Consider the following 144,179-nt stretch of genomic DNA (forward strand, 5'->3'; position numbering starts at 1 on the left):
AGCGATCCTCCTGTCTCAGCCTCCCGAGTAGCTGGGACTACAGGCATGAGCCACCATGCCCGGCTAATTTTTTCTATATATATTTTTAGCTGTCCATATAATTTCTTTCTATTTTTAGTAGAGATGGGGTCTCGCTCTTGCTCAGGCTGGTCTCGAACTCCTGAGCTCAAACGATCCGCCCACCTCGGCCTCCCAGAGTGCTAGGATTACAGGCATGAGCCACCACGCCTGGCCCTACAAAAATCTTTATGCACACAAACTGGAGAATGCGGAGGAAATGGACAAATTTTTAGAAACACATGGTCTTCCCAGCCTCAACCAGGAAGAAATAGAGTACCTGAACAGACCAATATCAAGAACCAAAATTGAAACAGCAATAAAAAACCTTCCCAAAAAGAAAAGCCCTGGTCCAGATGGGTTCACACCTGAATTTTACCATACATACAAAGAAGAACTGGTGCCCATCCTACATAAACTATTCTCCAATATTGAGAAGGATGGAATTCTCCCCAACACATTCTACCAAGCCAATATAACATTGATACCAAAACCAGGAAAGGACACAACAAAAATAGAGAACTACAGACCAATTTCTCTCATGAATATAGATGCAAAAATTTTCAATAAAATACTAGCAAATCGAATCCAAGTACTTATCAAAAAAATAATCCACCACGACCAAGTGGGCTTCATCCCAGAGATGCAGGGGTGGTTCAACATATGTAAATCTATAAATGTAATTCACCACATAAATAGAAGCAAAACCAAAAACCATATGATACTCTCATTAGATGCAGAAAAAGCATTTGACAAAATTCAACACTCTTTTATGATAAAAACGCTTAACAAAATAGGCGTAGATGGAACCTACCTAAAAATGATACGAGCCATATATGACAGACCCACAGCCAACATCATTCTGAATGGGGAAAAATTGATATTTTCTTTATAATATCTTCCTCTGCTGTCATATTTAGTAAGTACTTCTCCATTCTCTCAAACAGCTAAAAAGCCACCTCAATTTCCTGTTAATTTTTTAGATTTAATTTGTTATTCCAAAATGCAGTAAAAAGATTACAATCAAGGTGTTTTTTTCCTCTAAGGTATATACATTTCTCTATACTATTTGGTGAATGATCTATCCCTTCCCCAGTTTATCTCTGATATGTCCTTGGACATATTCTAAATTTAATTACTTGTATGTTATCATCAAGAATATCAATTCTTCTTGCCCTGTTTGTTGATTTTTATGACAGTATGACATTATGTAAATTATTAATACTTTTACGATGATGTAATATCTTGAAGGCAAGTCTTTCATTATCCATTTTATTACTATTCATTTTATTTATTCAAATTAAAGATATTTAGGTGCTTGTCATTATACTTTCAATACATTAAAAATAGAAAATGAAAATCAAATCATTACTTTAATATTGAGAAAATGTTAATATTTTGTATATAGTTTTCATTTATTGTATATAAGAGGCATAATGGAAAGTGCATACATCCTACTCTCTGTGTATCATAACTGCATAGAATTTCCTGTGATGATACACTGACATTTTGGAAATGGTTTGATATTGATGGACATTTCATTTGTATCTTATTTTGTCTATTACAAAACAGCCCTCGTATGGATCACCTTATACATGTGTCTTTGCTCTTGTCAGATTATTTAATTGATACACATACCATAAGTAGAATGTCAATGTATGCTCATTTCTTAATTGTATTATATTTTCAAATGTCTACTTATGAATTTATGCCCCAAACACTATTCATAGTTTATTAAAAGTTTTGATTTCCTCTTCTTTTATTATCATGATCATTATATCATTATTATTATTGGAACAAGAAAAACATTTGCTTCTGATAGGAAAAACTTTTATCTTTGTTATAATTTGCATCTATTTGATAGCTAATAATGATTATTGATGATATATATTTACTTTTAAAATTAATGTGTTCATATATATTTTTCTATTTTCTGTTAGACAGTAATGATTTGTGGAAGCAGCTCACAGTTGTATGCTAAATGTTGGGCACTTACTTTAGTTTGTCATTTGTTAAAGATGCTGTCATGTTTTCACCACATTATTTATTTTTAAAATTGATTTTGTGGGTTTTTTCTTTATGGCTTTATGTTAGAATTAGAGGGGCTTTGAGAATCTTAAGACTAGTTTTAATTCCATTTTCATTTTCTTCTAGAACTTTTAATAATGTCATTTTTATGTTTTATTTGGGAATAAATATGAAATCTATTCAGGTGTAAGGAGTAGAGATTTAAGGATTTTACAACAGTGGCTAGTCATTATTACTAGCCATATTTTGTTCTAAAGCCATATTTCCCCTGCTGATTTGAAATATTATATTTATCATGTATTATTTTAAAATTTGGTCTGTTTCTGGACTCAATTCTGTCCTAGTAATCCATATGTCTATTTTTGTTCTAGTTTGAAGTTTTTAAATAATATTAGGTTTTAAAAATATTATATTATTACCAATTGGCATGTTATGTCCCCATTACTATTTTTTACAATTTATTTCAATAGATTTAGGGGGTACAAATGTTTATTTTTTGTTACATGGATAAATAGTATAGTGGTGAAGTCAGGGCTTTTAGTGAACCCGTCACTCAAATAGCATACATTATGCCCAGTAGGTAATTTTTCTTCATTCACTCCCTTCTCACCAACACCTTCTGAGTCCCTAGTATCCATCATATCATGCTATATGACTATGCATACCAATTGCTTAGCTCTCATTTATAAGTGAGAACATGCAGTATTTATTTTTCCATTCTTGAGATATTTCAGTTAGAGTAATGGCCTCCAGTTCCATTCAAGTTGCTGCAAAAGATATTATTTCATTCCTTTTTTGTGTCTGAGGAGCATTCCATGGTGTGTGTGTGTATGTGTGAGTGTATATACATTTTCTTTACTCATACCTCAGTTGATGGGCACTTAGGCTGATTTCGTATCTTTGCAATTGTGAGTTGTGCTATGATAAACATATGAGCACAGGTCTCTTTTTAAAACAATGACTTCTTTTCCTTCGGGTACTCAGTAGTGGGATTGCTGGATTGAATAGTAGATGACCTTTAGTTCTTTGAGGAATCTCCACACTACTTTCCATAGAGGTTGTACTAATTTACGTTCCCACTAATAGTGTGTAAGAGTTCCCTTTTCACTGCATCTGTGCCAACATATCTTATTTTTTGACTTGCTCATAATAGTCATGACAGAGTTAAGGTGATATTTCATTGTGGTTTGAATTTGCATTTTCCTGATGGTTAGTGATGTTGAGCAGTTTTCATGTTTGTTGGTCATTTGTATATCCTCTTTTGAAAACTATCTGTTTCTATCTTTTACCAACTTTTTTAATGAGGTTATTTGTTTGTTTGTTTTTTCTTGCTGATTTAAGTTCCATACAGATTCTAGGTATTATTTCTTTGTTGGATGTAAAGTTTGTGAATATTTTCCTTCATTCTGTAGGTTATTTACTGGATTATTTATTTTGATGTGCAGAGATTTTTAATTTAAATCCCCTTTATTTATTTATTTTTTGTTTTATTTACTTTAGAGGTCTTAGTCATAAATTCTTTGCCAATGTCGTTCTTCACAGAATTAGAAAAAAACAATCCTACTTTCATATGGAATCAAAAAAGAGCCGGAATTGTAAAGGCAATCCTAAGTAAAAAGATAAAATCTGGAGACATCACGTTACTCTACTTCAAATTATACTACAAGGCTATAGTAACCAAAACAACATGGTACTAATATAAAGGTAGACACATAGATCAATGGAACAGAGTAAGTAGAGAACTGAGAAATAAACCATATAGCTACACCACTGATCTTCAACAAAATAGACAAAAACATATACTGGGGAAAGGAAGCCCTATTCAATAACTGTTCCTGGGGAAATTGGATAGTCACATGCAGAAGAATGAAACCGGATCCCTATCTCTCTTCATATACAAAAATTAACTCAGGATGGATTGAAGACTTAAATGCAAGACCTGAAACCATAAAAATTCTAGAAGAAAACTTAGGAAATTCTTCTGGACATTGGCATACCATTTACTAACTTTTTAATTTGGAGATTTGAGGGCTAAGTCCCCTGTGCCAGTAGGCCTGGGTAGTTTGCTTTCTTTTTCTTTTTCTTATATTTACATGTGGAAATTTTTGGCCTCCTTTGGGTCTCCTGGATCTTGTGCTTTTTCACAGAGTTGGGAACCTTCATATTCCTTTAGATCAACCAAACATTCTCGCTCAGCTTCCCCAAATCTTCTGTGGGAGTTATAGAGTATTAGTCCAACTGATAATATCTTCTCCCATTAATTCACTTGTTAATATTTACCAAATGCATATCTATACCTGGAACCTCAGAAGAGAGAGATAACTGAGCCACATTAGAATTCAAGTTTTCCTGCTGGCTCCCCAAGTCAATATCAGACGTTCCCAGACCACATCAACACCCATAATTTATTGACATGTTTCGCAGGAGTGTAACAAAATGCCATATCAAACCTTACTCTTATTTACATAGTTATCTATATCATAATCAGCCATTTTACCAAATGTTTCAAGTAGGAATATTTGCTTAATTTTATAAAATGTTTTTCAAATATCTACCTCAATAATCACATATTTTCTTTTAACATTAGTATGTAAGCAATTATATTTGCAGATTTTCTAATGCTGAACCAACCATCCTGCATTATGCCTGCATTATAGAATAAGTTGTAATTGGTTTATGATCAAGTATCTCTATAATTCTTTGCTGTATTTAATTTATGGTCATATAAAGTACATATAATTATTATAGTCACAATGAAATAATTTCTTATTTTTTAAGTTACACCTATTTAAATTTTTTACATATCTATTCATAAGTGAGAAATAACAACAATTACAAATATCTATCCAGGGCCTACTATGTGGTAGGCAGCGTTCAAAGCATTGAGATTTCAGCTGTCCCTCATGGAGCTAACTCTCTGTTGGTCAGAGATGCACAATAAGCATGTTTAAGAAAAGATAAAATCAGCTCATATTGTGATGCAACAAGTATAATAAAATTGATTGAATTGGTTAGAGTGTGCCTGAGGCAGCACAGTTTTAGAGCATTTAATCCAGGACTCTGAGGATTTGCCATTTGAGTTGAAAACTGAGTGATGAAAATTCAACTTTTTAACATCTTAAGAATGTTCCAGGTAGAAGGCATAAAACAAAAGTTTAAATACAGTGGTTTTTAAATTTTTTATATAATTTTTTAGGTTTGATAATTCTAAAATTATAAAGTTATTGGGGGAAAGTTTTGAATTTTATGTTCACTGGGATATATTTTAGTAGAATAAAGATGCTTTTACTTGCTGAAGGTGTGATACCATTTACCAGAAAAATCATAAAGACCTGGCTGCATTTTGTTTGATGTTTCTTTGACAGCTTTTCTACTTCATAGTTGTTGGTCATTGGTTAATTCCCAGTTTTTCTACCTCTTTAGCAAACCATTTAAATACTTGTTTAAAACAGACACGTGTTTTCATTATTTTCATTCAGATTTTCAAATTTATTTCCATGGTATGTGGAGTATTTTCTCATGATTTATATAGACCCTTTGTGATTACTAATTCTTTGTAATTGCTCTTGTTAATTTTTGCTTCTTAATTTCTAAACTTATTTCTATAAATATTAGCCTTTTGTATTTAAAAAAAAAAACAAAAACGTGATCTTCTCCACCAAAAAATCTCTTTGACAGCATCCTGTAAGTTTTGATATGTAATATTGTAGTAACCAAAATTTTGTCTTCCCTTTGAACCAATATTATTTAATATAGTCAAGTATTTTTAAGTTTAGATGGTTCTTTTTGAATAACACACTGAAGCCACTATTTAACATTTTTGTGGTTTCTAGTCTGATTGGCCTTATAGTTTGTAGAAATTTCTTCTAGGTGCTTACAATAAGTGGATATTGTTAGGTAAGTTTTCAAAGTTTATATAAATTTATATACTTTTTTATACCCATAACTAGTGGAAATTGAATAGGAATTTCTTTATGAGCTATTAGCCTGATATTTTCATTTATTCATTTATTCATTCATTCATTCAAGAAGTATTTACTGAGCCCCTAACTTGCACTAGTTATTGTCCCAAATAATGAAGATAGAGCTACAAATAAAAGAGAAAGAAGAACATGGCTTTATTAAGCACTATAAATGTAATTTATAATGTAGAAAAATTGAAAAGAATTACACATAACTAGAAAGATACAAAATCATCCACAATACTATTTCACAAAGATGACCACTTAACAAGTTGGTGTATTTATTTTTCTGTTGTTTTTTTTTAAATAAAGTCTAAAGATAAAGATTTGAAAATGAGATTACACTCCACTTTTAAACTTTACAAGCCAAATTCTAAAGACAATTAGGTTTTAACAGTCTTCAGATGGGTCAAATAAGAAATCTAAACTACTTAAATGAGCGTTCTCAACCTTTTTGAAAACTGGAAATAAGCCAGGCTTTCTTTGTTGCATGCTTTCCATTAGCTGTTGCTTAACAGAGAACATTTCGGATGCTTCTCTTTGCATTGCTGTCTTGATTTTCTTTTTTTTTCAATTTCAGCAGAGTGGCTCATAAATAAACATGTTCACGGCTCAGGTTGGGAGTGACAGTTTATTCCTACTATTTTGATGGATTGTACAAGATATCTACAGTTCTCTTCTCTAACTAAACATCCATGCATGGACTGTAAAATTAATCATAACATGGCAGGATGCCTAAGGATTTGGAACTGCTTCTCTCTTGGTGACTCTCAGTGTCAAAGTGAAAGTTTCATTTTAGTAATGATAATTAACAAAACCTACTTTAGGAGATATATTCTACAAATTCTATGTGTACTCCTGTGAACCTCAGCTTATCTCATACACAATGTCACATGTGTTTAGCTATCTATAGGTCCTATTTGATTAGAAAGTGAGTGTCTTCGTTTGTCCATTGACTCATTGTTGATGCTTTTCATAGAACCTTGTTGTGATATTTTTCACATATCTGCTGATGACCTTGATGTCTGTGTACATAGGCAGTGCTGCATCATTAAAGATTGGCACCCAAGTGTGGTAATACCATTCTGTGAACTCCACCTGCTCTGTACCTTGAGAACAAGCTTCACACTAATTGCAGGGGAAATGGGAGGCAAAGGGAAGGCTGTTTGTATATCACTTACCCCTGATACAAGGGGATGTCACACTTGTTCAAATGTTTACTCTCTCTTTTTATTCTTCCAGCTGAGTCCTTTCAACTCACTGGGAAGAGGCTGGTGCTTGAGATCTGTAGGTCATGAATTCTATTGCACTGGCAGGCTTCATGGATGTGGTTAGCAGATGACTGTGATGCCTGTATTCTTTGTATATAGGGTTACAGATCATTAAACATCACTTCCATTAACATCTGCTTCTGTCTTTCAACTATAATGTATGTGAGCCAATGGATGTCTTAACAGGGGAAAGGTAACAAATTTATCAGTCCTGCTCTACATGCATATTCGTGCATATTTGCACACAGACACATGGAAGGAATTATTGGTTGTACATTATGTAATCACCACAAGAAATATTTTCTCTTTGTCTGCTAACTAAAAATATGACTAAATGAGGAATTAAAAATACTATAATCCTCTTTCTTGAGAGCCCGCCTGACTAATGCTGCTTTCATAATATCCTTTCCCTTCTCTCATGTCCTATTGCATACCCTTCACTGACAGCCCTGAACTATTGCATGACCTTTTAACTAAATTCCACATCTCTAATGTGCTCTAATGTGTCTGTGTTATATTGGTGTGTTTTTAACACTCTTTAGTTCTCATCAACTTCCTGCTCAAAATCCATCAATGGCCTCCTTATTGACAGAAAGCATTCAAATTCCTTAGTCTGATCCAATGTCTTTGTTAATATGAGCTAAGCCTGCCTTTTAATTATTATTTCTTACTGCTATGCTACATATCCTCTCTTGGTCAGCCAAGTAAGTCACATCGTGTGAGAGAGTGTTGCATAGTCAGTACGTAGGGTATAAATTTTAATAGGCCTGTAGTTTTAATTGGCCTGTAGTTTTTTTTTTTTGTTTTTTTTTTTTTTTTTTTTTTGAGACAGAGTCTCACTCTGTTGCCCAGGCTAGAGTGAGTGCCGTGGCGTCAGTCTAGCTCACAGCAACCTCAAACTCCTGGGCTTAAGCGATCCTACTGTCTCAGCCTCCCGAGTAGCTGGGACTACAGGCATGCGCCACCATGCCCAGCTAATTTTTTGTATATATATATTTTAGTTGTCCATATAATTTCTTTCTATTTTTTTTAGTAGAGACGGTCTCGCTCTTGCTCAGGCTGGTCTCGAACTCCTGACCTCGAGCGATCCACCCGCCTCAGCCTCCCAGAGTGCTAGGATTACAGGCATGAGCCACCGCGCCCGGCCTGGCCTGTAGTTTTAATACATTTTAATAGGCCTCTTACAATGTACTTTTTAAAAATTATTAAATTTTGAGTCTCTTGTTCATTGAGTACAACCACCAACTTTGCTGTATGATGAACTAATTAAGATAAAGTTTCATCATGGAGCTTGAGAAAATGGGAAATTCTCCATAAACAAAGTTAGTAGTAATAGTAATTGTGGCAGGAAATTCTGCTGGCTAGTAATTTCCAATATTTCTTTACTAAGCTCCAATTCTTCAATTAAGTTCTATCAATATTCTTTCTTGCCTTATAAATTTTGTCATGATTATTACTAATATAGTGAGATTTTTGTTCTCCCAAATTCTACAGTCTAATTATCTGCCTCATTAATTTGTGTTTTAAACTCTCTTGTTGTTCTACTCCCTATCAAGATTGGAAGATGCTAGAAGGGAATTCCCCTATGTTACATCTGCTTCAGTTTTCTACTACAATGGCAACTTCACAATTTCACAGAAAATTTAGTGCAGATTTGTTGATTAATTTATCTACTGATATATTGCTGAGTCGATGCCATACATCTAGGGAATATCGATTTGTAGCTTTATCAAATTGAACTTAATATTTTTATGTAAACTTTTACTAATATCCTGAGGTCAACTTTAACTTTAACAGAAGTAAATGAAGTTTATTAGTTGATGACAGCAATTTCAAAATAGTCCAAATTTTGCTTCTTTCTATTTCAGCTAAATTTCTTCCATACTACCAATTATTGTTGAACTGATTAACACCATTAGATTATTTTATCCAATCAATTTTGTGTCAGAAACATGCTAATCCCTTCATACATCTGAACATGTTATATTATTACCCCCATTTTGCAGATGTTGTTAACACTGAAACTCAAAGACAAATATGGAGCGTACTCAGATGTGGAGAGTTACTGTGATAGATTGGAGTATTATTTAGCAAAATTCACTCACCTCCCTGCTCCTCTCTTGGGATACAGTACATTCTATGACTCATTTGGATTTGGCAACAGAAACTGAGTGCATGCTACATGAGGAAGGACTTTATATATGTTATATAGTTTAGCTTACTTTTGTCTTTCTACCATTTACTATGACAAAATATATCTTTGGTGGCTAGTTATCCATGGAGATATCCATTAAGTAGACTTAAATCTTACTTGCATTGAGGATTCAAGCCACCCTGACCACTGCTTGAATCAGAGCTGCCTAGACACGCATAGCCTGTAGAGCCAAATTGTCTTGACCTGTAGACCCATGAACTAAAAAATTAAATGCTTGTTGTTATTGAGTTTGGGATGGTTTATTAGGCAGCATTAGTGTGGCAACAGCTGAATAATCTACTAATAATTAGATGAGCTAAGATTTGAACTCAAATCTGTAAACATCTGTGTACTTTCCACCACACCGCACTTCATTAGCCAAAACACACAAAGAAGGACCGAATTTGGATACTCAAAAACTGCAGCTCATATGATTCCATATTGATCAAAATAACATTCTGCTTTCCTTACATTGCTATGAGAACATACTCCTATAAAAAGCACTCTGATTGTCAAAATGAACATCATTAGAAATACATTCTTAATGTCTGCAAATCTATTTTCAGCATACTATTTGTATAGTTATAACATCCAAACCACAAAACTGTTGCTTGAAATGCTTGCTCTCATATATACACTACTCTAAACAAATCTTGCTTTAGGTGAATTCATTACCACAAAACAGTTCTAAATCAAATCTAAAGTTTAGGAACTGATTATGTATTCACAAATGGTAAACAATAATTTTTCTGAGGTAGAAATTCACATTAAAGTGGAGAGAGGATGATTAACAAAATGTTAATTGCCAAATATGGTAGGTACTTGAAAATGTGATAACTGACACATAATTTTGGCTATTAGCACATCATTCACTACTTATAATATTTGTATGTCCTTCTTATGGAAATATTGAGTGCCTAGAATAGATTGCCAACACAATAGAACTGGCTGAATCAGAAGTATTTGAATAATCGATGGTAACTAGTAATTTCTAGTTGGCATTTAACTTAACCAATATCTCAACTTGTTCATTTTCTCTTTAAAAATTTATTTTTGTATCTCAGCATCTTAAATACTAGGAACCTTATAAAAAGGTTGGGTTTTCATTTGATGTCTGAAATGTCACACATTAAAAATTCTGGTTAATCGTCATGTGTCTACCCCTTAAGTGCTAACACTGATGATGATTGTAGAAGCTGGCCGTACAGCTAGCTGCCAATTATTTAGCACATACATGTATGTTCTGCGTCTCATCAATGAGGTGGAATCTATTCCCCCTCTCTTCGAATCTTTGTGGACCTTGTGACTTGCTTAGATCAACAGAATGTGGCAGAAGTGACATTGTGCTAATTCCAGGTCTAGGTCTTAACGAAAACTGGTTGCTTTAGTTTTTGCTTTTGTGGCATCCAGCTTCCCTGTAGATGCTTGGTAAGACTTCTGAGTGATGGAAGATCACACGCACAGAGAGTCTCAGTGTTTCTGAAGCTCTTCCAGCCACTCTATCTGAAGTGCCAGACATGTGAGTGAAGCCATCTCGAATACATAAGCCCTGGTTAAGCCACCCCAGACAATAGCATGTAAAGCAGAGATAAGCTATTCCTAAAAAGCCCTGCCCAAATTGCAAAAATATAAGAAATAATAGATGGTGGTTGTTTAAGTCACTAATTTGGGGGGTATTTTGTCATGCAACAAAAAGATTATTAACACTGACATAAGATATAATACAAAAGAGAAACTTCATGATATATTTTAACCTTTTCTATGTATGACCTGTTCTAATGAAAGCATTTCATCAATATCTTTTTCCAGTTTAATTAAACTCATTAAAAAGTCATGCTTTATTGCATTATTTTCTCATTTTTATGATTTGCATATTTGGATAGCTCACCTATATTTCAATCATAATTTTTTGTAAATAGATCATCCACATTTAGCAGAAAAATTGAGGACCATATAGTATAAAATATAAATAATAAATAATAAAATTTACTTCAATGGATTTTAATTTGGTCTTACAATAATAGATATCAAAAATGAATCATTTAATAAAGTTTTCAGTGGTAGAGGCTAATTACCCAAACTTTGGAAAATATTTACTTTAACAGAATATTTTGATGTTCTTTGAATACATTATTTTATACCCATATCTGCCATAATGTGGAATATTAACTATTCTTTCATAATGACTATGTTTAAAAGTGAATTATAATTAAACACAATCAGCAAGTAGCAACAGAAAGAGTGATGTTTTAAACTTGGCCTTAAACTTACAATAATTTTTTTTTCTTCATAGTGTGAGCACATACATAACTGAGAAAGTATTTATAAAAAACTCTGTACAGATAATTAGGACAGTAGTAATCTTAGTATATTAACTTTAAATTCATGTCCTCCAAACGACTGTGTCCAATGAAAGAGATAAAACTATCCAGAATAAATAGACTATGAGTATGTTGCTATATTCACAGATTGAACTGACCATCATTTTACTTATATTTTCAGGATTAAATAAGTCCATATTAAGTACAAATGTCAATGACAAAAAGGCAGAATATCAATATTAAAGCTAATTTAGTCAATGTTTGGATATTACTTTGGATCAAAAGTCAGCATCACTCATGTAAAGGCAGTAGAGGTAGATTGGAGACTTAAACCATGGTATAACTCTCCTGATTTGACATGTATATTGAATACAAATTATGGTGTTGGAATTCCTGCCTGAGATTGCCTAGATGAACTTGAATATTTGGAACCTCAAGAGGCCTAAGAGCACTAAAGGAAATGATCAACCTTAGGTTCAGAATCTGAAATATTTGACTTTGACTCTAACGAAAACAAGCCCAAAGATTAAATGGCTTTAAGTGTTTCAGTACCTCAAAGGATTCTCCTTTTTTTAATAGTCATGAGCAAAGGAAAGGGCCTGGGAAATACATCCTCACACTGAATGATAAGAAGAGGTTGAACCAAAATATATTTATCATCATTATTTCAGGCACTAAAATATTAAGAATAGTGTAAGAATACTGAACTGCTTTCAAGCAATTGGAAGCTTGGTCACATTTGTATAGAGTGGGGTTTGAGAATTTAATTACCTAACTGGCTGGCTCCAGAATTCTAACTTAAGGAAGAGAACTGTCTTTGGAGAGATTACCTTTTTAAGCCTCTTGAATGTGGAAGATGAGACCCTAAAGGCCCAGTTCTGCAGGAGTCATACTGGTAAAAATATTTAATATTGCCCTGTACTGGATATAAACAAGTATATTAGGGGTATGTGAGAGAGTACAGACAAGAGGGGACTACTGGGCAGCCTGGTAGGAGGATAAAACCTGAACCAAACAAATGGCTGTAAGACTTTAAGAGCAGGGTATTTCCAACATGGACTTTTAAGTTGTGGGTGTTGCAGTGTGTGCCTATCTTCCTAACCCTTAATAAACCCTTGTACACAACATATACTGAATACCTCATCAGTGTCTGCATTTAAAAACAGCATATGACAATCAAGACACTTAGCCTATTCCTAAATTTAAATGAGAACAGTTAAAAGTCAAAAAAACCTTTAGAAATCCATAGAAATTTTGAAGAAAACATTTGATTCTCTGTAATCTACAGAATGGAGGTTTGAAATAATTTTATTGAGATCCAAAGGAAAAAGTTTTAGCTGACATCTAAATTAAAGTCACAAAATATTATGTACTTATTGATAAACAGAAACAATAGCCTTCAGTCTTGTGCTAGGAGGAGCCATTGTAAAATAATGTAAATTGCAGTCTCTTTGTAAGCTCAGTCAAAAGACACTCAGATCACCATTTCCTCAGAGTCTAACAGAGCTCTACACACATGAACTGGTCAATCAAATCGTAAGTGGGTAAGCCTTGAAGTGATACCTTTGTTTTTTATAAAGAGCTGACAATTTTGACATATGGTTTTCTTTTCTTTTCTTTCTTTTTTTTTCCTTTTTTTTTTTTTTTTTTTTTTTTGCGGGAGGACTTTCAAGTAAATAGCACGGGACTTCAGAGCACTAGTCTCTCTGGGAACATTCCTAAAAATAAAACATCAACAACAGAAACTTAAAAGAATCTCTTTTTTATTAAAAGAATAAATTTTTATGAAACAAATATACTCATCCAAACCACAGATAACTAAAATAAATAAGAGAATGAGCCTCTTTTTGAGGGGACAAGGAAATTTTTGATCCAATAGCCTTGGAAGTGTGGATTGAGTACAAAAATATTAGCAGAGAGAGAGAGTAGTAAATCATTTTGTGTTAAAGCTGCACAAGTGATATGAAAAGAGAAGAAAAATAGACACGGCACAGACAGCAGTTAAGAGAGAAGAAACAAAGACCCTATCAAGTCTGAATAGATCATTGCATTAAGTCTGTCCTATATAGAAAATAAAAGGGTTAAAAATACAGGTGAAGGGAGAAAAACAGAGAAACATTAAAAAAAAAAACGCACACTCATATGCAGTAAGGAGAGCAAATAATTAGAATAATAGCAATAACTGAACTAATGTACAGTAGACATAATTTAAAACAACACGAGACACTATACATTATAGGGTAGTGGTTCTACAATCAGTACATGTGTGTTCAAATGCTGATGTCATTACTACTGGCTGTGTCAACTTGGGAACGTTTTTAACCATCCTGTGCCTCAGTTTCTTCATTTGCCAGATGGGAATTGAAGTAGCATTCTGTCCCTGTTAATTTATAAGGGCTGAATGAGTTAATCAACATAAAACACTGAGAATAGCACAAAGCCTATAGTAAGCCCTTAGTAAATATTAGTTACTAATATCTAATAGTGATAATAATGGAAAATCATAACTACTTGTATGTGAACTCACTGCATGATAAAAAAAAAATTCTTGAAAAGAGACAAGACAACGTAATGGCTAATTGAACAAGGAAGTTCACTAGGACAATTTGTGACATATAAGAAATTAGCACAAAAGCAAAGGACAAAAAAGAAAGCTGATACCTGGAGCTGAGTTTCCTGCTCCAGTCCCTAGCAGGGAACCACACCCAGGCAGCCTCAATACAACTCATTCATATATTTCTTATAGAGATGTCAGAATTTGTTATATATAATTAATAAAATGGCTTAGTAAATTGACTTATATCTTTTTAGCCATTATGTACTCCCTGGACAAGTCTCAATCCTGCTTTTGTTTGCATATCATTTCAACTTAAAAATCCTAAGTAGGAGATTCCAAAGAAATGATGTTTGAATCAGGCTGAATTCCTTTAATTTAGCACAGGAGTAGACCTTCCAGGGTAAAAGCCATATTGATCAAGTCTATATCCATGTAGATGTTAATGAGCATCCAGATACTTCAATAGCACCCAAAACGAATTGACAGCTCCTTCCTTGATCTACCTACCATTTGCACTGGAAGTGTGTTATCCACCTTAACTATTTACTGATGGACTTCTCTGTGAATGAAGTTTTTATTATTATAATCAGTCTGTGATATTACACGTGAGATATGACTAATTATAAGTTTTCTTAGAATAATGGGAATTTTTAGGTGAGAAAAAATCATAAACAATATGTAGTTGTCTCACTTAATAGACTAGTAATGTAGATGGGTACAAAGAGATTAGTTGGATTTCCTAAGATCCTACAGCCTAGAGATAAAACCAAGACAAGAAACTAAATAGCTTTATTACCATTCCTGTACACATTTGACAAACCTCTGTTGCTCACAGGATGCTTTATCTATTCACAGAATGATGATGGTTTTCAGAAGCCAGGATAAAAATGACAATACAAAGTCATCAAAAGGAGAAGGGATAAGACAATAGCTACTTAAGTTATAGAAATCCTATCATACTTATTATGGAAATGCACAATCATGGAAATTATCATGGAAATGCATTCATAACCAGTATTCACCTGAATTGCATAGATTGCTGCCCTGGCTCTGTGTGTGTGTGTGTGTGTGTGTGTGTGTGTGTTCATTTTATTATTTTACTTAAGTTCAGGTAAAGTAAACTTCAATTGAAGTATCTTTTGATCCCCATTTAATTAATAACCATTATGTTTTACATTTAATGTGCAGTAACATTTCATTTATATTATATGAGCGGTAACATTTCATGAGTGCCAACAACCAAAAAAGAAGTATTTCAAGAATGGAAAAACAAATACCACACATACTCACTATTAAATTGGAACTACCTGATTAGCACTCATGTGCACAGATGAAAGTAAAACACAATAGAAACCATGCAAATGGGAGGCAGAAGGGAGGATGGGTGAAATCATACCTGATGGATACAATGTACACTATCTGGGTAATGGACACACTTATAACTTTGACTCAAGCAGTACAAAATTAATCCATGTAACCAAAACATTTTTACCCCTGTAATATTCTGAAATTTTTAAAAAGGCATCCTTTTCTATTCCAGTCTTATTTTTTATTTGTATGTGGAGTAAGTGTGTATATGCATACATATATATTAATATAATGTCTATATCTGTATCTCTGTCTGCATCTTATCTATAGGTCTTTTTGTATTGCTCAATCTTGCTTTCTATCTGTGTGTATTGGAGTTTCATGCATCTGTACAACCAAATATGTTTTAGGGAAAATATTTTAATGGGTCTATAGCCCTATGGAGTAGGACTAGACAAAATGACAGCTTTATATGCAGAGCACACTAACAGAGATGTAGGATTTTGGGGAGAGAATGCTTGAGAAAAGTGAGAAAGATGTCAAGGGCAAGAGGGATGTCTGCAATCTGGGAGTGAAGCTGAATTCTGAGGTTAACAGACAACCAGTGTGGAGATTCCATGGCTGAAATGCTGAAAACTATTTAAGAAAAAATAATTTCACACAGTTTATTTAAATTTTTTTTTCTGAACTGTGATGCTCTGAAAACTACCTCTTTCATTGTCCAAAATTCACACATAAGATTTGCCACAAATACATCTGTGGCCTCTGAGTGGAGGTTTTCCCAACTTCTTGGTGTTCAGTCGGAAAAGAACTTCAGGACACACCATGTAACCCAAGCAATTGAAAGCTCTTTATTGAAAGTGAAAGTACACTCTCAGGGAAGAGAGTGGGCAGTCTTGAACGAGAGAAGCTGCAGTGAGAGGAAGTGGTTTTAGGTCTTTTGTAGTCTTACTGTTAATACTTAAGAGAAGGAATATTCAAGGCCAAGGGGTAGGCTTTTACTAAGAATTTGCATGACATTGCAGAATTGGGTCTCCCCCTATGTTCATGCTTTATATAGTTTTCTCAGAACTGTCATGTTGATTTCAAGGGCGGAGAAATTTTAAAGCCACAATGTGAATAATATGGTAATTAGCCAAAGTTCATGTAAGATGACAGATAGTTGACAAGCCAGTCGAAGCCAGTTCTTGCCTGTGGTTATTAGCCCCTTTTAAGGGTTGTTTACTTTAACACCTGCACTGGATCTTCAAAGCCCTGCATCTGGTCTCAGCCCTTCTCCTAGTTTCCTACTCTAATACATCTGTAAACTGGTGGTGCTTTTGAGAATATAATGATCAAGTTTGTACTTGGAAATACAGATAATGTAGAAAATGAACACTGTGCCGGATGGGGGTGGGGGGGGCGTGTTAGTAGAAAAGCAACTAGCAGGTGTGTGGCTGAGAAATGGAGACAAGATTCCCCACTGTGCCCAAGTATATTAGAGAAAAAGAACCCTGGAAGGGGGATGACAGACTGACACTTGGGGTGTAACACATGACTACTAAGAGCCCCTACAGAGCCAAGTGCTAAAAGTAAAATTATGTATATTCTCTGTTATTCCACTTTATTTTGCCATTGTAGATACAGGCTGCAAAAAATATAATCAGTCTCTCACTACTTTTCTGCTAGCTGTAACTTCATGAGAGCTCCATTGTGAGAGAAGCTTAGTTTATGTTTCATGATATTTCATATAATAATAATGTAGTTCCTGCATAACTATACCACTAAAAATAGTACCTTATCTCTGTAATTGCTAGCACAGTTGATAGTCTTTGTGCATTAAGCAGGAATGTATCTCATTCCACAAATGATTTATAACTGCTGCAGTGATCCAATAGCTTATCATCTTAAGCAAATAAAAATGAACATCTGTCTATTCCCTAAACAACTCCATGCAGATACTGACCCTCAGATCTTCTCCAATTTGAAATTTTGTTAAAACCAGGAAAATAAAAGTTTATTTTGGTAACTTTTAGTATTCTTCTAGTGTTCCTTTAGATCTTTATCTCCAAAGTGTTAGAGAACTTTAGTGGATAATGTGACTGCCCTAAAGTATGTTGCAGAAAGGCTTCATCTTTTATTCTATCACATGAATTAACACATCATCCTTGACATAACTGGATTCAAAAATCTATAAGATTTACTTTAGGATCATGTTCCTGAGTAAAAATAATCACTCTAATATTTGACTAGTGTGATTATATTAAGTTTATCTTGGCCTCAGTGAAAGGATGGAGTTACTAAAGAGAGAAAAAGGAAGGAAGAAGATACTAAAGAGAGAGAAAGACAAATTAGAGTGTGAAAAGCATGGCTTTCCTCTTTCTATTACTGTGTAGCCAAGGAGACAGGAAGTGGTAAAAGAGTTTTTATTTTCATCATGCCAAGATGCCAATTTACCTTAAAATATTGCTTCAAAAATAATTTATTTCTACTAGAAGCTATTCAGTTATGCTGATATAACTGTTCAAAACCATACACAGTTACAGAAATATGTGTGATGCAAAAATACTCACTTAGAATAATTTTTTCTCCTCTGAATCAACTAAAGGGATGTAGTGCACCCTGTTACCATTTAACCAGCCCTTTTCTTGTGTCTCTCTCCCATGAGTTGAAGAAACCTGTATAAACTGGGACACGTTGAACATCTCTAATCTAACAATCAAAATTTGAAATGCTCAAAAATCTGAAATTTTTTGAAAGCCAACATGAAATAGTGACACCTCTGCTTTCTGATGATTCAATGTACACAACTTTGTTTCATACACAAAATCATTAAAAATATGGTATAAAATTACTTTCTCGGTTCTATCACCAGTATCTCATTATATATATGCAAATGTTTCAAAATCCAGAAAAATATGAAATCTGAAATACTTCTCATCCCAAGCATTTCAGATAAGCGCTACTCAACTGAAGTAGAATTATATATAATATCAACATTTTGCCTAATGTGTTATAAGTATTGAATAAATATTTGTAATAACAGATGTAGTTTTTGCTGGGCCAGTTTTGCAACTTTTAGCAGCTAGTTTTTCTTTAGGATTAATTCCTCTTTCATACTTCGTACTTGTTAGTTGAGTGAGACTGATCTTACCCCTGAACACATAGGATAGACATATTACCCAGACCTGCCCCTTGGCATAATTCTTCACATGCCTTGTCCCTAGTCAAAATAAGTATTTAAGCCACAATCATAAACACTCAATTCTAGGATGTTGGTTGAAATTTTGGGAATAAAATAACTTGCTTTCTTATTTTTTTTTAATAAATGAAGTAGCACAAGAATGAAAAAACAAACACCACATGTACTCACTGTTAAATTGGTACTAATTGATCAACATTAATGTGCACCTATGGAAAGTAAGATTCACAGGGTGTTGGGTAGGTGGGAGAGGGGAGGAGGGGATGTGTAAATCCACACCTAAAGGATGCGATGGATGTGTGCTGTCTGGGGATGGGCATGTTTGTCAGTTTATGTAACCAAAGTGTTTGTACCCCGATAATACTCTGAAATAAAAAACAAGTCCAACAAATAAAAGCCAAGCATTTAACAGCAAAAACAAAACAAACAAACATCAACCATAAAAAACTCACTTTCTTTCTTTTATTTATTTATTTTTTAATTTCAGAATATTACAGGGGTACAAACACTTTGGTTACATACATTGCCTTTGCACCGCCCGAGTCAGAGCTACAAGCATGCCCATCCCCCAGAGAGTGCACAGGACACCCATTAGATGTGACTCCATCCCCCTCCCAAAATCTCACCTTCTAATATAAATACTGACTGTAAAAATGATATGAGTCTACAAATGTTAGGATTCTCCACATCAACAATGTGTGTTTGAGAAAAAAATTCAAAACAGAAAAAAATATAGTGAAAGAGAGAGAAAGTGAGTAAGGATAAACTGGTTGAATTCCTATATTCTGCTATGCCTAAAGGCAAACACACCCCTATTTTTCAGGCATTCAGTCAGATTTTTTAAAACTTTTATTTATATGAATACCATTATAGTTACTTGTAAATGAAAGTATTCTGATTAATACATTTTAAATATTTTGATATTTTCCACAAAGTGAATCATGTGGCCCATTCATAAAACAAAAATGTGCCAAATAGAGTATGTAATATTTCTGAGATTGTATTGGAGAGCTGAAGAATAATGTGTTTGGACTGATCAAGTACAACTATATTAGAGAAGTCAGAAGAGGGCTAAAACAGAAGAAATTACTTAAATTTTTCTAACTCTTATTTTCTCATAAATGGGAGGGTATAATAAGCAGCCTCTAAGATGGCCCTCAGTGATATCATCTCCTGGTATTCAAGTCTTTGTGGAATTCCTTTCTTTGAGTGTGAGCTGTATTTAGTGACTCACTTCTAACCAGCAGAACACTGCACAAGTGATATCATATCACTTCTTTTATTTAATTATTTTTTATTTTTAAATTTTTAATTGTTAGATGTACACACTAGTCGTTTATCTTTATAGGATACATGTGATGTTTTGATATAGGCATACAATGTGAATTAATCACATCAGAATAATTGGGGTATCCATCACCTCAGGCATTTGTCATTTCTTTATATTTGGAATATTCCAGTTCCACTCTTAGTTATTTTAATGTATACATAAACTTATTGTTGATTATAGTCACTTTGTTGTGCTATCAAATATTGTTCATTCTATCTAACTATTTGACTATATTTTTGTACTCATTAACTATCCCTACTTTACCCCACCTCCCCACTATCCTTTCCAGCCACTGGTAAACATTCTAGTCTCTGTTTCTATGAGATCAATTGTTTTTAATATTTAGATCCCACATATGAATGAGAACATATGAGATTTGTGTTTCTGTGCTTGGATTATTTCACTTAATATAACGTTCTCCAGTTCCATCCATGTTGTTGCAAATGACAGGACTTCATTCTTGTCATTCAATCTGTTGTGTATAATGTACCACAATTTCTTCACTCATTCATCTTTAATGGACACAGGTTGATTCCAAATCCTGACTATTGTGAATAGTGCTGCAATTAAGATGGGAGTGCAGATATCAGTTCAATATACTGAATTCCCCTTCTTTGGATGTATATGCAAAAGTGGGATTGCTGGGTCTTCTGGTAGTTCTATTTTTAGTTTTTTGAGGAACTTCCATACTGTTTTCCATAGTGGTTGCACTAATTTACATTCCCACCAACAGTGTATGAGGATTCCTTTTTATCCACATCATTGACATTCATTATTGCCTGTCTTTTTGATAAAAGCCATTTTAACTGGGGTGAGATGATATCTCATTGTGGTTTTGATTTGCATTTCTTTGATGACTAATGATGTGAGCATTTTTTCATATACCTATTGGCCATTTGTTCATCTTCTTTTGAGAAATGTTGCTTTAGATACTTTGTCCATTTTTTAAATCAGATTATTTTATTTTTTCCTATTGAGTTATTTACACTCCTTATATATTCTAGTTATTAATCTCTTGCTGTATGTATAATTTGCAAACACTTTCTCCCATTCCGCCAGTTGTCTCTTCACTTTGTTGACTGTTTCCTTTGCTGTGCAGAAGCTTTTTAGCCTGATGTGATCCCATTTGTCCCATTTTGCTTTGGTTGCCTGTGTTTGGGGGGTATTACTGAAGAAGTCCTCCCAAAGATCAGTGTCTTGATATATTTCCCCAATGTTTTCCTTTAGTAATTTCATAGTTTCAAGTCTTAGATTTAATTCTTTAATCCATTTTGATTTTATTTTGTATATAGTGAGAGATTAGGGTCTAGTTTATTCTTCTGCATATGGATATCCAGTTTTCCCAGCATCATTTATTGAATAGACTGTTCTTTTCCCACTGTATGTTGTTGGCACCTTTGTTGAAGATAAGTTCACTACAGATGAATAGATTTATTTATGGGTTCTCTATTTTGTTCCATTGGTCTGTGTGTCTGTTTTTATTCCAGTGTCATGCTGTTTTGTTTACTACAGCTCTGTAGTATAGTTTGAAGTCAGGTAATGTGATTCCTCAAGTTTGTTCTTTTTGCTCTGGATGTCTTTTGCAATTCTGGGTCTTTAATGGTTCCATATATATTTTAGGATTATTTTTTCTATTTCTTTGAAGAATGTCATTGTATTTTGATGGGAATTACATTGAACCTGTAGATTGCTTTGGGTACTATGGACATTTTAACAATATTGATTCTTCCAGTCCACAGCGTGGAATATCTTTCTATTTTTTTGTGTCCTCTTCAGTTTCTTTCATCAATGTTTTACACTTTTCATTGTAGAGATCTTTCATTTCTTTGGTTAAGTTTATGCCTAGGTATTTTATCTTATTTATAGCTATTATAAATACAATTACTTTTTTGGTTTCTTTTTCAGATTGTTTACTGTTGACATATAGAAATGCTACTTATTTTTGTGTGTTAATTTTGTATCCTGCAACTTTACAGAATTTGTTGATCAGTTCTAATATTTTTATGGAGTCTTTATGTTTCTCTAGATATAAGATCATATCATCTGCAAACAAGGATAATTTAACTTTTTCCTTTCCAATTTGGATGCCCTATGTTTCTTTCTCTTGTCTGACTGCTCTAGCTAGAACTTCCAGCACTATGTTGAATAACAGTGGTGAAAGTGGGCATCCTTGTCATGGTCCAGATCTTAGAGAAAAGGCTTTCAGTTTTTCTCTATTCAGTAGGATATTAGCTGTGTGCCTGTCATATATGGCTTTTATTGTGTTGGGGTAAGTTCCTTCTATATCCAGTTTTTGAGAGTTTCTACCATGAAGGTATGCTGAATTTTGTCAAATGCTTTTTCAGCATCAATTTAAATGATCATTTTTTTTGTCCTTTTTCTGTTGATACGGTGTATCACATTGATTGATTTGCTTATCTTTAACCATTCTTACATCCCTGGGATGAATCTCTCTTGATCATGATGAATAATCTTTTCATTGTGTTGTTGAGTTAGGTTTGCAAGTATTTTTGCATCTATTTTCAACAGAGATATACACTTGTAGTTTTCTTTATTTGTTCTGTCTTTGTCTGGTTTTGGTATCAGGGTCATATAGGCCTTGTATGTAATAGAATGCATTTGGGATTATTTCCTCATCCTCAGTTTTTTAGAATAGTTTATGTAGGATTGGTATTAGATATTCTTTGAATACTTGGTAGAATTTAGCAGTGAAGCCACTGGGTACTGGGCTTTTCTTTGATGGGAGACTTTTTATTACTACTTCTATCTTTTTATTTGCTTTTGGTTTATTTAACTTTTGGATTTCTTCCTGCTTCAATCTTATAGGTTATATGTGTCTGGAAATTTATCCAATTCTTCTAGATTTCCCAATTTATTGACACATAGTTGCCCACAGTAGCCTGTAATGATGGTTTGCATTTCTGCAGTATCAGCTTTAATGTCTCCTTTTTCATCTCTGATTCTATTTATTGGGACCTTCTCTCCTTTTTTCTTAGTCTGACTAAAGATGCATCAATTTTTTTTTCTCAAAAGCCAACATTATGTTTCATTGATTTTTGTTTTTTTTTTCAATTTTATTTATTTTTATTCTGATCTTTATTATTTCTTTTCTTCTAGTAATTTTTGGTTTGGTTTGCTCTTACTTTTCTAGTTCTTTAAGAGACATCTTTAGGTTGTTTATCTGAAGCTTTTTGTTGTTTTTTATGTAGGCAATTATTGCTATAAACTTTCCTCTTAATAATGCTTTTTCTGTATCTCATAGGTATTGATATGTTGTGTTTCATTTTCATTTGTTTCAAGAAATTTTTAACTTCCTTCTTAATCTTGTCATTGGCCCACTGGTCATTCAGGAGCATATTGTTTAGTTTCCATGTGTTCCGTATCTTCCAATGTTCCTCTTGTTATTGATTTCTAGTTTTATTCCATGTGGTCAGAGAAAATATTTGGTATGATTTCAATTTTTTTGAATTTTTTTAAGACTTGTTTTGTGGCCTAACATATGGTCTATCCTTTAGAAGAATGTGCATTCTGCAATTGTTGGATGAAACGTTCTGTAATTATTTATTTGGTCCGTTTGGTCTATAGTGCAGATTAAATCCAATGTTTCTTTGCTGAATTTCTGTCTGGGTGGTCTGTTGAATGCTGAAAGTGTAGCATTGGGGTCTCCAATTATTGTATTGGGGTCTATCTCTCTCTTTAGCTCTGATAGTATTTGGTTTATATATCTGGGTGCTCCAGTTTTCGGTATATATATATATATATATATATTTATAATTGTTATATCTTCATGCTGAGTTGACCCTTTTACCACTATATAATGACCATCTCTTTTTACAGTTTTTTTCTTGAAATCTATTTTATCTGATAAAAGTATAGCTAATCCTTCTCTTTATTGTTTTCCATTTATATGGAATATCTTCTTCTATCCTTTATTTTCAGTCTATTGTGTCTTTGTATGTGAAGTGGGTTTCTTTCAGACAACATAGTTGACTCTTGTTTCTTTATCCATTCAGTCATTCTATGTCTTGTGATTGGAGAAATTAGTACATTCATAATCAATCTTATTATTGATAGGTAAGGACTTACTACTGCCATGTTGTTATTTGATTTCTGGTTATTTTGTGGTCCTTTTTTTCTTTCTTCCTTATTTGCTATCTTCCTTTGTTAAGAGTTATTTTCTCTGGTATTTTGTTTTAATTTCTTGCTTTGTATTTTTTGTTTATTTCTTGTAGGTTTTTTGATTTGAGGATATCATGAGGCTTGCAAACACATTTTATAACCAATTATTTTAAACATATGAAAACTCTGCTTACAAACAAATAGACAAGCAAAGAGAAATCTAACAGTAATTCTATCCTTTAACTCCAGCCTCATCCCACTTTTTATTTTTTTTCTAGTCATATCTTTTTAAATATTTATCTCTCAAAAATTGTTATACTTATTTTTGGTAGGTTTGTCTTTTAGTCTTTTTACTCAAGATATAAGTTTATACACCACAATTACAGCAATAGAGTACTCTGGATTAGTGTACTTACTCTTACCAGTGATTTGCATACCTTCAGATGATTACTTATTGTTCATTAATGTCCTTGACTTTTATATTAAAGAACTCCTTTTAGCACACTTGTAGGGCAAGTCTGATGTTGATGAAATCTCTCATCTTTTGTCTGGGAAAGTCTTTATTTATCCTACATGTTTGAAGGATATTTTTCTAGGAGATAGTATTCTAGAGTTAAGGGTTTTTTTTTTCCCCCCTCATCATTTTGAATATATCATGCCACTCTCTCCTGGCCTGTAAAGTTTCCACTGAGAAGTCTACTTCCAGGTGTATTGGAGCTCCTTTATATCTTTTTTTTTTTTTTCTTTTCTTTTCTTTTCTTTTTTCTTGCTTCTCCTAGGACCTTTTCTTTATCTGTGACCTTTGGGAGCTTGATTATTAAATGCTTCGAGGCTTGTTTGACTTAAATCTGTTTGGTGTTCTATGACCTTCTTGTACCTGAATATTGCTATCTTTCTCTAGGTTTGAATAAACTTTCTACTGCAATCTCTCTCTTTCTCTCCTCTTTAAGGCAAATAACTCTTAGAATTGCCCCTTTCAGGCTATTTTCTAGATCTTATAGTCATGCTTTATTCTTTTTTCTTTTTTCTCTTCTGACTGTATATTTTCAAATAGCCTGTCTTTAAGCTGACTAATTCTTTCTTCTGCTTGATCAATTCTGCTGTTGAGAGACTCTAATGCATTTCTCAGTTTGTAAATTGAATTCCTCAGCTCCAGAATTTCTGCTTGATTTTTTTTTTTATTATTTTAATCACCTTGTTAAATATCTCTGATAGGCTTCCAAAATCCTTCTTTGTGTTGTCTTGAAGTTCATTGAGCTTCTTCGGGACAGTTATTTTAAATTCTTTGTCTGAAAGGTCACCTATCTCCATCACTCCAGGATTGGTCACTGGTACCTTATTCAGTTCATTTAGTGAGGTCATGTTTTCCTGGATGTTCTTGATACTTGTGGATGTTTGTTAATATCTGGGCATTGAAGATTTAGGTATTTATTTCAATCTTTGCAGTCTGGGCTTATTTTAACCTGTCTTTCTTGAGAAAGGCTTTCTAGATATTCAAAGGTATTTGAGTGTTGTGATCTAAGTCTTTGGTCAATGCAGCCATATCAGCATTGGTGGTGTCCCAATCCCAGTGATGCTGTGACTCTTGAAGACTCCTGGTGGTACCACCTTGGTAGATTTTGGTAAAATATGAGAGAATTGCATGGATTTCCAAGCAAAGTCTCTCCCTGTCTTCCCTGACTCTATATGCTGGGCTTCTGGAGTTAGGGAAGGAGGGATGTGGGCACTCCTTCATGGCCTCCAGAGTCGGCTCACACCTGAAGCCAGCCCACTCTCACACAAAGCCTGTGGCAGCTGCTGTCTGGCTACCCCTGATGTTTATTCAAAGCTCAAGGGCTCTTTAGTCAGCATGTGGTAAATCCTGCCAGGACTGGGTCCTACCTTTCAGGGCAGTGTGTTTCCTTCTGACCCAGGGTGGGGCCAAAAATGCCTTCCAGGAACTAAGGCCTAGACTCCGGGGCTTCAGGAGTACTTTGGTACTTTATTCTACTATGGCTGAGCTGGTACCCAAGTTGCAATAAGAGGCCTCTGATCTCTTCCTTTCTCCTAGTGGAAAAAGACTCTCTCTGAGCTACAGTGCCTGGGTTTGGAGGAGGCGTGTAGTGGAAGTGACATAGGCACTGGCTTGGCCACTGCTTTTAGTGTCTCACTGGGTCACATGTGTCTCAAGTCCACTGGCTCTGAGCCAGCACAGCTACACGAATTACCCAAGGACTGTAGCCTTTGTGGACTGACTGCAGTATGAATTTAGTCCAGGACCCAGGCTACTTTTTGTCAGCTAGTGGTGGAGTTAGCTGGAACTCAGGTTAAGGGGCAGAGGATTTCCCTCTGGCTGGGGTGGTCTAAATCCTCCCTCCATTGGCACTGGCAGAATTCTGCCCCGTTCTGTGTTCCCCTGTGCCAGGGCAGCCCTGAGTTTCAATGCAAAGTCCCATGATCACTTTATTCTCCCTCCCCCAGGCACACAGATTCTCTTTCCACTTGGCGTGCTAGCAGGGTGTGGCATAGACAATGAAAGATTTTCTTTTCTTACCTCTTTAGTGCCTCTTTCCTTGATACAGTGTTAAAACAATATACTATGTTTGCTCACATGATTTTTGGTTCTTCTAAAGGTACTTGCTTGCACGGTTAGTTGTTGAATTTGGTGTTCATGCGGAGGAACAATTGCAGGAGGTTTCTATCTGGCCACATTGCTCTGCTCCCTCCTGATGTCACTTCTGAGATTAGGTTATAGAACTATATTGGCTTCCTCTCAAAGGTCTTCTCTTGTTCTGCCTTGGATTGCCCGCATGTCGTGAGGCATTCCTGTGCAGAGGTCCATGGGAGTGAGATTGGAATCAGAGCATGCCCCATCCAAGTCTTCAGGTTACATCGTGGCTCCAGACCATAGATTGGCTGCAAACTCATGAAAAAGCTTGAGGCATAGACACTTAATAAACTGCATCTGGATCCTTGAACCATAGCACATGTGGGATAATAAATGGAAGGGTTTTAAGTGCTAAGTCTTAGAATCGTTTGGTATGCAGAAATAGATAACTAATACATAGTAGAATCAGGATCAGTGATTATAAAATTGAATCAGAGGTTCTATTGTAAAACTGTAGCCACCTTCTGCCACCAATTAGCAAAAAGCAATTAGATAAGGGAAATTTAGCTTGTTTCAGTTTCACCTGAATTTACCAGCAGCTACTCTCACCATGCAGGGTTTGAATAAACTTATATCTTCTAATCAAACTGGACATTTTCAGCATTTCAGGCTTTTCCCATTATGTCATTAGTCTGTCACAATGTCATTCTATGTAGTGTTTTGGAGCTTGGGCATCTGAACTCACTATTGTATTACATGAAACTATTACCTTTAAAACATAAACAGGTCCTGGAAAGTAATTGCAAAGAAAATTCACTTCTATCAATATAAATAAATGAAATGAGGGCTGAAAAATGTGAAGGCTATCCAGGTAAAAAGTTGCTAATAGTTATCCTAGAGAGCTTTTATGCTCAACTATGATCACTTATGTATGTTCACTTCTAGGATTAAGAATTTTATAAAGGTTTTGTGAATTTTCTTAAAGTCCATTTGTACTGAGCTTCTAAATTTTGATTATATGCCTGAAAATTCAAAACCCTTAGATCTAATCTTGCTAAAATAATCCATCTTGGGAGCAAGTAAGGAAGCAATAGCAGTAAGAATAAAATGATGTTTCCCTTTTGGCATTATTGAAACAACTATTTATTGAATGAATTTTTTTTCTAAATTAGTGAATTTAGATTATTTAGTATATTTTTAATATGGTTAAATTTATAATTATATACCATATTTCTTATTTATTTATCTTTAAAAAAGTAAATCACTAGGGTGTCATTAGGTTGAGAGTGATCTACTTTCATATTCCTATATTTTCTGGAATGAGGAATTGGGATTTTTAGAGAATTTCCAAAATATTTCACCTTCCCATGTAATTCCTATGATAGCTTCTCTGAAATAATCTTAATGTGGAAAGTTTAAATAGAAATTAAAGAGAGAATGAAAGGCAGAATGTTGTAATATTGGTGACACCATTTGAGTTTTGAGGTAAAAACTGAATTTTGTCAATCCATAAACCAGTTTTGGTTCTTTGACCTATGTCACACTGACAGAATTATTTTGGCCATTTACTTAACAATATGCAACACTATGGAAATCAGAGTACAGGAAAGATGGATCAGAGGAAGAGAGAGAGAGAGAAAGAGAGAGAGAAAGAAAAAGAGAGAAAGAGAGAGATTTCCAGACTTTTATTTCCAGGCACCATTTCCTGGTAAAACGGGCCCAGCAGCTACTTGGCTCTTCCATAAATCACCAAGGAATTTGAGAAGGTAGAAAAGAGGGGTAGCACATCTTAACCAGTTCTCTCCTCTTAAGAAAAGCAGAAATCTCCGTTCCATCAGAGTATGATGGAATAAGTAACACTCCTAACAGATAATTTTCCTACCTCATGGTGCCGTCTGCTATAGAGAGCTATTCATTTACTTGCTCAGTGGTGCTTCTCAAACTTGAATGTGCGTACAGATTACATGGAGGTCTTGTAAAATGCAGATTTGATTCAGTTGGTCTCGGTTGGAGTTTGAGATTCTGCATTTGTAAAAGCTCCCAGGTAATGTCAGTCCATGAACTATATTTTAGTAGCAAGAGTTTAGAATATCTGATATTTTGCAAGACTCTCTTTTTAGCTACTGTGAAAATATATGCAGACACTGTTCTCAAGGAGCCTACAGTATATTCAAAAAGAAAAGTCAATCTGTGTGTAAAAATAGCTCATGCATTGATAAAATTAATAGCAATTAGTTCCTCGAGGAGGTGTAGAAAGGGCTGTCTTCTACAAAGGGCATATGACCTTTGCAGTCTCACGGGGCCCCGCACTCAGGAGGGCCCATATATGCTTTAATGTTCTGCTGTTGCTGTCTTGAAATTCTTACTAAGTTTTAGACAAGGGACATTTCATTTTCATTTTGTATGGGACCCCACAAATTGCATAACTGATCCTGGGTACAAATAAATTCCTATGGGTCATGAAAAAGAGTGAAATCACCTCCCACTGAAAGGAGTAAGAAAAGTTTCAAAAGGAGGAAGCATTTGAGCAGTGTCTTGAAGAATTGGGAAAAATTTGAACTTTACTATGTGGTAAAGTAATGGAGGAGTGCAATGTAGGCAGAGGCTGTTACGATCAGAGGAATGAAGACTGAAAGGATGGCATGTGGGAAGAATGGCAAGTAGTTGAGTCTGACTGACTAAAATGCTGAGCACATAAGAGGCGCTCAATAAATTTTTGTTGAATGAAGTTCTACTGAATGAGCTTCCCAGAGATCAGCATACTGTCTGTATTGCCAACCTAGGAGAAACAGTGATACCACTGTATTAAAGTGTAGCAAGTACCCTGGCCTGTACTTTTAGAGGTTCAAAAGTGGAGATGGTTGAGAGTGAAGATTCAAATAAGGTTTGCTAACAGATGTGTTTTCCAGCTCTGCAAAATGGTAGGCTCTTTAACGTGTTACCAAATGAACTGTCAGTGATTGGAAATGGGGTAGCGATTTTCTTTTCATGAAGACAGTCTAGTTTAGTTTCCACCCATCTGGAGAAATTTTGCTGTATGTTTTGGACATTTTAAAGGCAGCACTCATTGAAACAAACAAACAAACAAAAAACTGCTGCCTTTGGACAGAATTAGAAACTAAGGCAGCTGATCGTGGTGGCTTATGCTTGTAATCTTAGCACTCTAGGAGGACGAAGCGGGAGGATCGTTTGAGCTCGGGAGTTCAAGACCAGACTGAGCAAGAGCCAGACCGCATCTCTACTAAAAATAGAAAACATTAGCCGGATGTAGTGCATGCCTGTAGTTCCAGCTACTCTGGAGGCTGAGGAAGGAGGATCGCTTGAGCCCAAGAGTTTGAGGTTGTTGTGAGCTAGGCTGACGCCATGGCATTCTAGCCTAGCCAACAGAGCCAGACTCTGCCTGGGAAAAAAAAAAAAAAAAAAAGGAAAGAAAAGAAAAAAAAAAAGGAAAGAAAGAAAGAAACTAAGGTTAAACCATTATTATGCTACATAATTTAAAAAACAGACAAATAGCATGTAGGAGCAAATATTCATATTACATGTGGAGAAACTCATGCTTATGAGTGTGAGAGGATCAAAATAACTATGTAACAGTGGAAGACTAGCAGTAGTGCATCATTTTTGCTAATTTTTCTCCTTATTAGAAGTAAATAATGAACATAGATTTTGTCTCTTTTTGTACAAATGGGGCTAGAACTTTTTAACAAATTCACTTAGGGATAGCACATGACTGCTAAGGCTTATCCTTCTGCTTTAAAATTAGTGTTTGGTGTCCAAACTGACAGCTGGGGAAGTTTTCATCCCTGAACTGCAATGCTGCTTTGCCTCTTTGCTCTTTAGGCCTCTCCGAACTTTTCCCATGAACTCATCCTCAATGTCCTCCTCCTCCATCCCTGCAGGGACAGATTAAGTGGACAGGAAAAGAGAACACCATGGGCATGTTCACCCAGTTAGTTCCCAATTGAGTTACTGAACCCCTGGGCCACAGTGTTTATTATGTGACCACCACAATATCATCTCCAGGGTCAACTCTGTGCCAACGATCCCCTTGAAACCAAGAGCAAAATGACAGACATTGCTTATGGTGGATCTCACAGTAATGAAATATGCCCTTGATCCCTAAGTCCCCTCTCCTGGCTACCTGATAGGTACTTTTGCATGGTGTGATTGGCTTTGCAGAAATATTTCATAAAAAATCTTACTTGCATAACCTAGGCCTGATACTTTGCATATGATATATTAATCTAGTCTCTTTTCTTTTCCATTTTGTAATTGCCACAATTGTTATTATTTTCCTATCCCTAAAATAACTTCTCAAAATAAGGCCTTGAAAGGAAATAGAGTGCATCAAAAGCTTTTAAGAAACCCGAAATGTTTAACTTTACAGTTTATTGCTTTTTTACTGATGAAACAAAATAAGACAAAATCCCAGCTGAAATGAAACTTCAAAATTTTTTTATTCCAGAAACAAAAGTCTTTTCATAAATTATGTTACAAAATGGATATTTAAAATTCAGAAATTAACAGATGAAGTACTCTTGAATTGGAATAAAGATGAAAAAGAGCCATAAGTATTTATTTTTTTATCTTCAGAGTCTTCAATCAAAAAGCAAGTACTGCTTTTGTGTTCTATACTAGTTAGTGTACTATCTATCTTGTCAACCAGACTTTGCTAGTACTATATATAGGCACATATAGTGAGTATCAGAATAAACTACAAACTCGTTCATGTGGATAAGCCTTTTCCTATATGATCTATATTGTAGGTCTTCATTGCTCCCATTAATGAGATACTTTCTATATACTATTTTTCGTTCATGTCACAGAGATTAAGTGAAATTTCTCAGTGAGGAAAGAGGTTAGCTGCTTGGTGCTAAGTCTCTCTGACTTTTAAACAGAAGTAAAACAGGTTCACATGGCAATGCGGTTGTTTGGATTATCTATGTATGTTCTAAGTAAGGTACCTGGAATAGTCATTCTTCAGAAAGCACATTACTTGCTATGGAGATATTTGCATGCACAGAGGACAGACTAATGTCAATGAATTGGCAAGTCTCCATAGTCAGACTGAAGTGTGAAGTGCTGTGATTTATTGGGATGTTTCTGACAGAAAACCTATTAGCCAAATAGTTAAAGGAATTGTGAGAGAGGGGTTTGTTTAGTTATTCAATAATTACTTTCAATTTCATTTTGGCTATGAACATATGCCAGTGGATACCAGATTTGTGTCATTTTGGCCTGAGTGAAACAGCCAGCACTGTTGCCATAGTGAAAGATTTAGGAATTGTGCACTCAACTGGTGTGTAAGAATAGGGGACTTCTAATTTACGTTTATATGCCTGAACACACGTAGGTACTTTTTTACTCTCACAATTAAACCTTTTATATTTCAGGGACCATAAACAAAAGAAATATGTCTAGATGAAGTAATTGGTGGGCTTAACAAAATAAAAAAAAAAAAAACCTTAGACAAAACATAACATGGTAATATGTATCATTGATGGTGATTAATATATTTAATTTATTTGTTTCGACGTTAACCTCGTAACTTCTAGGAACACGTCTAAAGATATGCAAATAAAGGTTAGATCATTTTTATGGTAACAAGATACTACATGTGCAACTTGAAAGAATGACCAGATCCATCACTGAAAGTCTGAGGTTCTTACTCGTGAAATAGTGAGAACATCACTAGCATGAAGGGATTAAAAAAAATTTAACTTAGAAAAAACCAACATTATGCTAAGAAGCCAGGCATAGAAGAACACATATTATATGCTTCCATTTATATGAAATGTCCAAAATAGACAAATCTATAAAGACAGAAAATAGATTAGGGCTGGGGAGAAGGTGTGGTGAGAAATAGGGGAGCAATAGCTAAAGGGCACAGAGTTTCTCTTTGTGGTGATGAAAATATTTTAAAATTGCCTGTGATGATGGTTGCATGTATCTGTGCATATACTAAAAATCATTAAATGGGTGCATTATATGATATGCGAATTATTTACCCATAAAGCTGTTTCATAACAAAATCCTTTAACTCATGTATACTTTCTATTTAATCATTTGCTATGCGTCTCCTCTAAAGTAAGAATGTTCCTATAATGTTTAAATAGCCAATATCAGGGTGTTTACCCAATTCTTAGCTTCTAGGTGGGACTGGTAAAAGTAGGTGGGAGAAATGGGAGTGGTTCGTCCTCCACAGGGCTCTGATTTTAGCCCAACAGTTATGTAGACATCAAAGAGCACCCCAGGACAGCCAGGATGGAACAGCTGCAGACTTCCTTTGATCTCTGCTCAATGACCTCTCCATCACAGTTAGTGTCCCTTTTTTGTTTGGGGTATTTTTCAAGTTCTTATTCCTTCTAGGAAAGCTACTGCCTGTAGACTAATGCTAGTTACCAAAATGTTTTACATAAGCAAGAGACCTGTTTTCATAAATGCCTTGCTTGTGGACTGTGTGTGTGTGTTCTCTGTGTTTATTTGGTATTGAGATCTTTGGATTATGAATCTTTTCTTTTAGATGTAGGAACATCCCCATCTGTTATAATTGGGCTGCAATGAGAAAGAGAACCTTGATAATTCAGAGCACATCATCTGTGGTCTTGCTAGGTCTTTTGTTTCTTAAGTATTTAATCATTCCACTGAGGTTATTCCCTTCATAACATAAAGTAGTTGGAGGAAAGAAATTTCAAATCAGACAATTATTACAGTTACCACTTCTAATAAAGAGATTAGTAGGGAAAAAGCAGGTGAAATAAATAATTTAGAGATTTTGATTTTTTTATGTCTCTGTGGTCTGTAGAAAAATAATTATAATCACGGTTAGGATGCTTATGTAACTGTGGACCTTCTGCTCAGTATTCAGGTATGTTTTCTGAGACCTATTATTTCAAAACTGTTAATATGACTTATTTGATCGACATTTCACTTAAACTCATTACATCCCATTTAAACCACCAAAAATAAGTTAAGTGCTGACTACAGAACAGATGCTGTGCTAGGTTCCTGTGGGAAACTTAAGAGGGGGATAAATAAGCACTGAGAACAGGGGATCCTCCAATGAAATAGACTGATATGCACCCAAAAAAAAAAAAACTCTGATGCAGGCAGAACATGTGATACACAGTAAATGATTTAAAAAGTAGAAGATAGATTTATCCAAATTTATAGGTGGAGTGCTGGTTTAATGCAAAAGGTGAAATTTGAACAATTTAGTATTTGGCTGCAAAAATACATTGTCCTGATAGCATCTTAGGGACCTGAATAAATTATGAACCTACTTATTCCCACATGTATTTATATGAAACTAAGAAATATCTATAGATTTCTTGTGGTATAATTTCAAATTATTTACCACTTCAGTGCTTTGGGGAACACATTATGAAAAGAGCTGAATGCCCTTTTGTCCGTTGACTTTTTGGTTCATTTGATTTTTGTTGCCATAAGCACTTATAGCAATAGAAGGTAATCAGCAAGAGAAATGTGTTATTACACATTAAGCAATGCAATCAAACAGTAATATATTTAGTTTTCAATAATATAGTGCCTGTCCTAAAAGAGAATTAATATGTGGATCATATTGATCATTTTCTCTCTAGTGAATTATAGGCAGGCTTATAAAAATGGATTATGGTTCTCAAAAATTGGCATATTATTATGTGAAGTCACTGTTCATTCTCTACTTCTTCCTGGAGGCCTGGCAAGGTAAAGGGTATCTATCACATCCCACGTACCCACTCCTTCTTCTATATGAAACATGGTATCTTTTTGATTCATGGTCAAAGGTTGTTTTCATTGCTAAACTGAAAACTCCATGAGAGCAGGTCCTTCTTCACTGTTGCATACCTAGAGTAATAATAGGTAAATAAATATTTCGTTAGTAAATGAATTAATAAGAACCATGGTAGAGTACATAGAGAACAGTTTTTAAAAGTATGCCAAAATCGTCTTAGTTTATATGTTTATTAAAACATTTGATGTATTTCTTGTCTCTATGCCATAAATGCACTTTGCAGACTTCTACTGAATAATATCTCACATTGCATAGTTTTACTTCCTGTTTATATATTTGTTTCTCTTATTTGACTTCTATATCTTGCTCAAGCATCTGAAGAATGAGTGCTTTAGAGAAGTGCAGTATTTGGAAGGGCATTCTCAGGGCTGGCATCTGGTAAATTAAAAAAAAAAAAAAAAGTTTATCCAGGATGTCTAAAGCACGAAACAGTACACCTAAAAGGAGAACTTGAACCACTGTCCAGGGGGATCCATAGTTAGTTAAAAAGTGGTTGTCTTTCACACCCAAACTTAAGATAAACCAAAGGCAAGACATTAGAAAAGTAAGATATGAGTCTAGAGACCTTACTATTCCAAGAAGGAGGAAGTGAAAATGAAAAACAAAGAGAAACAATGGGACCCAATCATGGCCATAATTGGCCAAGGGACACAGCCTTTTCATAGAATGCCCAGTAGGGGAGCAAGGCTAAAAGATATCATATCTGATTAGACTATTAGCTGTAAGGATTCTGTGTTATTTGTGTTTGAATTTCTAGCACTTTTCACAGTCACTGAGTATGTAGTAGATACGAGTATTTATTGAATTAATGGATAAATCAATAAATCTGAAATTCCAGACAATTTTGTTTTGTTTTTTCTGTTCTACTAAATTCTTTTATCTTACAATAAGAATGTTTCCAAAACAATCTGACATTGTGAGAATCATAAAGATTATTGCCAAAGCAATTAACAATTGTGATTCAAATGTCTTGTACAAATAGAAAATAATCACATTAAGTTATTATTCAATATATAGATCTCTTTAAGAATGAAGTGGTAACATAAAATTCAATTTATTTCCCAGATTAACATTCCAGGCTTAAATTTTATGGTGTCAGCAATATGATCATTTACTAATTGATGCAATCTAATATTAAACGCTTTCACTTTCTAATAATGTATTGTCCGAAAAGACAATTAAAATGTGGATTATGCTATATAATTCAGAGAATCTGAGTAGAAAATATTATTCATTTTGCTTTGAACTTTCCAGGTACTCTCATTTTCCAGTTAATGTCTCATTGGTAATAACCTTGATTTATCATCAATAACATTATCTTTATAAAGTAATGATTACCTTATATAATTTTTTATTTTATCTATGTATATTACATTGATATGATTATAATTTTGTGAGGGTAATGTCCCATGCTAAATTTGAATTGATAATCAAGACATTTAAAATGTATTTAAAATTTTCCTTTTAAAATGTAATTACTTGAGCATTTTGTAAATGGGATTTGGAATGTTCCAGACTAGGGTATATGGAGATGTCAGAAAAAAATTCATACAGATGTCACTAGGGCAGAAGAGTATTATAGAGAACTTCAGTTTTCCAGTGTCCATGCAGGGTACAACTTGTTTCCTGGCTGGCTCAAGGAGAGTTATCAGACTATACAACAGCCATGAGAAAGATCCTATCTCTTCCTGTGTCAAGAACTCTCCTCCTCCTACCACATACTCTCAAAATCCTGAATCCCTACATGAACTATTAAATATTAATATTAAGTTGGAAATAAAAAAAAAAAAGGAAACAAATGAAATGATGTGACCTTATCATTACCAGGAGAAGGCAGTAGGGAGTGGCTTTGGGGATGTGATTATCCTGACCCAGGGAAGTTTCCTGGAGAGTGGAAGCCCAAAGGGTAGGATGAAAGAATCCAGGCAGGTGCAAACTCTGGTGAGTGGGAGCTCTGGCACTCAGGCTGGGCTCACATCACACTATCAGAGAACTTCAAAAGTCCACCTGTTCACTTTGCTTAGTCTCCATCCAGAGAGAGAAGCAATAAAACAACAATAGGAGGATAGGATAAAGTAAACAATAAGTAATAGTAATATAGTAATGTTAATAAAAAAGAAATAAGAGAAATAGATACAATAAAAGGATTTTAAAAGATAAAAGAATATTTTTTTAGGGTCTATTCCTCCAATTTTAATCACAAAATTCTCCTCCATGGTCAAAATTTAAACACACCGTATCTAGGCAGGTTCTATCTATTCCCCTGTATAGGTTTAACATTGTAAGTTCAATACTAAAAACACTAACTTCGGGTATGTTGAGACCAGTGTTTCACCGTGTATACTTGAATGTTTGGGACACCAGGCTTTCCTAAAGGCATAGTTAACTGATAAAGAACCATTTATTAAAGGTAAGGGGCGTAGCAATTATTTGCTTTAAAAGGTAAATATCACTGTGAAAATATAGTTCTTTATATTGGGAAATATTTGTCTTTTTATATACTGAATATAATATCTATATACAACTTTATTACATTTTGACTCTGACCCTTAATTGTCATTAATGACTAATTCTCCTAATAGCACTTTACACTCTGTTTGGAGGAGATGGTTCTTTCAACCATCTTGAATATTTTGAATTAAAGTTAAAATGTTTTCAAAGTGCATACACTGCTCCAGGGCTTTAGGCCAATATCCATCAATTGCTTTGCTCTTTCGGTTGAGTGCGAGTCTCATCCATGACAGCTTTCTGTAAATTAGAGATAAAGCCTTATTCTGCCTTTCTAACATTTTCCATGCAGCTTGATAACTTCTGCATCTTTTCTTTTCCAGGGCCAAAACAGAACAGAATTTGTGTTAGATTTACTTCTTTCATCAATTATTGGCCTTATGTTTATATAAAGTTTTTTCTTATTAGCAATCAGATTAAAGCCACAAATTGTGTTCAGATGCACCCTGCTTTCCATTAAAGAGAACGTGTGTCTTTTTATAAGACAAATGATTTTTAAAATCACTTTTAAACATAACAAGATTTAAAAACTGAAATATACATTGATTTTACCATATGGCCTTTGGCCTAGCTTTGCAAAGCTATCGAAATACCTTATCAAAATCCTATCTCATCCATTAGCATATACCATTTATTCTTTGTAAGAAAAATATTCTTCAGTAATTTAAGGTTACAATTATCTTTACAATTCAAATTATTATTACTGTAACAAGACTTATAATTATATTCATTTGAATGCATCTTTTGTTTATTTTTTATTAATCAAGATATTCTAGTTACTAAGTATAGAAATATAATTTTCACACTAATAATTTAAAAATATAACAAGTTTTATATTCTGTAGTGTAATGACGAATTTCTATTGTAATTTATATAGAATTAACATTTCTGTGACATTTATTTTCATATTAGCTATATTTATTTTTTTTATTTATTTTGTTTTTCATATTAAGGAAATAGCAGTTTCCAGTTGATGTTATTAGCTCTTACTATCTTGTCAAGATAAATTAACAAAAATAAGTCTTTTATTCAGGATGGGCTTTGACACTTTGTGCTACATGAATGATTGCCAGATCCCAAAGGTGACCCAGTTGCTGCTCAGAATATAGAAAGAGCACAAGTCCTACTTCTCATGACCTTCTGGACTCTGACGTACACATTCCTTAGTTCCTTAGGTCCTGTTGTAGGAGTTATATGTACACACATTGCCTCCCCACTCAGCATCATCCATGAATTATGTGCAAACCTCCTATAGTCCCTGTTTCAAGTCACTGGAAAAGGTGATGAGCCAGGCAGGCCCTTACAGATTCCACAGAGAACTCTGAGAGTCCCCCCAAGCACCTATGTGCCTACCATGTCTAGCTATGATGCCATTTCCTTTATGTGTAGTTTCACATGTGTTTCTCATCTGTTTCAATAGTTATACCTACTAGAAGTACTTTAAAGTACAATTTCACCAGACACTATATCAAATGCTTTACTAAAGTGCATGTATTCCATGGACTATATCCTTTCATCTTCTATTCTTGTCTGTACTGAAATGTAGACCCTCCCTGCTGCCAGATGCTTCTTCTATCTCTCTCTCATTAGCCAAAAAGAAGTCTGCAATTCCCAACATCTGTGGCAGGCTCCCCACCCCACCCTCATTTCAATTTCCAATTTCTTATCTTTATACTACCCTCCTGTGTGGAGAAGCCCACTAACATATTCCCCCTTTCAGCTGCACACAACTTCCTGGAACAGCTCCCAGTAAAAAGCCTAAAGCTTCCTTCCTTCAGTCACATAGTTTTAAATCCTTCCCCACCAGAGGCAGGTCACCTATCTTTTACCCTAAAGAAGTATTCTTCTTTCTGCCATTCATAGTTAACAAGATAGTAATTCTGGTTAAAAAGTAGGATCATTACCTTTGTCCTATAATAAGCCCATGAGACCTTATGAAAATGCCACCCACGATGTCTTTAATGTAATCTTATAAAAATTTAAATTTACAAGTATCGGGGATGGAGAGATACAAATTTTGGGAAGAGGTTGTATAAAATAATGCATGCTGAGAGGAATATTTTTGGGAAGGCTAGTCACATAAACAAAGAGAAGAAACTTGGTTTTGTTGATAATATGGACATTGAGCCTAGAAAAAAGACTATATTTACACAATTATAAATACCTTTGTGAAGAGCAAATCTTCTGTTAGTCATCCACATGTTTCTAAATAGCTGGGTCTTTGACATTAGCTGGTTATCTGATATTGGGTGGTTATGTGTGAACAGTTACATTTATAGTTATTGCCAAAGTGTTTACCAAAAATAAACATAATAAAAATGAATTTTAAAAAGGAAGATGAGAAATACCGGCCAAATTCAATACTACCACATTTCAGTACAGATTCCTTTTATCCCTTAAGGATCTGTGAAATCTAACACTGCTCTGTAGGCAAGCTAAAGCAGTGTCCAGAATACCATCCAACATTAGAGGACACATGGATTTAGTTTCAACAACCTTGACAGATGTGCACATCTCCATTATAGAACTAGGGCACATATATAAGTAGATGTCCTTGCCCTTGGTTACTTCTGCTTTATAAATGCAAATACCAGTTTAATTAAATCATAGAATCAAATGGGCTTTCCAGAGTACAGAAATGAGCCTTCACTGAAAGTATCTTGATTTGAAAACATTCAGAGGAAAACACATCTATTTAGTTTAAGAAGTATTTAGAAGGTCATGTTGTCAGAAAAATCAGTGACCTGCTGCAAGTCTTTTTCTAATTTTAAGCTGTGATGGATTATCCATGCACAGGCAGCGTGCACTTATAAACCAAAGCACAGATAGGTTTGATATGATACAGTGGTTTTAAACTGTGCTTTAATTTGCAGCTATTTGAACTACTTCCATTTTTTACAGATATTGAAAATTGGAAATGAGTCAAGCAGTAGCATGTTCCAACATATTGCTCCAAGTAACAGCGTATCGGTTCACAGTGTACAGTGAACGTCTAAAAAATTAATAATCTAGTAAAAGACACTTAGCTTAAAAAAAATCACAAAATAAGAGACTAGGATAGGCTTTTATTAAAATCTGACTGTTGGGAGAAAAAGTGCTAAATAGATAGAGTCCAGAAGTCCTGGCAGTGACAGTTGCTAACCCTGCAACATTGATCAAATCCATATCTTCTCTATGCCTCATTCATTAGATGGGAAAAATAACAACCACTTGTATCCATAATTAATGTGAGATTCAAATGAGACAAAAGATTTTTTGAAAATGATAGAGAGCTCTACATTTTCTTGTCTTACTATTATTTTTGTAACTGTTAGTAGCCAGTGCAATTTTTTTCATTAAAATAATTATTTATATAAAATTTTGTATGTGTTTTAAATATTTCTTTTGCTTTATCCATTCACTCATTTATTTATTAATGATATAAATTTGTCATATATATATATTAATCATTATTTCTTTCCTCATGAATCTTATATGTGGTATGAGAGATTGACCCAAATAATTGTAAAGGCATATATAGATAAAAATAGAGGCATGTAGTAGATGTGTTTGCAGCATAATGAGAGGATAATCAACTAACTCTCTCTGGAGTAGTGAAGGATTACGTCATAGTCATAGCATGATGGTTAATTTTATGTGTCAGTTTGGCTGGGCTATGTGGTTCCCAGATAGTTCATCCAACATTATTTTGGGTATTTCTGTGAGGGCATTTTTAGACAAGTTTAACATTTAAATTGGTGGACATGAGTAAAGCAGATGGTCCTCCATAATGTGGGTGGACCTCATGCCATCAGATGAAGGCCTTAGTAAAACAAAAAGATTGACCTTTCCTCAACTAAGAGAATTCTCCAGCTGACTATCTTTGGACTGCATCTGCACCACTGACTCTTCCTACTTGATAGTCTTTGAACTGGAACATTGGCTCTCCCTGGAACTCCCATATCACCAGCCCACCCTGCAAATTTTGAACTTATAGCTTCATAATTACTATGAGTCCTTTATTATAAATCTATCCTCTCACTCTCTCTACCTTTCTCTCTCTCTCTTTCTCTCTATTGCTCTGAGAGAAAGAACCCTGTTTATTTAGATAAACTTGATGAATACAAGCACCATTCCACTTATGCATAATAAGATGAGTGGGAATTTGAGATGTGGAGGATGAGGTAAAGGACCTTATAAGTAGAGAAACAGAACGTGAGAAATTAGAGTTAGGCTGTGTGGAAACTGCAAATTCAGTAGGGGTTCCTATAGAGAGTACAGAAGGAAGAGATGACTTTGGGTATGAAATCCTGAAAGGGACTTGTCTGCCACACAAAAACATTTGATTTTAACCTATAGAAAATGGGAAGCCATTTCAAGGATTTAAACAAAGAAGTAAGATGATTAAATTTGCATTTTAAAAGATTACTATAGCTGTGGTGTCAGATATGGATTAGAGAGGGTCAAGGCTGCTGGCAAGGAGATTACTGAACCAGTATAAGCCAGGATAATGAGGTCCTGTACTTAGTGACAGAAATGGAAACGAGATGGATATAAAAGATACAAAAGAGATAGAATCAACAAAATTCAATAAGTGGTATGACATGGGGATAAAGTGGGGATTGGACAAATTATGCAGGATGCCCAGTATTCAGGCTTGGGGAACTGGATAGACCTGATACTGTTCTACGGATTGAGGGGGAGGTTTGGCAAAAGTAAGAAAGAATGGGTTATATTTTGAGCATGCAACATTTATGGCACATGTGGTAGCCCCAGAAAAAGATATCTAACAGACAATTATAATAGAAATAAAAAAATAAAAAATAAGAGTTGTAAAAATAGAGACTTGGGAGGCTAGATATAAAAATTATAGGTGCTGTGCTGAGATTATTTAAGAAACTGGTGAAAAGCAAAAAAAAAAAAAGGAAGATGACTGAGACAGAACCCTCAAGTGTCTTGAAAAATGAATACTCAGTTTGCTGGTTAAGGACATTTCTGGAGTTAGAATAAAAGGCCTTTTACAAAATGTTCCTTGGAAAATAACAAATGTTTAAACTTAAAATATTAGTTATAATTTGTATCATATGAACATGTAATTTGATGCTACTTTGCACACCATCATCTATCTTTTAACCTTATTACTAATTATCTCTACAGAGTCAGTATTTTGGTGAGATGCAAGCACTTTAGAAATCTTAGACTAGGATAATTGGCATTGATTTACAATTGATGCTCTAAAGTCTACCTGTTATCTTAGGAGAGAATTATAGAAGTCAACATATAGTCACATTTTTTTTTCTCGGAATATGTTTCCTCATCTGGAAAATAAAACAACTTCTAAAACAAATCAATGTTAAATGGATTAATCTTTTAAAGTCATTTCTAGTAATAATAGTCCATGGTTCTGTGGTTAGTATCCTTCTAATGTTCTTAAGTAAGCAGTTCCTCGGTGCTGTACTATTTTAATGTATGGGAGAGACACTCTGGGCATTTTAGGCATAATCAGTCACTTATGGTTTTAAATAGAAAGATCTTTTGGCACTTTATGTTCATCCTCATCAGTGGCTATGAGGAAGATACTTCCTGACACAGTCTATAGAACTGTAAGTCTTATAGAACTATAAGGCAAGGTTTGGCAAACTATGACCCACTGCCCAAATCTGGATCATAGCCTGCATTTATACAAAAAAAGGAGCTAAGAATGATTTCAACATTTTTGAAGGGCAGTAGTAGTAGAAAAAGGAGGCGGAGAAAGAGGAAGAGGAGAGGGCGAAGGAGAAAGGGGATGAGAAGTGGCAGTGACAGAGGCCATATGTGGCCCATAGAGCTAAATTTGATCTATCTATCGTCTATTTATCCATCATCTACCTATCATCTCCCTTTAGAGAAGAAAATTGCTGACACTTGCGTAGACAATACATGTGTAAACAATGTCCAAAGATGAGAACATGCAAGCTAATTAATATAACCAGCAAACAAGTAAAACCCACCACCATAAAAATGGTTCTTTAAAAATTTAAATTGACATAAATGACTAGCAATTTGTATCTGTTTCCATTTGCTTGAAATATCTCCTTTATTGGTAAAAGGAGTCCTTGAGAGAACTTTGATTTTCATCTCCAGCAGAAGACCAAAATGTTCCAGATGAACTCTAAAAGTAACCTCAAGTGGGAACAAACAGTAAATGCCCCTTTTAGTCATAGGTGTGTCACTGGCCTGTGAAACAACCCTGACTCCCACGTTAGTTCTCTGCTATAAAAATACAACACTGATTTGAACTTTTAAAGAAAAATCGACTGCTATTCTTACTGATGGGAAGACAAAACTTCTTTGAAATGGAGGCCCCCGGGTTTTATTTGGTTTTATTTTTAATTGTTGTTTGTTTTTTCTTTTAATAGTTCTCCACCAACTTACATATTACTCTGTTTTTCTTCATTTACTTCTCAGAAAAATTCCTCACCTACACTTCTCACCTGCTCCCCTTGTTTCCTCCCTCCTGAGGAAGAGGTGGTACCCGGAACAGCAATAAAATGCACACAGACACGCATGCACACGAAGCCACACCTGCCCCCACATTCTTCCTGCTCCTGTCCCTTTCTGTTTACTTCCCAGCTCATCTGTGATAACTTTCTTTTTCTGGTTTGTTTCTTCTTTAGCATAAAGAGTGTTTATTCTGCTCTTTTGATAACTATTTCTCTGATAGATCTTTTTGTATTTCTTAGATTTTTGAACAGAATAATGACGTTTATTCTTGAGAAAAATATTTAAGAATCTGTAACAGAAAAAAAAATATGGAAATGTCATTGTAGCAAATGGTCACATTCATTCAATGAAAAAAAAAAAAAAATAACAATGTCCAAAGCAATGCAATGTCTCACTGAATTTAACAAAACTATAATTCAAAATCTAGCATTGCTGGATTCCTATATTATCATGTATGCATCCAGAAAATGAAGTATTTTCTATTTCCTTGATTTCTAATTATTTCAAACTCAAGGAAAATTAGATTAGCAGTGCTCTTCTGTGTGCTCATCGTTTTTCTCTTTAAGTTTATCTTGCCATTTAAAGTTAGCTAGGACGTACCTAGGGAGACACACTTATGCTGCAGTAGATAGTACACAGAGGATATGAGGAAGTGACAATTTTATTTTTCTTAGCCTAATAGGCTACTAACCCAATTTGTTGATGCAATTTTGTAAAAGATACATAGGCTGCTTGAACAAAGGAAATGAAATTAATCACTGAAACATCAGTCAGGAGAAACGACCTTGAGCCAATGTCCCTTTTCAAAAAGAAAAATTTCAAACTTCTAGAGAATTATAAGAAGCTCTGGGGTGCAGGCACTGTTGTGCTTTTCTGAACCTCCAGTGAAGCCTGTGAATGTTACTCAATCCCACAGTAGTGAGGTGGATCGTCTTACTGTTTCCACAGCTGCCAGGGTATTAAATTCTGACTGCATCCAATGCTGTGATCATCGTACTGTGTCTAACCACACACCAGTCAAGTGTTGGATCTAGTGCTGGCAGAGGACCTTTCCTTCCTGGAGGCTGTCGGGCTCTGATAAGTGCAAGTTTTCTTGTACTCCGATTATCTCTGTCCATCAGCCACAAGGGATCCTCACTGGTCACCACTAACCTTTCCTGGCTTTTTACATATACTCTGATTTCCTGTTAGCAGCAATTTTTTTTTAAAAAGGGCTATTAATCCTGTCATCTTAAAAATCAAAGGTTTACATATCAACTGACAGAAGCTTTTTTTTTTTTTTTAAGTGGGGAATGGCACTCTCCACCACCTTCAAACCTTAAATAGATATCAACCAATAAAAGACAGAGAAATGAAGATAAATGGCTTGCACCTGTTCTTTACCACACACTGTCTCCTGACCATAATTTCAGATACTACCCTTTGAGAATACCAGATTTTGTTATTAATATTTAGTTTACATTGCCACAGAAAGGCTAATAGATATCAATGACTTACAAGAAATAATACCATAGATAATACTACATTTTAAAAAACTATTTTATGTTTTTTAAAAGTTACCCAAAGTTGTGCTAAATGGTTATGAAGTTTTTGTGTAGTATTTCTAAAGTGGTACCACTTGTGTGTATGTGAAATTTGTTCTGTTACTAGTTTTACAGATCTATAAAATATTTTTGAAAGAAATTGGATTTTCTTTCTACTATTGATAAATTAGCATCATTCAAAATATTAATAATGTTCTAAAATAAAACATATAAACAATATCTTTATGTAAATGTCTATAAAATTTCACAGAGTATTTCATTTTTCACAAAAATACATCTTTATTAATTTTTATTTTCTGAGAACGATGGGAATTCAAAGCTTCAGATGAGAGTTTTTGTAAATTATGAAAATGCTTTTGATTTCTTCCTGATTAGTAACTGTGTAGATTTTGAAAGTACAAATAATAAAAATATTTGTGAGAAATGCATTTTGAAGCAGAAAATACACAAGAATGAAGAGAATAATCCCTTGTGAATATCTACCTATCATTATTCTTTTACAGTTCCAAAATGTTTCTAAGGAATAAAACCTACCAGATAAAACTTTCAACTTCCCAATAACTAGTTTCAAATACAGAAAGATAAACTCCATAAAACAAAATAATTAAAAATAATACCAGAGTTAACACAGAGACATTTTAAGTACAAATTATGCTGAATTTGTAGCAAAAAATTAGTGTAATACTTGGAGATAAAAACCAAGATTTACATTGCCATTAGATGTTATGTTGCAATTAATGATGTGTAATTTGATGCGATGATTTTTTAAGGCAATTTTCCTAGTTTTTACACTAAAATTCTGTGACACAAATTAAAATAAACTCTTTCTGAAGAAAATTGTAAGAAGTAAATATATGGTGATATTTTCTAAAAAGCACATGAACAATTCCTGATTTGAGTAGCAGCAAGAATTCATGTCTTTTGTTTATAACTTTATTCACATTTTTTTTTTTTTTTTTTTTTTTTTTTGAGACAGAGTCTCACTCTGTTGCCCAGGCTAGAGTGAGTGCCGTGGCATCAGCCTAGCTCACAGCAACCTCAGACTCCTGAGCTCAAGCAATCCTCCTGTCTCAGCCTCCCGAGTAGCTGGGACTACAGGCATGCGCCACTATGCCCGGCTAATTTTTTTCTATATATATTTTTAGCTGTCCATATAATTTCTTTCTATTTTTAGTAGAGATGGGGTCTCGCTCTTGCTCAGGCTGGTCTCGAACTCCTGAGCTCAAACGATCCGCCCACCTCGGCCTCCCAGAGTGCTAGGATTACAGGCGTGAGCCACCGCGCCCGGCCTATTCACATTTTACATACAGGTAAAAATGTCTCTTGTCTTAAAAACTTTATATTCAAGGAACTAAGAGAGGATTATGAAGGCATTATGCACTATTGAGTTTCAAATGTCTGGTAAAAGATAGCATATGGCCATTTAGATTTTCCTTACAGGCAATTTGAAATAATAGTAATAAACCAATGAACATTTTTGAATATTTATTTTGTGCCAGGCAGTGTGCTAAGAATTTTATGTGAATTGACTGTTTTAATTTTGGCACAGTGTAAGAGTGATATTACTATCATTTCTATTTTACATGAAAAAATTTAGGTCTCACAAAGATGAAGAAATTTCCCTAAGGACATACAGTTATTCTATGATGGTCTTTTTGGTGCCAACATCTATGCTTCTAACCACAACTTTAAATAAAGGTGATGATAATCACCCAGGTGTACAGAACAATGTTTGCAATCAAATAGAAAAATCAGTACCAAAGAAAATGAATGTTTTCAACATTTTACCTAGAATTAAAATATTAGCATTGTTGCCAATTCTTTCTTTTATTTCAGATAATTTCTTTACCTCATTTAATTTGACTTTCATAGACATAAGCTATGCATTTTAATTATGCTATAAGTCTTACCAATTAGAACTTATGGGAGATATTATTAAATCCATTATGCATATAGCTAAAATCAATTTATATTATAAATATCACACTTTCAGAGCATCACTATAGGGTGAGAGAATGGAGGATGGAAAGCCAAGTTTTAATGTTAAAAGGTTGCCTGATGCTTCTCTGAGTCTCAGCTCCCACTCTCTACCATGGGTGCTACAGTTTGAATGTTTTTGTCCTCTCCAAAGCTTATGTCTAACCTTAGCCCCCAGTGCAATGGGGCTGGAAAATGGAGACTAATGGCAGGTGTTTAGGTCACTAGGGTTCCACTCATGACAGGATTAATGCTGCTATAAAAAGAGCCTGCGAGTGGGTGTGGTGGCACATGCCTGTAATCACAGCACTTTGAGAGACCAAGGTGGGAGGATTGCTTCAGGCCAGGAGCTTGAGACCAGTGTGGGCAACCAGAGAGACCATGTCTCTACAAAAATTAATTTTTAAAAATTTGCCAGCTGTGGTGGTGTTCACCTGTAATCCTAGTTACTTTGGAGGCTGAGGTGGGTGGATCTCTTGAACCCAGAGGGAGAGTCCCTATCTCAAAAATAAATAAATAGCTTGCATAGGCTTGCCCATTTTCTTCTGCTCTTTTCTGCCTTGTGAGGAACAGTGCCCCTCACTTCCGGAGGGTTCAACTTTTAAGGCACTGTCTTGGGAGAAGAGATCAGACCCTTGCCAGACACCAAACCTGCTGTTGACTTGATCTTGGTTTTCCTATACTCCAGAACTGTGAGATATAAATTTCTGGGTTTTTAAAATAAATTACCTAGTTGTGGGTATTTTGTTGTATTTTGTTATAGCAGCACAAAATGAAGTAAGACACTAGGTTACCTTCAGTTTCACATCTTCAGGCTTTGCCTTCTGCCTGGATCCTTCTATCACAGCAACTACAACAAATCATTCACTTAATTTTTTATAGATCTGTATCTCCCTATATAGCCTAAATCCCCATAGTAAATAGGCAAATTGTATTCCCCTCTGTATCTTCCACTGACAACCTGGTGCTTACCACAAGGTTACCAGACGCTATATATATATATATATATACACACGCGCACACACACATACATACATATGTATATATATAATTTTTAAATGAATAACTGAATAAACAAATGATTGAAAGATTAGGTAGTAGATTCTTAATTCAAGTGAAGAAGAAAAAATTGGAATAGATAACTCTGTAAGTCTCTTGTAATCATGAGTCTAATATTACATGTCAGTTGAGAGAATAGCGCTCTGTGTGTGTGGTTATGAAGTTGGGGCCTAACATTGAAAATATTATCTGCTCCTTGAATTTATTATAAAAATCCTTAAATATGCAAAAAGTAAACAGTAGAACACATGCTGATGTACTCACCACTCAGCCCTTAATCAATGAAGCTTTTCCTATGCAATTGAAGCCCCCTTTCTCCTAACCCTTAACTCTAAATTACAGATTTACCACTTCCATGCATTTCTATATGTTTTTATCACACCTTACTGTACCTCTGAAAACTTTGTAATATTGTTTTCTTTGTTAAGAATTTCTAGAAAAATGATGCCAAATCATGCGTTCTTCTGATTTTTTGCTTAATATTTTTGAGACTCATCAGTGTTTTGTGTGTAGCTCTAATTCATGAAGTCTGATTTTGAAGTGATAAAAAATAAAACAGCATAGACTGAGCACTTGAACACTTGGAAGAGGCCAAGCAAAAGTATGATCGGGAGGATTTAGGGCTCCTCAGCTATGTTTAGAGCTGGTTATGGACTGGCTCACAGAAGGAAGAGTCAACTCCATGAAGCGTGAGGGGTGAGGGGGGAGCTGCTGGGGATTCAGTGACTTGAAAACAGGGAAACGAAGGTTAATTTTTTTCTGTGACTCATAACTTATTGACCCTGTGCTGAAAATGGGGCACATTGGAAGGTAATGAAAAATTAATTTAGTCAGAGATGAGAAAATGGATGTGAGCCCTTGAGGTAAGTGAGAAGAGTTTAAGTATGATATGTTTAGTGATGGGCAGTAAGTAATTATGTAGGGATTTGAGGGAGAATATTATAATGATTATGAGTGGAATATATTGGAGAGGATATAGAATCATGTCAGGAAGGTCAGTCATTAAGAGTGTTCATTAAGTTAGGTATCAGCTGTGGACAGCATGTGCTACAGGGGAAGCTGAATCAAGGTAGGAAGGGATAAAACCAAGAGATAATTGGTAGAGAAAATAGACACAGCATCTTGATTAATCTCTCATGCAGGAAGGATGAAAAAAAGATTAGGGTTAACACACACCTTAATGTTCCAAACCTGAAAATGAGCATTTTTCTTTTTATACTACAAATTATGTAAACTAGGGAAACTATTCCAACTGATAGAAAAACTTACTAGCTAATGACTGAGGATGTAGATGAATGAGAATTAAAGGAAAACAAAAGACTGGACTGTTCATCCTAGGTCTTAACTCTCATAGGACTCTGGGGGGGCTTTGGAGATTTGCAGGCAGGGAAGAACAAAAGTAAACAAACGAGGAAAAGAGGGTGAGAATGAACCCTGGAATAATAAGCTCTGTGGAATAGATTAATTTACTCCAAGGTAAAATCAAAAGGATGAGAAAAATGAGTTACCACCCCCACCCCATCAGCACTGGTTCAAATTCTAGCTAATCTGCAACTTATGTTGCTTTAAAGTGTTTAACTGTGGCCACGTTAGTCCGACTGCTTCAAGCATGACATTCTCGAGGTCAAAGTCTTGGATTTGACGCTTCTACAGAATAATTAACTTTGTTCTAACCTGTGGTCACAGCTCATATCCCAAACCCTGACAAATTGTCTTTGTTCATAAGAGGGGACCAGATGAAAGAACAGCACTGTGAGAATAGCAACCCCAAAGCACACTCAATGGACAGGAATCAGAAATGCAATGTTTATTTATAAAAGAAGTGATTTGAACACCCAATTTTCATTATGTATTTTTTAAAAGATGAAAACATAAAACTTGATATAAAGCATGCTGTCAAATTGAATCCTTCTAAATTAGCATACTGAAAGAATAAAATTAAAGGTAAAAGATATTAGAGCAATCTAAAAATCTCATTTCCCACCATTATTTACAACATTTCTAGAACCACTCTAGTTAAATAATATAACTGATGATTATACAAGATAAAACAACAGCTTATATTATAAGCTTTGTTTAAGAAGATTAGCATGATTTTTGATATTGAAAGTTAGATTTAGGGTTTTGCTTCAATTTTTATTATATTTCACTTATTTTTACTACAAAGTCATTAGTGTTGTTTAAAGACACTGGAAAATCTATTATTCATTCCAAAGTAAAATGGAATTATTTAAAGATTATTTTCGTGCTTGAAAGTCAGATAAAATGATTTTTTTAAATATATTTTATATCCATTTTGAAAGATTATAAGTATTTGTATGTATAAGCACATGCTCTTGTAGAATGCTTTTTTTTCCTAATATTTTTGTACTTTTTTCTAATAAATCTTTAACTTCAGAATATTTTGTACATTGCTCTTTATTCTAACCAATGATTTTGTAATTTAAAAAATTTATTCATTTTTCTATTTAATCTTTTTGCTTACTTTAAAAATACAGTGAAAAGGCTGTATGGCTCCTTTCTTGTATTTTCTCTTCTGTAATCAACACTCTTATGCGTATTACATTTGTCATGCTGTTGACTTGTAAAACTATTCTCTGGATTTCATGGTGAAATATTTGTACATTGATATATTCTTTTTCCATATAATCTTACTTCTTTATCTTGGTCTCTATAAGATATGAAAATGAAATTTTAAGTTTTTTTTTCAAAATTAAAAAAATTTATCATTATCAAACAAATTTTATTCATCTGCCTTTTCTCATTTCTGTGTGAGGGAGAGAAAATGAAGATGGCTTTCACCACACTTGTGAACTCATTTTCTTATAAGCATCACTGTAAACTAAACTGATCAAAAAAACTATATGTGTTAACCTCAACCATGGAAAGTATCTGGTTTAGGCACAGAAAGCATGGCAGAGTCAGAGAGGATATAGGTCTGAATAAATTAATGTAGAGGTCATCAAATATATTTCCATGTATTTTTTAAAATATATTTTATTCCTAGAATAGATTTATCTTTTACAGAAAAATTGTAAAGATAATAGAGAATTCTTGTATACCTCAGACCTAATTTCCCCTATTATTTATTACTTATGTTAGTATGGTATATTAGCTACAATTAATGAACCAATATTGATAATTTTTCACTAAAGTCCATACTTTATTCATATTTTCTTAGTTTTCACCTAATGTTCTTTTTTTGTTCCCAAATTCATAATACCACATGACAATTAATTATCATTAATTATCTATTTAGGTACCTCTAGGCTGTGACAGTTTCTTAGATTTTTCCTTATTTTTGTGACCTTGATAATTGTGAGGATTACTGGTTAAGTATTTGATAGGATGCCCCACAATTGGGATTTTTCTGAAGTTTTTGCCATGATTTGGCTGAGGCTAGGGGGGTTTGGAAGAGAGATCACAGAGATAAAGTGTAATTTTCATTATTTCATATCAAGGGAAGATAATATCATTATTATCACTATTGATGTTGACCTTCATTACCTTTATAAGGTAGTGTATTAGTTTGCCAGGGCTGTCATAACAAAATACAAAGTTAAGCAGAAATAAGTTTCTGTCTAAACAACAGAAATTTATTGCCTCTATTACTGAACCTTCAAGTATGAGATCAGGGTGTCAGCTGGTTTAGTTCCCTCTAAGTGGTGTGAGGGAGAATCTACTACAGGGCCTCTCTCCTAGGATCTAGTGGATGCTGGTAATCTTTGGCATTTCTTGACTTGTAGATGCACCACCCTGATCTCTACCTTCATCTTCATATGTGATATAGAGAGAAGAGCCTGGAAGTGAACACATCAAATATCTAGGATATTTATCTCAGCAGTTAGAAACAACAGCATATTACAAGAGGATCTCACAAATTCCCAATGTCACACTTTCCCACCTTCCCTCTTTCTACTATATGAACAGTCTAGGCTCCCATGTAAAGAAAATCCATCCACTTCTCTGTCCTATTCAATGACTTTTTTCTTGAAAATCTGTTTTTTTCTCTCCTGCATCATCAGCTTTTTCCTGAACAGTGTCATTCCTTACTACCATCCTAGCTCAAGTCAGAATCATCTCTCTCCTGGATGACTGGAATAGCCTCCCAGCAGGTTCTCCTACATCCATCTTTGTCTTCTTATGGTCTGTTCTCAACAAAGTAGTTAGCAAGATTCTCTAAAAATGTCTTTCAGGACATCTTTACTCAAAATCCTCGTCTATTAATAGTTCCCCATTTTATGCTGATTAGAAGCCATAGACCTACTACTAGTCCTTGCATGATTGGCTCCCACTTTTGCTCAATGAACACAAGTCTCCTACCCGTTCCCTCACTCAGCCTACTCCAGCTAGCAGCCTCCTTGCTTTCTTGACCACATCAAACGTTATTTGTAGTACTCATTTATTGATGTCTTGAATAAATATTGAGTGATAAATATTTGGGTTTATACAACTTTGATAAGAATATGTATGTTTGTGTGTGTGAATTTTGAAGATAACAGTCTAATTTTTTGGGGGGAGGGGTAAGTAGCATTTATAATACATTGGCTTCTGTTCTTTTAAATTGAACTATATCATACTGGAGGCTTTTAGCAAGCTAAAAAGTCTCTAAGCAGCCCCTTAAAACATGTCAACAAAATGACTCTGGGTAATTATTTTGTTCTATTTTTAAAGATAGCACATAGCAATTTTCTTGAAAGCAGAACATTTACATACTGTATTTTTAATTAAGCATCTTTAATTACCTGTGCAATTTACCCCTAAAATTTTTGTGAATGCACATATGGTTTAAAAGCTAGCAACCTGATGATTCAGAAGGTGACGCTCAACAAGTTTGTGGCAAAAAAGATAAAATTCACCAAAAACCATTATGATGTCAATCTGCTAAAATGGTCTAGTGATTTGTAATTGTAGTCATTATTTAGATGAACTGAATAATGAAGGTTAATTAAAAATTAGCATAGTGTAAAGAAAAGCAAAATGTGTATTCATTGAACTAATTTTTGAGAATCAAATTTCTATAGCAGATTAATCTCTGAAAATCCATCTCACCAAATGAAATAATAGTAGTTAAATGCTATATTTTATTTAGTATTAATGTATGGTTACTATCTTAGCCTGTTTTGTGCAATTATCACAGAATACCACAGACTGAGTAATTTATAAGGGACAGAAATTTATTGGCTCATAGTCTAATAGGCTGGAAAGTCCAATATAAAGGGGCCTGCATCTAGTGAAGGCCTTTTTGCTGCATTATCCCATGGCAGAAAGGCAAAAAGAAGGCGAAAGGGAGAGAAAGTAAGAGGGGGTTGAAATCCCCCTTTTATACCAAATCCATTCCCTCGATAAAGACATTAATCCATTCACTCTGCTCTCATGGCTTAATCATCTCTTATTAGTCCACATCTCCTGACACCCTTGCATTGGGGATTAAGTTTCCAACACATGCTTTTTTGAGGGATACATTCAAACCATATCAGCCACTTATTAAGGTAGTAATCTGTCATAGTATTAGTCTATGCCTTCCTGGAGTGTGTGTGTGTGTGTGTGTGTGTGTGTGTTGTCATAAAACGAGGCTCTTATATATGTGGTGGTTTTTATAAAATAATAAAAATAAAGATAATTTAGCAGTTGACAAATTGACATTTCTTTTTCTAACGTGATTACTAAAAGGTTAGACAGAAATTCGTGAATATAAAGAAGTGATCAGAGGACTGAAGTGATGTGACTTTTGTCTGTACTGTGGTGCACCGATACAGAACAGAAGCCTTTATTAAATAGTGCTGCTTCTCTAGTACACCCATTCCAGGCATTATTCCTCCGCTGAATTTATTTATATGCACCTTCCGTAGTAGTTTCCAAAGTGAGTACCATCATTTTTTACCTCCCTGTATGCACATTCTGCTTCTCATTTGCTTCTGGGTTAGCCTTAGTGAGTTCTTTACCCCACAGAATGTGGTAGAAGTAATATTCTTGCTATTCAAAGATTAGGTCAACAGAAGTCTTGAGACTTCTACCTAGGCTGCTTAAATGTTTGTTTTTGTGATATTTCTACTTAGAAACCAGGCCCCACACTGCGAGAAGTCAAAGCTGCATGGAGAGACCATGTGTGGCTGCTCTGATAGATAACAAGGGTGAGCTCTTAGGCAATGTGTAGCATAAACTGACAGCAATATGAATGAGCCATCTTAGATATGTAGCCCAGTAGAGCCATCAGATTGCTCCAGCCCCAGCTTCCACGTTGTTACTTCCTGAGAAATCAAAGTCATAATTAACCAGCCGAGACCAGTCAACCTATAAAACCATAGGAAATCACAATAAATTATTGTTTTTAACCACTAATTTTGGGGATTTTTTTCCCATATTAATAAATATTTAGAACAAAAATTAGTGCAAGAAGTAGAATGCTACTGCTCTGTTTTGAATGTGCCCTCCATAACTCAGGCTGCAATTTATTAATAACTGCCATTGTGAAGGTATTAAGAGATGGAACCAGTAAGAGGTGATTAGGCCACAAGGGTTTTGTCCTCATGAATAGATTAATGCCATTATCCCAAGAGTGGATTTGCTATCATGAGAGTATGTTGTTATAAAAGCTGGTTCAGCCTTATCTCTCTTGCTCTCTTACAGGTGCTTGCTTTCCCTTCAGCCTCCTGACACAGAATGATATAGCAAGAAGGCCCATGTCAGACACTGGCACCTTGATTTTGGACTTCCCAGTCTCCGAATTGTGAGAAATAACTTTCTTTTCTCTATAAATTACCCAGTGTGTGGTATTTTGTTATAGCAACACAAAACAGAGTAATAGAGCTTCCATCACAAAACACTTAAAACGTGTCTGTGGCTGTGAGACTAGAGGCAGGCGTAAGCTGGAGGGATATCAAATAGATTATGGTAGATTTGAAGGGCATTGAGGAAAAATTATTATTAGATTATCCATTTTATATAGTAGCAAAATATTCAACAACACTATTACCTGCAGTTAGGTGCAAAATAGAAACTATACAAAATTAATTCATGGGTTTGTTTAAAGAAATTTCCAGAGCCATAAAAGTAACTGTTTTTGAAAGCCATGTGTGATCAGGTACAGACAAAGATAGGATAAACAGTGAATTGTTTAGTTTCTAGACAAATTTAGAGAAAATAGATCTAGAAACATTGAGTCAAATATTAAACTAGTTCTCATTTTCAGAGTTCCAAGATGATAAAAGCTTTCCAAATAAGGAATAGATTCAGGTAAAGATCAAATACAAGATGTTGCCAGTAAAATGAGGCCTGTGAGTAAGAATGTTCATTTTGAGGTATAGTTTCAAGATCTTTTGTTAAGACCTCAGTTATATTTAAGGCAGTTTTTTGTATATTATCTGAGCTAGACAAAAAGACTTCTAAAAATATTAAGGATATATGTCCCAGAAAATTTCAGCTGGAAAGTCTAATATTGAGGCATCTTTTAGATTCTCTTTCTAGACAAGAAGATTTCTAAAATCTTAAGGGCACTGTACCAAAGCACCATGACTTTCAGTCATTGCCAAAAAGGAACTTGTCTGAAAGAAATTTTTGAGTATGCCATCAGTCAACTAAATCGAACCCCAATAAAATTTATAGGAAACCTCTAAATTTTAGGATCATTGAATTAAGAAAAATGTTGTCACTTTAGAGTAAAAAAGGCAGGGACAATTTAAATTGAAGGGCTTCAGAGCCCTACCCTTCTATGGGCAGAAAGCAAAATGAGAGCTATTAATACTGAGCTGCAAACACAGATCATTTCTTATGAATGACTGAGATTTCAGAGCCAAAAGTCCAGAGAATGGAGTCAAAATCCATAAAGAATCATGCTGTTATGGTTTGGATATGGTTTATTAGGCCCTGCCAAGTTGTATTGAAATTTTATCACCAATGTTGGAGATGGGGCCTGGTGGGAGATGTTTGGGTTATGGAGTTGGATCCCTCATAAATAGCTTGGTGCCATTGTAGAGGGAATGAGTGAGTTCTCACTCTTAGTTCCCATGAGAACTGGTTGTTGAAAAGAGCCTGGCATCTCCTCTTCTCTCTCTCTCAGCTCTCTCATCATTTGACGTCTACACACTGGCTCCCCTTAGCCTTCTGCTATGAAGCAACCTGAGTCCCTTGCTGGAAGCAGATGCTGTTGCCATGCTTCTGGTACAGCCTACAGAAACACAAGCCAAATAACCTTCTTCTACTGATAAATCACTCAGTCTCAGGTCTTTCCTTATAAGAACACAAATGCACTAATATATACTCTTAGGGAGGAGATTTTAGCCTAATCAGGCAAGTCATGACATATGCCTAGCTTGGTTTCAGAATTGTTATGCACTGGCCATGGCTATGTGCCAACCTGTCCTCTCCCCAAATTTTGAAATGGGAGTGTCCATTGCAATTACTTTATATTTGTATCACCACTTAATATTTAGTATGGGATGGCTGCAGAGAAATTATCCCTCTAGTTCACAAATTTTTAGATTAAGAGGAGCCATACCCATTAACTTAAACCCAATTTTTTAATTAATGCTGAGATTCTGGATTGAAAATCAATGTTGTAACAGAATGAGTTTCAAACTTGTGGTTGGAGAATAAATGGATATTGCATGTGGAAGAAACATGAACTATAGTTCCCACACAGTAATTCGTGGAGAATAGTCTTGAAGATGTTCATGCTAGCTATATATATGTATATATATGCCTACTGTTTCTCATATTAAGAGGTCAAATTCCATATCCCCCTAAATCAGGACTAATTTTAGTGTCTTATTTGACCAATATGATATGGTAAACTTAATATTCTGATGCTATGTTAAAAGTACCTTGGAACATTTACCTGAGTTTCTTGAAAAGCTGACCCTTAAGATGAACCCTCTTAGAAACCATCCACCACACTGTGAGAAGCATAGCCACAAAGTGTAGCCACTCTATTGAACAACACATCTAAGCTTTAGTCAAGACCCATAATCAACTATTAGCCATGGAAATGAGCTATCTTGGATATTGAGTCTTCAGATGACTCCAGCCCCAGCCTCCTTCTGGCTGCAACTGTATGAAATACCTTAAGCAAAACTTACCAGGTGAGTCTGTCAACAAATGGAACAGTGAATGATTCTAACAAAATAATGTTTTAAACCAGCAAGTGTTGGTTGCTATGCTTCGTTTGCAACAATAGATAACTGGAACATCATCTCTGTAGCAATTTTGTTACTGTACTTCGAAAATTAAGACCCCCTTGATCCAAATAATTTAACAATTAGGACTGATAATTGAGGTGACCTGTGTCAACATGACTTAGATATTTGCTACTGGAAAATCTTGTACAGCAGATTAGACTGTATATCATTACATAACTTCACTATTTGCTTTAGGAAATCCCTTTGAACAGTTTTCTTATATAGGCAAAAAAGCTCTCCTATCAGGAAAATAGACCCTTTGAACAAATAGTTTTCTCATATGGGCAAAAAAGCTCTCTTATTAGGACAACAGATTGTTTACCTGCACTAATCACTCAATTATTAAATAACTGTTTACTCATCAAAACTCCTCTTAAGACACTTGCCTTGACATGTCCAGTAATTCTAAACTCTCATACCATTCATTTTGTTCATTCCAATCAATTCCTACCTTTAACAACTTGATCCAAGACACCAAATCCTTATAAATATCCTTCCCTGAACTTTTCTTTCTGGGAAACTACTAAGAGTTTGTCAAGACATCTATATATTAAGATTGCATTTTCCCTTATTCAGTACTTCTAGTAAAATTAGATTTGCCTGATTAACAGGTTTTTTGGTAGCTTGGAAAAATCAACAATCAATAATTATAATTGTGAATTTACAGATATTACAGGATGTTATACTGACAATCTTTCTATCCTAATTTCACTGAGAACTTCAAAGAACCATAAAATAAAATAGCTGCAAAGTCTCCTTTCATACTGACTTTGAGTCTAAAAAAACCACAAATCTGATTTTGTAGCTTCAGTAATCATGTATCTCCAGTCTATTAAAAAGAGAGTTTATAAAAGCCCGAGGATTCCCTTAGATAAATGTTCAGGTGTTGTGGCCTGTACGTCAGTACTCATATCTATACCCTTATAAAACTTCTCTCTTCAATAAATAATCTGAATTTTACTACAGGAAAAATTAAATGTTTATTGACCATACACTATACTACATAAAGCAATAGCCTTAAACATCTGGGAGAATGGCAAATACTTTTAGCTCCTATTTCTTATATGCACACCAACCAGAGGGCTCCTACTGCTGGAGGAGGGGTAGCATACTCCTACCTAATACAAACCACAGATGGAAGGTTGTGTTGGGCTGTTATGAGGTGGTGGGGTATCAACTGCTTCCTTAATACTGAAATGAGACTGGGTTAACAGAACATGCCACTTCTAACAGAAGTTAGTACATATTAACTAGCAATAGCAGTCAGCCATTGGAGAAGGTAAAAGAATGTAGAGAAAGAGGCTTTCTTTTGCATAGGTGTGCGTGAATGGTGACAGCTAAAGATGGAGCACAAACACTGAAGGAAAAAAAAAAAAAAAAACTTTTGGCACTCCAAAATAAGGCAATGGCAAATGATCAGTAGAGAAACTGAAAGCTGTGATTTACTGACAATAATTATAGAAACAACAAAACAAAACCTCACCTTAATTTCTAAACAGATTAACTCAACACCCCACACTAACGACCTGAATAATGAAGAGGAACACTCATATACAGATTAAATATTTTTTGCCACAGTCTTTAATGGAGGAAGGACAATGTCTGATATTTAATAAAAAATTACAGGACCCACAGAGAAAGTAAGATAAAACAACTTATTGACAAGTGATAAGTAATAGGACCAGATTCAGGTATGATTCAGATGTTGGAACTCCAAGATGACTACAATGTTAGGACTTTAACACATTAACTGCCATGAGAGTTGTATTTAACTCATTCTAGTTTTGACCCCAGGACCACATGAAACATATATAACATAACACCTTACTTGCTGATGTTATTGTTGATTATTGTTGTTACAATTGTTATTTTTGATATTGCTGATATTGTTACAATTAATATGGATAATTTAATTCTAAAAATGATGAAATGAATAGAAGCCAATAAATTTCATTTTTTAATTTATTTTTACCTTTAAATTATACTTGAAGTTTTTATTCTATTTTCATAATAAAACACTGTCCATAAGGAAAAGTTTCTGGGATTTTATGCATAGCAGTCAATGTGTTAAAGAACTATGATTAATATGTTAGAGAATACAGTAAAAAAAGTAGACTATACGTATGAACAGATGAAGAATTTCAGTAAGAAGATAGCAAGTACAAGGAGAAGCCTAATGGAAATGCCAGAAGCAAAAAAGGTCACTACCTTAGAGATAAAAAATTCCTTCAAGGTGCCCATCACATTTACATAGATTTGACATAGTTGAGAAAATATTCAATGAACTTGAAGATAGTTCAGTATCTCAAATGTATCTGAAGTGTATTGAGAAAAACTGAGGCATAAAGAGAAAAATTAAAAGTTGGGAGAAACAAAATAGAAGATCTAAAAGCTGTAAAATAATAAAGAACAGCCTAACACTTGAAATTTTGTGATGCAGAAAGAGAAGAAATAGAGAATGAGGTTAATAAATATGTGAAGCAATAATGGCTGTGAATTCTCTAAACATCATAAAAGAAACTACAGATCCAAGAAGCTCAGAGAAACCTATGTATAATAAATAGAACAACAATATCTACCAGCACTACAACAAAAACAAATATCTTTTCATATTAGAGTCAAACTTCTTAAAAGTAAAGGTTAAGAAAAAATTTTGAAAGATCCAGAGAAAAATAATACACAATAAACAGAGGGGAAAAAATGTAAGAATTACAACAGAATTCCTGTCAGAAACTATGCAAACCAGATGACAATGGAGTTATATCTTAGTTGTACTGAAAGAAGTAAACTGTCACCCAGAATTCTATATCCAGTGAACATATCTTGCAGCAATGAAAGAAAAGTAAAGATTTTTTAGACAAAAACCTGAAAGCATATTTCTAGCAGACCTGCACTACAAAGAATGTTCTTCACACAGAAGGAATATAACACCAGAAGATATTTATATCTACACCAAAAAAATCAAGAGCTAAAGCAATACTGAAGATGAGGTGCATATATGTATCATTATGCATCACTTTTCACTCCTCAAAGTCCTTTTGTCTTTACCTCTTTCTTCTCCTTCTGGAACACCAAATTACATCAAGGATGAAGGAGCCTGTATATATTGTTCTTACTTTCTTCTTGATTCTACATAACAATAATCATCTCTAAAGCTGCCCTAGTAGTCCTTTATTTGGATTTTTGGAGGACAGTAGCTTCAGGTGGAGCATTCAGCCACATTTGATACAAGAGATGACTAGTTTGATAGTAAATCCTAAAAAATGCTTTCTTCCTTTCTCATTCTACTCTCTCTTTTCATCATTTATGCAGAATGAGACTGTACTTCATAAAGGAGTATGTTTTTATGCACCTCTGCTTTCTGTGAGACTTTTAACAGATACTGGACAGCTGTAGGGTTGATTAACTAAACTGCACTGCCTATTGGTATATAGCTGTACATGGAGGTATATTTTTTCCCACATTTCTACTTCACCATCATCAGGCTAGCTTTTCTCTTGATTGTAAGATGCTTATGGAGTCTGTTATCATAATAAAATTTAAGATCACAAAAGAGTTTTTATCATAGTGAAAAATCTTTCTCAAATGCCATCCAGCAGAGTTTCCCTCATGTAACATTGACCATAAGCATGTTGCCTAGAAAGCCTAACATTATCACTGGCAAAGGAAATAAGACTATTATAACCCATTTGGATAAATAATGGTTCATTCTTGGGCCTTAGAAGAGTGATCATTTCTTATGAAACATATGAAGGATATACGTGGAGCTTAAACAAATCATTTGGTTAGGAAGGAGAAATGTGTCTTTTTCATCAGGCAAATACTTTTTTTCTCTCTTGGTCCAAGAATTATTGCAAACTCCCTTATTGTAGGTTGATAGAGAATTCAGCATGTAGAGAGCAAGCAGGGATTTCTAAGTTTAGAGAGCCAGGCTGAATGTATAACACAAAATCCATCTATCCACTAAGTAAGCAATTTAAGTCATTGTGATTTTGCAATGTGTATTGAGGAGAAGCAAAACTCCTTTGGCAGCAATAACTTGTCCTTAAACTGATCATTGAGCAAATATGGAAGTAAACACTGATGCAATGTTTCTTAAGAGAGGAGCGTTATCAAACCAGGATAGACTAGAATGGAATATAAATAGTGTGAAAGGTAAGTAAAAGAATAAGCTAAAGTGGTACAGTAAAACAAAAGAAATTCTGACCAATCAGAACATCAGAACCATGTAGAAATTTAAAGGTTGTTGATTCTAGTTATGCCCGAGTTAGCTCCCTATTCAATGCATTTCTGTTCACTAAAAGATTGATACTCTTTCTTTCTCTCTCTTTCTGTCTCTCTGTGCCCTTCTCTCCTTTCTCTTGCTTTCTCTTTTGTCCTCTCCACTCTTCAACTCCCACTTTCTCTTTTTTTGTCTCTGTATCTCACAGAAGTTTATAAAACTGGATTTATATCTGGTAGATATATGAACTGAGTAGAAATTATAATTTTATTAAAATTATCATGCTCTTACAAAATACTGCACTGATAAGGCATATATTCTATTTGAGAGTTTACACATTACAACAGCACATTTACTTTTCACAACAACCACCACAGCCAATACAATTACCTAATGTGCTATATTTGGCTTTGTGGTTATACACACATTGCTGAATCCCATAAGCATGCCATCAAAAACTATTTATAGTCTATTGTTTTCCTCTGCTAAGACTTATTTTTTACTCTTTCATTGATGAATTTTTTTTTAGTTTTTAATTTCCATTAAATTTCTGTGTATGTGTATTGTTCAGTTATCTTTCTTACTTCAGTTGTTTTTAAATTTGACAGACTAAAAAGCCATTCCAATATTGAAGTTAATAACTCAGAAAATGGCATGACTTTAGAATTTATACTTTTATTACAGTAATATCTTATGCTTTAATGGACCTAAATATACAAGTAGTTTATTCTTAAATGGAAATTAGTTTCAAAAGGGTACAATAACCAGGATTTAAATTTTCCCAAATATTCAATAACAAAAATGTAATTAACTTAATATCTTCATTCTTTCAAAAGCTTTTATGCAATACCTTGCTGCTATTTTTCTTTACAAAATTGTATACTTTAGATATTCAATCATAAAAATTTCCATAGATTTTATTTAAAAAAGTGTCATCTTCTAATTGTCCAAACCACTGAGATTAAGGCTGCATTATGACACTCAGATGAATCATTTAGAAAGGAAATTTATACTAAAAATCTCAGGATTATTGTTAATATTATATATGTTTTTGAATTTTTCATACTATACCTAACATATCTATAGTGAAAGCTTTACTTTCTAACAGACAAGAGAAACAAATTCTCCTTCCCCTGATGCCAAGAGCAGCTTAATTAGTTTTGTATAACAAAGTAGAAAAGTAAAGGTATGTTTTTCCTCTCCTCCCCTCTCATTGACATTTTGCCTTATGAGATGAGGTCTTAAATTGCCAAGATTTATTTCTCCCTGAACTAGATTTTGCATCTTTTCTATTTTTATCTTTCACCTATTCACATCATATTATCCTTGGTATCTCATCTCTCCTACTCTTACCACTGTGATGGTTAGTTTGCCTAAACTGAAACAAATGAATACATGTCAGTCAACATGTACACGGAATGATGGGCAGGATGGACAGAATCTGGGTAAATTGCCTCAACATCTGTACGGGCTGACCCCATGACCGTTCCTCAGTTTTTCTTTCCATATCATTATACTTTGTTTCTTGAAGAGAATGGGACTCTTTTAATAATGAGGGGCCTACACACATTATTTTTTAAAAAGTTTCCTTAGTAGAATTTTATAGAAATGACCTGCTGCACAGTGGAGAATAACTTTGATTTCTAAATTTCCTGGTAGAACCATCAATTTTTAAATTATTGCTAATTAATTTTTATATTATAGTAAATATTCTCATCTATGATAAAAGTTAAATAATTTTTTCTGTAGTGAGAAATTTTAGTGAAAAATAATATAATAAAATAAAATTATGTTAAATATAAATAATTAAAAATATTTAATAAAGATACAATTTTATGATTTTTCATAAGTATTCAGTTTTCAAAATATTATAGGTACAAATAAGATTTATGTGTTTATAAGCTTTCATCTTAGAGAAGCAACCATATATTTATCATATTATCAATATTATATCAATTTACCAATCTGTCTAATGAGTACAGTAGTTCTTGCTTATCCATGGTTTTGCTTTCTACAGTTTCAGTTATCCATAGTCAACCACAGTCTGAAAATAGCTGAATAAAGTACAACAAGATATTTTGGGAGAGAAAGAGAAGAAGAGCACATTCACATAACATTTATTACAGTATATTGTTGTAATATTCTACTATGTTATTAGTGATTGTTGTCAGTCTGTTCTGTGCTTAATTTATAAATTAAACTTTATCATAGATACATAGGTGTAGGAAAAAAACCCCTATTAATATCTGCACTTTCTTGGTTCCACTGGGAGTCTTGGAACAAACCCCTGAGGATCAGTGGAGCTAGTGTATATATTTGTGTGTATGTTTATATATGGGTAAAATATACTGGCATATGATTGGGAATATTTTTTGTCCAGCTTACCTAAGCTTTTTTAAAAAGTCCTTTCAGTTCAATAAGTTCAAATCCATCTTGTGACAAAGAGAAGTGAATTAGCAATCAGTGAATTAAAAGGAAGAGACTCTATATTCCAGTGCACTGAGCCAAGGCATTATTTTATTATTTCCCTAAATGTAAGGGCTGAATAACTTATTTCATTAAAAATGATGGTGCAGTAAGTTCACAATCTACTTGCATATTACTTCTGTATCTACGAATTAGCATTTGATGTACTCTCTTTAGTCAATTTGTGCATATGCACAGCCAGATTTTCATTAGATCTACAGCAGGCTGCTGCTTGAGATCTTTCAGGCAGTCGGAGGACAGATCCTTCTCAAGTTGTTTAGAAGAAAAATCTTCATGATTAACAAAATGGTAGCTGAACTCTCTGGATTTAAAAAAAAAAATAAAGATGAAAGAGGAAAAAAGATAACAAAAGAAAAGGAAAAAAATACTAACAGTCGGGTTCTTCTGTGGTGAGCTTACCGAGGCAATTAAATATTGCTCCAGAGTGGAATATACAAAGCTTAGAAAACCACTAAAAGTGAATCGACTTTAGATATAAAAACATTCTTCAGGAAGCAATGGTGACTGACTTCCACGACTTGTTTGAAAACAAACAAAAAGTAATAAAAAGGGAGTATTAGCATTGCCAAGAGTAAACACTTTTTAAAAAATCATTTCAGTAGAAAATTAATGATTTCCATAGGCAACAAGGGTTATTTCTCAAGGAAAATTACCTTTCCTTGTCTTGCAGCCCCATGCAGAAACTGGGCAAAGTGCCCTGGCTGATTTCTTGCCATTTGCAGGTAAGGTGATTGTAAACGCACCGGCTTCCTTCTTTGCCTGTGAATAACAGGCTTCTTCGACTACATTTCTCGCAGTGTTTGTGCTTGCTTAACTACTTTAAACACTGGGAAAGAAAGATTAAAACAGCTAGGGTTCTAGATTAAAATAAAATGTATAGTTCTAATGCTAAGAGTCCCAGATTCTCTACAGGGGGTTTTCTTGGGGGAACTTTGCTTTATTAGTTCTTTCCGAGCACAGAGTGGAAGTCAGAATTCAGAATTCCTGTTTGAACAGGGAAGTCTCAAGAATTCAGTAGTTTAGCTTTTCTCACAGCGTACTAATGATTTACTAAACAAATCAACTAGTCAGTATTAGTTTTCCAACAGTTTCATGAACAACTGGTTTGTAGAATAATGATGCTGCCCTAAAGGGTGACTAAATAGTCACAGTTTAATTGTGGTTGAATTCATTATTAAAACATTACACACATAGATATTCAAAACCTCCATTCTACACAGAAGAGAGTAACCAGGAAGACTCAAAACTCTCAAAATGATCATCTTTGCTTTTTAAGAATAGGAGTGGGCATCCAGCAGAAAATAATTCTGGAAACAGCTAAATTTGGTTCCTTGCTCCGAACTGATATCCACCCAGGAATATTGAGCTAGCTTGCAAATTTAGAAAAGACCAGAATATATCCCAATTTTTAAAAATTAACATAATTTATTTTAGCATACAGTGTGAGTGGATATATTGGTGGTTAGCTTGGGGAGGTTTTACATTTTATTCGAAGAATTAGATTACTGAAATTAACCAGTAATCACAAATCCCAACATCTTGAAATTGCAACTGGGCTAATTTTTTTTGAAACTTTGAACTTTTTTCAAGTAAGAGTTCTCCTTAATGTAATTAGATATTGTAGCTGTTTGGGTTTGTTGAAACATGTTTCTTATCTCTTTTTTTTTTCACCCTTTTTATTTAAACAAAAGGATTATGCAGGCTTTGGAGAAGATCTGGGAAAAACACAACAGATCTAAAGTCCTTTCATCTTCATCTTAGCAAATCTCTAGCCTGGACAGGACCAAGAAGTGCTGCAGCTTTTTGTGCTTATAAAGAAGTCCTAGTGAACTAATCTGCCAAGCATGGCATAAAAAGGCAGGAGCACAACCTGGTTCTCACTTTGCCCTCACGCTGTTGGATGCTGTTGAAAGAAATTAATCTGAGCAGATTTAGGACTAAGGGCTTTATGTCCATATGGATTGGCAGTTGGTGAGACCTCGCTATTAACGGTGCACAATTAATAAATAATATGTCTCTGTTTGCTTCGGTAGCTGTTCAAGCAATAAAAAGCTTATAAAAAGATTGCTTAGACAAAAACCCCACATATGGGCAAGGTCTTGATCCATGCTGGATGTCTTCCATTCAGAAATCCCATTAGCATTTTGCATGGTACATCGCCCCCCAAACACCAATTTGTTATTCATTTTACCAAGATGGACCAAATACGTCAGCTGCAGTTATTAATAATTCTTTCATATAAATACATAAGGAAATGAGCAAATAAATAAACAGTATTAAAAATAGGAAAAAAATAGCAATGTTATCCTAGAGGGGCACAATGTTAATGTTGCAGAATACAAGCAGAGATTGGGATGTAAGCAGCTACAACTACAGGGTGAAGCTGCAGCTTCAAAGGGCACCTTTGTTCTCCTGGATGATAAATGACTCTAAGACACTACTTCAGTTCTGATTTCAGAAGCAAATTAAATTTCAAAATTAAAACAAATTTAATTTTAAATATCTCTTTTATAACACCCATGTATACTAGACCTTATCAAGAAAATCTGCAGGCTCTGTGATACTGAGAGATTTTTGACCTGATTTAAATTCTGGGACTAAAAAAGAAGACACCAACTAATGAAGGCTTCTAGTAAAATATCTCATCTAGCAGAATAATAAATCATGTTCTAGTACCATATATTTGCAAAATCTTAATTCAAATCATATCAATTACAACACATAAATGATACATTTCAATTACGTTTATTTTGTATTGATGGAAAATGATCAGGTGCAACACTGTTTAAAGAACAGTTATTTGACCACCTCATACTAATAGTAACCTTGGAAATGAATTGAAATGAAAAGGAAATGGAAATGAAAAGACCTGTACCCAACGTCTTCAAAGATTGATTCAAATATTACAGACATAGGTCCATGTTAAAGAATATGGCATTACAAGGATATCTTCACTTTTTCCATTTTTCTATAACTCTTCTAGGTGAGAGAGGTTATTATCTATGAGTACATGCTTGAATTTCTTTTTTCTTTTAATATTTTTTTAGGAGAACTCTCACTCTTTTACAAGTATAACTTTGCAGGAAAGCCTATCTGGCCTTGCTGTTACATGAGTGACATTTGCAAATATTGAGCATAATTCAGTTACCTTTTAGATTGGTCACAGCTTTTTCTACAAGAAATTCAGTTTAATGGATAGGTTGTAGTGAATCTGCAGATAAATCAGTTAGGTTATTTTGGATGTGCTAAATAAAGTCCCCCACATTCTCTTACACTCTTTATTGTATTATTCTATAATACACACAGTTAAGGCTAGCATATGTTTAAAAGTGTTACATTGCATTTCCTTCAAAATTAGTACAATAATTTCATTATTTCAGTTGATTCATTAAACTTATTCATTGCCAAAAAGTCTGGGCAAATGAACAAACACAACCATTAAATAACAGAAAATAAAAATAACTCTACAACTTCTTTTTCTGAAATAACACTTCCTGGGCCTTTAGCAAGCATTATTGAAATAGTTGCCTCATTCTCTTGAAAATTACAGAGTTGTGTGCAAACAAGACTTCATCCAGGATTTTCAAATGCAGGGTAACTTTTGTTCAACTGGGCCACATCCTGGGATTGGGAAAAATTACATTTTATATCATAATGTAGATTTAATGTAATGATGGTAAGACGTGGCAGGCTAGGAGTTCTGTCAGTCATTGATTTACTGCTTCACCGTTGGGAAGCACTCTAGAACAGCCCCCCAGGACTGTCATAAGCTCTTTTTTATTGTCAAGATGTCAAAATACCCCATCAGCCTCTAACCTTAAAAGGGATTTATGATTAAAAACTCAACTAGAGATTAGTTTAGTTTAATCATCTTAAAAACTATATGAAAAAATCTTTAAAATTATCTTTATTTTCTATTCTGTACAATACAACCCACAACAGAGCAGTTAGTTCATAAAAAGAACACATTATTAGGAGAATGTTCTAAATTTTCACATTTTGTTTATATTTTATTGCTCTTACTTAGGTTAACATGTGGTGCATTCTTACAAAGCCTGATTGTTCACATATTTAATTTCTATGCTCATAAAGCCATATATTTTTAATACAATCCAACCAGCAGGAAATGATCAGACTCTACTAAATATTTTAATATTAGCCTGAAGTTGTGAAGTGAAATATAAAAGGGAAAGTGGTTTTAGAGCCTGTGACATTTCACACTATTCCATCAGTAATAAAGATACATAAATCAACCTTCTGGAATGCCATTTGGGAATTTTAAAATCCTAATACCTGTGCTATGAAATAATTAATGAAATAAGATATGTAAAGTCAACAATGAACGTAATACAGGAGTATTTTTTTTGTTACTAACCCCTTTTCCATTATTAGTGCAAGAAATTTTCATTTGAAGAGAAGATGCATTTATTAAAGAAACAGGGATTCTTGTTCTTTGTAAATTGGAACCCTGTAGTATTTTTATACTTGCTATATAAATCTGCTGATCAATTTCCATCCTAAGTTTTAGGCATTTTTAAGAAATCACATCAAAATCACTATTTTTACAATTGTTTTTCTTTTCCTATTTGTAAATTATTTGACTTTTATGTTGTAGCTCTGTAGCATACTTACCTTGCTGATTATTCCAATGATACATTAAATGAAGGATTGATGCAATCTTTGTTTGATAAGCAGGAAACAGTCAAATAGAAAATTCCAAAATGAGATACACTAATAATTGTTAACTTCTGAAGTCAGGCTACATTTCAGAGACCAAAAAAAAGAGAATAAGAATATTTTTTACTTTTTAAAAAAATTATGAAAGAAAATCATCTAAGTGGTATCTTTAAATACTCCTTTTTTCCTACTGACTCTAAAACAGACATTATTAGACATTTTGTAGATAATATTCACAGATGATATTTTGCAGATTGTATTTATACTGGAGAAGAGTCTCATCTCCTAAAGTTATTACATGGAATTGGTTTGTATAAGAATATAAAAACAGAAAAAAAAATAGCATTTAAAATATAGAGACCAAACAATATTTGAGACACTATGTTTCAAGGCTTTAAAGTCTAATATTTTAACAATGTCAGAGAGAGAGTAAGTAGTTCAGTTAGGCTCAGTTCTGTTACATGGGTAATCTGTATGAGGTGTAAAAGCAAATCTGAGATACAAAACCTGGGAGAAAACAGAATAGAAGAATCTGAGCTAGAATTTGGAGAGAGGAATATCTGAAGATTGCTACTCTGCTGTTTAAAAATCTTCAGTGTCTTCCTTATTTCCTAAATATTACGTACTTGGCTTTCTATATTCTGTTCTTTAACTACCTCTCTAACTTACCACCACTTCCCCAATCCAGCATACACTCACACCTTAATTATAGATTCCTCAGTGTTTGCTGTCTTTATAGCTTTGCATATCCTCTGCTCTGTGTTTGAAATGTCCTTTATCTCCCAGGCCATAGGAGAATAGTTAGACATGTTTTTCCCACCAAGTTTTAAGCTTCTTGACAGAACAACAATTAACTTATTTTTCTCTTATTTCTATAACCAGTGCATATAATTTATTTATTTCTCTTCTCTGTCTTACAGAATAACTATTTCAAACTTTATAAATGTTAGTCATTATATTATTTTGAATTTTATTGCAAGTTGCATACATTTATTTCTCACATTTGAACCCTGACTTGGTTTCTGGGCATTACCCTGGGTCTGCAACTGGCAATTGGATCTTCAACCATTACATGATTTTCAATTAGCTGAAAACAAATTCACTATCTTTTCCCAAATATACTTCACATATCAGATCATTTTATTTCCATAATTGATATAATCCTCCCAAGGTCCTTGCCTGAAAACTTGGAGCCATGCCTGACTTTGTTCTCAGTGACTGCTCTACAGACATTTAATCACCATGCTCGTTTCCTATTTACTTCTGTGTGTTCCTTTTCTTTGCCACTTGATCTTACTTGATCCAAATTCCACCACAATATCAGAGCGAAATACACATTAATCTTTTAAAAAACATTTTGACACATTATTCCTTTAAACATTTAAAAGGAATATAGCCAATGAAATGATTTCCCATTTTTCAGCCTACTATTAATATTTAGCATTCTATACAAGTTGGCTGTTTCCTATCTCTCTAAACATCCCTGCAATACTCTCCTAACAATATCCTTCCATTCCAGCCTCATTTTATTCCTAGTTCTGAACATTTATGTATCCCATTTTGGTTGTCTAAAAAACCCTCCTCTTTCTTGTCTTTCCTTGAACATCATTTCATCCTGATGGTTTAACTTATTCCACAGCACTCCACAACCATTCTATCCTATCTTTTCTTACCTGCTTTCCCACTTATTGTTCATGTCATTCACTGGGAACTCAGCATGTGTAGCTCTCTACTTAAATTTATGGTTATACATGAAGATCGTATCTCCTTAACTGGACTGTAAAGATGTGAAAGCAGGATTATTTTTTAAACGTAAACTGTTTGGTCTTATAGCTTATATTTTTATTTATAATTACTATGACTGTTTGAAAGATTTTATTCAGGAATATGACTTCCATTTATGGCAATATAGTATTTTATATTATAGCTTCCATAAAAGCACTATATCCTAGACATATCACTGATTGTAGTTCTCCAGACATGCTGTCTGTAGATTGCTTAGCAACACTGCTCATTACTTACTACTGTTCTCTACTTCATACCCCCTGGACTCTGCCTTAGCACTCGTCCTAATTGTCTCTCACCTAGATTTTCAGAATCTTCTCTACTGTCAATTTTTCCCTTCTCTAATGTATTTATTGAATATTATTGGGTATACTCTCTTTTTTACATTACTATCAAAGTAATATTTGCTAAAATATAAAGTTTCATCAATTTACATCATGTATATCCTCAAAAATCTTCAATGACTTCTAATTGTCTGTAGCAACTAGTTCTAAGTGCTCTGCTATACCTTGCCCTGATTGTGATATTTCCCTTCATAGGCTTAAACATCTGCAATGATCAGGTTCAAACACATAATGTGCTGACCCCTGTATGCCAGATGTACCTTTATGGTTTTCTGCCTTTACTGGATTTCCTTTGTCTTGAAATACCACACACCTATAAAACACTAGAAAACTTCCTAGGCATCACTTTCTATAAAATACTAACAAACTTACAAAAATCACTTTGTTTTTTTAAAAAAGTATTTTCTTTCTCTATGTTGCCAGAGCACTTTACTTGCCCTCCTATTATAGCATTATTTCATTCACCTTTGTGTTATAGTCAGCATGTATTCATAGTCCTGTTTCTATACTACATTGGAAGTCTCCTGAGGTCAGCTGCTGCGTAAAATATGTCTCTATGCCTCCACTAATGCTGAGCTCCATCATCATTGTGCAGTCAGCATGCAATAAATTTTTAATAAATAATGTATTCTACATAATTTAATATAGGGTTCTATTTCCTAATTTGAGTCTTCACACCAAATATCTCAGCCTTGTATTCATATATAGAAAGGGTATAACAATACTTGGTATTTGTAACTGAAGCATGTTTCAGAAAACTGACTCATTCACTTCTTTCTCAGCACTCTTATGTCACCCTCTCACTAATGACTGTTGTTTGGTTTTTTGTTTGTGTAAAGCAATACAACTTGATAGTGTTTTGTTGACATTCTGGCTGCTTTAACTGGCAGTTTGAGCAGACTTAGCTTGCAAGAACATTTTTAAGTTGGTTCTTGAAGACCTGGAACTTTATATACAATTCCATGAGATTTTAGGAGGAGCAATGAGCAATCATTTAGAGCAATATGGGACTATGTGAAGTGAACTAATATAGAAATTATAGGTATCCCTGAGGGAGAACGAGAAAGAGCAAAAAGCATGGAAAATCTATTCCAGGGAACTATTGAGGAAAGCACCCTGGTATTGCTAGAAATTCAGAAATCCAGATACAAGATGGTTATCAAACACCAGTAAAATTCATAGTTTATAGGACATATCCAAGTCACATAGTAATCAACCTGGCCAAAGTCAAAATGAATCAGAAAATTCTATAAGCAGCAAAATTAAAGCAACAACTAATCCACAAAGAAAAATCCATCAAGTTAATTACTGATTTCTCAGTGGAGACCTTATAAACCAGAATAGATTGGAGCATCATCTTCAGTCTTCTTAAACAGAACAACAGGGAGCCAAGAATATTGTATCCTGCAAAACTACATTTCATAATTGGTGGAGAAATAAAGACTTTTCCAGACAAGCAAACACTGAGGGAATTTTTCAAGACCAGACCTGCCCTAAAGGGAAACTCAGAACTGCATTATACATGGATCAGCACAATAGACACCCAGCAGTGTAAAATCACCCAAAAGCTAAAGCTCACAGCTCATATAAAAAATAGCACAAGAGGTAAAACAAAGAAACAAGGTACAACCCAATATGATGAACAGAGCAGCATTTCACATATCAATACTATCACTGAAAGTTAACAGTCTGAATGCCCCACTCAAAAAACACAGGCTCGCTGAATGGATGAAAAAACACAATCCAAATATCTGCTGTCTTCAGGAAACATATTTAACCCAGAAAGACTCACACAGACTCAAAGTGGAGGAATGAAAAAAATATTCCACATAAATGGAAACCAGAAGAAAGCAGGTGTAATCATAAAATTACTTTAATTAAAATGGTAAAGAAAGACAAAAATGATCATTATATAATAGTAAAGGGAGCAATTCAACAAGAAGACATGACAATCCTAAATATATATGTACCTAACACAGGAGTTCCCAGTTTTATAAAGCAAATTCTACTAGATATAAGCAAAGAGATAAATAGCAGCATCACAATTTCTGGGGACCATCTCATTGACACAGCTGGACAGATCATCAAAGCAGAAAATAAATAAACACTGCACTTAAATGGGACTCTAAACCAAATGGATTTACAGACCTTTACAAAACATTCTATCAAAAAAAAAAAATACTGAATATGCATTCTTCTCATCAGGACATGAGACATTCTCCAAGACTGGTCAAATCTTAGGTCACAAAACATGTCTCAAAAAATTCATGGAATTCAAAATTATACCTTGTATCTTCTCAAATTCAACAACTCATCAGGAATGTTAATTATAGAGAGAAAGAAGAATAGATGGCAAAGAGGGTCATGTAATGTTGAGGGAAAAGTTTTATTTTGATTTATAATTATAAGAGAGACTTGAGCAAAGTTAAATTCAGAGAGAGAGAGAGTGGGGGAGAGACAAGAGACATGAGAAAGAGAAGATCCGCAAGGCAGTGATCCCTGAGTAAGTGCTGGAATCCAAAGCAACACAGTGATGAGTTTGATCATAAACCTAAAAAAGAAAAAGGAGAAGAGAGAATTTTTCCCCTAGGGAAAGGCTGCAGGTGGGGTGTGGGAGAAAGTAAGAGGCCTCAGATAAGTTTTAGGATGGAATTAGCTGGTTAATAATATTTACTAAATAAATAATGTCATTAGCTAAAGGTGAGGAGGAGGATGAAGAGGGGAAGACATAGTAAGGGGAAGATGTGGAAGAATGAATACTGTAACCAAGAACTTGCTAATTTTCAGCCACATTCTTAGAGATTATTAGCATCAAGCAACTCTGCAGAGCATGTCTTAAGCATGAGCAGAGCTTTGAAACTTTGCTTTCATTCCACCCCAACATTATATTTTACATGATATTTATTGTCAAATGCTCGAAAAGGATATCCTTGGTCCAAGAGAAACAGTATGTCAGCTTTCTTTCTCAAGTAGTCCCCTGCTTCTCTGCTTTTTTCATCTACATAATTTCTCCACTGTTGGTTGAGAAGTTCTACTTTTTGGTGGTTATTTCATTCCCAAAGCTTTTGCATGCATGATTGAATTAACTTGCTTACAGTTAAGGAAGGCCTTTAAAACTGAGTGTCGCCAAGGCAGCGGAAGCATCAGCTTCACTCTCTGGCTTTCAACATTCTCTTTATTTTTAGCCTTGGGGGAATCCCCTTGATTTCTCAAGGGCTAACCTATACATTTCAAATGATATTTGTTATATATTATCCATAATTTCTCAGTGTTTTGAAGCAATGCAAGATCATATAAATAATATCTTTATCTTCCATATTATTAGAATTAGAGATCTTGATCTCCTACTTCTAGTAGTGTTTTCTCTTTACTTGTATCTTGTGAATTTTCCTAATCCAAACTATTCTTGAATTTTAATTTTAACATGTAGGCATCCCCATAAGAATTAAAACCAATGAGAAATTCCAGAAGGGGAAGGAGGGGATGCTAGCTGAACTTCAACTAACACCTTAAATATCCATAAAAACAAACATTTCCTTGTCTCCAAGAATAAGAAACGATAAAAAGAGATTGTGTAGCCATAGCAGTAGCAGCTTTCATTTACTGAGATTCCATTATTTATAAGCAATTATCTTGGATGACTTACTTTATTTAATACTTGTAATAGCACTGTAAGGAGTATATTACCATTCCCATTTTATAGAAACAAAATCACAGACACTAAATTACTAGCTGAATGAATGACAGAGCCAGAATTTGAACACAGTATTGTGTGACATCAGTTCAAAAATTGACATGTATGGTGTATAAGCAAAACACAAATTGATTTAGGGACAAATTTAAACATGGCTAAAGAAAATGTTGAAAACCTGGATAGGCAGAGTTATTGGATTGAATTGTGTTTTACAAAAAAGTTATGTTAGAGTCCTAACCCTCAGCACCTCAGAAAGAGACTTTATTAGTAGATAACATTCTTTATGGAGGTAATCAAATTAAAATGAGGTCATTAGGTGGGTTCTAAATCAGTACTGGTGTCCTTATGAAAAGGGGAAATTTGGATATAGAGACAGGCTTGCACACAGAGAGGATTTTATGTAAGTGTGGAGGCAGACAGTGGGGTGATGCTCCCACAAGCCAAGGAATGCCAAAGATTGCCAGCAGACCACCTATAGCTAAAGAGAGGCATGGGGCAGATTCTCCCTCACAGCCCTCAGAAGGAACAAATTCTGCTGACACCTTGATCTTGGATCTAGCTTCCACAACTGTGAGGCAGTGAATTTCTGTTGTGTAAGCCGCCCAGTATGTGGTACTTTGTTATAGCAGTTCTAGACTAATACTGACAATGATGATGATGCTGATGCTGATAATAACAAAAGCAACTGTGGCTGTTTTTGAAAATTAATATTCCACTCATTGTCATTATAAAGTAAAAACCATAGTTCTTACACATCTTTTTATTATATTTACTAGTCTACTAAATTGTGACAATCATTTTAAGGGGGACTTTGAATAAAATTTTATCTCATTTTCTAATTTAATTAAATATCTACAGCCATTATAAATGGCATTTATATAGATAATATACTCTATTTCCTTTTAAACATTTCACTTGTCTGATTTGAACAAAATCTTCTCGAGTCTTTAACTTTTAATAGATTAAACTTATAGATATGTTGAATCCTAAAGGCTATTAATGTTCCAACACTATGTATAAATGGTAAGATTTCAGCTTAAAGTTATAAGCCTAAATCAAGTACTGAGTTAAACATTTTAATTTAATCTTATGGCTTAAACTCTTTTAAACCTATCAGGCACATAAAATATCCAATACTCACTAGCTGCTAACCCACATATATAAGAGTTATGGGATAGAGTCTCTCAAACATTCTTCTACTTAATTCTTAGTCTTTCTCAGGTTGAAAGACATAAGGAAGGTACCATAAACAATATATCATCCCAGACAATTCTGGGATTACCTTCTCAATTTCCTGAGGTTACTTAAAGAAGAAGAGATTGTGGTTGATGCCTAACTGGGCTCATATCTATGTACAAATGGAAATGCTAAGCCTTATTCATGGTCTGTAACAGGCTCCTTTAAAGAGGAAAATGTTCTTGTGTTCCATATGCCTAAGATTTGATTCAAATTCTTACTTTTCAAACTAAAATAGATTCTGCACCCCTCTCCTCTCAACCCCAGCAATGTGGTAAACCAATTGATGTTTTTTGCTTTCCTTTGGCTCTCAAAAGCAAACATATAATATGATGCTAATGAAGTGCCAAGCACAAATACAAGTACTAAAGATATATTAGCTCATTTTTAATCTGTGGTTGGTGACTCTAGCTCCCTTTGGGAGCTCAGCAGCTTACTAGCATCAATGAATGAGGAATGTCTACTATGAATAACCAAAATATCCTATAGCTAAGTGGGTGGAGTAGTAGAGCCAACATTTGTTCAGTAATCATATCTAGGATCAGCACATTAGAGTTCGTTTGTATATAATCAATCCTAGTAAGGAGTCAAATGAAATAAATATACCAGGGAAACAGATCACCAGGTGAGAGAATAACAGGGATCCTTGAGGTGACCTGGCACAGGATTGACACACTACAAGCCTAGGGAGAGAGAAGACATTCATAATGAACAGATAACTAATGGGCCATCACATGCTTCCCACCTAAAAGTTAAGGTACTGTCCTTTAACACCTACCCCAAAGCATCAGTGTGTGCTGCTTATTGATTAGAAAGTTTATTTTGGATAGATTAAGTAATTTCATAATGAAAAACATTTATGGTAAATATTCCAAATATACATATAAATGATTTTGAAACTTTACCTCTTGTAATTTCCTTTTGAACATACAACATAATGAGCTCAACATAATGTAGTTTAGTGTAGCTTTCAGACCTGATAAATTTGATAATGTTTTACATATATCCTATAATATAATTCTTGCAAAAATACTATCAGTAACCAAGTAGGAACTGAATCTTACAGAAATGAGTGAGAAGGCTAGTTAGTGAGAAGCAAAGCTATGATTTGAACCCAGAACTGCTTGAATCCCAACTAGTGCTCTTGAATGCACTTTTCTCTCTACTTAATGATTTAAATAGGCTTTTAGAGTCTTGCATTTTGTCTGGGAATAAGACCTCTTCTACACCACTATCCTGAAATTATTAAAACAAAAATAGTGGGAAAACTTTGTAAAACTTATTCCTCTTATTCTGTAGAAAATGATAAAATTTTTGGAATTTGTGGTTAATACAAATTAATAATAGGACAACAAATAAAAAGACATAAAAAGATATATCTGGACTATATTTCCTTAGGATTGGGTGGGAAGATCATTTTTAAAAGGAAAGAGGGGTGTTAAAAGTTTGGCATTTCACATGACCAAACTTGAATAATGGCAGCATTTCTAATCATGGTCTCATGATGGCTGCAAACTTGGTACGAATCTTCCCATTACTTAAATGATTTAATACATACAGTATCCCAGCAACGTACATTTCAATAAGATGACAATTTATTGCTGGACATTTTTTGAGCTATTTTAATGTGTTTTCCCCTCTTGTTAACTGTTGGAACTATTGCTGTCAGTGTGTTCAGTCCTCTCCTTGTTACGGCAGTGGTACATGCTGCTGTGGTTTGTAGCTTTTCCTTTGCGTAAGGTCAGGGAACATTTTTTGGGTAATTCATTTTTATTATTTCTTTTTTTAAAAGAGTTGTGTTCTTGTATGGCCATACCATCCTGAACATGCCCAATCTCGTCTAAAAGAGTTGTGTTCAATTTTAAGAGTAAGCTTTATATTTTTTTCTGCCAGACAATCTTCAAATTGTAAACATTCCACAAAAATTATTGAACATAATGAATGCAAACTAAAACTAAAACTTTAGTTTACAACATTTTTCCAAAACACTGATCCCTATGTTTATTATTTTGAGCTTGTTTAATTTAAAACGTGGTTAGAGTCAACATTTATCATATTTCAAATTTACCCAGACATAATTTTCCCCTCCTAGGAAGCCTCTGATCTTGCTCCAACCCTACCTTGAAGCAGGATCAGCATTTTGGTGGATCCTAACTCCACAAGATATCAGACTTCGCACTGAAGACTTCATGGGAAATGAAGACATTTAATAAACTATCTCTGGTAGATGTTTCTGTTTCCCCTAAAGATCCTTGTGACTTCCATCAGACACTTTACCACTCCCTTCTTAGATATAACACCCAAATAACACACTAAATGACTTTTTGCAGTAAACAATTTTGAAAGGATTGTTATAATTTTGCTTTTGATGTTATATTTAGCTAGAAGTGACATTAAATTACATTTGGCTCTGATTGTACTGTATTAATTATGATAGCTCATAGATTTTTACAAAATGAAAATATGATCTAAAATTATTCTCATTGCATCATGATTCCTTTTATGAATTCAAATTTTAACAATTAATGAAGTTGACATAAGGTTATATATTTGTAGACAGTTAATTAAAATATAATTAAATATTTATTAATTTTGACTTTGCAGTTTTCTTTTTGTGTTTTGGAGCTGATGCTTTTCTCAGGTCTGACATATTTTCAGTGGACCCTGTAGATCTGCTGATCCTTGGAACTATGTCTTTGAGTGCTAGTGTATAAAATGGCCATACCACTAGAAAAATTTACCCAATATTCTCATCTTTTTAGCCCTGGTTCACAACTAGCATAATACCCTCAAACAAATGCCAACTCTATGTGATGAATATGACAGAAATAGAATTCACAAAGATTGGAGACTGGAAGTTGGGGCTTGGTTTCCAGCTGGATCCTCTTTATGTGCTAAAAAACAGCATGGGAGGGATGTCTGTCTGCTTCTGCTCACTCCAGACTCTCTGTCTTCAGTAACTTCAGGAAGCAAGAGGATTTACTGAGATGTTTTGCCATAAGGGTCCACTTCCGTAATATGTGTGAAAAACAGGCAATTATTTTCATCTCATAAAGTCTTGGTTTGTTTTTGTTTAATCCTAAACCTGCTCCTTACTCTTGGGAATGAAAGGTTTCCAGAGAGTGGTACCAGTTGGTTACAGTGATCCATGTGCAATGAAACTTACCACACCTAAAGCACATTTTAGGCAAGTCTGGAGTTGGTTATGAGGCCCATGGTCAAATGGTGGCAGGGTATCTGCTTATCCTACCCTACCTTAGACCCTTGCCTGTGGAGGACCAAACTTCAAGGGTGAGCATCATTTCCTGCTTTCCAAGTCTGCACCACCACAGCCAATCTGGTAGATCTTATTCCCGGTAGAATGCATGTGTTACCTCCTTATCTTCTTCCCCCTGTTCTCTGAGAGTAATGAAAGCCCAGGAAGTCCTTGGTAACATTTATTTTCAGCAATGTATCCAGAGCCCACAGAAATCTCTCACACAGTGATTTGAACCTCTCAGGCCAAGCTCTTCAAGGACCTCCCATTAACACTTTATACCAGTAGGGCCCCCATAATATTTTGCAAAGCTCTCCACTCTCAGGGCCATCCTTTCTCTCCTGCTCATGGAATCTCCATTACTCTTTTACAGGGTTGACCATCTCTGTGGCTCCTCTGGGACACAACTCAAATATTTCTTCTGGTCCCTGGTACTCCAGTAACAACACATGCTCTGTCTCACCATGCTCCACAATATGCACAAGAGAATATGACCACCTTCAGTTCATGTGACTGGTCTGGACAAAATCAGGCACATGCTATCTAAGTCTCTCAAGCTCCCTTTTAGACACTTAAAAAATCTCAAAAATGTCTCTAAATAGTTGTGCTGTTAGCATTCATTGAATGATTGAATTAGAAAAAGTGTGAGTGTGTCCATGTGAAATATTTAATATTTAGTTGGCAGAATCACTTATTTTAGTTATGGTAAGTATATCACAGTCCCAATAAAAACATGGCATACTCAAAAAATATAAATTGAGAAAAGTTTACTTACATAAAGGCAATTAACTTCAAAAGTGTGAGAGTAGAGGAACCTCAAAGTACAGCAGAGTAAGACAAAGCTAGCAACTGCCAAGCTGTTACCACCCCTCAGCCTGAAGTGGCTAGGGAGAACAGCTCCAGGAACCTGGAAAATGAGTACAAGTTGGCTGCCTTTCCAGCTGCAATAACTTCTGGTCAAGTGTCATAAGGGAGCCATGGGAACAAACACATTTTCCTCTCCCTCAGACCTCCTGTTGGGGTTTCCAGAGACCCAACCCAGTTGGAAGCCTGAGGGCATAGGAGCCCTGTTCCTCAGTGCCTTTGAGTTAGTCCTCCTTGAGTAGACAGCAGGGTAGAGAAGAATGGGGAATGGATTTTGAGGGGAGGGCACAATAAGCTTGTTCACAATTCTGCGGTAATTCTTCATTCCTCAGTGATGTTTCCCTGTGTCTCAGCAAGACTACACCTTAGAAGAGAGACCTTACACTAATACTTTTTACCATCTAATGAGATTCCAAAAACAAATGCTAGTTAATAAATGTTAAGTTATTAAGACATAAGGGAAATTCAAAGAGGGAAAATAAAAAACACTATATTGAACATTTTAGAACAGGGAATTAAAAAGATAGAGAATCCCACAGACAATTTTTGAGATTGAAATTTTAAAATACATTGAAACCACCAAAAATTGATTTTGAAGTCTATATGTGTGAAGATTTTTTTTTTCTTTTTAAACTTTCATTTAGGTTTTCAGAGTTTGGTGTATTCCCTATGGGGAATAAACTGCAATCGACAAGGCACTAGGCTAGACTACAGAACTCTGCAGCTTTGAGTTACATTACCAGATATCTATACTCTGGACTTGTGAAGAAGAATCTTGTGGAGATTCTTGCTGAATTACAAAGTTCGCTTTGCATATTGACAGTGAGTACATAGATAACAGGAATAGATTTTCACAAATATGCAATTTTTTGTATGAAACAATATGTACTAGACAAGTTAAGCCTATTTAAAATTTCATTTTTAATTGTTATGAGTACATAATAGTTGTATATATTTATGGGGTACATGTGATGTTTTGAGATAGGCATACAATGTGAAGTAATCAAATCAGGGGTATTAGAGTATCCATCACCTCAGGCATTTATCATTTTGTTGTGTTAGGAAGATTCCAATTCTATTCTTTCAGTTATTTTAAAGCATACTCTAACTTATTGTTGATTATAGTCACTTTTTTGTGCTATCAAATGTTGTTCATTCTATCCAACTATATTTTTGCATTAACATCCTGACTTTATCCCCCCCTTCCCATCCTCTCATAGCCATCATTCTACTCTCTATCTCCATGAGATAAAATGTTGTTAATATTTAGCTCACACATACTCATATGAGTGAGAACATGCAAGATATGTCTTTCCTGTTTGGCTTATTTCACTTAACATAATGTTCTCTAGTTCCATCCGTGTTGCTGCAAACAGCAAGATTTCATTTTTTGTCACTATGTAATATTCCATTGTGTATATATACCACAATTTCTTTATCTATGCATCCATTGATGGACACTTAGGTCGAGCCCATATATTGGCTACAGTGAATAGTGCTTCAGTAAACATGGGAGAACAGAGATCTTTTCAATATACTGAATTCCCATCCTTTGGATATATGCCCAACAGTAGGATTGCTGGGTCTATAGTTGTCCTATTTTTAGCATTTTGAGGAACCTCCATATTGTTCTCCATAGTAGGTACACTGGTGTACATTTTCACCAAGAATGTACACCACATCCTTTCTCCAAATCCTTGCCAGCATTCTTTATTGTCTACCTTTTTATTTTTTTTTTTAATTTCAAAGTATTAAGGAGGTACAGATGTTTTTGGTTACCTGGATCTCTTTTGTAATGCTTGAGTCACAGCTGTAAGTATGCCCATCACCCAAACAGTGTTCATTGTACCTGTTAGGTAGGTTTTTGCCCCTCCCCATCTCTCCCCTTCTCCTTGCTTGATTTCCCCTAAGTTTTACTTTCCTCTGTGCACATGTGTGCTCATTGGTTAGTTCCAATTTAATAGTGAGTACATGTGGTTTGTTTTTTCATTCTTGTGATACTTCACTTAGGATAATGGTCTCCAGTTCCAATCCCAATGGCTCCAAAAGGCATTAATTCATCCTTTATTACAGGTGAGTAGTACTCCATGTTATACATATACAACATTTTGTTAAACCATTCATGAATTGATGGGTACTTGGGTTGACTCTACATCTTTGTAATTGTGAATGGTGCTGCAACAAACATTCCAGTGCAGGTGTCTTTTTGATAAAATGACTTTTTTCCTTTGGGTAGATACCCAGTAATGGAATTGCTGGATCGTATGGTAGTTTTATTTTTAGTTTTTTGAGGAACCTCTATACTGTTCTCCATAGTGGTTGCACTAATTTGCATCCCCACCAACAGTGTACTAGTGTTCCCCTTTCTCCACATCCTTGCCAGCATTCATTATGGTCTGCCTTTTCAATAAAAGCCATTTTAACTGGGGTGAGATGATATCTCACTGTAGTTTTGATTTGCATTTCTCTGATTAATAATGACATTGAGCATTTTCTTTATATACCTGTTGGCCATTGTATGTCTTATTTTGAGAAATGTCTACTCAGATCCTTTGGCCACTTTTTAACTGGATTATTTGACTTCAAATTATACTCCAGAGCAATAGTAACCAAAACAGCATAGTATTAGCACAAAGATAGACACATGCACCAGTGGAACAAAATATAGAACCCCGAAATAAATCCACACATCTATACTGAACATATCTTTGATAAATGTGCCAAGAACATACAGTGGAGAAAGGACAGGCTCTTCAATAAATGGTGCTGGGAAAACTGGATATCCATATATAGAAGGATGAAACTAGACCCTTATCTCTCATCATATTCAAAAATTAAATAAAATGGATTAAAGACTTAAATCTAGGACCTGAAACTATGAAACTACTAAAAGAAAACATTGGGGAAACACTTCAGGACATTGTTCTGGGCATGGACTTCTTAAGTAATACTCTTAAAGCACAGAAAACCAAAGTAAAATTGGAGAAATGGGATCTCATCAAGCTAAAAAGTTTCTACACAGCAAAGGAAACAATCAACAAAGTGAAGAGACAACCCACAGAATGGGAGGAAATATTTACAAACTACTCACCTGAAAGGGGATTAATATTAATAACTAGAATATATAAGGAGCTCTAGGAGCTCAATAGGAAAAAAAAATACATAATCCAAGTCAAGTCTATTTTAAAAACAGAAGAATATTTTTTTTTCTAAAACCATTTAGTAGGAACAAAAAAAAATCACTATCTAGTTAGTATAATGACAATCTTAACAAAAACTGAATAGCTGATTGGTTTATTTTATAGATGCCTGTTTAATTTGTCTCTGTATAAATAAACAGACCTTCGTTTATAATTTTGTAGCATTTCCATTTCACATTTTGATGACAAGACTCACTCTTTTGGCTCTCCCATTAACTAAAGTGCTTTTGTATTAACCTACTTGGAAAGAACAAGAAGAAAAGAAAAATTGACTTCCTATTTCAGAAAAGAAGCTGTCCAGGCCAAACTTCAAAGTCACACTTTGGGTTTGTGTTGTAAGCAATTTTATAATAGTGTTGCTATTCTGATGCATTTGAGATTTAAAAAATGAGTAATAGCATTTCCGTTTTACTTTGGGTGTAAATTTGCCAAATAATACTGCTAAAGTGAGTGTATCTTGTCATGTTCTTTTTCTGCCAAATCTAAAAGTATCTTTGGTATTTTCTACCTATGTCCTATTTTATGATGACAGATTGTTGTCACAATGTACCTATTTATTATTTTGGAGGATAGAATTGATATAGCCAATAATGATTCATTTTAACTCTTTGTAATTTTATATTTGCTTTTGATACTAAATTTTAACTTTGGCAGTTTAGACTCTAAACTAGTTATTTTAACACACTTATAATTTTATGATTTAGCAATCAATTATTTAGTCTATATTTTGTTTTTTATGTGATAAAAATATTAAATTTTCTTTACGGCTTGGAGTGTGTCTTAATCAATTCAGGCTGCTACTCAAAGTACCATAGACTGGGTGACCTATAAGCAGCAGAAATTTATTTCTTACAGTTATGGAAGCAGTAATTTTGAGGTCAGGGTGCCAGCATGGACAGGTTCTGGTGAGGACCCTCTTCTAGGTTGCAGACTGCTGCCTTCTCCTTGTATCCTTAGATGGTGGAAAGAGGGTGAAGGCACTCTAAATGTCCCTTTTATAAGGGAACTAATACCATCTATGAGAGCTGCACCCTCATGACCCTATTATCTCCCAAAGGTGCTATCTCCTATGGCACACTGGGGTTAGAATTTCAACATGTACTTTTACGGGGGTCACAAATGTTAAGTCAGTTATAAAGAGTATTTTTTTTTAAGAAAGCATTAAAGGGAAGACTGATAAATTTTATTACATTCAAGTAAAAATCTCTATACAATAATTGATATGATTAATTAAATTAAATATAAGCATCAGACTGAAAGAATAATTTTTCAATTTATGTAGTTACTGTCCAGAATATAGAAACTATATTCCCTTAGAAATCAAAATGAAAATATCAATAGTTTAATTAGAAAATAAGCAATTGGACATATGTAATTTTTTTAAAAAGGAAACTGGTATTGGTAAAAAAAAATTTATAAATACTGAATTTCAATGAAATTTTAAATTAAGATTGTGTTTTTCAACTATCGAATTGGCAAAAAAAATAAATATCTGCTAATAGCAAGTGCCAGGGAAATTGTGGAAAGACAGGAATCCTCATGTACTCCAAGTGTGTATGCAAATGCTAAAGATTTAGACAGAATCTAGAAAATTATAAATGTTTATGGTAGGCATAATTCTAAAATGGCCCATATAATCTTTGTCCCCTGGTGCTGTGTTTTGTATAATCCCCTTCCCTTGAATGTGTGGGACTTGTGATTTGCATGTAAAGAATGGAATATGGTAAAGGTGATAGAATGTCATTCTTATGATCAGGGTATGATATAGTAAGTCCTTGGTTTGCAAGGTTTTAATTTGTACAAATTTAAGTTGCCATGTTTTAGAAAAATAACACCAGTCGCCAATTATATGATCCAAGTTTCAGTATCACAATATATTAACTATAATGCAAAATACAAACTTTGGTGCTAGCTCTTCAGTCCACATATCACTATTTAAATAACATGATGTACTTCATGATCAGTGACCAGTTATGTCACTTCTTTCAAAGTTTGTTGGTATTTGGCCATTACATCTGCCAGTCACTTCATGCACTGACAGCAAAGCATGTAGTTGTATTGTCTCCTTATCCTTCCATGATAAACCACTAGTATTTTATAGAAGTGGATAATTGATATAGGAAATTGACTAACAAAGATGAAAATACAGTTAAGAAATGAAAAGTGAAAATATTGAGAGTGAAATTATATTTGACTAGACTTGAATATGGAGACAGCAGGCAAAAATAGGGCAGGACTTTTCTCTGTAAATAGCTTCTTTTTCATTTATATTGAAAAAGTACAATTAAAAAAAAAACAAGGACAAGTTGTTTCAACATCTTCGGTCTAAATTGCACAAGGAATGAAGCATTTATTTCCACTTTGTATTGAAGACTGTAATAAAAACAATCCCAATTAGTTATCTAACATTCAGAACAAAGTGTTGAAGTTACCATAATTACTGGGGCTGCAGGAGTAATTTTTACCTCCAAAAGATACTGATTTCATTGTTATAGAAATCACATAAATTGATTAATATTAACCTACATGGTTCCAGTTATAAGTGGGAATGCTTTCAATTTTCCCCGTTCAGTATGATGTTGGCTGTGGGTTTGTCATATATGGCTTTTATCATTTTGAGGTAAGTCCCATCTGTGCCTATTTTGTTAAGTGTTCTTATCATAAAAGGGTGCTGAATTTTGTCAAATACTTTTTCTGCATCTACTGAGAGGATCATAAGATCATTGTTTTTACTTCTATTTATGTGGTGAATTACATTTATAGATTTGCATATGTTGAACCATCCCTGCATCTCTGGGTACTAGTTGATCAATACTTATACTCACATATGGTACTAACATTCATTGGGTGTCAGGCAAGTGGAAGGAAGGAAGAGGGGATCAGTATATTCACACCTAATAGATGTGGTACACACTGTCTGGGAGATGGGCACATTTATGGCTGTGACTTGAGTGGGGCAAAGGCAATATATTTAATCTATACATTTGTAGCCCCATAATACTCTAAAATAAAATAAAATAAAAATAATCTATATGGTGAAGCTGCTAGAGCCAATAAGGATGCAGCTGTGAAACTTGCACACAAATATGGTTAGGTTGGATATAATGATTGCCAAATATTTAATGTTGATGACAAAAATTATTTTGGAACATAACCCCATTAAGAACTTATGTGAAGAAAGACACAGAATTGCCAAGAGACAATGAAGAAGAGAATCTAGATATACACTCTGAAGAACTTAATGAAGGTGAACTTATCAGTCAATATAAATGAGGAAAGTAGGTATGATAAAAATGATGAAGATGTCCAAAGTAAGTGACACTGGGAGAACACTTCATATTAAAGGAATTCTTGGAGACATCTGATTATATTGAAATTGCAAAGGATAAAATGCTGGAAGCCAACTTGAACTTGTTTGTTTTTTTTTTAATTTTTTTTATTTCAGGATATTATGAGGGTACAAACATTTTGGTTACACGTTATGACTGCCTCACCCAAGTGAGGTTCAGAGGCATGCCCTTCCCCTCTACAATGCTCACTGTGTCCATTAATTATGAGTTTACCCTCCAACCCCCCTAATCCCTGGAGAATATTACTGCTGTGTGAGCACCATAGTGTTGATCAGTCAGTGCCAATTTGATGATGAGTACATGTGGAGCCTATTCTTTCAATCTTGTGATACCTCACTTTGGATATGGGATCAAGCTCTGTCCAGGCAAATATAAGAGGTGCTAGATCACTGTCATTTCTTATAATTGAGTAATATTCCATTGTATACATATGCCAAATTTTAATAATCCACTCATGAATTGATGGACACTTGGGCTGTTTCTACATCCTTGCAATAGTGAATTGTGCTGCCATAAACATTCAGGTGCAGATGTCTTTACTATAGAATGTCTTTTGCTCTTTTGGGTAGATACCTAATAGTGCTATTGCTGGATCGAACGATATTTCTATTTTTAGCTCTTTGAGGTATCTCCAAATCTTTTCCACAGAGGTTGCACCAATTTGCAGTCCCGCCAGCAGTGTAAGAGTGCTCCTGTCTCTCCACATCCTCACTAGCATTTGTTGTTTTGGGATTTTTTGGTAGAGAAGGCCAATCTCACTGGGTAGGTGATATCTCATTGTGGTTTTGATTTGCATTTCCCTAATGATTAGAGATGTTGAGCATTTTTTTATATGTTTGCTGGACATTATTCTCTCTTCTTTTGAAAAGTCTGTGTTCATTTCCTTCACCATTTATTGATGGGATTGTTTGATTTTTTCTTGTTGATTTTTTTTTTAATTTTTTGTTTGTTTTTCAGCTCATCAAGGGGGTACAAAAGATCAGGCTATATACATTGCCCATGCCTCCCCATCCCCCCGAGTCTGAGCTTCAATTGTGTCCATTCCCTAGACAGTGCACATCACACTCATCATGTAGGTGTGCACTCCTCCCCTCCCCCACCCCATCCCCCCCAGTCAGAACTTCAAACGTGTCCATTCCCCAGGCAGTGCGCATCACACTCATCAAGTAGGTATATACCCATCCCTTCCACCCAGCCCCGACCTCTGTCCGATACCCAATTGGTGTTAATCCCAAACGTGCACTCAGGGAAACCAGTTTGCTGGTGAGTACATGTGGTGCTTATTTTTCCATTCTTGGGATACTTCACTTAATAGAATGGGATCCAGCTCTCTCCAGGAGAACCAAAGAGATGCCATATCACCATTATTTCTAATAGCTGAGTAATATTCCATGGTATACATATACCACATTTTGCTAATCCATTCATGAATCGATGGGCATTTGGGTTGTTTCCACGTCTTTGCGATTGTGAATTGTGCTGCTATAAACATTCGGGTGCAGGTGATTTTTTAAGTTCTATATAGATTCTTGTTATCAGCCCTTTATTGGATAAACTTTGAAAGGGCTGTGACATTTCACCAAAACATAGAAAAGACGCTCATTTTATATAAATATATAATAAAGAAGAAAGCAAGCACTGTTCAAACTACCATTGGCAAGTTTTTACAAAGAAATAAAACACTTTAGTTTGTAATGTTTCTACTGTTTGAAATTATAGTTCTAAATATATTTTAGTTTTACTTTTAAATTTTTCTATATTTTTCAATGTATCATAAGACAGTTTTTAATGTTTTGACAAACTTTTAATGGTCACAGAATAATTGTAAGGAATATTGTAATTTCTCATCAATTGTTATGATTGCTTTGTATGGTTTCAGCTTGCACCATCACTTTTATATTCCCACAATTCCATGCAAATAGAGGACCACCTTCATATAGAAGACTCAGTTTCTCTAGTACACACACCTGGTGACACTCATGCTGGCCTTGAAGAATTAAGCTACCATGTTGTGGACTGACAGTGCAGTAGGCCATATGAAAGGGAGCTGTGAGCCTCAAAGCTACTGCAAGGAGTTGAATTCTGTCAAAAATTTGGTCTGCGTAGAAGTGACCAGTCTCATTTAGATGAGGCCACAGCCCCAACAGACACAATGATTGTAGCCTGTCAAACCTTGAATAGAATACCCAGGTAAGCCATATCTGCACTCTTGACCCATGAACATAGTGAGATAATAAATGTGTATTGGTTTAAGCTAGATTTATCTTATATGTGTATTAAATGTACTAGATGTATATTTATCAACATGAATAGATTAAAATACATGTTAATAGACAAAATTAAAAACCCAAATGAAACATACAATGTTATTTACCATAAATAACAAAAAACCCACTCAAATGCTATGTACTTTCTATGAGAATATGTATATATAATATATATAAAGGTAAAAATAATGAACTAGAAGGATAGACATTCCATCCCAAATGGTGACTGTTTCTTGGGGATAGAATTAAGGTATGGAAATGGATCTGCAGTGTCAAACACTAGGGATTGCACATGAACTGGAAAAATTACACAATGCCTGTAACTGTAAATTTGAAATGTCAGTTTCACAGATATTTATTATTTGCAATTTTCTAGATTTTTAATTGCTAAAAAAAGAAGAACTGTCAATTCCAAAATCTGGTACATATTTAAACTCTAATTTCTATCTGGTCATGAAAGGAGATGCCAAAGAGCTAGTAAGGAAAATGTTCAAAATGTTTAATTGAGGGTGGGAGAAATTAATTATTGAGTTCTAGAGAATAAAAACAAAATTGAATAGATTTTCCCTTTTTGCTCCCAAATGGCTGCTCTCTGAGACTAGAAAAAATATTCTTTCTTCTAACAGCATGCACTTACACATAGACAGAAGCCAGACTTGGCTGGTTTCCCCAGAGAGGAAGCTCAAAAGCGCTTCAGTGTATCTCACCAGGTAAGTTGCTGATGATCAGTCTCAGAGTAACCCAGAGTGCTCATTAATGATACAGATTCCTGTACCCAGTGTACATTTACTGAGTCAGAATTTTGGGGTATTGTGGCCAGTAATTTTCATTTTTGCAAGCTCTGTTGGTAATTCTCAGGTATTCTCATTTTTAAAACAATTATTGCTATTTTAAAGTAAAATAGAGCTCATCAAAGTGTCAAAATATTTGCTGATTTTGATAAATAATTATTATACATATATGGGAATGATATTTATTTAAAATACATCTTTTAGGAGATAAAGTTGTGACACGGTGTTGTGATTAAAGAAGTATAGTTTTCCTTTTCTTGATAGCCTCCATACCTACCCTTGACCAATGTATCAGAGTAAGATTCAGAATGAATGTAAAGTTCCCCTACCCCTGTTTTTTCAACCCTTCTTTGTGCTTTAAATTTTAAAAAATTACAAATGAATAGAAAATTTGCAAGAAACTCTACTTTCTTATTCTCTTCACCCATATTCACCAGTTGTTAGCTTTTGCCACATTTACTTTGTGCGTGTGTTATGTGTGTAGCATATTTTTATGATGAACAATCTTAGAGTGTATTGAAGATATTATGAATCTTTACTCCTAAATAGTTCAGTATGTATATCTCCTAAGAAGCAAGACTTTATTTTATATACAGTTCAACTATAAAATGTAGAAACTTCAATATTGTCAAAGTACTATAATTTATTACACCATTTATATTCAAATTTTGCCAATTTTCCTAATAAATTTCTGTATAAAATCTTTCTTCTGAAAGTCATCATGTCCCTTTAGTCTCACTTAACATATTTTTCACTTGTTGTGATTCATGACATTTGTGTTTCCTAGGAATACTAGGAACATAATTACAATAACTGTTCATTTTATGCTCATATTGTTCAAGATTTAGCCATTGAAGCCCTTTTATATTTTTGACATAATCCACAATGGTGTAATCCTTCCAGATTTTCATGATGTTCATTCTATCGGGGTTGTCTTCCATAGCATTGCCAGTACTTTTTATACAGTACTGTGTGTAATTAGCCTGATCTAGAGGCTGAATTAGAGATGTGTGGTTGACAGAAAGTAGACCACTTCAGGACCTTCAGTGTTGACTCATGAAGTTCTGAATGGCCAGAGACATTGTCAAATATTAAAATAACTTTAAAAGGCAGTTGCTTACTGGCTAGGTACTTACTGACTTCAGGGACAAAGCATCACTGGAACCAATGCAGAAAAAGAGTTCTCAACCAAAAGACTTGCAGCTGGTGTTTATCTTTTTCCCTTCAGGGCTCAGGGGTTAGCAGCTTTATAGATAAGGGCAGTCCTGACCATAAACCCAACTGCATTTGCACAAAACAGTAGAGTTAGCCTATCCCTTCCTGCCTTAAATCCTGGTGCTCAATTCTTTTCCTTAATGATATATGTCCTTTGTGACTTTTTTCCCCTCTTTCATCTGCATTAAACATTTCTTCAGGGAGACATCCTTTCTCCTTAACGTTTTCTTAATGGCATCTGGGAATTGTCTGTAGTTTTTTGGTTGGCAAAAGCTGCTTCTCTTATTATTTTGATATTTTTTAAGGTAAAACCCTTTCTAAAATTCTCAAACCATCCTTTGCTGGCATCAAATGCTCCAGCTTTAGATGCTTTGCCTTCCTTTTGCTTTAAATTGTCATATGATGACTTTGTTTTTTTCTACAAACAGAATCTGCAGGTATGACTTCCTCATAGCAATCTTTCACCCACATAAAATCTCCATTTTCAATATGAGATAAAAAGATATTTCACAAAATATTGAAGGTTTTCTTACCTGCTGACATAACTGCACTGATGAGTTCACAAATTTCCTTTTTTTTTTTTTTTTTTTTCTTGTTATGTCATGACTTTTGTCTGCTTCTGGAGAGTTTCCTAGGAAAACCATTTACAAGATAATGTCTGCCTCCCAGGTCCAATCACTTTCCCTAAAAATCATTTACAACTCCTCAAGTTGCCTACTTTTCCCCCAGATTCTCTCTTCTGTGAAGGGTGTATAAAAGCTCACCTATCTGGTCCTTCTTTAACTCTCATATTTGTGGGACTTCTATAGGCACATTAATAAAAGTGTGTTCATTTTTGCTATTAATCTGACTATTGTCAGTTTATTTCAGTGAACCTTCAGAGATAGCAAAAGTGAAGCTTCCTCTCTGTCCCTACACTATCTGATAACTACAGAATATTACTAAGAAAGTTTTTGTCAATATTTGAAAGGGAAATAAGGTATCATTGCCTTGTGAGAAACTATTCTGGGCAATCAGAGCTAATTTATCTTCCTTCTCCCAGACGCAGAGTCACACGGAGTAAAGACAGAAGTTGATTTATATACTGTATTTTATGCAGTATAGAATGATTATGGCTTGTAGCTTTATATTTCAGTTTTTAAATGACATTTTATATATGAAAATAAGCTAAATATCTCTACTGTCTGATAAGATTTTAATAAAAATCAGAAAACAGATAAAAATAAAAATAAATTCCATTTATTTTACTAAAAATCTCCATGCATAGTTGTAGAAAGGCAAAACTAACAGAAAAAGTGGAAAGACAAGTGTTTTTTGAAAAATAATTTACTTCAGTTGCATAAATATTAAAAACAAAAATAATTTTATTTGTAGCTTGTACTTTTCTGTTTCCCTTTTAATACCATAGTAGTATAATTGCTAATATTTATATACTAATTGCTCTAATAAGCACATCATATGCATTATCATAATTAAGTTTTGATACAATCATGGATAGTGGAAATTGTTATACCCACCTTATAGACACAGGATTTGAGGTGTAGAGAGGTTGAATGACTTTCCTAAAGCTACAGAGCTGGTAACTGGTCAAGATGGTACTCATCCATGCTCTGTCCGGTTGAAGACAATATAGGTTGATATAATATGCTAATATGTGAAAATCAGTGATTTTAGTTCTTTGGAAGTAAAGAGAGTCTAGTGTATCTAATTTTTGCTCTTTATAAACTATGAAAATATTCATTTTAATTCACTACTTTCAGAAATGAATTTTTTAATTCAACAGTTAAAAAGAGTAAAATATGATTTCTTATCTTTCATTGTCATAGTCATCACCATCTAAACATAGAAAGAAACATATTACACTGGATTCAAAGTACTCATCATCATTAGAAAGCACTTAACAAGATTCAAATATTGTTTGAATATATAGTGTGTATTCTAGAAGCTCAGCATCAGTGTCAATCTAGAAATAGTCATCAAATAGATTAAATTAAGATATAATCTTCCTCTTTATTGAATTGTTATTAAAATATTTCTTGTAAGTGTGCTTTAAAGGTTAGTTAAAATTTATTTTTATACAGAATTGTTGTAAATCCAGCCTGGTCTTGAGGAAATTGCCTTTTCAAGCAGAGTCTTCTAATTGGAGTAAATCTTAAGTATTCTTTGTTCCATAGGTCACTTCATTAGGCACCTGGCCAAGAAATACATTCATCATTTATCAGTCTGGGATGAGAAACATCGTTAGTGGTGTTTGGCCAGGTGGTGAAGGCTGTCACTTTAGGTTGTTCCCCAGGTCTTAGGAAGCTTTTCTTTCTGTATTTCCTGAGAGAGGAGGCTTTATACTACATTCTGGTTTAAATGTAAAACATTAACTTTTTAAGGTGATAATTTCAAGGCCAATTAAAGAGCTCACTGTAAATTATCAAAAAAGAAAATTGGGAAACTCAATTCTTTGGATTTATACATTACATTCTATAATAATTATTATAAAAAAGAAAATACTTTATATTTTGAATTAGACATGTAGAAACATTTTCATTTCAGTGTAAAAAGTGTTGGAACTTGTTCTTTTATGTAAGAGTATGAATGGTAAAGATGGTAAATTATATGTGTTTATTATACTCAATACAAATAAAAAAAGAAATATTATTTTTCTTTCATTTTTATCAATTTCTCTATTTATAATGGCTCTTACCCCATCATCATCATTATTTTGGCACTCTCTCTTTATCTTCCTAGTGTATAGTATTCTGTCATTATGTACTTATTTGTATATTTATCTGCTTCATGTCCCTAAGCTCCACGTGTTTGGGAACTATACTCATTTTATGTATTCACCATAACCTACTCAGGGCCTAGTCAATGGCTGGCATATTTAGTAAATATTTCATATTTTTTAAAGAATTAAAGCAATTTTTTAAAAACTGAAAAATAGGCATAAATTGTTTTCAAGGCAGCTTTAACTGCCTAACATGCTCTATCATGTTTCTTTGATTGTAATGTTAACATTTTGAATTATTTATTTATTTTCTTTAGCACCATTAGTACTACTTGGTCTTGTTTTAGCCCACGTGATTTTAGTCTCTGATATAGTGTCTTAAATGAACTTGATTTTAAAATTTGCATAAAATCTTCTATGGCATAGGGATAAAAGAAAGGTAAAAAATTATGAACTACAACTGAGTGGGAGCTATTTCCATTCTTTTTACTGACTCACTTGCATCATTGAGATTTAAATACTAATAAGCTACTGTTTTAGAGAGCCTCATATTTCACAAAATAAAGGTGTGTATATAAAAAGAACTGCAGTTAGTAATTTTTCTGTTACATTAACATGAACATTTTGTTTAAAAAAATGAAAAAAAGTTTATTTCCATGTGTTGGGCTTTAATTGTTTAACTCAAAGTGTGAATGGATTTATTGAGTATTACCTATCATATTACAAGTGTAGATTGCTCTAAGACCTTGATGGTGAATTTTTATCAGCTTCACAATGCTTCTGAGGGTAGCTACGTAATTTAGCAGTAAAAGCATCAACTGTGGTGGCAGAAAGATTCCCTATTTTCCCCTCTCCCTAATTAGCTGTGGAAGCTCAGAAAATTTACTTTATCCTCTGAATCTGAGAGTCATTAGTTGCATAACCGGGATGCTTATAACTAGCTTCTAGAATTGCAAATATTTGCAATGCACCAAACAGTCTTCACATAATAGGTACTCAACTAATGGCGTCTATTTTAAAGCATAAAGCAGCACTCAGCTCATAGTGACTGTAAATAGACACTGTGAGATGTAGAGCTTGGCCTCTCAGCTAAAGACTTTTTTTTGGTGGACTGCACGAATACTAAGCACTATGAGATCGTTTTCTTTTAACTCTTCATTATCTGAAGTTTCATGTAAAAGTGACGTTATTTTCATCTCTTCTCAATCCCACAGAATCACAACTAAACTGCTGATGAATAAATTACTCTTTTGGGCATATCTATTCAAAATGGTGAAGCACTCATTATTGAACTTGGGTCAAGCATGGTGTTTGGCACATACCTTTATGTTCACTATGCATTTGTTAACCAGTTAACTGCCACCTTTTTAAAAAAACATTTATTCCTTGGATTTTAGCCTTTTATGTTTACTCTTGGGACTCCCTTTTCTACACACACACACATATATATATATATATATTTGTGCTCAATATTTTTTCCATATAAAAAATTTGATGGTTTCTGATTCAACTCCTTCAGCATCATCCCACTTACAAAGGTATACATTAAAGCTAGTTCAATATTCTCTCAAATTATGCCAAAGAAACAATAATAATTCTGTACACAAATACATATTAAATAAACCATTATACATTTGAATTACTTAACAGATCTTTGACTAATTAGTAGCAGCTGAATATTAATTGGTTGCTAGCTGAGTATTTCTATAGCATGATCAGTGTGGCCTGGTCATTCACCCCAATTGATACAAATTATTCTACATATATGAATGTGATAACATTGCTGACATTGGTGCTTTGGAATTTAAAAATACAGTCAAAATTTTAATCAAATACTGTATTAATAGAAAATTAATATTTATAATAAAGGAATATTAGAGCCTTTTTTCAATGTATATATTGCAACCTTAAAATCTTCCTATCTACTTCCTACTATGTCAAGAGAAGCCCTGTGGAAACATTTGTATATTTTATTCTTTTTGAGTTTTTTGCATTCTGACATTAGAAACACATAGTCTCTAGGCAAAAGAATTGTTAAATGTGAATCTGCATTAAAGAACCTGCTTTAAAAATGTTCTATCTGAATATTAGTGATACGGCAGAAACAGGGTTATGTAAAGAGAGTCATTTGGCAAGTGTAGAGAGTAGTAAATAATCATCAACTAAAGAATTACCTGGTATCCTTAAGGGAGTTCTCACATTTTTAGATAATCTCTACAATTCTCTAGATAAGAGGTTCATGACATGTTACTTTTGCATTTACTTAAATTATCTACTTTGCTGCAATCCTGATTACTTTTAATGGACTTATACTAAATTTTAAAAATACAAAAAAATTGTCACATAATTTGTTTCTTATGTAATATTTGGTCAAACATCAAGACAGGCCATTAAACTTTTGGTTTTCCATACTTTCTTGACCATTGTAAAATGAAGCTACAAAATAAGACTCTAATAGGGTAAATATATAGACATGTTGCTGATCTTATGTAAATAGAAGGAAGACTACAATGAGCTATTTGTGAATTTATCACAAATAAGACAGTTGTAATATTTCCCAAAAGCAAACTCTGAGGAGTTTACTAGGAACCAATTCATGGTTGAATTTCTGAAAGTTTAGATTTCCCAAGAAAATCAATAAAAGCTTCAAAGCAGAGGCTTTTGGAATTCTATTTCAAACTGAACACTAAGTATTTCCCTCAATTCATCTCTATGCGAAGGCGATTGATACCATCTTGTGAAGTTCTAGGATGCTCTTTTATCTTTGGAGGATCTCTGAATTGGGAGTGGATTGGGGTGCACTTATACACACAGGAGATATAGGGAAGATTGAAGTGCCCATAAGCTCCTGAAGGTCCCTAATGTGAGGTCTTGCTGGATCTAATATAGCTGCCCTAGGATTTCAGAATGTGAATTTCAAGGTCTAAAGTCCATTTACAGTGGAGACAAACCTGAGATATTTAGGTACATAATGCTGGTTGGCATATTAGTTTCATCAGTGAAATCTTGTTATCAGGCATTTTCAAGGAAGTTTATACAAAGCACCTCTCTAACAGTGCTAGTTATCAAAGCTGAGTGGAGCAAATATGCAATCAAACTTTATTTATTTAGCTTGAATATATGAATTAGTTCCTGCTGTTTTAACAAGTATCCAACTGGCATTTGTTAGAATTAAATGATGATCTCCAAGTGAGAAATATAGTATGTTGGTAATCATTAGCATTTTATTGACCAATTTGAAATCACTGACTAAAACTGACATCAAACAAATGGTTGTTTGAATAGTAAATAAATATAAGAAAAAAATAAAAGACCTTTCCCCTCTGGCACTGTTAATTCTTTTCAAGTGATTAATGAGGAAATAATGATGAAGTCAAAAATAACCTACCTATCAGATTTAGCATTAGCCCCTAAAGGGCACAGAGCATAAACCCAATTATTGAAATTCTTAGAAGCTTCCAGCTCCTATTTTATATTTAGAAAACAGTTCCCCTAAAATTAACAGAATTGAAATGTGCAATATTTATGACCTCTAATAAAACTTGTCTTTAATTTATTTATATAGCTAATGTTATAATACTTTGTATAAATATTTGAGTTATTATTTTTCCAAAATGTTCAAAATTCTTTAGTAATACCTGCCCTAGTAATGTTTTCCCTATTTAGGGACAGCACAAGGACATACAATGGTGTCTTCAGCATTTTTATATTTCCTTAACGTCCAAAAACTTAGAAGGTTTTGAATCTGTGAGTTGAAGTGTGGACTATAGCAATAATGTTTTGTGAGATTACAGTGAGTCAGCTAAAAAAAGGGAGAATAAAGAAAACAAAGAGAAAGATGGAAAGGGCAAGAGGTTTGGAAATAACAGTGGGTACTCTTGCTCACTAAGACATGTGTCTTTTCATTTACTCCTTACACTTACCAAAGATAAGAAGCAGTGCTCTGATTTTAGCAATAAAACAAATGAAGCAAAGACAGTTTAAATAACTAGTAAGACAACAAGCAATTCTAACAGAGGAAGGACTTAAACTCAAGTCTCACATAAGCTACAGCACATGCATCTCCACTGCATCCTGGATGGCCAATACGTTTCAAAACCCTAATTGATATTTAGCAGCTCCCTAGACAGTGTGTTGTTGGGGAATCTTTTGAACCAACCTAGTTTTACTGGTGGAGTCCTGGGATTAATTAGTGATGTCTGTTGTGTATGACATAGTGGAGTGACGTGGGGTGTGTTTCTAACTCTATCATGTGAGCCTCACATGATAGCATATAGTTGAGCATGTGAGCATATAGTTGAAAGACTCCCTAGCCATGGTCTGAACACCTTACAGTCCATGTGAAGCCAGTTTCTGTCTCTGTGTCTTCTACCTTAGAGAAGCCATAAAAAGCTCAGAAGACCACTGTGGGACCAGGACTATCACTCTTCCCCTTTATGCAGGGAAACATACCCCCAACCCCCAGATCTATGAAAAAGAAGATTGTGTTCACATTTCCTTAGCCTGGCATTAAATGACTGCTAACAGGTGGACTCCATACACTTCACAACTTCTCAACATAACACTCCCCTCACTTCAGCAAGTTGGTTTACCTATATTCCATAGCCAAGGTAATGGATTTCTATGTCAGAGACTGGTACTTGATGAAAAGTATCAGCATCTACTCTTCTCTTCTTCCTTAGTAACAGAACTCTCATTTTATTTGGGATGGTCATACACTTAGCTGAAAGACCACATTTTCAATTTCTTTTGTAGCCAATTATGACCTCCTGATCATATTAATTGAGTCCAAAGGTGTCTTAGTCTATTTTGTGTTGCTATAAATGAATACCTCAGGGTGGGTAATTTATAAAGAAAAAATATTTATTTGGATCATGATTCTGATGTCTGGAAAAGTTCAAGACTGGGCATCTGGTGAGATTCTCAGGCTTCTTCTACTCATAGTGAAAAATAAAGTGAAACTGATGTGTGCAGAGATCACATGGCAAGAAAGCAAGTTGGGGGAAGATGCCAAGCTCTCTTTAACAACCAGCTGTCATAGGAACTATGACAGAGCAAGAACTCACTAGCAGGAGAATGGCACCAAGCTATTCATGAGGGATCTGCCCCCATAACCCAAATATCTCCCACTAGGCCCCACCTTCAATGCTGGGAATCAAATTTCAACATGTAGTTTGGAGGGGACAAATATCAAAACCACAGCAAACGGTTACTTGGGATAAATATTTGCACAAAATATTTGTGAACTATTTTTTAAAGGGAGGGATGGTCCCACTACTTTTCCCCTTTTGCTTTCCTACTGCCTAATATGTGGATGTTACAGGTATAACCCATGTAGCTTTCTTGAACCACAAGGTGACCTTAAGAATGGAAGGTGAAGCTGGGGTTAGACACAGATGGTTTTATATTTGCTTCTCTAGATCCATCTTTGCCCTTGTTTTAGATCCTGTTCTCTTCTCTAGGAGGCTGACCTCTATTAATAGCATCACATACATTTCTTTGTTTTCTTAAGACTATATGAGCTTAGCCAATGAGAGATTCCAGCAAGATATTGGAGGGTGAGAGGAAAGTAAGGTAGCAGTATTTGTTCCTCTGCTGTTTCTCCACCCTGATGTAGATGGGCAGGGAGAGTGTTCCTTTCACAAGACCCTTAGTTCCTATCAAGCTCACCCTCTTCTATAGCCTTAGCTCTTGCTGAGCTTTGCTAGCAGCTCCTCCCCTTTCTCCTAGTAGTGGAAGTAACTGCCTGTTTATACTGATGTCTATTAGTTTCATTGTCTCTTACTCTACTGTATCCAGGAGCAAAGAGATGGCATTCTCAAATTGAATAGTTTTCAGAGAACTTAAAAAAGGATGCTTGACAAAGATGAAGGCATGGTTTAGAAGAAACAGCTCTCTCCTATACCTGAAGAACTGAGGAAAGGGAGTTTTTATTTAGCCTGGAGAAAGAAAAAGCTGATGGAGAAGGCTACCTGAAGGGATCTTTTTAGTGTTTGGTATAAAAAAAAACATAGAACCCATGATGACTGATCAGGGAGGGAACCAGAGGAATTGATCCTCAACCTCACTCTTTCCAACCTCACTCTTTCTTACTAGTTAAACTAACCAGAAACTAGAGGGCAAGGGAAGCCACTGGTCTAGAGCATGTGTCTGAATACCCATGGAGAGGCATGGAAAGTAAAGATGGAGGGGCATAGAAAAGAAATATAGCAGGACTTTCCCATCCAATTCAAACAGCTGTTTCTATAAACACTTATCGTTTACCCCTTTAAGTCTGCCACCTGTTTCTTTCAAGGACCCTAATTGATACAGTAATGGTTATCAGAAGTAGACCCTCAAAATATGATGCTGGAATTGGGGTGCTCATATATTCTCAGCTCAGCATGTGGGTGGAGGAGTCCCCCATCTGTTACAGTCATAGGGTAAACAGGAACAAAGCCTGATTGTGAAAGCTATAGATTTGCAAAACTAAAATGCAGGATCCAACTAGGTCTCTGATATTAAGGTAAGCATGGGGATTGGGAAGGACCAGAACCTTGAGATGTAGCTTGAGGTCAATTAGGCAGACACAAGAGAGGTTGAGAATTTAAACACTCAGATCCTCCTTAACATGTTTTTATGATGGAGGTGGCTCTTCCTACCATCCTATCTCCCCATTTCTCTCACACTAAAAGAAAATAACAAAACAAAATAAACAACTTTACATGGTGTTACTGGTGCAGATACTTAATAAAGAGACTTGGATCCTCTTGAGTAACTATTCCCAACACCCTACCATTGACTCCATGCCCAGAATAACAGTTAGATCCAAGCATAGCACAGGCAAATAAATCAAAGCCTCATCTAGCAGGGGATTGCTTCTACACCAGGACAATGGTCAGCTTGTAGAAAATTCCTTTCCCCAAAGCATTAAGAAATACATTACTGAGGGGATCACCAGAATTCATGAGAAAGGCTATAGTGTGTGTTGTCTATAGGCTAGAGATGACAGTGAGCTTTGCTGCAATGGAATTATGTTCTTTAGTGGAAATGATTGGATCCCATAGTGGAAGGGGTCAGGTAGTGGCACATAACCTTTAGAAATATAGTGGGCACAATTACCATAATTAGCCACAGAAATCTATAGCTGAGGCTAATTATTCTCAGGCTCCTGGGAATGAAATAGCTGGGCAGCCTCCTAATGTGTTGTTTAACTTATATAAGTAGAAAAATTTCAGGTCTACTGAGCAAAAAACAAGATTTGAGGTACTGTAGTGGAGTTCATGGCCTCTCATTCTATTCTAAAACTTAAACTATCTCACAGACCCAAAATGACTTGATTGACAGGGAGGCCAATCCCCTTTGAGGAAAGACCCTTGAAAAGGGCCTAAATTATGTGCTGTGAATCTTTCTCCACATTCTCTCCAGAGGCTGTAATCCCTTAATAATGTGACTGAGAAAAAGCAAATAACCAGATCTTATGTGGTTATTAGGTACTGGCTCTGAATGAAACCATGTGATCCAGTGGTCCAATTAGGGACTAATGAAGATCAGGTGAGAGACGAAATGTAGTTTTGGCAAAGTCCATCGTATCTTAAATTGGCTGGAATTATTTTTTCCATTTTCCTAGTTTTGGAATATTTGGAGAAAATATGCATACTTAGTAAATGACACAGTCCTCTCATTGGTTCTCTGCCCTATGGAATGAGGGCTATTATTGTAGAAATGTCCCATGTAATTTTCTTTCATGGAGTCCTTTCCTAAGTTACTAAATCAAAACCAATACTACATTCTTGGTGGATGTAGCAGAGATTAGTGCTACCATTAAAGATATAAGAGATAGTGGAGTGGATATTTTTTATCTAATTTTAAATCAATTTAACTATTTTCTCCCCATTTAACTTTTCTGTTTCTTCTAATCTTCCTGTTAGATCTTGGAGAAAGGCTATGGTTATAATAACCTTAATCAGATAATACAAAAATTGTATCTGTTGCTCTAGACATGGTATGGTATCTTTATTGGAGCAAATAAACAGATGCCTTGGCCTCTAGTATCCTATTACCCTAGAAAACAATCTTTAATTGCCAGCCAGTTTAGTTGACACAACCTGAAACAGTCTTTCTTCACATATCAGGGACATTAGCACTATATACCATCTTATCTCAGGTCTATGTCTACTATTTTGATCTCTGTCATAACCTAATATGGAGGAACCTTCTTCATTTTTTTTTTTTTTTTTTTTGGCATTTCATAGACTACATGCTAATTCATTACATTGTGCTAATTGAAGCAGGTCAGAAGGAAGTAGAAAGCATCATAGTTGATTTAGTAAGACAGATACAGGCCTGAAAAATCCATGGTGTTTCTAGGAATCCCTTAGGAAGTTCACAGGTGGGGATACCCCCTTAAAGTGAAAGACAATGTGCTTCATTTTCCACTACTCTTCGAAAAGAAATAAGCATAATGTCTGATTAACCTTTTTACACTTTAGAGCCAATTATGTAAATATTCAGGCACATTGTTTCATATATTTACCGGGTAGCATTCAAGGCTGAATTTTGGAGTTGGGCCCAGAGCAAGAGATGGCTACGCAACAGGTCTAGGAAGCAGTATCAATTTTCCTGACTTATGAACTTTAGGACCCAGAAGATAAAATAGTCGTGAAAGAAATTGAGGCAGGTAGAGTTGCTTGGTAGAGTCTGTGGCAAGTTCAAACATGAGAATATCCACACAGATCCCTCAGGTTTCAAATTAAATTCATGTCCTATACTGCCATTTGAAAAGCAACTCATGGCTTACAACTGAGTCCTGGTAAATTCTGAATGCCTAAAGTATGAGACACCAAGTAATTTTGTGTCCCAACATGATCAAAATGGAACAAAGGCAGGAACAGACAATGAGAGACAAAAGGAGCTAAATAATTATTCTGTGTTTATTCTTCTCACTCATTTTTTTTCACTCTTCTTCATCCTGTTTTGTGCCCTAAAAGGCTAAAAGTACCCCTTGGGCAACCTGGCTCTATAGCTTCTAATTGTATTTGGCCAGTGGCAGATAATGAAATGCAGGGCAGTAGGAGACTGATTATTTATTCATCTCCTGTACTTTCTCTGCTGAACTGAGGTTTAGCAATGGTGGTGTTACTCTCTTTAAGGCTACAAGTTTGTTTGTTTGTTTGTTTGTTTGTTTTGTATGGCCACAGCTCTAAGTTCTCATAGCAGCATAGCAGCTCTCCCTCTCACCTCTTCAAGCCTAAAGATAGTGTTGTCTTCCCCCTGTTGCTAGTGCTTGGAATCTTCATCATCCTCATCTGTTGCTTGTTATCTTCCCATACCACTAAACAGTATGGTTCAACTGGCAACCATTACCACTCTGAGTATTCAGTCATTTTTTCCCCAAAAAATAAATAACAGAACAAAAAGAGGACCCTGGGAAAATATCAGATCGTTTTGTATTGAATATTTATAGACTTTTTAGTAAGAGATAAACAAAATCTATCTCTTTTAAAGTCACTGTTACTTTGGGGTTTTCTATCACAAACAGCGAAGCATAATCCTCAATGATATAATTCCTCACTTTAACTCCTTCTCTTGTCTGTTTGGAATGTGCTGCTCATTTCTTGGTCTCATCCCAGCATTCCCTATCCAACAGACATCTTTCCTTCCTCTTATTGCCAATGTCTAAATGTACCATTATCTATTATTCATGAATCTTCCACTGTCCCTCACCCCAAATCTAGCAAACATGCCCTGAACTCAGTAGGTAATCAATATATATTAATACTATTGATAAGAATGATATTCTCCCCATTTATTTAGAAAGAGTCAAACTTCGCAGCCTTCTAAGTACTAGAGACTGTGATAGTTTAAATATTTTTTTGCTTGCTTCTTGCCATAAGCCTGCCTTATGCCTGCCTTATGACAAGCTGGGTTTTTTTTGTTTGTTTGTTTTTTTGTTTTTTGATTTTTGGTTTTTTGACTCTGCTTAGAAAGCAAGTTGGAAGAATATTATTGGGTGATGCTTTAGTAAAGAGCAAAGAAGGGACATGGCGGAGTCCCAAGCCCTGCTTCATCCTCCTCCATGTTCATGTGTTGGCCCAATGTTTGGACTCAATAGCTCCCAAAACCTTTCTGCAGCATGTGGTCTGTCAACATCTGCTCACTTGACCCAGGTGAAAGCTGTTCTTGCCTACCCCCAGCTACCCCTCCAAAAGCTTCCAATAACATTGTCAGACTCTCACTTAGGAGTGATTTTGTTTGTGCGTGTATGAATGCGTGTATCTCCTGGATTAGAAGCACTAGAGCTGCAAAGACATTCTGATCTTGGGTTTTTTTTTTTTGTACCCTTAGCAGCTAAGTACAAGGCTCGCTTATAGCAAAAAGTCAAAGAAGTAATTCCAAACAAATTAGTAAACGTATGTTCAAGATCTCACTCAAAGTCCTATCACGCTTCTTCAAACCTATGATAGTGTTTACTCTCTCTGTGATTCTGTAGTAATTTGTACATGTTTCTGTTACTGTATTTTTCATGCTACCTCAAAATTATCTATATGTCTTTCCTACTAGCCTATATAATGATCAAGCACAATAGTTATACAGCTGGGTGCTTAAACCTCAGGCTCTGAATCACAACTCTTCTGTTTCATAGCTATCTCATCTTAGTGAAGTTACTTAATGCCTCTATTTAGTTCCCTTATTTACAAAATGGATATAATTCATTCATTCATGTGAAGAATATTTATTATGTGCCTAATATATGCCAGGTGCTCATGTAAGTATTGGCAATAAAGTTAAGAGAAAGGGAAAGAAAGATAGAGTAACACAGATAGAAAGGAAAGAAAGGAAAGAAAGAGAAAAATGAGGGAAGAAGGAAGGAGGGAGGGAAGGAAGGAAGGAAGAGAAAAAAAAAAAGAAAGAAAAGAAAAGAAAAGAAAGAAAGTGAAAGAGAGAAAAGAAGAAAGGAAGGAAGGAAGGAATAAAGGAAAGAGAGAGAGGGAGGGAGGGAGAAAGAAAAGGAAAGTAATGGGTAGGGAGAAAAAAAAAGTTGAATGATATCTTTACCATCATGATGTGTACATTCTAAATATGCATGTATCCATATTTTCTATGTCCATGTCCGTATCTCCACAATAAACAATATAACTTAGTATATTTATAAGAAGTCTGAAGAAAATAAAGCAAGGTAAGGAAATAGAGCCTGATAGGGATGGTAGAAAATCCTAGTGTTTATTAAAGAAGCTGATTTGAGAACTGAAGAAATTCTTCAAATTAATAGTTCAGTGCAAACATTTCTGTTCTTTCTTCTTGCTGTATGATAGGATTGTACTTTCTACTCCTCTTGGAGTTAAAGTATGGCCTTGTCACTTACTTTAGCCCGTGATAATTGAATAGAAAGGAGTTGCACACAGAAGCTTTTAAGAACAAGTTTAAGATTTGCCATGTCTTCTTTACTTGCTGGAATTATTATGGAAACATTTATTGAGAAGCTTAGGGCTTCATGTTGGCCCACACTGGACATTAGCCTGCAATTTAGAGATTGTTTTACTGTAGTATAATCTATCTTATCCCTCTACTGATGCATGTCTTACCATGATGCTTGACACCCAGAGAGCACTTGATAAACTCTTGTTCTTGCTATTGTTGTCATTATTATTATTATTAATTTTATTATAGTAACATTTGTATTACCCATGTAGAAACATAATGGGAAGTAAATATCTTTCTCTTGAATAAGGATGTGTTTTAAGGCATTAAAGTGCAAGTCTTTTGATCCTATCTTCAATTCAAATTATCTGTCAGAGGTGGTAGAATGGCAACACTTAGGTCCAAAGAGGACCCCTGGTGGGAAAAATTAAATTTTATGTTTTGAGTGCTAGTTTTCTATTGATTAGCAATATAACACTGGATACACATGCTTTTGAAGTCATTTAGCTTGAAGACCTAATAAATCTAATTATGAATGCAGAAAACCTTTAAAAATCAAGTATATATATTAAAAAAAGTTAACTCAATGAAATACTATTAGGAATAGTAAAATTTGTCTCAAAATGTCGATATAAACTAGCAAAGGTTATTTATTTTTAGGCACACAGATTAAAGTTTAAAAGAAATAACTAAGTAACTTAACTGGACGGAAATGTCAGTTTGAAATGAACGTAGCTCAGTTTCTCTTAAACCTTTGCAAGGGAGCCACAGGAAAAAAATATAACTTTGTCTGGTGGCAGAAATTGCTAACAGCACCAAGAGTAAATCTGCTCGTTTTGAAACATGTAGGGACAGATCTGGAGAGGTAGGCAAATGCAAAACACGTCAGAGGCAATTTTTCAGTGAATAAAATTAAATCAAAGCAGAAAGTAAGTTTACTGGAACATACATATAAATGATAAAATGAAAACTACATTTTATAAAATAAGAACGTGTCCCTTCAATAAGTATTTCAGTGTATGTACAAAATCAACTCCATGATTTAAAATTCTATAAGTGAAATTCTAAATATCCTATTTCTGATGCATACTAAAAACTCGTGACTTAGGTATGTTGTTTCTTTTCTGGAGCTCGCCATCTACCACAATAGCTGCAGGAAAAATTAATTGAATTTGTATTATATTATTATATAACATTATATTATTATATAACATGAATTTATATGTTAGTAACAAATAAATTAATAGTATAATCACAATAGTAGCCTTAATAGGCTTGACTTGAAATAATGTACTTTAAAAGGCTTGATTTGAAAATATGCAAATATTTCTTTTTCTAAGTCATTTAAATAACCAATGCAACTTCCTTTGCTCTGGGAACTGAAGAAGAAGAAATTATTCAATGGGCTAGGTTGTGGAGTTACTGTACTTTTAATTTTTCTGTTGTTTGATATATTAACCTAAATAGATTTGTGAAATGTGTGCTAGTAAGAATGAGAAATAACCTTTTGTTTCATTTGAGATTTCTGTTTTTATTCAGAGCTCATGGTACTATGTGCTATTAGAAGTCTTAACCCAGAAGCTGAGTTTCCAGCAAGTAGTATCTAGACACTGCATGGTTTAGTTTGTGTTGGTACTAAAATATAACACATACAAGTGAGATCATGCAGTATTTATCCATGTCTGGCTTATTTCATTTAGCATAACATCCTCCAGTTTCATCCATGTCATTGCAAGTGGCAGGGTTTTCTTATTTTTAAAGGTTGACTAATATTCCATTGTATGTATGTACCACATTTCTTTATTCACTCATCTGTTGATGGCCATTTAGGTTGTTTCCATGCCTGAGCTATTGTGAATAATGCTGCCATGAACATATGTTTACAAATATTTCTTCAAGATCCTGATTTCAATTCCTTTGGATATATACCCAGAATTGGGATTGCTGGATCATCTGGTAGTTCTATTTTTAGTTCCCTGAGAAACCTCCACACTGCTTTCCACAGTGGTTGCAACATTCCCCTCTCCTGGGGAAACTCAAAGGTATTAGTGAAAGAGTAAAAGGTTTCAGTTATGCAAGAAGAATAAGTCTGAGAGAGCTACTGTACTACCTAGTGCCTATAGCTAATAATTTTTTTGTTGTATACTTAAAATTTTTCCAGGAAAGTAGATTTCATGCTAAGTATTCTTATCACAAAATAATAATGATAATAGCAATAATAACAATAAGTAAAGAGGGTGAGAAGAAAATCTTGAGGTGATGGATATGTTTATGGCATAGATTGTGGTGATAGTTTCACAGGCGTACACTTATTTTCAAACTCACCAAATTGTATACATTAAATATACATACCTTTTTGTATGTCCATAATATCTCTCAATAAAGTGGTTTAAAAATTAAAATAAAATAAAACACAAACCCATACACAAACTACTGCATCAATAAAAACAACCTAATTCTTAAGGTTGCATCAATAAATCTTATTTTAATTAATCCATGTGCCCATTCCAGTTAAGCAGCTTTTATATTCAGAAAGTTAAATACAATAATAATATGTTCAAGTAATAAATAACAGACTAATAATTATTTTTCAATGTGAAGTTATACACATATATATTATGTCATGGTGGGGTGTATGTGCACATGTGTGTATGTATTAATATATATGACTTAAATTTTATGATTTGTGCATCATACTGGAAACAATATGAAAAAATTTGAACTAATTTAAATAGGGTAAATATCACATTTCCTTTTGTTCTAAAGTGAAGATACAGACCATGTCCTTTTCTTCATTTCACCAAGGTTTCCTCAAATGGCTTGACATTACTGAGTTAACTGAAGTAATGAGACTCCCCTGAATTTTTAAAATATATTAAAATAAAAATCTCTTTCACTAACACATCTTCTAGAATTATCAAATCTTCACCACTGAAGGATAGTCATTAGACAGATGAATGGGTTTTTACTCCTTCTATCATTTTTAATTGTCATGGAATTACATTTATCCTCCCTAAACCAGTACAATGTATGCTTTTCTTGGTTCAGTTAAAGGGATGCACCCTAGGAAAGATAAATTATTCCATTATCACCAAAACATTTATTATATGTCCACATTTTTAGGAGGCAGTGCTGAGTGTTATAAATGGAAATTAATTAGGCTTGATTCCTGCTTCTTTGGAGGTTACAGTGTGAGATGTTCAGACAGTAATGATATAGGAATTTTAAGGTCATGCATTCAACATGGAGATGCAAAGAGATAAGTTAAGTAAGTTTTTACCATGAACATTTGCACCCTTGAGCAAAGTGTATCAGCGAACTGGGTGAAAAGGGAGATGCATGTCATGGAAATTAATGGCCCCTCCACCAATCATCTAAAAAAGATCCTTGCCAAAATCCCTTTCAAATAAGAGCATGATAATAAGGGATAGGCACAGTGGAATTTTTCCTAAATCTTCCATATCCCATCTCATAAATTACGGAATGAAATGGATTGTCAGCTTGCCTCTTCTCTATGCCTTTTAAAAATCCTTTATATGCTGTGGGGAAGAGGATTAATAGGGAATAAACTAGTTATTGATAAACATCCCTGAGAACCACACTTGAGCAGTTGATATTTTTCATACTAGTAGAGATTTAAGCACATGCTTAGAGAATTACACCCATTTCATATACTAAACATCCTTAATACACCAACATATCATTACCTTACCCTTGCTCCCCAATCTTTAAATGGGGATACCTTATTAGTTCTATTACATCTCTCTTTTTCAAACTCACTACTTCTTCACCTTTTCCAGGGCAACCAAATTAACATAAGTTGTTAATCTTTTCATTCTGGATAATTGTAATAACCTCCTAGCAATTTTTCTTGATCTCTCCTTATTGTATTCCACACAGCATTGCTTCTGACCAAGAAACTCACTTCACAGCCAAAGAAGTACATCAGTGGGCCCATGCTCATGGAAGGCATTGATCTTACCATGTTTCCCACCATCCTGAATCAATCAGCTGGCTTGATAGAATGGTGGAATGACCTTTTGAAGACTCAATTACAGGGCCAGCTAAATGACAATACCTTGCAGGGCTGGAACAAGATTCTCCAGATGGCTCTATATGCTCTGAGTCAGCGTCTGATATATGGTGCTCTTTCTCTGATAGCCAGAATTAATGGGTCCAGGAATCAAGAGGTGGAGATGAAATGGCATCACTCACCATCATCCTTAGTGACCCAGTAGCAAAATTTTGCTTCTCATTTCTTCAGTTTTATGCTCTGATGGCTTAGAGGTGTTAGTTTCAGAGAAAGGAATGCTTTTACCAGGGGGACAGAACAATAAATCCTTTGAACCAAAAGTTAAGTCTGCCACCTGGCAACTTTATGCTCCTCCTGCCTTTGATTCAACAGGCCAAGAAATAAGTTATGTTGCTGGCTGGGGTTATTGATCCTGACTACCAAGGGGAAATGGGACTACTGCTACACAATGGATGTGAAAAAGAGTATATCTGGAATATAGGAGATTTTGTAGAACATCTCTTAGTATTATCATGCCCTGTGATTAAAGTCAATGGAAAACCACAACAACCTAATTCATGCAGGACTAAGAATGGCCTAGACCTTTTGGGAATGAAGGTTTGGGTCAGCCCATCTGGTAGAGAACCGTGACCAGCTGAGGTTCTTGGTAAAGGCAAAGGGAATACAGAATGAGCAACAGAAGGTGGTTATAAATAGCAGCTACTACCATGTGATTAGTTACAGAAAAGAGGACTGTAACTGTCATGAGTATTTCCTTCTTATTTTGTTGTTTATACGTTTGTGTGCATATATAAGTGCTACATACATACACACACACACACACACACACAGAGCAGATATCTTTGTTTTCCTTCTTCTCTTGTTGCCTTATCATGTAAAATAAGATGTATTGACTTCATATCACCATTTAAGCATTGTTAATTTTGCATAATGGTATGTGAGTAATGGCCTATCAGGAGAGGAGTAAACATCAGTCAAAGACCTTACCTCCTCTTCTGGGGAAGAGATTAATATAATATGTTTCCAGCTATACTCAAGATAGTTTTATCATGTTCAGTGGAATTGTGACTTTGATATTTTGTCTTTATTTTATGATTAAGTATGGTTTATTGGGATCATATGAGTGCAAAGTTGACAACGGCTGGCCCTGTGGTGGTTAATTTTATGTATTAACTTGACTGGGCGAAGAAATGCCCACAGAGCTAGTAACATTATTCTGGGTGTGCCTGTGAGGGTGTTTCTAGAATAGATTACCATTTGAATGATGTGGGCAAGCATCTTCTAATCCATCGGGCATCCAAATAGAACAAAAAGGCAGAGGAAAGGCACATTTTCTCTCTCTCTCTCTCTCTCTCTCTCTCTCTCTGTGAGCAGAGACATCCATCATCTTTGGCCCTCAGACATCAGAGCTCCTGGTTGCCATGCCTTTGGACTCCGGGACTTACATCAGTGGCCTATCCCTCACCCTCACTTACTTCTTATTTCTACCCCAGACTGGGCGTTACACCATTGGCTCCTCTGGTTCAAGTTTTTGGACTCAAACTGAATTACACCACTGGCTTTCTTGGGTCTCCAGCTTGCAGATACTATATTGTGGGTCTTTTTAGCCTCCACAATCACTTGAGCCAATTTCTATAATAAATCTCCTCTCATATATTTGCCTCTCTATATATGTCATTCATTCTCTTTTTTTTGGAGAACATTGAATAATATTCTCCTCATGTCTAAATGGTTACTAGAACTTACTGATTTTACTGCAAATTCATCCCTTCTTCACCTTTTTCAAGACAGTTGAATTAACATATGTTGTTAATTTTTTCAACCTGGATAATTGTGATAACCTCTTAGTTATTTTTCTTGATCTCTTTGTTCTCTGTGGCTGCTAATCCCTTGCACAACAGGACCACACTACTGACTTAATTTTTTTCAAAAATATATATCATGTTATAAAGTTTTCACTATAAAAATATTAAAGAGTTTTTCATCAGTTAGGCATTGAAATTTTGACTCATCAGATTAGCATATAAACAATGCTAATCTACCAATTTTTTTCTTCAACCAACTCTTCTTCATCACCTTCCCATTTCCCCATCTCAGCCCTAAGCTTGATGAATGTTCTGTGATGTTTTTTCATGCTTATTTGTATATGTATATATCGTTCCCTCTATTTGAAAAACTGTTTTTTTCTTCCACTTCAAGAGACTTGACTTTACTTCCAATATCAAGTCTAAATGTTACCCCCTTGTGTAGTTTTCCAGGGTGTTCCAAGGCAGCCAAACATTACTTGTCTCATGATGTTTTATGTATCTGATTCTTTCAGTATTCTGGGAGCTCTTAAAAGGTAGATGTAGGGTCTTGTTCATATTTTCTAATTTGCTGACACCAACTCAGTTAATATTATCTTCTCATTACCTGTTGATTTTGATTTTCATAGATCTTTCAAGCACATTTTTCATTTTAACTTTCAACAAGTTTGTAAAGTATTGTAGAAGAGATTTTGTTCCTCTATAATAGACAAGAAAATTGAGTCTTGAAGCCAATGAATATCTGAGAGTTTTAGTTTTGTTTTAAATATTCTCTTTGTTTTACTTATACTTTAATGTCTTTCTATTAATAGTATATCATAATCTTTGTTATTTATAAACAGTACATTAAATCATGTGTGTATATGTGTATATAAATATAGTTTTCCCTATGTAGTAGAAAGAAAAATTATCCCTTTGCATATGAATTTCTTTGAACATTCATAAGGATTAGTATATTACAAGACAAAAAATTCCAACCTCATCATACTATAAACTATGGCTTGACAGATGATCCAACCACATTATTACATTTTACACAGGTGCTTTAGGATAACGATATTTATGAAATAATCACTGGGGTCAACTACCAGACATCAAACATTCCAAAAGTCTTGGTACAAAAGTTCTAATAGATCATATCCTTTGTGCACCTTAAGGGGGCTAAGTATAAATTTATTTTGATAATATCTATGTCAGTATTTTTATTTTTCTTCTATTACAAATACTATGTTAAAGACAAACCAGATGTAGTTGTCATCCTACATGAAGGTGGGGGTGGGAGAATGATATTAACCAAATATGCACACCCATTTTTTATTCCAGAATGAAAGGAAGAACATTCAGGCATTTTTAGGACTCTCTAAAAGGCAAAGCAAATAGCTATGTATTTTTTTTATAGGATAATGCTGTGTTTTCATACATATAACAATGTTATTCCCACAGCTTTCAGTATGGCATAATGCTTCAGTTGCTTCTGTAGTGGTTGCTGTGGTTATGTCTTGGTTCATTCGTGTTAAATTGCCCAATCTCTACTTATATAGCCTTGCATTTATAAGTAGATGCTTGGAATCTGGTAGTGACTTTCCACTGACCAATTCTGTTTGTACAAATATCTCTTCTTATCAGAACATTTAGAGCAAAGTTTGGTAAATAGTGCAAGATTCAGGAAAGTAAACATAAATTGAAACTAAAATCATAATTCAATGCCTTGAACTCTTGCTATATATTTTCTTTCATTCTTGGGAGTTATTGAAATGATTAAAGAGACCCAAACTATTTGAAATGCATGTCTCTAAAATCTAACTGGGATGCAACCACATTTGAGTAAAGGGGTATTAAAATGATGAAATCATTATATTGTATCCAAGGATAAAAGACATTGTAAATATTTAGTATTTCACAGTCACAAACCACTTAAATGAATGAATATAGTCTATTCATTGGTTTATGGTTCTAATAGCCGCCAGGAAATGTCAAATTCACATGCTGTCCCAGAACACAAGATTTAGCTTTTGGATTTTTAATTTAGCTAAAAGATGTGTAAAAGCATACAGTCATTCAGATCTCTAATGGTTCCACATCTGTGTAAGATTATATGCAAACAATAGTTGAGCTAGTATTGGCAGTCACATAGGCTAACTAACTTGAATGTAATTAATTGCATTTTTTTTTTTTTTGGTAGAAACCAAAAGAATGAAGGAAGACAACTTAGAGAAGTGCTGTTTTCAGTAATAATCTTACATATGAGGTAAGGCTCAAAGTTGCCAAAATGAAATTTGGAAATAAAGATCCATCAGCCTTATGTCTAAAGTAAATCATAATTGTTCTGAAAATGATTAACGCTGGGTGACAGCCAGTGTTCCTTTGATAAAATAGTACTTAGTCTGATTCTACAATTGAGTAGACAGGAAATGGCTCACCTTTTGGTAATGAATTAACTCTTTCCTACAGGACTATAGTAATTCCAAAATATAAGTCACGAAATGTCTCAATGCCAGGAAATTTAACAGAGTTTCCACAAGTAGCAGACAATTGCTGTTTTTCTATCATGATCTCACGTTCCTCTTTCTTTTACTCATTTCTTTCTATCTGCAGATTTTGGTGGGCAGTGTACCTATTGCTCAAGGAGCTTCTTAAAAATTCTCTTTGCTGATTTGGCTCCATCAAAGTAGAAGTTAGTAAACAACAGCATGATAATACTCTTCAGTGACTTTTTAGCTTGCAAAATTGCACAAGATATTTTCAAGTACTTTGTAATAAGGTGGGACACAAGCAGAGCAAATCCTTACACTTTGTCAAAGGTAGTCATTAAAATTGTAGTAATATCTTGAGACCTCTTGATTTTTGGAGTGCAAAAACCTACTAAGCTGGGTCTCTGCCATCATATAGTGTATTTAAATGCTTCCTTTAGACACGTGTCTCCACATTCATATGCAATGTTGCCAAGCCCAGGCTCTTCCTTCCCATGGGCATAACTTAAATGCATCTAGAAAATGATTTGAACTGCAGAGTGCATGTCATTTTAAACTGGAGACAGGAATAAAGCCTTGGAGACAGCACAGTTTGTGGTTATAGTAGTCCAAGTTAAAAATGACCGGAGCATCAACAAGGGATTTGGCTGCTAGACTAGTGTGGTTATTAATGGACTCATGCTCTTTCCTCAACAAGGGAACTGCTTCTATTCCTTGTGGTTGTGGGAATAGGAAATGGAAGGAGACAACACTTTACTGGCAGACACATTACTAACCTTGCAGAGGCAGCAAGAATAATAAGCAGAGAAGGCTTCAGAAGAGAGAGTTCTGCCAAGCAGAATAATTGCTATAGGGGTGCAAGTTTTCTTGGATATGATGGTGACTGGGCTGGATAACCCTCTATCAGAGTAGAATGGATCAACCAAGTGGGTTATTGAGTCAAATCATCCTAGAATGTTGAAATCATACTGGGTAAGAAGCAAAGGCATCCTGGTTCCAACCCATTTATGAGTTATGGTTTGAGGGAACCAACTTATCATTTCACTTATGATATATATAGATGATAACTTGCTACCCTTATGTTTGGGACAGTCTTGAGTTCAGATATTTATTCTATAATCATTATATAAAAATAAATCTTGATTTTGTTTCTTCAATAAGTATGACTATTAACATAGAATACAATTTTTCTTTCTTTTTTTCTTTTTTTTATTCTTATTTCAGCATATAGTGGGGGTACAAAAGTTTAGGTTTTGTATATTGCCCTTGCCCCCGCACCCCCCTGAGTCACAGTTTCAAACGTGTCCATCCCTTAGACAGTGCGCATGACACTCAGTATGTATGTATATACCCATCCCCTAGACCAGTATAACTCTCTTAGATAATGCTTAAAATAAATAAATAAAATGGTTAGGCTTTTTAAAAAAATAAAGAAATTAGCAAATATTTTTTAGTTAGAAAGAAATAAATATTAAATGTATGCTTTTAGATTTGACATTTTACTTATTTCATATCTTAAAATAATTTACTTATAACAATAATCAAATCTTTATGAAAAACATATTTGGAACTAGAGTCAATAAAATAAAATGCATAAGACAGATGAAGAAGAAATAAATAACGGAAGAACATAAATTAATAAAATTAAATAAGAAAACAAGCCATGTAGCTGAATGCTAAATAATATCCAGAAATGGTCCCTCCTTAGAAACAAACATTTTGTTTAGGTTGCTCCTCCTCTCTCTTTTGCTATGCCTTAAGGAGTTCAGAGGTAGTTTAGCCTGGGAACAAAGACACAATTAAAGGAGTCTGGAAGAGGGAGAAACCAGTACTCACCTCTGCTACTTTGAACTTGAGAGATAAGTGGAGAGTATCTGAAGTAAGATGACTTTTATAGAACTATATTTTTGAGATGCTTAAAATTCTTCCACTAATGATGTATTCTTCCACTTGTGATGCATTATTGAATTTCAGAGCAGGAATTTATCAAAGACTTTTGGGTCAAAACATGATTTATTTAAGTGAAAGTGCCCCTTGAAAGGGTCATAACATTATCAGCAGATACTGGGCAGTCTTCTTTGTAATACTGTTAAAAAAAATTTTGCTTGCTGTTTAAAAAAAAGAAGGAGAGTTTTCTAAGGAGTTATGGGAAAAGAAACTCAGGTACCTGAATTAGGGAGAAAGGGAAATAGAAAAGTCTCAGGAATGGACTTTCCCGGATCTATGCCTTTTCTGCAGTTTGCTCCACTCTATGTACAGAGGGGTCCAGCTCTAGCTGCTCTTCCCTGATGATGTTATTGGCAATCACCTGAAAGTCTGCACAGAGAGTGTCGCAGTCACGGCAGGGTTTTTTCTGTATTGAAAAAGCAGAAACCAAGTTCTTGGCACTCCATCAGAAAAGATGTGATTTCCTAACTAACACAGAATGCTCAATCAGAAGAGTTTTTGGAACTTTTCCCTCTGCCATGGAACCTGGTGAATGGTTTATGTTTTTCCAGAATTACTCGAAATTTAGCTGTGAGGAGGCTGTGACGCCTGTTCCAATTCTCCTTTCAATTTTGTATTTTGTTGGATGCTTCCCTTAAGTCTTCCAGTGTAGCTCAGTCATTAGTCAGAGCTGGAAGGTTTATTATTTATTTTGACAGTCACCAGCCTATTTTGTCAAACAGTACACATTACTGCTCCATTTGACAGGTGCTACTCTTAAAATCCTTCAGTTTCTTTCTCCCCTTTGTGGGAGGCTTCTGTATCCACTGTCTTGTTTACTTTCCCAAAGGAAACAGAATACGTTTTCTGGTTGATAAAAGCTTTGTTTTGTTTCTACTTTTCAGTGACACATTAAGCAGCCATTGGTCAAAAACTTTTGTTCTTGATTTAATCTAAATTTTGGTAAAGTGCTTAAGCTGGAACCAACGGGAACTAAAATGTTAATATTAATAGAAGAACAAAAGAAAGGACAGTGCATGCAGGGTAAGCAGAGGCGAGATAACACTGCCATTTCATCTACACTATACATATGGCAGGGGATACCGAGATTAGAATTGCAGTTTTTGCTCTAAAAGAACTCTAAGTTTAACTGTGTGAGGCTTAGGGGAAAAAGAAAGCCATATAATGCGTTCCAAACTGTCATAGAAGAAAATACCTGTGGATGCGGAGGGAGGGGATGGGTGTACACATACATAATGAGTGCGATGCACTGTCTAGGGGATGGACACGTTTGAAGCTCTGACGGGGCGGCAGGGGGGGGCGGGGAGGGGGGACAATATACATAACCTAAATTTTTGTACCTCCACAATATGCTGAAATAAGAATAAAAAAAAAAGAAGAAGAAAATACAGGGTGCTGTGATATCATAGAATAGAGCACTAACTCAGATTAGAGAATTCGGGTAGATCTTTCTGCAGAAGATCATATCCGAATTGAATTTAAAATATAAATAATAATGTAGACAAAAAAAAGAGATGATGGGAAAGGCCTCCTATATGAATGTCAATATAGGACAGATGGTGAATTTGATTTTGGATATGTTGCTTATGACATAACACGCAAATATTTGGATATTACTTTTTTTGCTGATGTTCATGACCCATGATTTTTATATATTCAATTCTCTGACTTTCTTGTCTGCTTAAATGTTACCTCCTCAGGAAGCCTTCTTTGACCACCCAATGTAAATACTTCTCTACCACCTCCTTGGTAGCTCTCCCTCTTTAAGAAATGATTTATGTTTCTTATTAGAATGTTTCATTACCTGTCAGGAAGGAAAACAAATATTTGTTTAATTAATTTTTTTTTGAGTTTTTAAAAGCATGTTTATGTGACTGCACATAAATGTTTCTGTAAAAAGGGCATTATGACAGTTGATACCACAAATATTACAGTAAGAAAAAGCACTTTATGACAATATTTCACAAATTCACAAGGATCACTTTTAATATACAAAGCAATTGCTACCATTCTGAACACAAAGCAGCTAATATGTACATAGTGTTAACAAAATGCATTGTAACTTAGTACATTTTTTTCTTTATACATAAAGCACAAAGATTTAGGTAAAAAAATTAAAACAGGGTGGTTTCTAGAATGTAGGGAATTTTATTAGAAATGTGTTTCCCTCATTATAGTTATTTATTTAGTATTCAACTCCAATAGAAACATCAGAGTTAAAAATCAATACCCTGTTTTGTGCTGATAGTTTTGGGGGAAGTATTCTTTACCCCAATCCTCAAGGAAAAACCAAAAACCCAAACACCCTTTCTCTCTAGGAATTTCCCTGATTATTTTGTTTCTAAAAAGTTTCAAGCGATACCTATAAGTTAGAAATAATTCCTCTTGTGGGGGTGGTGGTTTCAACTGACATGGACAAATCAGTCAAGGACAATTTTACATGGAAAACTGCTAACTAGCACTCTTCTTTGCCACCTCTAATAAATCTATACTCAAAGAAAAATGTTGGCAAATTATTTCCCACTTTTAATATAAATAATTTTATTACATACACAAATTGGAGTGGCGCCTGGATAAAAATACATCTATAAAGCATGCCATACTGTGCAACACACTACCTTAATGCTTAGTGGCTTAAAATACAACCAGTTTATTAGTCATAATTCTGTGGTTCTGGAATTTGAGCAAGGCTCATCAGGGATTGCTCGTTCTGCTCTGTGTGGTGTTGGCTGGGATCATTCAGGTGGTAACTGCGCTAGAGAATCAAAGATGGCCTCACTCACTTGTCAGGGACCTTAGTGCTGGGCTGCTGCTGGAGTCTCTATCCACAGGCCACTCTTTCCAGACGGACAACCTGAACTTCTTTTCCAGTAACCTCAGGATAGCAAAAGAATGAAAGGAGCAGTTAGCATGTCTCTTAAAATACAGGCCCTGAACTATTGCATCTTCGCTTCTACCACATTCTATCGGTAAAATCAAGTCCAAAGCCAATCCAGATTGAAGGAAAACATAAATAGATTCCACTTTTTAACATAAGAAGTAGCATGTACAGACAGACAAGGGAGGGATTGTTACAGCCGTCTTTGCCAACTATTCATCATACTCCCTAGAATTCAAACTTCCAATGGCAGCATCTGGTTGTGTGAAATCAAGACTAGTTGCTCATTTTTATATTTTTTTCATCATGTCTACAGTGAAACATTATTGAGTACCATATCCACATCTCCAATCCTGATTTATTTTTTTAACTAGACTCTTTTATCTCTATCTGCTTATTGGACATTTCTTTTTATATGTTCTAGTATCACTCCAGAAAAACAAATCACAATAAACTTATCTTTCCTCCCATTCCATTTTTCTCATAATTCTTCTATTTTATAAATTGTATTATCTCAGGCTTTTATCATCATCAAAGATTTAAAATGTAAAGTTAGCTTTCTCTCTTCCTTTTGCAATCAGATGGAACCAGAACCACATTTGAAAATTGGCTCTTCTATGTACTGGCAGTGTAGAATTGATTAACTCAACCTTTCTGATCTTATTTATTATTCATTTAAGATTGATATGATATCCTCATTTCAGGTCACTGTGGAGATTAGTTAAGAAACTAACTTCATAGAGGGCCCAAAGTTGTTAGGCACTTATTAAATGCAAATTTCTGAATCCATGAAGTTTTTCTCTAGTACTTGTGTGCCCCATGCATTATCATTAACATTTTATGTGTATGCTATATCTCTACAACTAAAGAATAAACTCCTTGAAGGTGGTGACTCCAAAATCCTTGGCACAGGGTCATACACATTTAGAATTTGGAATGTGATAAAATCTGTTGATTCATCAAAATTGACATTAATTAAAAAGCATAAACACTATTTTGGAGGGAGTAAATATGAGCTCACTGGCTTTATTGAAAACAAGGCAATGTATATTAATTCATTTCATTGTTGTTTTGTACTCAATACAATGCTGTATTGTACCTCTATAAAGCAAACTCTATTTTAAAAGAAAAGTCTATAAGAAAATAAGGGAAATGGTGTAAAGGGGCCTACTGATTGTGATAGTCAAAGGAGGGTTTTCAAGACCTGATAACCAGATGTTGAGGCCATTTTGGTAATCACATCCCTTTTAGCCTTGCGTTAAGATCTTTATACCTCTTTTTAAAAAGTTAAATAATATTGGAGCAATACAGTTTTAGGCAAATACATTTTGGAGACTAAATGTTTTTGTTTTTTTTTTTTTTTCTTTCTCTGTCTGAAATATGATTATTGTAATTCCTAGTAGAAATAATTAATCACTGACTGGTTCATCAGCCTGCAGCTGGGATTGGAGAGCTGACTTCCTTTCCTTATGCCTAGTTTATGTTCTGCTGTGTTCAGCAGGAATTGAGAAAACTAATAACCTTTCCCTACCCTCAGTACCTTTTTCTAATACTGGCAAAGAAGAAAATTTTGAATATTTTTCCTAAGTACATATTTCCCCACATATTTCATTGTTTCAATTTTATTGAGGTATAATTTACAAATAAATATTTTATGTATGTGTTTATATCTATAAATAAAACAATATGTTTTGATATACATATAAATTATTAAATGATTTCTACAATCAAGCTAATTAACATATACTTAAGATCTACTCTTAGTGAATTTCAAGTATCCATCAGTATTAACTGTAGTCACCAGGTTATACATTAGACATCTAGAATTCATTTAACTTATAATTGCAATTTTGTACTTTTTGACCAACATCTTCCCATTTCCCTCACCCCCAATCCCTGGTAACCACCCTTCTATTCTCTGTTTCTATAAGTTTACCTTTTTTAAATTCCCAAGGTGAGATAATGCAGTATTTGTTTTTCTGGGTCTGCCTTATTTCACATAGCATAATGTCCTCCAGGCTCATCTATGTTCTTACAAAAGGCAGAGTTTCCTTCTTTTTTAATGCTGAATAATGTTCCATTGTACATATATATGCCACAATTTCTTTATCCATTCATCCATTGATGGACACTTAGATTGTTTCCATATCTAGGCTATTGTGAATAATGCCTCAATGAACATGGGAGTGCAGATATATCTTCAAAATAGTGATTTCATTTCTTTTGGATAAATGCCCAGAAGTGAAATTGCTGGACCATATGGTATTTCTATTTTTAATTTTTTGAAGAACCTCCATACTGTTTTCCATATGGTTGCACTAATTTACATCCCCATCGACAATGTGTAAGGGTTCCCTTTTCTCCATATCCTCACTAATGCTTATCTTTTGACTTTTCAAAACAGTCATCTAAAGAGTGTGATTTGATTGCTGTTTTAATTTGCATATTCTTGATCATTAGTAATATTAAGCACCTTTCCATATAACCATTGGCCATTTGTGTGTTTTCCTTGACAAAATATCTGTTCAGATCCTTTTCCCAGTTTTTATTTGGATTGTTATTATTATTATTCTTTTTGCTGTTGAGTTGGGTGAGTTCTTTATATGTTTTTTATATTAACCTTTTATTGGATATACGCTTTGCAAATATTTTCTCCCATTCTGTGGGTTGCTATTTCATTTCATTGATTGTTTCCTTTGCTTTGCAGAAACTTTAGTTTGATGCTGTTTCACTTGTTTATTTTCACTTTTGTTGCCTATACTTCTGGGGTTAAATCCAAAAAATCATGCCAAGACCAATGTCATGAAGCTTTTTGACTATTTTTTTCTTCTAGTAGTTTTATGGTTTCAAGTCTTATATTTAAATCTTTAATAACTTTGAGCTGATTTTTTGTATCATATAAAATAGGGATCCAATTTTATTTTTTTGTATGTGGATATCCAATTCTTCCAACATCATTTATTGAATAAACTGTCCCTTCCCCATTGCTCTCTTGTATTCCTGAAGGGAAGTTTAGAAGTATAACTGTTGATCCCGTTGGTTATAATAGTAAGACATTTCTAGAAATATCTGTTTCTTTAAGGTTTGACTGGCCATTCTTTGCAATTTTTCATTAAACAATTCATGCTACAGAAATGGTTGCATTACTCACTCCAAATAGATAATGATTTTCTATGTCTTAACTACCTGAAATTTTGAACTTCATGGAAATTGACATGTAAAACACTGCATTAATATCCACAGACAGAACAGCTATTAGCAAATACATTAGTCAGATATTATATATATTTTAAACTTTGAAATAAACGTATATTTCTAATTTCAGTATATGAGGTCAAAATTAGTTTAGGAATTTATCTGAGCTTTGTGACTCCAGGTCTATACTATGTAAGTGTATACCATCCACATATCAATAGATCATCTTCTACTGTTATTATCAATATGTTGCATTTTCTAGAATTCTATAAGCGGATTTTGTAACCAATTTGGGCCATTTCTAGGAGGTTCTAGAAGGTTGGTCTTGGAGCAACATACTCTCTCTCTGCTTCAAGTAACAGAGAAAGAGTAAGTTCATTTAGAGCAAGTGTTCTTAATTAAATGATCCATAGACTTTAAATTATCTACAAATGTCAAAGCACAGTTTATGTCATTAGGCATTTTTTATACCTTTCATCAGTTTCTCTAAAATATTAAAATAAGTTCCCTTAGTGGAAACCAGAATTTCTCTTCAGAACAGTACTGGATTACTTCCTACATAATTATGTCCATTTATTCACTTAATTATTTTAAAGTCCAGCGACCCTTGGAAATGGTAACTGCAAGATTTATAGACTAAAGGTTTTTTTCCACTATCTGTAATGTAACTGAAATCGTAATTAGTACACATTAGTAATATTATCTCTTTCAAGAACTTGTATTTGAGATTTTACCTTACTTATGTGACAAATTCTCTTACCACAGTTTCATGTGTGCTAGCAAAAGACACAAGATTCCTGGGTCAGAAACAAAGGATTTTGTTACCTTCAGATTATCAACATTTATTCTGGTGCCCCACAGGATGATACTAGTTGGTCAAATGCCTTCACATGCACAGTGGTTTGCATTACAGGAGAGGAATTCCAAGGTTAGGGAAGCCAAACCTTTTATAATGGGCAGTAAACCTGCCTGACCTGTCCCCCAAAGGAAAACATTATTTTTGTTATATTTAACAATAAACAAACCTGTCCTTTTACTTTGTAGGGAGAGATCATCCTTATCTTCTAAGTCTGTTGTTGAACAAACATCCTTGAAATGATAGCCCAGAACAATGGCTGTCTGCCTCTGCTCTCAAGATGTGCAGAAATATGTGAGATGTATAAAGAATTGTTTTCTGACAATATCCACCCCTTTACTCAATGCTATTTTGACTTTTAGCTAATTTTTAGATGAGTACACCAGTCTGACAGCCACACTAATTAATCTGATAGCTGTTGGAACTAAATCCATTTAATTTTTATTATACAGCATTTAATTAAGGTTACTATCAACAAGACTCTGAGCAGCAGGATGGGGTAATCTGTAGTATTAACATCAACTGTGTTCCCCAGAGTCCCAGACTCAACGAAATGAACAAATCTTATAAATCGTCCAGGTCTGCATTAGATATCCAGGTGTTTCTCTTTGTAAGTTTCCATATTGATCTTTCCACTTGGCTCCAGGTATTAATTCAGGAACAGCGGGATTTATTAGAGAATGAGCTTATTCTACCTTGGTCTGGAAAGAGAAAATCTAGGGCCAAAATTATCTATAACAACTATGGTCACTGAGTTAAGGCTAACCTGAATACATTCCAGGACCAAGGTGATGCATTTGATCACATCAACTAATATCAAAGACTAATTTTATATTACCTTTTCTAATTGGATGATTCATATTATAGGGAAAACTGCCTATAAGATGGGTATAAATAGCAAGACAGTTTCCCTGGGAAGCTTCCCCATGTAATCAAGTGTAGCTCATTTTGGAGAGAGAGTGCAGTCATCTGAGGGCTACATGATCCACTAGGGGATGTTTCCTCAAGTACCTGAGGGTCTCTTATGACCACTTCTAAGGTGATAATCACCATTTTGTGGGGAGATAGGCTAATGTTTGGCTTGCACACAAGAAATATAGTCCCAAGAGCACACATGGCATCTCTAAAAAGAAAGTGCTGTTTACAATCACTGGGACCACTGAAGCAGGATCTACATCATCTAGGAACACAAGTTGACATTTTTGCAATGTAGCCTCCTGGCTATCTGGTAGCCCTTAAGTTTTTCAATTCAGTTGGAATAATTAAGTATAGTAATTGTTTTTAAAGGTAATGTCAGAGGGCAGTCAGTCCTCTCTGTCCTGTTTACCCTCACCATTAGCCAAGTAGCCTTTAGCCACTCCATAGAGTGACTAAGCTACAGCAGTGGGAATGGGGTGAAGCAGATAACTAGAGGTATTGACCTGAATTATACTGGGAGGTGAAGGGACTAGGGTCATTATCTACTCTTTTGATAGACTTTTTGCTAAGGATAAATAAGAGGAATAGCAATCAATTTGTGGCCAGAGTTGCCCATAGGGGATTACAGACCCTAAAATCAATTAAATTTAAGTGCTTGTTACAGTTTGGGAGAGCCACACAAGGGAATTTTTCTTGAGGATGGCTCTAGGGGTAGTCAGGAAAAAAAAAATAATTATGGATGTCCCTCCCTCATCCCTGCCTCCTGGGGTCTAAGATGTTCACTTCTTAGATTCCAGAGTTGTTACTCTTCCTCCACCACCATAAAATATCTATGTCTTATTACAATAGCTATAACTTCACTTTTTAAAAATCATCCCCTACTGACACTCCCACACTTTTAATTTAGAATGGATAAGTGCAAAAGTGACAAAGGGAATTCAGTAAAACTTATAGAAACCTGATATTCCCTCACCTTGACCAGTGTAGGCCATTTTAAAGGAATTTGGCAAGCAGTATACTCAATCAATTGGCCATTATCTTAATGATTTAAATACTTCAATCTTCCAAAAGAATCCAGGTGGTTGAAAGAGAATTAAGTTTGAATCTCCCAGGCCTCTTTTTGACCAGGCTTCCACCCAGGGCATGTACAAATCAGGCCACCATGGAGTTTCTGTTGGGGGAAAGTGACACAAACCATCTCCAGTACTGATCAGGACAGAATCCCAAACTTTCCTAATACCTTTATATGATGTCCTATCCTTTTTATCCTGATCATTATGGAGGAAGTGACTGGAAAGTGATGTTCTGTTTCTAGGGAGAGATGCATTCAGTAATCCAACTTCTTTACTAAGGTATGTGGATGAGGAAGAGTTGAGAGGTATAGTCAGAAATCTTTTTGAGTTGATTTTTGAGAAGGCCATTCTAATGTTCTCCAATAACAGATGCCTGTGGGTATTAGGGTGTGAAGGAGGTCCATTGTATAACTTGACTATTATCTTATTGTTATGTGAATTTTTGATAAAAGATATATGAGGTTCAGACTATAAATGATCTAGAAAGATGAATGCATGATATGGACCAGTTTCAAGAGTCATAGTAGCGTGTGGACTTGGCTGATTAGGTCATGGACCACAACACTGTAAGGTAAAAATTGTCACCAGCTGTGAGGCACTGCTGATCCCCTGAGAGGGGCCATAGTCTCGTCTAGTCAATGTGCCACGAGCAGATGAGAAAAATGTCCATTGTGATGTGGCCTCCCCTACCATGAAATAAACACATTAACTTTTGAAGATTCATATGCCTGGTGCACAGTGGTAAGCTGTGCATCATAAACTAAGGGTACGTTACTTTGTGCCCAATCTATAATGATGGATGTGTTGCCATGTCTAGCATAAGAATGGATCTAGGCAGCAAAAGTGGCAATCTGAGCAGTGTAGGGTCAATCAGCAGACTGACTCCACTTGGTCTCATCAGAGAACAGATCCTCACTGTGGGTATCTCTATGAGTGACCCAGATGGCTCAATCAACAGGGTGATTTGTTTCTGCAGTCTGTGGTCCTAAAGAGAGGCATCTCAAATCTGTCAGTCTATAGTTTACCAGGTGGCAGAATAAGTAGTTTTGACCACTGGCGACAGCTTAAGAGATAGTAAACATAAAACAAGCTTCATCAAAGGGAATATTGGTCTACTGAATTGAATAACCACTTCCATGTTCAGTTCTGCAGAGCTGGTACTGTGGTTGGACAGCTGCAGCAGTTCAGTGAATGCCATCAGGTTTCTTTTAAGATCACCTACAGTGAATCATGCCACACATTCAGGGCAACCTCTATGAACCAAGAACACTATTATTCCAGCAGCTTTGCTTCCATTGGGTCCAAGCCAAAAGCCTTCTTGAATATACCATTTCCACCTGACAAGTGAGGCTTGTTGGACTTTTCCTTGTTAGCCATTGTTAGTCACTGAATCCATGTTAACGCAACTTCAAATGATAACATTAGTCTAGAAAGTCACAAAGCCTTCACGGATGAAATATACAGTTTTGTGTAGTGTCTCATAGCAAGCCAATTACTACTTTTCAAAAGGAGTGTACATGGTAGCTATGTTATGGAGGCAATGAATCCATAAGTCAAGAGGCTCCTCTGGGTATAGAGTATCTTACTTTTCTAAACAGTCCAATCAGCAAAATCATCAGTCACAGAGACTTGTCAAGGAGGTCGGTAGTATAAAGAACATGCAAAACTCACAGAACAGCTCAAACATACCATTTTGGTCTGAGCCCCATTCAAAGGGTGCTTATTTGTGGACTAGCCAGTATAATGTTCCAAGTAGAATGCCAACTGAAAAAACATGTACTCTCTCTGATACCCAAAGATTCAATAAATTGCTAGGTCTCTCTTTGGGAGTGAGGTGGCAAAGACACAATAGTTTTTTCATTGACTTCCAAAGGGATTGAGTGTTTTTATATACACTCACATAGTCCCAAGATACTGTTTGGCTACTAGGACCCTGCATTTCACTGGGGTTTATCAGTCACTCTTGGTAGTAGAAATGTAATAACACTGAATTCATGGACATGGAAATTGAAGATTCTAACTTGCTAGTCATCAAGATATCATCTATTTAGTGAAAATTTCAGACATGGAAAGACAGAGCTATTGATGTTATTCTGGCTCACCTGCTGGTGGAAAATGGCAAGGGGGCTTAGGTGCCCCTTGGCGAGTACTGCAAATGTATATTGGAGGCCTTGCTGCACGAAGTATCTCAGAAATGGAAGAACAAACACCACATGTACTCTCTAATAATTTGGAACTAATTGATGGGCACACATGGGCACAGAGAAAAGGAAAAGTCATTGGAAATCAAGAAAGGAGAAGGGGAAGGTGGGGAGGGGTAAAAATCTACCTGTCAGGTACAGTATCCAGGTGATGAGCACATTAGTAGCCCTTACTTGAGCATTATAAAAGCTACCCATTTAACAAAAACATTTGTACTCTCCTAATATTTTGAAATAAAAAATTAAAAAAAGAGAAATTCAAATTTGATCCATAATGAGATACCATTTCCTAGCCATTGTTTTGGCAAAAATTGAAAAGCTTGATAATAAACTTTGTTGGCAAGGTTATGGGGAGGCAGGCACTATTATTCACTGCTGGTGAGAGTGCAAAATGGTATAACCTCTATGGAGGAAAATTGGCAATATCTAATAAAACTATACATGCATTGACTCTTTGATGCAGCAATCCCACTTCTAGAAATATGCTCTGAAATATACTCTGAAGAAAATCCTCCAATAACGTGAAATATATGTGCACATGGTTATTTGTTATAGTACTATTTGTAATTAAAGAATATTGAAAGCTACCTAAATATCTGCAAACAGGAAATTGGTGGAATAAACTATGAGATACACACACATACACACACACAAACACAATTTGACGTTTGCATCAGATGAAAATACTGTCTCCACCTCCTGAGGCTATTTGCAACATCCTTGAAATAATTGTCTAGAACATAGGCAGTCAGTGCCTCTGCTTATAAGACATGAAAAAATGTGAGAAACTCATGGAAAATTGTCTCTCTACAACATTACCCTGTAAAAATATATTAAAGTGCGCTCTCTCTCTCTCTCTCACACACACACATATACATACACATAGAGCAAATGTTGAAGTGTTTTTGGAGTGTCTTACCGCTTTAAAACGATCGCCCAAAATTTTACAGTGAAATATCAGGAGATTCATTTGATGCGAACCTTGAATTTATAGTTGATAGAAAGAAAACCTCTACTTTTTCAGTAATTATTAATATTAAATGGAATGAATTCTAACCATATTAATAACATAGATAAGAATTATGACTAGAGAATAAATGGGAGAGTGATATGTGGCAATAGTAAAAGACACAGAATTAGGAGCATTATGTGTAGCTAAGCAGATATCAGGCTGAGGAAATAGGCTGGAATGAGAAAGTTTGAAGAATCTTTGAAAAAAGAAAACAATTTGAGTTAAATTTATAAATGAAAAGAAATCTAGTCAGTGAAGGTGATGGAGGAGGAGTGAGGGTGAAGCAGTCCCGCTTCACTGAGCAAGATAATAGTCTGCTCAGAGTATTCTGGACCCAGGAATTTTAGAGACTGAAGATTTAAGGTGGCTATAAAAGAATGAATTGTAGTAGTTGACATAAGAAGGATGAATAAGGATATCAATTGAAGCCTACTCAATGTAAGAAAAATCTGGCAATGTTTCACAGATGATGATAGTCAAAACTATATATGGAAGAAGAAAACATTCTTCTTAGAATTTTTCAGTACAGAAGCCATTTAACTCACGTGGAAGTGAAGGTCTCTGAGACAGCCAGCTATTTCACAGGACATAAAGATCTGCTCTAGTGGGAGGTAACAGATATAGCCCTCCCAGCTTCTGTCTGAAGATATATGCAGCACGAGTTTAGGAAATGCCTATTATTATATTATTTTTATTGTACTATAAATATTCATAGCATCATACCACAGAGGAAAATTGTGCCAAAGGAGAGATAGAATTCCAGCACCAATGAGCTTATGGAGCAATGTAATATGCAGAAGGAACAGAAGGAGAAATGTAATATACTGACTTTTAATTTTTATTGGAGACTGATGCTCATGGCTATCTAAAGCCAGCCTCATTAGTGGAGGAACAAAATAAATTATATCAGTAGAGGAGGAAAGCACACTACAGATTCTAAACCCTATTTTTGACAGACTTATTTATTGCATAAATACGATGAAAATGTAAGCATTACCATTTATAATTATGCTCTGCAGTCAGGTTTTGTTTTCCCTTTTTAAAAATGCATACATGTAAATGTGGAAGAGATGTCAAATAAGACCAATTTGTTCTCTCGAGAACAAATATCTTTGTGTGCTCTCATGCAGGATGTACACAGAGGATGGGCACTTTCTTTTTTATATTTCCATTTGGGCCTGATTTGAAATTAAGAACAAAAAGGGCCAAATGCAGAAGTTATATTAAGACTTAGTTTTTCCTAAAATGCATTTTGCATCACAAGCATAACCCCATACTGAAATACATTTCATTTGGGCTTAGCTTTCTCAGAAGCCACCTACCGCAATTGCTTCAAATCATGATGCCTGTGCAGTTGAACTTGGAACATGATCTAAGCTAATTGTGTCTGTATTTTAGAAGCTAAGCATATCTGGAAGGTGGGCCTGTGAAAAGACACACCTTGTATTGTCATGTACATGACAAAGCAGATCTCCTGTTTTGAATCATAACTTTGGAATCTAGTTCCATCAGTAGCTTTGTGTAGACATGAGAGGACATGAGCATATGGTGTAGTTGACTTTGAATTTTAGGAGTGTGAGTCAAGCTTGATTTTATTTGAAGCATCTCTGGGGAAACTATTGATGGAAGTTGTATTGTCAAATAAATAGTAATATAATGACTAATAGTTACTCAGTTTTTTCTACAATAGGTATCGTTATCTATCATCTCTATTATATAGATGAAGAAATGCAGGTTTGGAAGGTTATGTAAACTTTCTGAACTCATAAAGCTGTTAAATGATATTATGAGGATTTAAACCAAGTTCTTTCAGACCCTGGAGCCCAAGTTCTTCATCAAGATCGATGCATGACCTTGAGGAGCACCTAAAACATATTCTAGGATTCTACAAAGAAATAAATCTAATATTAATCAGAAAATAAAGATGAAGCATGCTATTCAGTTAATTTGTTAAAGTATATTAATAGAAAAAAAGTTTTCTGTTATGCTTTCCCACGTTGGAAAGACATCTTCATCTAGAAGCCTGAGTCACAGAGTGCAAACTCAACCTGGAAATCCGCCTGCAAATACAAGCTGCTGCTCTCAAGTAGGATCTAGTATCAGAGTGCCCGATTCAGCATGAAACATCAGCTTTTTCAGAATCTCTCATACATTTTGTCATTATAATCCAAATGGTAACTTCAATATTTCAACTTTATAGCTTTGTATCTCAATAGCTTCTTTAAAAACAGTAATAATAATTTTGAAAGTTAAAGAGGTACTCCAAAAATTCGGTATTAAATATAGAGTCCATGTTTAGGGATGTCATTGCATATACAGCAGTTATACTTAGGGATTCACTACATGTTGATCAGAAATAATAGTTTTTTTTTAGTTTTGCAAAACAATTTACTCAATAAAATGTTTAAATGATCTATGTGATAAATGCAATTGAAAGCTGAATAATTGCATTATTTAATAGTACAACAATATATCAATTATTTTCCTGTTAAAAGGAAATGGATTCTAATTAAAATTTTGGTGGAAAAATTAATCACTACTTTTCATTGGTTGAAAACATTCACTCATGTTCAGTATTCATTCAACAAATATTACTTGCACTTGAACTGCAACCTGGCTCTGTACTAGGTGTTAAGGGCATAATGGTAAGCAGAAGATAGACTTTTTTCTTAGGAAGCTTACATTCTAGAGTGAGGAAGACATAGAATGATTATATTACAATAAATAAGGAACTTTATATGTCCTGTGATGACAGCTTGAGAGCTTATAACACACAGATGACAAGTGGGATGAGATGTAGTACAGAGGTGGAGAATGGTGATATCATACATAGTTTTGAAGGAAAGCAAATCTTTATTCTTTAACCTGAGAGCAATAGAAAATCAGTTCATGTCTTTAACCAGAGAATGACATGATACAATTTAAGTTAAATTTTATTTCTCTCTGGCTGCCATGTGGAAAATAGAACGTGGGAGGGATGATAAGAATGGAGATAGGAACAAGGCCATTGTCATGTCCAAGTAGAGAGAATCAATGGTAATAAGGAAGATGATTGTGGCTCAAATTAGGTTGTTTTCAGTGCAAATGAAGACAGTGAAATAAGAGAGGCTAAAAAGTTAGAAAATAAAAATTAGTCATGAGGGGGAGGAAAGTAAACTGAATTAGATATGGATTATAAGGCAAGGAGAAATTGCTAAGGACAACTTCTGAGCAACTGGATGTACAGTGGTACTGTTTACTAAGATAAAAAAACTTTGAAAGAGGACCAGACTTAGGGAAGAGAAACCGTAAATTCAGTTTTATAATTGTATTTAAATTGCTTTGGGCATTTCAAAGTTGGAGAGCCTTGTAATGCAGTGGACCTGCATTTGAGACATTAAGTGAATATATTGAGTAGGCTGTTGGATATTGGTCTAGATCTCTAAAATGAATTTTGGAATACCAACTGATATGAATGAACCTCCTATAAAAAATAAGATTAACTTGGTGCTATGTAAAATTCTATTATATCCATGAAAGTCATCCTAAAAAAGTAAAAGGAAACAATTTTTAATACTTGTCACTTGGTTTAGTACCCATTATAAAAAGGACAGGAAAATCTGAATATATTGGGGAAAATTAACAAAAAGAAACCTTTTTATTTAAAAGCAAAAACAAACATTTTAGAGCCAATAGCATACACATAGAAATATATTTCAAGATATGATTTTTTCCCATTTGTTGAGTTGTATAGACATGAATATATATTCATATAGCATACCTCATTTTTATATATGTTTTTATCATGCAAAGATTAACTATAGTGCATGTGAAAATAAAAGTATGAAATTCTAATAAAGAGTACCATTTTGCAAAAGCCACACAGTTCTAAATTATTCTCTTAAGATTTTCAATTGCTTTCAGAAAACCAAATAAACAGAACCAATAAGAAGGTGGTGGATACTTCAGTAACACAGAATGCAAAGTTAAACAGCATTCATATTTTACACGTTAGTATCTGGGCTTTCATAGTGCTTTCAGAATTAATGTCCTAAACCCCTAATCTCAGAAGGCTACAGATAAACCCCAGATTAACCATCTGTCTTTAACTACCCATTGTCTTTTGTCTTTAATACAAACATGATAAGGTGTGAGATATAACTTGCAAGATAATGGAAGTAGATGAAACATGATGTGGTAAGCCAGAAAAAAAAAAAAGGGAGAAAAATAAAATTATTAAAGAACTAAAGCTTCATTAGAAACAGACCCAAAAAAAGATAGGTTGCTGATAAAAGCAAAATAAGGCACCTGGAGGACATGTTTGATAAAAATAAGCAAAATAAAATGGAGTAAATAAGAATTCAAAAGATTGTCAAGGATATAATAACTAGGTAAGAGAGATAAAGGAGAACCCCAATGCTGGTGAGTATCCCTTCAGGCTGTAAGAGTAACACCATGTCCTTGAAAAAGCTCATTTAGAGAAATAGTCTAGTGAACTTTCTGCACTACAAAAATGAAGTTCTTATGACATTAAAGCAAAACATCCATTCTCTTACTCAGCAAGTATTTACTGGCTGCTTACTCTGTTTTAGGCATAGTTCTAGTTGTGAAAATAAAACAGTGACCAAGACAGATAAGTCCAGGTTCTCATGGAACCTAAGCAGAAGAAAAAAATGAGGTTGGCTCCCAAACCTCCTCCTGCTTATAATCAATGCCTGAATCCTGTGGCACAATGTCCAACATGACCACCGGGAAAGAAAATGTGCCTTAAGAGCTCTGTATGCAGCCAGACCATCCTTCAATATAAGGAAAACAAAGCATTGTGAACTTTCAAGAATGCAGATAGTATAGTTTCCACAAACTGTTATTGAAGAAACTATTAGTAGATACATTACACACAAATAAGAAATGAATAGAGAAACTAGGCAAAAGGGCTAGCAGGTGAGGAATGAACCAAATAACTAAATAACTGGGAATAAAACAAATATGGTGATTATTGTAAAAAAGAGAACATAAAATGTATAAACCCCCAATGAGAAAATAAAACAGCTGATCAAATCTAGTAAAATATGTTACAAAATCTGGATAAGATTTATTTTTAAAAAATATAATTTACTGGAGCTCTGACTTGGGGGGAAAGGCAGTACATGCGCAACGTATGTAACCTGCAATTCTGTATCCCCCATAACAATAAGATGAAATAAAAAAAAAAAGACTGAATATACAAATAAAAAATATATAATTTACTATATGTGATCTTGGAGTAGTTAAAACATTTATACTGACCATTGGCAATAATATGAAATTAAAGAATCATAAAATACTACCTTCTAAAATAGCACCAGGCACAAGTGATTTCATGGATAATTTCAACTAAACCTTTAATAACTAGATAATCTAATGTTATTTAGTGTGTTTCAAAGCATAGAAAAAAATGGAACATTTTCATATTATGTTGAAACTATCATAACACTGATACCCAAATACAACAGAGCACAATAAAAGATAAATATAGATCAGTGTCATGTATGGTTACTGACGCAAAAACCTGAATAACTTTTAGTCCATTATTAAGTGGGATTCATATCAGAAAGGCAAGGGTGATTCTGTATTAAGACATGAGCCGTGCTGAATACTTGGTTTGGGTCTCTCCACCCACCTTTATCCCACTTTCTCAATATTTGGAGAATTTAGAAAGCAAGGAAAACATTCCCAAGATTCCCTTGTAATTAACATTCTGGATGTCAATTTGATTTTTGCCAATATGGAAGGGAAAAAGAAGGAAAGTCAATGCCATCTGTTTGGGGCAGGGTGAATAGAAAGGCAGCCTCTGCATGAAAAAAGAAGTAATGCCTTTTGCAACAATTTGGATGGAACTGAAGACCATTTTCCTAAGTGAAGTATCTAAAGAATGGAAAACAAACATCACATGAACTTACTACTAAATTTGAATTAACCGATGAGCCGACATGTACACATAGGGAAGTATAACTCCAGGGAAATCAGGTTGAGAGTGGGAAGAGGCAAAAACCTACCTGATGGGTACAGAGAACACTATTTGGGTGATGGGCACACACAGAGCCGTGACTCAAGCATTACAAAGTGATCCACGTAACCGAAACATTTGTACCCCTTTGATATTTTGAAATTAAATTAAAAGAACAGGCAGGCTGTGGTAGGAGCGAGTGTTGGCAGCAGATGAACTTCACATTCCACTGTTGGATTGCCAGTTGCATTGGTGTGGCAGCAGCAGTGTCCTGACTTTGTCTTACAGAGGCAGTTATGAGATGTTGAAACCCAAACAAGTACTGACTCCTTGACTGTCTCTTTTCCTGTCCCTATCATGCATATCTGATTATTTACATTTGCATCCATCTTACCCCTTCTCTCCTGTTACAATGGTTTAGAAGTGTCTTCTCTTACCACATGCTTACTCTACCGTGTTACCTCTGCACATCTCCTTCATTCCTTCCCACCCCTGTGAGTTACTCTTCGTTCTGCTTCTACCATGATTTTGAGTCTATCGAAACGTCCCTACCAACATTTAAGAATGTTCAAACAACTCTTAGCTTTAGCAAATTGTCATCTTATTGGCTCCTGAAGAGCTCCTAAAAAACTTGTTGCTCAAATCAAGCTAAGTTTACTAGATAGTAAGTACTCTCCTACAGTAAGAGAGAACACTACCTGACATCATCTTCATAGTGTTTCAAACAAGTTAGGGAATGCATTTATAGAGTTTTAAGGCCTAGACCAAGTGTGTTTGCAGTGGGTTTTCAAGGTAGAGAACTGGCTGGAATTGGGTAGAGTTTATGACCAAATAGGTAAGCAAAGCAAGTCAAGTCTTAAAGTATGTCTTGAGCAAGCTGTTACTCTTTTTTTTTTTTTAATTTTTTTTTAAATTCAGGATATTATGGGGGTACAGAGATTTTGGTTACATGACATGCGTTTGCCTCACCCAAGCCAGAGCTACAAGCGTGTCCTTCCCCCATACAGTGTGCCACCTTTCCATTAGCTGTGGGTTTTCCCCATACCCCCTCCACTCCACTGCCCCCACCCCCATACCTGACCCACACCCAGTGAGTATTGCTACCATGTGAGCACCTTAGTGTTGATCAATTTAGTACCAATTTGATGGCAAGTATATGTGGTGCATGTTTTTCCACCCTTGTGATACCTCGCTTTGAAGGATGGGCTCAATCTCTATTCAGGATAATATAAGAGGTGCTAGATCACCATTGTTTTTTGTAGTTGAGTAGTATTCCATGGTATACATATACCACATTTTATTAATCCACTCATGTATTAATGAGCATTTGGGTTGTTTCCACATCTTTGCAATTGTAAATTGTGTTGCTATAAACATTGGTGTACAGATGTCTTTATTACAGAATGACTTTTTTTCTTTTGGATAGATGCCTAGTAGTGGGATTGCTGGATCAAATGGTATTTCTATTTTTAGCTCTTTGAGGTATCTCCAAATTACTTTCCACAGGGATTGTACTAATTTGCAGTCCCACCAGCAGTGTAAGAGTGTTCCAATCTCTCCACATCAACGCCAGCATTTCTTATTTGGGGACTTTTTGATAGAGGCCATTCTCACTGGAGTTAGGTGATATTTCATTGTAGTTTTGATTTACATTGCCATAAGGATTAGAGATGTTAAGCACTTTTTTATGTTTGTTGGCCATTAGTCTGTCTTCTTTTGAAAAGTTTCTGTTCATGTCCTTTGTCCCTTTATTGATGGAGTTGTTTGATTTTTTCTTGTTGATTTTCTTAAGTTCTATATAGATTCTTGTTATCATCCCTTTATTGGATATGTAGAAAGCAAGTATTTTCTCCCATTCTATAAGTTGTCTATTCACTCTAATGACAGTTTCCTTGGCTGTGCAGAAGCTTTTTAATTCGATCAGATCTCATTTGTTTATTTTTGTTGCTGCTGTGATTGCTTTGAGGGTCTTCTTCATAAATTCTTTACGTAGGCCAATATCTAAAAAAGTCTTCCCAGCATTTTCTTCCAGAATTCTTAAGGTTGTGCGCCTTGGGTTTAAGTCTGTTATCCTTCGTGAGTTGATTTTTTTGTCTATGGCCTTACCAACCTGAATGTACCACCTGATCTCATCTGATCTCAGAAGCTAAGCAGGGTCGGGCCTGGTTAGTACTTGGATGGGAGCAAGCTGTTACTCTGAATAAACTATTTTAGTTGGTTCAGAGTCATATCTTACAGAAGCAAATACCTAAGTTATTATTCCTTGTTATCAGTATTGCTTTACATAGTATAATCTGGTCCCAATATTGTTTTACACAGAGATAGACAATTCTGTCCATTTTCAAAACATGAAACAAGCAAATAAAAGCTCTCAAACTAAAATTTCTTTGATTTAGCACACTCGTTCCCTTCTTCTTAGTAATTAAAGTTTTTGGAAATGCTATCTATTTTCCTGTTCTCACCTGATACTACAATCTATTATCTGCTTCTACTCTGGTAAGCTCAGTGATGACTTTAACAAGTCTACAATTTTCACACATTGTTCTTATTTGATCTCTCACCTTTCAGGAATTGCCAAACCCTTGTCTTAAAATTCCACCTCCTCTTGGCCCCCAGGATGTCATCTTTTCCTCCTGCCTTTCTGCCTCTACTGTTTATTTACTGACCCCTTCGCCTCTGCCATGCACTACATGTAGGTGTTCCCCAGGGCTCTGCCTAAGAAATGAAAATCTATCTATTGAGATCTTCTATTTGAGAGAATTAATTGGTAATATTCAAATTTTTCCCAACCGTAACTTAATATATCTTACTTTATAAGCCAAGTTTATTACAGATAATTATTATAATTTACATTATGGTTTTATTTTAAGATTTTAAAAAGTGTTTAATTTGTATATATTTATAAGTATTTAGACTTTGTTGTCTCATTATCATGCTTCTTAATGCTCAAAGCAGTATTACTATGCCCTTAAGTCATTTTGATTTTTCCACTGGTCAGCTAAAATACATTTTAGAATTTGCAGGGGCGACTAAAGGGGAAGAGGTATGAACATAGTATACATTCAGAGTTTTGCATCCTTGAAAGTATTTTTCTTTATTTTTCACATAGGAAATCAAGTTAGTTGTATAATTTTTAATTCCCAGACTTCCTTACTAATTTTTAGGTGTCATTTTTTCTTCTAGAAATTAATGCTATAGAGGATACCAATTTAATTTTTATTCCTTTCTAGTGATATTTTAATTTTTTCAAAAATTTTCCTCATCTCCCACCAAAAGAATTTTTTTAAGCCTCGAAACTCACATATTTTGCCAGAACATAAGTAGGTTGTTTCTCCTTCTCTTCATTTTCTCCTTCCTTCCTTCATTCCTTCCTTTCTTTCTTATTTTTTGCTTTTTGTCTGATACTGAATGGACATTTTTAATCATCAGAATCGGCCTTCAATTGAAGAAAGGTGTTGGTTTTAACGTCTGAAAAACATTTTTTTAGTAAAATGATACATTGGATTGGGAGTCTCAATACTCTAAAGATGTCACTTCACACCAAATTAATTTATTTGCAACTTATCTCAAGCAACGTTTCAATAGGATGTGTGTGGTTCAAAAATCATCAAACTGATTCTAAATTTTCTTCCTTTATATTACCATTTTTTTCTATTGATGTTATTTCCTTATCACTGTATAGGAACACTTTATATTACTGGTATTAGTTGTTTGTTAATTTTCTCCCTTTTCTGCATGCCACTTTTAATATTTTTATGCTGTCATTATATGGTTTTACATAGTTTCATAATTAACTCTGTCACTGTTTTCTAATTTTTTTCTTCCTAGGGAAGGTATTGCTCACAAGCTTCTTTAAATATTCTCCTATAGTTTCTCCAGGAAGTTCACTTATTTAATTTTTTATAATTAGCATTTTTAAGCCATTTGGACTCCTTATATGTGTGTGTGTGTGTGTCTGTGTGTGTACTGTGTGAGGTAGATCTCTAACTTGATTTTTCTCTTTGACATCATTTTTATATATGGTCCATCTTTTTCTCAATGACTTGAAAGATTGTTCTTGCTATTAGCACAATTTCTCTCTGTATGTATAGATTTATTTCACCCTCTCCGTTATGTTTTACTGAACTATTTTTCTATTGCTCTGTGTATATTACAATGTTTTACTTGTTTGGCTTTATAGTATGATTTGCTATTTTCCAAACCCCCAATTCTCAATCTTATGTCACTCCATACAAGTAGGGGATATTTGGAACTTGTAGGGTATTTTATAGTGTCACAATGACTGAGAGTTAGCTACTAGCTTTAATAAATGAAGGCCATATATGTTAACATATTCCAGTATGTGAAAGAATCCCATCCAATAAAGAATTATATTAATCAAAATGTTAACAATACTTTTACTTGAGAAACCTTTTTAAACGAACAAAGAAAAACAGTTTTGAATCAGTTTGTCAAGTATAATTTAAAAATTGAATTTGGGAATTCTTTAAACTCTTTAACTGATTTGGAGGAGAAATAACAATTAAGGAGAATTGAGATTGATTCTGATCACCCAAGAGAAAGCATTCTTCATATATTTTATGTTTTCTGTAAAGTTGTATTTTTTCCTCCACTTAGATTTTGCACATTTTTGTCAAATTAGGCCGGGTGTGTCAGCTCAGTCAATGCTCTGTTCCCCTGGGATGTAGCTTACCACATCAGTTCAGCCTTGGCATGTGTGGCTGCTAAGGCACCAATTCCCAGGGAGGTAGTACACCACTTCAGCTCAGGGCCCAAGGGGTGGGGCACAGCAGTGACTGGGAGGAGGAGATGGAATGGCTTTGTGGCAGCTCTTCCCCATGGGGTAACATGTAGTATCAGCTCAGCGTAGGGATGGCAGGGCACCAGGTGGGGGGGGAGGCTCAGCAGCAGCAAAGCCTAGGAGATGGAAGGGTTCATGTCCCCAGAGCAGGAAATAACCCAGCAGCAGTTCCAGTTTCAAAATGGTTTGGTGCGTAGCCACATGGGCCACGGGGTGGAGGGTTGGGGGAGGGGGTGACACAGAGTCAAGGGAATGCAGCTGTGTGGACTCCAGACAGCTCCCTTAGCTGGGCTTAGTGCCTGTGAAGATTGCAGAAGTCCCCACTGTGAGGACTGTAGGTGTTCAAGGTGGTGATGGGTCTGCTGAGGTCCTCTTGCTTACCTTTTCCCTGCAAGGAAAAGACTCTCATTTTTCCAAGTGGATCCCAATTTGGAGTATGGGGTGATGGAAGCCAGTGTTTCCTTCTGTTTTCCATGTGGCCATCCTGGGTTTCTGTGCTCTAAAGGGTTTAAGCCACTCCTTTGATTCATTCTGGTGCTCTCATTTAGTTATCTTCATCATAATGTAGTCGTTTATTTGTTGTTTTGATTGTCTTTGTCAGGAAGATGAGCTCTAAGGGCTTCTGGTCAGCTGTCTTGTTCTCTATCATTTTTAGAAGTGTTTCCTTAGGCCTATTTTTAAATTTTTTTGTTTAATTAAACCTGTTTTTTTTTGTTTTGAGATAGACAATCATGTTTTCTGCAAGAGTGATTTCTTCCCTATCGTTTTCATATCTCCCATATGAATTATTTTGTATAATCTCATGAGCTAGAAACGCAAGCGGTAGCAAAGGGGCATACTTGTCTTGTTTCTCACTTTAATGGGAGTGCCACTAATTTTTTATCATCAAGTATATTGTTGGGTCAGTTCCTATTAGATATTCTTAACTAATTTTTTTTTTCTATTCCCAATATATTAACTACTTTTATAAAGAAACTTCAATCTGACCACAAGTGTATCAGCTCTGAGAAAAACACTCCTGCATTAATTATGAGTTAACTTTTTAGGATTAGATAAAAAGTGGTAGATACAAAATTGACCAAGTTGTTCAATGGCAGTTTTAAAATTGATCACAGTAACAATTGCACAAATGCTCTCTTATTTTTGTACTTATTATGTATTTGTATTTCTTTTCTTCAAACATGAAGTAGCTTTAATGTTGCCTCTTATCTCAATACTACTACTAGTAGTTAACTAACATTTATAAGATGCATATTATGTGCTAGATACTTTTCCAAGTGTTTTGTGTCTATTAACTCATTTTTCCTGCATGGTGTCTCATGAAGTAGATATCATTATTATCTTTATTGTAGAAGCAATGAGCCAGTCACAGTAAGGAAAAGTCACTTTCTCAAGGTCAAGCAACTGATAATCGATCATAATGGAAGATATTGGGTGATGATGACACATTAATCAAATACCTTTTAAAACTCCTTCCCTCTTAAATCTCAAATAATGATTTCTTCTATTACATTCATGTATACCACCAAAAGAGATGAACTTTTGTTTCTCTCCTGTTTGCTTTGCAATCTTTCTCATGCTTACCAATGATTTGTGTTCGGATTTGTGTCATTTGAATCCACCATTTATTATTTTCTGTTGTACACAGCAGTGGTATTATCCAGTGGCAGAGCTTGGCATTGGTACTGGTAGTACCTATGGGGCATCCAAACAAGAGCATTTCTTCAGCATAATCTTGGCTGTAGTTCCCTCTACAAAGCTTCTGTTGTTTTCTGCCCATTTTCCTAACAGTTCCCCCATCCTGCCAGCTAATTCTATGAGCTACCCAGCATTCTTTCAACAAATTTATTTTCTCCTTTTATTAGCGAGAGCTGGTTTTGCTGCTCACATCCAAGATCCCTAACTGAGAGAAAAAAATTTTACCGTGGAACGACGTGCATCAGATAACTTGCAATGAAATGTGGAGACTGTCAATTGTTTATCTGCATAGCTGGGTCAGAAACTAGTTGAAATATTGCTTAAATGCCAAGATGGGAATTCAGCAATAGTGAAAAAACTAATCAAATCATTGCCTGTAGTCACCTGGCATCAAGTGCTTATTGCAGGAATGACTTTTGGGAATTGAGTTACCCCTACCACAAAATAGTAGTTTATACATGAGGAATGTATGGACTTAGAGAAGGGGCAGCTGTTTTGAACATCAATGAACAGCTTAGAGAAAGAGAATGACAAGTTAAAATCCTTGAATTCTGGGCTCACAGCACTGACTGAAATCCAGGGAGTTTTTAAGATCAAGATAAAAGAATCTCTTATCTTTTGTTGCTGCAGGGACTGAGCTGGCAAAAAACAAAACGTGGTCTTAAAGATAGTAAAATTAGACTATCAATTGAATTCAGAGCTTTTCCTTGTCTCTTATGTGAAAATTAGAGAATCAGTAGGGAAAGAATATTTTGGCACCCTAACTCCCATTGAAAGCCCATTGACACTGAAGAACATACTATGAAACTTTCTTATTCCTCTTCCTAAAGGTACCTGTAGCCACTTACCGAGGTAAGAGTTTCCTACAGAAAGTGCAATGCACAAATGTTTTGGAGATGCTTGGACAAAAGCATTAAACACATTAATTGATTTTGTCCATTGAGAGGATTTTTTTTCTCTCTAAAACCTACTAGGTCACTTGTGGAACTCATGGGAAAAATCATGCCATAGGAAATCCAATTTTCTCTAATGCTAGTATATCATGTAGAGCTTGGTAATGATTTCAATTTGCTTTAAATATTAACCTACTAGAATTTATGAGAAGTAGCCGTTGCTTTGTTTAGATAATAAGGAATTTCAAAGGCAAGGTACTGATTTGAAAGATTAATGACAAGGATTTGGGGGTGGGGAGAGAAGTATGGAAAAATTTCTTGGAAAGGGCTCACAACATAAAAAATATCCATGCTACATGTTAACCCAGAGGACAATTCCAGCAGAGCAGGCTCGTAATAATTAGCTGGACAAGAGACCCTGATCTTTCAAAGTCAGCCATCTCCCTTCCACAGAAATTTTAAAACTTATTTATTGAACAAAATGGCTATGGTGAAAAATATTAAGGCTATTCATAAGTGCAGCAACATACGATTCCCCAGTGTTCTAAGATATTTTACCAAAAGTAGTAAATCTGAACCTGTAATATTATATCATGTGTTTGGGCATCAGATGATAATTGTTTTACTGCTTTTCTCATGAAGGGTTCCTGCAATGCCTCAAGTCAGCATTGTCAGGAATATTTATACAACTGAATGCCTTATTCAACATCATGATATTTCTCATAATTTCTTTTAAGCAAGAAACTCAATTTCTTATGAAAGAAGCAAGACAATGGGATACTGCCCTTACGTTTCTTTAGTCTTATCATATACTTCATTTAAGAATAAATTATGGTAGATCATAAGATACTACCTATGATTTGAAACATTGCCCAATATATGTTGCCATTTCTTTAATAGTCAGTATACATAGGTCCAAAAATTAAGAAATAGAATTGGAATTATTACCTCTTCCAATTAAACCTAATCAGCCATTCATAATTATTTTATTCCCATCTCTGAGTTTATTGGAACCACTGACTTAGATATTACTGATATCCAAGGGGTAAATGTTACACCAGGGTACTCAACAATGGTTGCATGGAAGTAAACATTGCCATTTGGCCAATTCAGAGTCCTATGACGTGAGTCAGTAGGAAAAACAGGGGTTACTATATTGAACAAGGCAATAGATCCTGAAAATCGAGAGGAAAGAGATTTATGATGCATAGTACGTCAGGAAGGGTGGGTACTCAGCTGGTCCCCTGGGAAATTTTCATGTGACCATACAGATAAGACAACAAGAGTTCAGAACTCCTAGGAATGAAGGATTGATATAAATCTACTTCTCCTTTCCTTTTAGCCACTACTGTGACAGGTATGGGTGATGGTTGTTTATAATTTCAAATATATTTTGACTATCAAGACTGGATCCAAGAAAACTAGGGTCAGTACAGAGATAATCCAAAGATTCTGATCTTGGTGCTGGATTCAGTAACTGAAGAGGTTTAGGATAGTTTCCCTTTGGGACACTGGTGAAGTGGATTTTTGCTATTAGAGAAAGTTGCATAGTATAAGACAGGAGGTTTGATCAGTCCAAATGAGAAGATTTTATATGAATTCTAGGTTGTCAAAGAGACAATTTCTAGTGGGCATGATTTAAGTCCTTAATACAAATTCTTATCTTATTTGGGATTAAAGTCCTGATTATGTGAATTTTGGAGGATCCAGGGTTTAACATCAGACTGATAGGGTTATATGTTCTTCTTTCTTTCCCCTACCACCTAGAGCAGGGCAACTGACCTAGGTTCAAGCCTACTGGATGATCTACTTTGAATTTTGAGGAATTGATACAAATAAAAATGGCCTGTGCCTGGTGACAGCAAGTCTAGTGCAGTGGTGTCCAGGGTTAGCAGAGTGAGTGGCTTCTGTGTTCTAACCAGAAAATTTCTCTGGTGGAACTTACTTGTAGTTTCCTGATTCTTGACAATCCTGTTTTCAAAAATTTGATTATCATGCTGTTGAGTTATTCTGGTATCCACTCAGTAGCCTCCTATATGCCTATTCAATCTTTTCAGAATTCAGCTCCAACCTCAACATTACCTCCAATGGAATACTCTCCCTGACCATGCATTGCTAATTGAAATGCTACTCCAGAAGCTTCATGTTCTCACCTCTAGCACAGTACTTCTCACATTATGTTTTAATTGTCCTCTTTCTCATATTAACTTCCTTCCATAGGGACTAAATTTCCCTGAGGTTAAGACAGTCTAGCCTCATACAAGGTTTGGTACAAAGTTGGAAATCTGCAACTGTGTCTCTGATCAATGAGTGTAGTTGACTTCTAGCCATTCCCTTATGCCAGTTATTAAGTTATTGCCTCTCAGCTCAAACTCTTCCTTCTAGATTCTGTCCTGTGATGCTAAATCTGCAAACTACGTGTCTGCACTGCCAGCTGCCTTCTGTTATTCTTGGCCAGCAGAAAGCACTAGAGGGAGCTGTGAGGATGGAGGAGAGAAAGGGACTTTCTCCTCTTGTTTGTTTGGTGCTGGCTTCCTGTTTGCTTCCTGTCATTGAGCATCACCTTAGCCTCATCTCACCTCGTCCCCCTGGTAGCAGCAGTTTGTTTCAATAGAGTGTGTAAATGACTTTGCAGTTCTTCAGCATTTGCAGCAGTCTCGATGTGCTCCTGCAGAAACTCCAGTCCCTGCTGCTGTCACTTAGCATCCCTCTTCAGAGGCCTGGGTTTTACTCCCATAAGGGATCTCCTCCAAGCTAAGAGACACCAGCATGGGTGAATCGGCAGCTCTTCTCTGAAGTTTGAGTTTCATCTCTCTAGGGCCCCTCCTCCAGGCTTGTATGTTTGCTAGTGGGGTAGCTGCTGCCTGCAGATGCTCCTTCCAGCATAATGTAATCTGTTTTTTGCCTTTTTAATTCTTCAGCACCTAATTAAAATTATGTATACAAAACTGTTACTATTAAAATAACTGATTTGATTTTGTCTTCTGACTGGACCATGACTGATACAAACTCATTCCCAGGGGGGTAGTATACACAAAAGCCTGCTTTATGGTAGCCTGAACTTCTGTTCTGGCCTATTTAAATAATAACTAGCTATGAAAAGTGCATCTTTCTTCTTGTGTTTCTGTGTGTGATATATTGACTCAGGGAACCAGAAAAATCCAGGTGCTTAAGCCAATTTGAATTGTATTTTCAGTGTTCACAATCAAAAGATATAATGAGGGTGTTCATGTTTTACTCTATTTTTGTATTGTTTGAATAATTTGCAAGAAAAATTACATAGTAGTCAGGGCCTTGCTGAAAACAGATTATGTACTCAAATTGGCTAATTTGAAATGAATTTAATAAAAGGATAATCTACAAAAGCTAGAGCAGAGTATAGAGAAATCAAGAGACAATGTAGTACCTTAGAGTCAGTTACAGTAGAGAGACCTGTCATCACCCTTAGAGCTGAAAAGACTCAAACTCATAGCGAGATCTGTGTGGCAAG

The sequence above is a fragment of the Eulemur rufifrons genome, chromosome 15, assembly GCF_041146395.1.
Source record: "Eulemur rufifrons isolate Redbay chromosome 15, OSU_ERuf_1, whole genome shotgun sequence".
NCBI classification, from domain to species: Eukaryota; Metazoa; Chordata; class Mammalia; order Primates; family Lemuridae; genus Eulemur; species Eulemur rufifrons.